General features: G+C 39.0%; 3 protein-coding genes across 8 annotated transcripts in view; 1 reads left to right on the forward strand and 2 right to left on the reverse strand.

Annotated features, from left to right (window-relative positions):
• The window catches only part of MCUB (mitochondrial calcium uniporter dominant negative subunit beta), a 103,226-nt gene extending 101,997 nt beyond the window's left edge, over window positions 1-1,229 (reverse strand). The window contains exon 1 of one of the 2 annotated variants that reach the window (XM_040237474.1): window positions 801-1,229. In XM_040237474.1, coding sequence (XP_040093408.1) covers window positions 801-896 — 96 coding nt within the window. In that variant the 5' untranslated portion in view covers window positions 897-1,229. The remainder of the gene's footprint in view (window positions 1-800) is intronic. The other variant, XM_040237475.1, reaches the window with a different exon arrangement.
• A 12,009-nt stretch (window positions 1,230-13,238) lies between these two features.
• SEC24B (SEC24 homolog B, COPII coat complex component) lies at window positions 13,239-95,305 on the reverse strand. 5 transcript variants are annotated; one of them, XM_040237484.1, is made up of 24 exons: window positions 95,006-95,305; window positions 76,486-77,238; window positions 66,802-66,972; window positions 58,464-58,568; window positions 45,258-45,338; window positions 42,223-42,440; window positions 35,372-35,556; window positions 31,783-31,885; window positions 30,006-30,132; window positions 28,990-29,099; window positions 28,060-28,172; window positions 25,216-25,334; window positions 24,804-24,859; window positions 24,346-24,552; window positions 22,292-22,415; window positions 21,703-21,861; window positions 21,045-21,218; window positions 20,333-20,443; window positions 19,506-19,681; window positions 18,756-18,893; window positions 17,714-17,818; window positions 16,863-16,955; window positions 14,379-14,482; window positions 13,239-14,138 (listed from the first exon to the last, which is right to left on the reverse strand). In XM_040237484.1, exons 1-24 carry the CDS (start codon window positions 95,130-95,132, stop codon window positions 14,024-14,026), a joined length of 3,774 nt encoding a protein of 1,257 aa, XP_040093418.1. In that variant the 5' UTR covers window positions 95,133-95,305; the 3' UTR covers window positions 13,239-14,023. The 5 variants fall into 5 exon arrangements, with proteins under 5 accessions (XP_040093418.1, XP_040093420.1, XP_040093423.1 ...); XM_040237486.1 differs by having other exon boundaries at window positions 35,372-35,553; window positions 95,006-95,191; XM_040237489.1 differs by lacking the exon at window positions 66,802-66,972 and having other exon boundaries at window positions 95,006-95,304.
• Window positions 95,306-101,007: 5,702 nt separating this feature from the next.
• On the forward strand, window positions 101,008-101,334 carry LOC120861734 (elongin-C-like). Its single transcript, XM_040237491.1, has one exon. The coding sequence runs from the start codon at window positions 101,008-101,010 to the stop codon at window positions 101,332-101,334; it is 327 nt and encodes a 108-aa protein (XP_040093425.1).
• The last annotated feature ends 42,845 nt before the right edge of the window (window positions 101,335-144,179 follow it).

Raw genomic sequence — 144,179 nt, forward strand, 5'->3', positions numbered from 1 at the left:
CCACGAGCTCCCCAACCGCACATACCTGGAAGGCTCGATTTTAAAATTCTGTCTCCTCATCAGGCTCGGAGTTCGGGCACCTGAGCTCCTGTCCGGCTCCGCCGCAATCCCAGTTACTACCAGCACTGTCTCCCCGTCTTCCTTGCCTCTTTTAGGGCACGTCCACTGCCCCCTCCTCCTCCAAGAGACGGTTCCACACAAACCACATACAACCGTGTCAGGCCAACTGTTACTCACCAGCACACACTCATGATTCACCCGTCTCTCGAGTCTCGGAACAAAACGCGAGTTTTTCTTCCCTCTTCGAAAGGGAGGTGCTGCTGGTTTTCACGATGGACATTTCGCTTTCCTACCACAGTGCTCACTCGGGGCAGTACTCAGCTCGCCTTACCGTTTCCTTAGCCCCCTTCGGCACCGTTGATCGAGCCGACAGCAGAACGGCTCTGAAAACTTACTCCAGACAGCAGTCTGGACGCGGACAAACTGCCTCCCGGGGTATCTGTGCTGCCCCCCGGCCCCGGGCCGCAGCCTCACGGTCCCTGCACCCCAGCTTAACCGAGGTGATGCGCCGGCGCACGTCCCCGCCGCCCTGGGCTCCCGGGGTTGACCCAGGGGGTGGACACCCGGCCCGCGGCCGCAGCGCGGGCGACCACTTGCCGGGGGGGTTCCTCCGGCGCGCGGAGCCGGGCGGACGGGCCAGGAAAACGCAAGGCATGTCCCTCCGCCGGGCTTTCGCGCCCGCCGAAGTTGCCCCACGCGAAGTTTTCCGGTCGCCTCGCTCGCCCCGGGCTCGGGCTTACCTGGGGCATCGGCGGCCGCGGGTGCGCCCGGCCTTGGGTTCCGGGGGTCGGCAGCAGCCGCGCGCGCCAGGGCCAGGGGCCCCTCCGGAGCATCATCCCGCCGGGCGCTGCGCTCCCGCTCCCGTCAACCGGCCATCACCGGCGCCTCGCCGCCGGGAGCCGGCGCTCTCCGTCGGCGCAGCCTCGCCGAGCCCCCGCCTCCTGGCGCCGCGCAGCGCGGGGAGGGCTGACGGGAGGGTGTGTCCGTCTCCCCTCGGCTCATCTTCGCGCGCACCCCGGCGCGAGGCTGTTTTCTCTCCTCCGACCAAAATTTGAAAAGCGGCTGAGGGCGGGGTGGAAATAAAGCGCGAGGGAGCCGCCCTCCGCATCTCGGGTTTCGAGGGGCAGCGCGGACGCTCGGCCGGCCTCCTTGCCGCGGAAGACCTTTCTGGAATGAAGGCGGCCGGCCCCCTTGCACCTTGCGGGCTGATTTCAAAACTCGCGAGTGAATCTGGGTCCTCGGTGCCCTAGGGGCCGTCTGCTCCACTCCAGCCCGCGGGGCGGGGAGGCAGCGGATGAGCGGAGAAGAGCCACGGCCACCTGAGGAGAGGCGTGGCCTCTGTGGAAGTTTCCCTCGTGGACTGAGCAGAGAGGAGGGAGAGAAGCAGGTCCACCTCTCAGTTGGCTTACGGCGTTGGGCTGTGGTCGTCCCAGGCCCCAGAGGTTTGCGGTTCACTAAAATGGTGACCCACCCAGAGCTCTTTGGGACAGTCTTTCCCACAGCCCAAGTGGCTTCTTCTTTGAAGCACGGGTTTAACTGAATGAGATGAAAGTTCTTAGTCTTCCCCGTGATTGGGAGATCTCATGTTTGACTTGGAAACATTTTGTTTGTAAAAACAAACACAAACCATCTAAAAGGAGTCTAGTCCAACTTTCACATAGCTTCCTTACAACGCAGTTGCTAGACAAAACTCAGGATGCCCAGTTATTAAATATGATTCTCAGATAAACAACATAATTTTTTTTTTTGGTATAGTGAAATTCGCTCAGTGGTGTCCGACTCTTTGCGACCCCATGGCCTATACACTCCATGCAATTCTCCAGGCCAGTATACTGGACTAGGTAGCCTTTTCCTTCTCTAGGGGCTCTTCCCGACCCAGGAATCAAATCCGGGGTTCCTGCATTGCAGGCGGATTCTTTACCAATCGAGCTATCATGAAGCCCTTGTTTAGTATAAGTATGGCCCAAATAGAAGGTGATGGCACCCTACTCCAGTACTCTTGCCTGGAAAATCCCATGGACGGAGGAGCCTGGTAGGCTGCAGTCCATGGGGTCGCGAAGAGTCGGACACGACTGAGCGACTTCACTTTCACTTTTCACTTTCATGCATTGGAGAAGGAAATGGCAACCCGCTCGTGTTCTTGCCTGGAGAATCCCAGGGACGGGGGAGCCTGGTGGGCTGCTGTCTATGGGGTCGCACAGAGTTGGACACGACTGAAGCGACTTAGCAGCAGCAGCAGCAGCAGCATGGCCCAAATATTGCATGGGTCACACATTCTTTTTTCCAAGAATATTTGGGACATACTTATACTAAATTATTTATTACTTAACTGTAATTCAGATTTAACTGGGCATGCCTCATTTTTATTTGCTAAATCTGCAAGAGGCTTGAGTTAATGAATTAATTGGCAAACAATGCATCAAGTCGCAAATCTCACCTGATGACTATCTCCTTTCTTTATTGAAAAAAAATGTAAGTTTCTATGATAGCAAAAACTGTGTCATCGGTTAAGGTTTATTCATATGTGTTAATGAGCATCTGCATTTCAAAATACCATGCCCTTCACTGAGAGTGACACATTAAACAATAAGTCCGCATGGGAAGTAATTTACTTAGTACCTGAGTCCTAGAAGGAAATTTGCTAGTATTTGCTAGTACTCCCAGTGAGACCAACCTAGATAGCATATTCAAAAGCAGAGACATTACTTTGCCGACTAAAGTCCGTCTAGTCAAGGCTATGGTTTTTCCTGTGGTCATGTATGGATGTGAGAGTTGGACTGTGAAGGCTGAGCGCTGAAGAATTGATGCTTTTGAACTGTGGTGTTGGAGAAGACTCTTGAGAGTCCCTTGGACTGCAAGGAGATCCAACCAGTCCATTCTGAAGGAGATCAGCCCTGGGATTTCTTTGGAAGGAATGATGCTAAAGCTGAAGCTCCAGTACTTTGGCCACCTCATGTGAAGAGTTGACTCATTGGAAAAGACTCTGATGCTGGGAGGGGTTGGGGGCAGGAGGCGAAGGGGACAACAGAGGATGAGATGGCTGGATGGCATCACGGACTCGGTGGACTTGAATCTGAGTGAACTCTGGGAGATGGTGATGGACAGACAGGGAGGCCTGGCGTGCCGCGATCCATGGGGTCACAGAGTCGGACACGACTGAGCGACTGAACTGAACTGAACTGTGAATAATGTTGTGGTAAACAAGTACGTGCAGATATGTTTTTGAGACACTTATTTCATTTCTTTTGGATATTTATCTACTAATGGGATTGCTGGATCTGTGTTAATTCTATTTTAATTTTTTGAGGAAACTCATACTGATTTCTATAATGGCTGTACCACCAGCAGTGTACAAGGGTTCCGTTTTCTTCAGTAGCCTAGATATGGAAACAATTCAAGGAGTCCAAGGGATGACCAGACAAAGAAAATTACATATAGATGACATACAGATATTCATAATGGGCTATTAGTCACCTATAAAATAGAAGGAAATTCTGCCATACAGACAATATAGATAAACAGAACATTATGCTAAATGAAATGGCAGAGAAAGACAAATACTATATGATCTCACTACTATACGGAATCTAAAAAAGTTAAATCCACAGGACCAGAGTAGAACAGTAGTTTCCAGGGGCTGGGAGATGGGGAAAATGGGGAGATGTTGGTCAGGAATTACTTTCAGTTATAATATGAATAAGTTCTGATCTAATGTACAGTGTGGTGACTATAGTTAGTAGTACTTGAAATTTTGCTGAGAGTAGTTCTTAACTGGACTAACCACACCCAAAAAAAAGTAACTTTATGAGGTAATGAATGTGTTAATCAATTTGATTGTAGTTATTATTCACAGTGTATACAGACATCAAACCATCACTTTGTTCAAGTTAAATATATACAGTTTTTATTTGTCAGTTAATTATACCTCAGTAGAGCTGGGGATGGGGAGGGGAAAAAAAAAGAATTTTACTTGGAGGGAAATGGAGAAGAGGAGAAAATGTTCATTTTGAGCACAGACTGCTCAATTCTCTGCTATATCACTGTAATACTCTTCTACAAGTTTTTTGGGGCTACATTCCCTTCAGTTGCCTTTTTATGGGACAACAATTTTGTAATATTTTCTCTGGAGCAAATAGAAAAGATAATTGTCTTCTCTCTAGTACATTAATTTGTTTTTACATATCATTAATAGTTTAGAAAAGTCTTTAAGTGTTACAATTCACTATTGGTAGTGTCATAAAAATTGTTATGATTGTTCTTAAATTTGGAAAAGTTTCTATCAAGTGTTTTTCATACCTGAGCTGTTAACAGTTGGAAGCATAGTTCGCAGACTAGCTTCTGAGTCCATTGATTCCAAGCATCATTTCTATTTTACTAGCCACATACACTGGTCATTTGGCACTGCAGGGAACATTCATAATTCAATGCAATCTCTGGCCCTGCACTTTTGTCACAACAGTAGGGGATAGTATTCTTGGAAGTCATTCCTACAAAGGTATGGCTAATGATATTTAATAATATTTGGAAATGATGGTGAGCCACATACAATTATCCCACTAAACCAAAACTAAATCTATTTTCAACTGTTTTTGTTGGATTTTGAAAATGGCCATGGCCACTCAGCTACCTGACACAAGGGAACATATGACAGAAGGGTGATTGGATAGGAAAGTGACAGTGGTCTTAACTGATTCCAGTTAAAATATTTTAGATATTAAGAAACATATCACCAAGTGAATGCATCACTAGGGCTTACCCCCCACAGGGGACTTGGGAAAGGATTATGCAAGTGAAGACCCCTGAAGTTTAAGCTAAATCAAGTTTGCTGGCACCTAAAGTCCTCAAAAGGGGATCCCCTGGTGGCTCAGTGGCAAAGAAATCCGCCTGCAATGCAGGAGACGCAAGGGACGTGGGTTCAATCCCTGGGTCGAGAAGATCCCCTGGAGAAGGCAATGGCTACCCACTCCAATATTCTTGCCTGGAGAATTCCATGGACAGAGGAGCTTGGCGGGCTACAGTCCATGGGGTCGCAAAGAGTCAGACGTGACTGAGCGACTAACTTTTAAGTCCTCAAAACATGCTATTACTCCAAACCATTCCATAGCACTTAGTGCCTGCATATAACTATGAGTTAACTCTCCAGCTAGATTAGAAATGCAGGGAGCAGGTGCTGCGTCAGAGTGCCTAGCACAAGACCTGCTTTAAATTAGACAGTCCATGAGGAACAGATGAAACTGCTAAAGGGCAGGAAGACAAATTGCAAGAACTTAAGACAGATGCCACGGAGGAAAGGTTTGGGTGCTGTGGATAACAATATTCAGAGAGGGAGGTGCCCTGCGAGTGCTGGAGGGTAAGGACCAGAGAGCTCAGAACTAAGGAAGGGTAAGACAGGTACAGGAAGGACCTTTAAAGCCACCAAGGTGATTCTATCTATATAAAATGTCCAGGAAGGGAAAATTCATGGAGATGGAAAGTAGATTCGTAGTTGCCTGGAGCTGAAGGTAGAATTGGGAGTGAGGCAAATAAATGAGCATGAGGAATATTTTGGGGGTGCTGGAAATGACCTAAGTTGGATTGTGGTTATTGTGAAAGTCTTTAAATTTGCTAATAATCATCTGTATACTTTTGAGTGAAATTTATGATATGTAAATGACAGCAATACAGCTGTTTAAGGTTTTTTTGTTTTTTGTTTTTCTGAAAAGGGAAAACTAAGATTCAAATGCGAAGAGGTTGTAATACGTCAGTAGTGTTAACGAACTAGCTGTGAGTAATTGTTCAGTCTCACCAAGATTCCCGCACATGGTGGTGAAGTGTGTTGTGCACATGAGCCATTGTGTGGACAGGGCAGCCCTGGAGCCTGTTTATCTGCAGCGTCCAGAGGTCTCTCATTTTGCCGGCTCAAGTTACTAGTTACTGTGTGGCCAGTGAAAAGAGGCAACATGTGACATGAATGCCCAGACACCGGCCTGTGGAATATTCTTCAAATACTACAGCTCACATATGAAAAACATTTCAAGAATTGACATGACATTATCAGCGCTGAGTGATAAAGTTCAGAGACACTTTTCTAAACTAAAATGATGTGAGAGAAAACAACACGCTAGAGAAGATGATCTTTTCTATGGGAGACAGACGCTTTACCGTCTGAACCACGAGGGAAGTCACAGTGATGTGAACAGCAACTAATTTTTAAATAATTATTGTGGCGGGGGTTGTGCTTTTAAAGTTTGTTATTTATCACTGATTTTCTCACTCTTAAGTATTCATTACCATGCCAACTTTGCATTGCTAATTCTTTAGTATTTTTCTTAAAGAAGTTCTCCCAAATTATATAACCTCAGACTCAACAAAACTTGGATCTGCCTCTGTGGATCAGGCATAAGCATTTTGTGTTATCTTGTTTAGTCATTATAAAAGCCTTATGGGATTCCTGTTATTAGATTCCCCATTACGGGCGAAGAAACTAGCTAATAGGTTAAGTAACTTAAACTCATACAGTCAAAATTCGGGCTTCCCTTGTGGCTCAGCTGGTAAAGAATCCACCTGCAGTGCAGGAGACCTGGGTTCGATCTCAGGTTTGGGAAGATCCCCTGGAGAATGGCATGGCAACCCACTCCAGTATTCTTGCCTGGAGAATCCCCATGGACAGAGAAGCCTGGTGGGCTATAGTCCATACAGTCGCAATGAGTCGGACACGACTGAGTGACTAAGCACACACACAGTCAGAATTCAAGCCTAGAACTGTGTAGCTGACACCATGTTTTCCACTCCAAGACCCCAAGATAACCCTGACCTCACATTGCCTGTCTCTTTTGACATCACTTAACCACCGACCTGCTCATAGCTATAGCTGGGATCAGCGTGTGAGGTGAATCAATTGCAGAGTCAAATCCTTTCTTTCTTTAACGTTGATATTCTGTTCATGGATTTTTTCCATTAATTTTGATTTTAAAAATATTACATTAAAATGTTATCTCAATGGCTGAATTTTGTGATGTATTTGGTGCCCTGGACAAGTGCTTCGGTTGCCTCATCCTGCTTTTAGCCTGGTGTCACACGCTGAAGATGTGAACATCCACTTCATGCTTTAACTTCTAATGAAGGCAGGACCCAAATTTCATCCATTGACTTTGATACAATCTGTCTTCGCAGACATTATTCACTTACGTCCTCCAACTACCGTTTGAGAACTCAGTTCTTCACAGATAAGTTGGCCAATAATAATTTTGGATTATCTATTGATGGGACCGCTTGCCAACCACTGGCAAAGGAGTTAGCTTCAGTCAAGGTGGAAGGAAAGTTTATCTCCACAGAAAGTTTTGTATTTATGTCACCTGGTCTTGTAAAATCCTCTGAACGGAGCAACTTCCCCACTTCCTCTGCAGATGCTAGCAGCACTGGCTTGCAGAGCAGACTGGCAGATCCTTGAGACTAGGTCCCCTCAAGTACGTCACTGGGAGGCCTCCACACTGAATTCTAGTAGTGACCTGAGAAGAATACTCCTCTTCCCTATTCTGCCTCCAGGCCCAAGGCTCTGGCTTTCATTTTTAACAATTAGAGTCACAAAGGACTTTGTACCCAATAAGAATACATATTATTTTCAAGCTCATATGGAAGATTCACAATGTAATGACCCTGAGGCCTCAGAGGAAATCTCAAAAAAAATTTTTTTTAACTTGCAAACATATAAGCCCTGTTTATGAAATTAGGAATTAACAGAAAGATAAAGCATCATTACCACTGGAATTTGAATAACAAACTTATATTCATAGATCAAGTGGAAAATAAGTAGAAGTTGAGAGCTATTTTTAAACTATACAGCAGTGAAAGCACTTGACATTAAAATCTTCACTATTCAGGGAAATGTGTAGTCTTAAATGCATTTATTAGAAAACAGGAAAGTCTGAAAGTAAGCTTACAATCTAAGAAGCTATAAAAACAGCAGCAAAAATAGACCTAGAGGATGTAGTGGGAAGAAAACGATAAAGGTAAAATCAGAAAACAATCAAACTTCCTGTCTGTTCTAAAGCAACCTCTCTCAGAAGTAGTGAGCCAATAAAACCAAAAGTAGTTTCTTTTTTTTAAAGGCACCAAGACTGACAAACCTGAAACAAGAATGATTAAGAGAAAGAAGGAATACATAAACATTACAGAAAGGATATAAAAACTAGCCCCAAATAATTGCTTGTATCAATCAAGTTAAAACTATAAAAACTAAACTTGGCTCAACAAACAGAACCTGAAGAGATCAACAGTCACAAATTGTAACTGGTTAATAATATACCTGGAAAAATGCCCCAAGTCCAGAGATTACTGAGCAAGTTTAACCAAAAGTTCCAGAATAAATAATACCCATCTTACATACCTAGACTTTAGCTAACTTCTTTACAAATTGTTCCAAAACCTCAAAACAGATGGGAAGCTATCCAATTCAAACAAAACTAGCATAATGTGGATATCAAAATTAAACAAGTACACACTGTAAAAGCAAGTCACAGACCAGTCTTCTAAAGTAAATAAAAGATCCTAAATGAAGTGTTAGGAAATCGAACCCAGTAGTGTAATAAAAGAATGATCAAGTAAAAATTCATCCAAGCTGCCAAGGTCAATTCCCACATTTCACATTCTCTTAATCCAAACACGCCCCATCTAAACCAGGCTTGGGGGCTATTTGTTCAAACATTGTTCACTGTGTCCACCCTTCCCCTCTTCCGCCTCCTGTGGTAGGCTGGCTAGATGTCACCTTTTGGGGTCAGATCACATCACCCCTCTGTTCAATGCCCTTTGAAGGCTTTAAGCTTTGATCCTTCTTGCTTAAACATCGAATTCTTTCATCTTTCTGTCTCCCTGTTATTCTTAACTCTAAAAATTACTTATCAGTTTCTGATAATAGGAGACAGTCTAGAGGTCCCTTTCATTCTAGTAAAATTACTCAGGTTTCAATAGGAAGCACCTACTGACAGGCCTTTCCTATTGTTACTATGCAAATCATAAAACATTAAATCCCAAAGGAACAGAATTTGAAATTGAAATACAGAAAAAATTTCCATAAAATTTTCATTAAAATTTCCAAACTGGTACTTTCTAAACTGGTACCAGCTTTCCAAACTGGTACAATGTTTCACAGCTTTTCCAAAGGTCATTCTGAAATTCCTCCATTGTAAGAAAGGTTAATATGTGAGTTGGGAGTACTAAAGACTAAATAATACCCTGATTTAAAGTAAATTTCTATGTAATAAAAGAACTGAGAGAAACATAATTGTTTATTATTTATTGCTAAAGAGAACATGAGTTAATATTATAGTCATTGCCTACTACCTTTAAAAGAACCTAGTAATTATTTTGCACTTACCTTAATTCTATTTACAAATTACTTAAATTCATATATATGTACCAGCTACATCATCAGTAAAGTTTATAAGCAAAGCAGAAGTGCAGGTTACACATATTTCTGTTTTAACAATGACAGTATAATCATTTTATGTCTACCCAAAATGCATTTTAAAATCTAGTTTTAGAAAATTATAGTGTAAATCTAAGCATATGCGTCACTACACACTAATCCAATAATCAACAAATTAGTTGGCTAATAAGCTAAAATAATACGTACCTGAAAAGCAAAAACAGCAGTAAAAACCATGAACATCTGTGAGCAGTGATGATGTAGTCATAAAAAACTGGCCTGACTATAGGGTAGTTTCTGTCAATTGTCTGACAGGCCATTGACCCAAAAGCTGGAAACTCTCACACCCACTCACTCCTCGTCCTTGGATCCTGCTTGCCTCCCCTACTGCGAGAAGCTGCTCCAAAGCAGCTTGAAATAGAAGTGTGGTCTTGAGGACTGGATGCGTGACTATGGCCACCCAAGACAAGCCATGTAAGTTCCTTTGTTTATGAAACCTGCCACCCACCCATCTGGAGCAGCTACCTCTTCCTTCGGCCTCTCCTTGTCCTCTGCACGTGTGAGGGTGTGTTCCGGATTCTACCCAAGAAGCTTCTGAGGAGGTTGCAACCCAGAATCTGTATATGTACACTTTGGGGGAGTTTTTGCAAAAATGACAAACTTGCACAGGAACCAGGTTTCTTAGGAGTAATCCCTAATAAAAACTGGTTTTCACTTGACTACAAACTTAGCAATCTTCAGCAAACTCATCTGGTGGGTTGTTGGTAAGCAGTGCTTTTCAGCCCCAAAATTGAAATGAAAATCTACAAAACTGTGCCTTATTAACTAATGGGAACTAAAGAAAGGGCTTTCATTTTTGGCTCAACTCAAGATGCATGAGAAGCAATGGGTTAAGAGCCTCTGTGTCCCCTAATCATGGCTCACTTCTCTGCCTCTCACAGGTATCCTAAGAAGGCAGAGGAGGAAGATGCCTAGTTTTCTGTTTGACAAAGATCCCATCTCTGAATTTAGAGATAAAAGATGAGTGATTCATGAAGTATCTATCATTTTTATTTTTCAGGAGGTCTTTGTTTCATGTGCCAAAGATTTGTGGGTTTTATTTTTAATTTTAAACTGTCTTTAATAATTAGAGATTCCACCTAAATAATACCTGCAGTGCTGATTTCAATCTCATTAATTTTCATCTTTTTTGGCCTTTAAAAGTATTTTCAGTGTCTTCAAAAGTTACTTTGAACAGAGGAGTCATGGTTTTCTTAACACTTTGCTATTAATAATATATGCATTTCATAGCCTCACAGGTTGACTACAACAGATTTCCTGTCTATAAACAGCTTTCAAATAGTTTTTAGCACACAAATATACATTAATGTCGGAGAAGGCAATGGCAACCCACTCCAGTACTCCTGCCTGGAAAATCCCATGGATGGAGGAGCCTGGTAGGCTGCAGTCCATGGGGTCTCGAAGAGTCGGACACGACTGAGCGACTTCACTTTCCCTTTTCACTTTTATGCGTTGGAGAAGGAAATGGCAACCCACTCCAGTGTTCTTGCCTGGAGAATCCCAGGGACGGGGGAGCCTGGTGGGCTGCCGTATATGGGGTTGCACAGAGTCGGACACGACCAAAGTGACTTAGCAGCAGCAGCATACATTAACGTATAAATGAAAAATAGAATTCTTTTTCCATCAATGCACTCGATTTGTGCTAGGATATACTCCTTAAGAGTAGTGTGTCTACTAAAATACTATAAATCTAACTTATGTTCCTATCAAACAATGGTTAGAATAGCAGATTGGCAGATGTTCACATCACCTGGGATACCCCTAAACTGTTAACTTTAATGACAGTTTCAATTTGTTGAAAAGGGGCTCAGAGAACTCCTGGTGAACATGCCCCTTTCTCTCATCACTCTCCACCTCAGAAAACAAATGAGCAGAGACTTGTCCCATAGGAGGGAGTGAGGAGGACAGATAATCTATCTACAGCCCATTAGGAGTCCTCCTCACACCTATGTTCCCCTTGATGTCAATCTCCATTCTCTAACTGAAGTCTGGCTGCCTTTAGAGGACACGGCTTTTCAAGATGGCTCTTTTTGATCTCAAACTCCAGGTAGGCATCTCTCCACGCATTTGTAGACATCTAGATTAAACTTCCCCAAATCTCAATTTCAAGCATCCCATATTCTGACCGCCACTTCCTGTCTTTCCAGTTCATTCCCTCTGGTCTCCGCACTCGGACAGCTCTCTGACCTCAACAGGACCTTCACACTACTGAGCCCTTCTCTATCTACTGCCACTACTGAGCTCTTGTCTATCACTCGGTTTGCAGCCCTTTCACTTGAATGACAGAGGAGCTTCCTTGTACACATCCACAGTTGCCCTGCTCTTCTGTTCTAACTTAAATCCAACTTTCCACCAAGCAGTAAATGTGGCTGGAAGGAAGAGGCATGCTAACTGGTTGAAGTTCATGCTGCCTGACAACCCTACTGCAAGCCACTGGTCAGTCGATCTCTTACTCTTCCTACGCGACTATTTCTTGGGATTCTAACACTCTTTACCCTTTCTCAACTGATAACTCCAAGTGCTTCTTGAATAGGGAAAACCACAGTGGCCAAAGGCTAACTTCCACATTTAGCTACCATAAAGATTCACCCTCTGATGCCTCTCCTTCCAGACAGCCACACGGCTCTCTTCAACGGTCACCTTTTCAGAAGGGCCTCCCTAGTTACTGTCAAAACCAGCATTCTTGATACTTTTTCTGCCTTATTTTTCCGCACTGCATTTCCCACACCTGACATACAAATGTGCTCTTTCCCCCAGTCCTCCACACACTCACTCTGGAGTGTAAGCACTGTGAAATCAGGATTTTCTGTGTTTGAGCCTAGACCAATATCTAGCAAGTATTAAGTGCTAATAAATACCTATTAAATGAGGAACAAACAAACTATCCAAAGACAAAAAATTTAGAAGCACGATACTTCGTATTGTATAATTACAGTATATAGCTGCCCTTGGAACACTGCAGTTTCTCCTAATTTAGTAAGATTCTCTCCTGCTGGAGGCCGCAGGGCTCGGGGACACATACAGCGCTGGGGGTGGGCTGGGCTCCGAGTAGGTGGTGGGTGGGTAGAACATTTGACTTCTGCTATCAGCTCTGTCACTAATTAGTAATGTCATTTAGGGTGAGTCATTTAACCTCTCATTTCTAGCAGGGAATGTGAGAGAGTACTTTTATTTTTATCCAAAGAAAAGAGATCCAACAAGCGAAAAACCACTCATCACACACATCAAGAGCCTTTTCCCTTCCAAAGTTCATCAGTAGGACTTTTATAGTGTTTATAATAAAAATTTTATTCTACAACCTAGTGGATCATTAACAGTTTTTATAGTAAATAAATGTTAGTAAACGAGATTTTTTAAAATCAGAGTAAGATCGCTCTCAAAGTTCCAGATACTAATCTTAAAAGTCAATTAAATAGGATAGTCACATGTTATAAAAATTTTGCTATGAATGTGCAAGGAAAAAGAATGCCTAATTTAACCAAGAAAGACAAATTAAGGTTATGATTAGTTAACAGTCATATATATTTTGAAAGTAGGGTTTGTTTTCTGAATACAAAGAGAATAAGTACTTGGTAATGTTCACAAATTAATGAAAACATGTTCACATATATTACTAGTTGAAATATAGTATCAATGCGTTTCCTCGAGCAGTAAATCCTAGATGTAAGAATACCACCGATTCTCCCCAACCATAAACACACAAAACACCAAGCCATATTGTCAAGCAAAATATTTTTAATTAGTAGGCTGATCATAAATAAATCCACATAAAAGATTTAACAGAATTACAAAGAGTTTTGTGTTTCTTTTGTGGACTCAATTCATAATATGCATTAATCAACCTCATTCTCTAACTGCGACAAAAGGAGTTGTCATCCAACAATGCAGCACAGTTTAAGCAATTCATATTCTGTAGTTACATTTTTACATTTTCTTTACAAATGTAACATTTATGTACATTATATATATATTTTTTTCTATAGTTCATGTACTGAAACTCTATTGTTTTTACAGGGAAAATATTGAATTCATTTAATGAATATGAATCATTCCTTGTTAAAAAGTAATTCATATAAACAAACAACACGGTACCACTGCCTTTTGGCATCTCCTATCAGAGTTCAAGTCCAGAAGTGTTATATTAATTATAAGAAAAAAGAATTTATCTAATTTTTCATTGACATATCATCCCACATAGCTACAGAAGTTTGCCAGCTTGCAATGAACAGAGAACAGTACTGCCGCACTCTGGAAATGTGTGGAAACCAATTCAAAATATACTTGGTGAAACAGCATCATCAGCATCAAACTTAGGGTGAAGAAAATCTGTCAAGTTCCTTCTTCCTCTTTATCTTTTGCCAAAGACTCAGACAAGGTGCTATGCTACGCACTGCCTCTTGTAACAAGTACCTTCATTTCAAATTTCCTATGTGCTTCTCTGACAGATTATGCTTTACCTAGGTTATAGATCTCTTTCTTCTTATTCAATTTTATTTCACTTCACTTACAAATCTGCTGCTGAACATGAAGCAAAAATTCATAGTAAGAGAAGGCGGCTTCTGTCCGGTCTTCAATCAAATGTTGAAAAAATTCTGTTTTGGCAGGACTCTCATCTCTGAAAAAGAAAAAGGAATATTTATCTAAAAATGCATATTATTAAAAAGAATACTTATACATTAGAAAAAATATGTGGGGACTTTTACGAAAAAGGATAGGGGATGTTAATCAAGTAACAGCCTTCAACCACTAGAATGTGTTCTGATATTATTATTTAAAATTTGATTTGAAGATAAACAATTTCACATAGATTGGACAGGATAAGACAATTTCATAATTAAATTACAGAAGTACTTACTTTACCACGTGAAGAACTGGGCTTAATGGTCTGCTGTCTCTAAGCCAAGTTATAAAGGATCTGGCTCTCTCTGATGAAAGTGTGTCTAGCTCTGGAAGATGTGTCTGGCAAAAAATGCAATTAGGAAGTCATTTCCTTTCTTACAGACTTAGGCAGTATTAGAACTCAATCATAATCACCACTACCATCTAACGCCAGCACTCAATTCCAGCACCAACAGCAGCAACCAAACACAAGAGATTTATTACATTGTTGATAAATCTGTTTTTCTGACTAATAAGACATATTTACTGATAAGTATGCCACTGACATTTTACCTGAATATTATAGTTTTTCCAGACAAGTCAATAAAACATACACAATTAGTATGTTACTCATATTGTGCTATACTTTTTGTTTCTTCCGAAGGAAATATTCAGATCAGATGGGCTATCATTAAGCTTCAATTTCACTTATAAAAAATTATACATTATTCTAATAACAGACATTCTTACTTAGGGTGAAATAATTTTATGTTTCCTTTATCCTTAATATTTAAGGGCAAGAAATTTAAAAGAATAGTGTGAATGTTTAAATATATTTAAAAACCATATGCAAGACTTTTTTTAAAGACCTAAAGAATCTAATCTTTTATATATGTGTGTGTGTGTACGTGTATATCTGAGGGCTTCCCTGGTGGCTCAGACAGTAAAGAATCCACCTGCAATGAAGAAAAAGGATATTCTTCTATGTGTGCAATGAGTTTTTTCCAAAGTACATAGTATACAAAAATTTAAACAGAAAAGTTTGGGTTAATTATATTTAAATTTATATCAATATATAAAAAGTACAAGAAAAACATTTTTATGTACATTCTAAATATATATAATATAGCCACTATTATATATAGAAACACATTTTGAAAATACAAATGGATAGTATGCACATCGTTTTCTTTTTCAGATTGTTTTCTTTTTAATAGATTCATAGATTTTGCTGGGGCTTCCCTGGTGGCTCAGTGATAAAGAATTCATCAGCAATGTTAAGAGCCACAGGAGATGCGGGTTCAGTCCCTGGGTCAGGAAGATCCCCCTGGAGGAGGGCATGGCAACGCACTCCTGTATTCCTGCCTGGAAAATCCCATGGACAGAGGAGCTTGGGCTACAGTCCAAAGGTCGCAAAGAGTTGGACATGACTGAAGAGACCTGGCATACAAGCATGATATCCTCTTAAGTGTATGTGTACATATGAATACTTCCATGAGTGTATCTACAGGATACATTTTAGGCATAAATAATTTACTGTGTCATACGCTGTGTGATTTTAATTTCAACAGATATTGTCAAATGGTCCTCCTAAAGACTAGTAAATGTATACAGTCCAATCAATAGGCCTGCTGACCTATTCCCTCTCATTACTGCCTATTATCAAATTAAACAAATTTTTTACCCGGGGGCAAAATCTGATAAATGAAAGAAATTCTACGCTGTTATTAATAGTTTGTTTTGTTTTCTTAATTATAAATGAAGCTGAACATTGATCCATATGGCCACTACTATAATTTCCACCTATGAATTACCTGTTCAAATCATTTTCTCATTTTTCTTCTTTGTTGAGTCTTAGAAATAAACTCTGGATTAATGTGGCAAATTTTAAAAAATAAATCAAATAGCGAACGTGGTTAAGAATTACATTGACTTATATTAATTTTAGGAGAAAGGGCATATTTACAATATCCAAGAATAAGGTAGGCCTTTTCCATTATGTAGCATAGAGAACTGCTTTCAGAATCATATTTCTTTGGTATCAACATACATACAGTACAGGCTTACTGAAAAAACTATGTTTATTATCAGCAAAATAATTTAAATTATAGTAGTTAAAGTTGTTGGAAAATAGCTTGGAGTTGCTCAAAAAGTTTACAATATGACCCAGCAATTCTACTGCTAGTTACATATCCAAGAGAACTTGAAAACATGTTCACACAACATTTGTACACAAATTGTTCATGGAAGCACTCCTCACAATAGCACCAGAGTAGAGATAACCTAAATGTCCAAGAAGAGATGACTGGATAAACAAAATGTGATATATTTGTACAATGGACTATTATCTAGTCATAAAAAAGGAGGAAGTACTGATACACATTACAACATGGATGTTGAAATCATGGTGAGAAGAAGCCAAACTCAAAAGGCCTTGCATTGTGTGATTCCATACATCTGAACTGTCCACAACAGGCAAATCCACACAGATAGAAAGTAGGCTAGTAGTTGCCCAGGGAAAACAGAAAGGAAGAGTTGGGAGATACAGGTTTCTTTTTCAGGTAATATAAATGCTCTGAAATTATATACTGGAAATGCTTGTAAACACTGTGAATATACTAAAAACAAATGCATTGTACATTTAATAATGATTAAAATGGTGACTCATGTGCATTATATCTCAAAAAAAAAATTAAACAAGTAAGTACACAAAAAATTAAAGCTATATAAAGCCACTGACCATTTTCTGTGGTATTGATGCAAAATCAGGATACCCAAGCACATCCTCTATAAAGTTATTGTCACAGCTCTTTCCAATCCAAATGTAAAAAATCTAAAAACAAAACAAATCACAGTAACACTCCCTAACTGGAAACCCATTACAGCTGATTTTCTCAAAATCATCAAGCAAAAACGAGGCAAAGTACACTAGCTCAAATCAAGTAGGAACAAACATGAAAGTAAAAAAGGAAACCTGTAACCTGCACATTTGGAATCTGCATTCAGGAATCCAGAGTGGCTCATATCTTTTCTGCTTAAATTTCAAGCTTCTCATAAAATATATCTTACCATTTTCCTTACTTTTCCCCCAATGCTTCAACCAAGATATATGACTTACTATATTTCCTACCCACTATTTCCATTATTTCAATCACTGTCTCTGTACTTTAATGTCCCCTGCCCCTACCACTGCCCCACCCCGTACTGTGGCTATTGGAATTCTTTTCCTGCTCACAAGGTATCGTTCATAAAGCCACCCTGCCTATTCTGACACCCTTCACCACCACCCTGTCCAATGACACCTCCTGAAATCTTAATTATTAATGGCATTTGAGACAACAGATCAAGTTGAACTAGAAATATTCTTGAGTTCCCTTAAAATTTTATGATTCTAGATGAAAAATTCCTTGAAGTAAGGAATTTATCTCTTTACTTCTCTTAAATAAATTGATCTCCTGTGCCAGTTCCAACTTACAGCCCCTGAGTTCCCAGTCCACCTTTCATTGCCTGATCTGTGGTAACAGAGCTGGATCCTGTGTTTCTCCTTTTGCCAGCTGCAAGTGTTAAGCTTTGACACTAAAGGGTACTTACAGAGCCACAGTCCATAAGGAAAGCACCTTCTCGTGTCAGTTTCTCTGCAGACAATTTTTGAAGAGGTGGCTGAGGTACAACCCTATCATTAACGTGTATTGCACCCTGAAAAGAAAAAAGATAGAATGTGAATGACCTTCCATTACTATTATCCCAGGCTGGAAGCTAATGGCCACTAGCTCTGATACTGAAAAATGAGACTTGATAATTTTGTAATATGTAAAAACTACAGTTGACCTTTGAACAACGTGAGTTTGAACTATGTGGGTCCACCTATATGCAGTTTTTCTCAATATATACTACAGAAGTATATGATCTGCAGTTGGTTGAATCTGTGGACACCGAATAGAGGATACAGAGGACTGACTATGAAGTTACACATGGCCAGGGGTTAGTGCTCATAACCCCCACACTGCTCAAGGGTGAACTATATTGATAATATATACCACCTTGGCTGTACAATCAAGACTCTCAAATGTATTTAAATTAAAAGATGCTCAAAGGTATTCAAATTTAAAAGATAAAAACTTGACTAGGTTAAAAAGATCTGCCCATTTCCTTCCTTTCTGGGGTCAGGATATATTAAAAGTACAACTACGATATCTGCTACAAAGGATTTTTTGATTCCAAAGAGTAGGAAAAAAAGACATTACATATCTGCATATTAAAAATACTATTAGATACCAGATTAGTTTTACAATAATATAGTCAAAGTTGCACTCTGATCACATCAGAAACTGTATCTTCAAAATACAAATGGAAATGCCCTTCTATAATGTAGCTGTGTAGTAAATGTAACCAAATCCACAAAGTGAATCACTTCCCATATGAAACGATTTTTGAAAATGCCATAACTATGATACTATCTAATAGTCCTGTTGTCCAATCAAATCCATAGTTAACGTCTGTATTTAATGTATTATTGTCACAGGGGAAAAACGGAAGAAATTGTTAACAATACATTACTATCTTAGATGCAGAATCAAGACACTCAAATAAGTTTAAATTAAAAAATTTCAAACACAATGAAAAAAAATCATACCTCATCTGTCAATCTGTCTATCCTGTACAGGTTGGGATGAATCATTTTCATTAGATGAACAAGTGGCTGACACTTTATCTGACACATGGCATACACACGATCATCCAGGCGTGTGCTTGTGCCGGTTCTAAATGCTTTCTACATGGAGAAACAATACACATTTTTCAGTAAAACATAAATATGGTGGACAAATATTAAAACAGATATATACCATCAGCCATGGGAAAAGCACAGCCTTCACACCAAATAGGCCTGGATTCAGTTTTCAGCTCTGAGAATTTAATTGGTAGATATGTGAGCAAGTTACTTAGCTTCTCAAAGGTATATTGACATTGCAAGAAAAAAGGGGAAAATAATACCTCTAGGCAGCTGTAAGGATTAAATACGATGATGTGTATATAACACGTATTACGGTGCCTGAGACTTGGGAAGATGCTCAATGAACAGTAGGCCCTTTCCTTAGAGTCTCTTTCCAGGAGCACACACTGAGAGTGTGCTATACGCACACCATTATTCAAGCTGCTCCCACAGGCTAGAGTGAGAGCATACAGTTTCATGACAGTCATCATGTATTTGTATACCTTCATTTTCCATTCATCTCTTCCTGTTTATAACTCTTCCAATGCTAAGCTGCAAATGTCTAATCAAATATTTAATCCCCTACCACCCACCAGAAAAACTAGGTTTGGAAACCTATATATTGAAAATTTCAAAAGACTTTATTAAATCTAACAGTGTATAGAGAGCTACCTGTTTGAGAAGGGCCAAAACATAGAGAGGAAATAACTTGAGGGAGCTGGGTGCTATCAACCCCGAGTGCTGTAAATTTGAGACAGTTGAGCCATACGCAGATAATGAATCCACCACAGCGTTCACTAAGGCATCTCTTGCATCCGATAGACTTGAGGAAATTGATCGATCCACAGCTATAAAGCAACCAAAATGAAAAAGTTTTTAACCATTAGATGCCAGTGAATACTGTAAGAGATCAAGTGTACATGCAGTACTTAAGAAACAAACAGAAAGTTCATTTTTAGGTTAGAAAAATACATTTCAGTTGTTCCCTTGAGTGTGGCTGCCCCTTTGTAGTAAAAATCCTCCTCCTGCCACCAACCCTGATCATCAGTGAGCTATAAGAATAGCTCTTATAATTCTTATAATTTTCACTTTTCCAGAATGTTGAATGAATGAATCATTTGTATGTAGCATTTTGAGTTTAGCTTCTTTCACTTAGCATAATGCCTTTGAGAGTCATCCATGTCTGTTCACATATCAACAGTTCATTCCTTTTTATTGCTGAGTTGTATTCCATCATATGGATGTAACCACAGTTCATGAAGTTACCATTTGAAAAACACTTGAGATGCTACCAGTTATTAATGGTTATGAATCTCACACGTGATTTTTAAGCTAAAGAATTAGTAAGAATGAGAACAGCCCAATTCACACTGTTGTAAATGAAAATGTAAAATATAAATACTTTTTAAATGAAGCATTTCCAGGGTAAAACAATGCCCAGCCTTCAGTTTTTAGTACAGAAAAATATATTTCACCTGTTGCTTCACTTTTTTACTTACCCATGTTCGCCAGAAGGCAGATGGCAGCTTGTACATCCACTCCTGCATATACATCTGCTAGTGAACTGACCACTGGCAAGCAAAGAGTGTGCACTCTAATTCTCCGCTCACCTAGTGAAAGGATGCATCCATGTCATTGCAAAATACATTAGGCCAAGAAATAAAGAGAGCAAATAGGTCAAAGTATCATTCAAGTTATTGTTCGATCGTACTAAATTACCAACAGGATTTTGAAATGGCAAAAACAAAGTTTTACAATGAACCTGTTTTAAAGAAAATTAAGCGTTCTCTAAACCTGAACATAGACTATGAACATACACTATATTTTGAGCACTAGTTCTGGTTTTTATCTTAGCATTACTCATTCTAAATTATATGTTACATGGTATAATGTCAGAAAACAGACCACGTAGACCTTAAGTGCCATGGAGAATTTCTCATGTTATGGATAAAAAATAACGCTCAGGATAACCCAGACAGATTTAGTTTGAGTTATTATGCTAATATGATTTTGAGAGTACAAGTCTTCCACAAGTCAAAACAGGTACTCTTTGAAGATTCATAAATGAGTATTAAAAAAAGAACGGAACGTATATTTGATGAACACAAATTCCATTACTTCCCATTGGTGTTCACTCTCCCCAATCTCCCAGTAGGTGAAAAGAGGGGAGAATTACTGGGGTAGGTTACATTTCACTTCTGTTAACATTACCTTTGCTAGATGTATATAATAGGGCTGTCTGAAAGCACACTAAAGAAGTATCTGTCAAACTTTCTTCAATAGAGAGTTGTACTGCAAATCCAGCATCGGGATTGATGTTGGCGAGGGATAACAAATCAGTGGAACGGACAAAGAAATTTCCGTGAAAAGTGTGCATGGAAAGACCTAGGGAAAAGAAAACTTGTTACAAAAGATGAGGTAGCACTAGTCTCTCTACCTCAGGTTAAAGCTACTTTTTAAATAAAAAATATCTCTGATTTTGAATCAAAAGGATAACTGGGGAGCAATACTTTTCACATAAAACAGAGATGGTTTGAATGATGAGGAAGGCAGAGATCATTATTAATTTGACAATTTTCACTTAAGATCCTCCCTATTCCTCAAATTCATCTGAAATCACCTCCAATATGGGCTTTCTCTTGACTTCCTCCTAATAAGGCAAAGCATTTCCTCTGCCTACTTATTTAAATTACTTAAAAAATTGAACAATGATTATTTAATAATAATATTTAAAACAGTACAGCTAGTTGGATCAAGTAGAAAATCTTTTTTATGATAATGAAAGGTGGTCACAGGTTGGCAATATATGAATGCTTATTAATTTTGAAAAAAGTATATAATATAAAGCATAATTTTTATAATTTCATACCTTTGGTACACCTTATTCTCATAACAGCTTCAAATCCAATTTTTCTTGTGAGATACCGTTTTAGATCTTTTTGTAACTTTTCTGCTTGCGAGGGATTGTGAGTATAGTGGAAAGATGGATAATAATAGATGCACCCTGCAGAATACTTGGACATGCAAGCTTTAGAGAGAAAAAGGAAAAGTATTAGCTACTGAAATGATAACATTCTACTTGTCCAACAGCAATGCAGATTCTGTATTATGAAGAAATCTAAGTTATAATGAAAAAAAAAAAACCTACAGTGGTCAAAAATGGGGATAATATATAAATCTGAGAAAGAAATATTTATAAAACATAATATATATTAAGTTTACTGTTGAGCAGAATGGTAAAAGAATTGTATTTAAATAAAAACAACAACCCAGATTAGCATTTTATATTTGTATATGGTTAGGGTTGTTTTTAAGTTTAGTAGTTATTTTCATAGACATTATCTAATTCACATGTCTTTTTCCCCCAACAATTGAGAACTCTTAGTAAAGAATTTACATTTAATTATATGCTAAAAATGTTTATGTAAAAACAGGTAAATACAATGGTCTCTTCTTACCTAGAGAAGCGAGATCAGAATACTGTGAACTTAAAAGGAACAGATCCACTGCAGTCTGCTGCCCTGAGCAATCTAAAGCGAGTTTCTTATAAAAATCAGTTGCAGGGCCAAGATGTTGTACAACCTAAGTCAACAGGTCATAAAGTAAGAGCTAGAAAACCTTGAATTATGCATATATTTCTGTTACAATCAGGAAGAGAATATTGTCTGTCCCCCTATCAAACTAAGGATTTTTTTTTTTTTAATGTCTAGGTAGTTGGCATACATTGCCTATGAGAATAATCACTAACATTTATAAAAGCACATATAGGGCAGCATAGATGTCTTAATATAATTAAATTATTTAATCCTCATAATAATATATATTTCACAGTTACCAACATTTTACAGATGAGGAAACTGAGGCAAACAAATGACTAATTACATAGTTATTAAGTGGTAGATGCTGGAATATCCAAGCAGTCTGGCTCCAGAATGAGTGCTGTTACCAATTATTACATGCATATTGTTACACAATAACACGAGAGACTAACAGATTAAGCAAAGTCTTTCTTGTTGGTATGAAGACACTTGAGCTGAGGAGATGGCACTAGAGAAGAGTTAAGAATGCAAAAGCCAGGCTCCAAGTTCTTAATTATTTCACTACATTGCACAAGAAAATGTTTCAATTATAGTGTATGATTATTATATTAAGTTTAAAACAGAACAGACACTTAAATTCTTGAGTCTCAGGCAGACAGACAATACTTCTAAAAGTTACATGGGAACAAAAAACCCAAAACTGTATCAAAGAAGTCAGTAAACACTTGGCTTTTGCTCAGCATTCCATAATGGATTACAGTGGATCAACCCAGTGGATAAAGCTAGCTGTACTTGTCGATGAGTTAAAAAATATACTTGTCCCCAGTTTATTTTGAAATTAGCTTCTTTCTCAAAAGCAATTTAAAAACACAATTTCACAAAAAGTAAAATATGGTGCTATTCAAAAGTAAAACACAGTGCTATTCTTCTTTAGCAAATTGGTAAAGAATAAAAAAGTAGCCATCCTTAATGGTGCCCAGAAGATCAGAGTCCTTAAGAGTACAGGTTGATTAAAAATCCCAATAAGTAAACTAAAATAATAATTTTAAATACACTTTATACTCATTGATCCAGTAATTTCACTTCTAGGAATTTACCTTAGGGAAAAACTGAATATGTGGCTAAAGATTTATAACACTATTCAAACTGTTTAATTCATACTCATAACTAGTTGCAATGGCATTTTCATATATATAAGTTGAGGTCAGACAAAACTTATTTACAGAACAAAAACGAGTATTTGAAATTGGCGTTAAAATACCCTCACCAAATCTTCACTGTAAAACCCTAGGAACATTCAGCCTCATTTCACTCTTAAACAGCATGTAGGCAATTAATGAAATCATGTTTTTCACATTTACTAAAAAAGCTTTTTTGTAGAATTTTTAGGGACCTCCCAAAATGCTCACTATGAGTAAATGCTCACATCAGTGAAAAAAGTCAATGAAAAAATATAGTATACATGTATGATGCCCAACTGCACTTACTTGTGTTTATTTAACTACTATTATCTTGACAGTGAGATAACTGATCATCTATATGTTTCCATGTTCCAAGTTTTATACAATTATTTGTATTACCTTCATTAAAAGTTTATTAATATGTGCATATTAAATTATATCTCATAGTAAGTTTTATCAATTGTGAAATAGAAAAGAACACTAGAGTCAGAAAATCCAAGTCACATCTTTACCATTAAATATTTATTTAATTTTTGGCAAGACTGTTTAATCTGTTTCCTCATCTGTGAAAAAGGTTATTATAGTAGATAATTTCTAAATTTCTATGACTCATAAACAAAGTATTAAAAAGCACACACTGCAACACAACAACAAAATGGTAATTTGAATTAAACTCTCTTACCCGCTTTTTTTTTAATATCAAAGAATTAGAAAAATAGACAAATAATTAAACAAGTCGATAGAGGTAGAAGCCATGATCTTGAATATGAGAGAGGAACTAATATAAAATACCTTTGTGCTTGATCTCTGATTAGGATCTTCTCTGGACTGCAGAAGTCCTGCCCCCAAGGAAGGTAACTGTGTCTGAAATACAGACACACGGCCACCTGTTGGAGACATTAATTTAAAGGCAGCCTGGAGAGCAGGACCCAGGGCACTGTGTGTTTCTCTTGTATTGGTGAACATATTTGGTAATGCATTCAATAAGTCTTTTATAAGCTGGGAAAACAAAGATTAAAAGTTGAATTACTGAGAAGGAAGGGCAATATTCTTCTTTAAAATATTCCAGAGCACAGTATATGCCAATACATTTTGGAGGACTGTAAAGTGAGTAGTCAAGAGATATGCTACCTACATTGTTTACTGCAATGTTAATATATACCAGGCAAACACATGTTCAACATTACAATCAGTTGAAGTAACAGAAATACTTTAATACTTAAAAAAAAAAAAAAAAAATTCAATCTCACCTCTTTACTTTCATATAGATTCACAAGTAAGCTATCCGGAGTAGGTAGAAAAACATCTATAGGGAAAACATATATTTTAACCAAAATATAAATAAACTCAAAAGAATTTCGAATTAAAAAAATCTTAGTTTTCTAAGTCCATACATATAAAGGGTATGCACAATATTGCTTTATTTAATATATATCCTCTGTACATATCATACATGTGTGTGTGTGAGCATGTGTAAGTACACATACATAGATGTAAAAAACTTTGACTCAAGTACTTTCCAGGAAAGCAATTATTTTAAAACAAATATCTAATGAGCTAAATTATCTGTACAGCATTATGACAAGATGTATTGTAAAATAAAGTACGCTTAATTCCAAAATTCTGTTTTATTAATAGAGTTTTGTTTTATTCACTGCTTACCATCTATATCAGATACAATCAACATTTGAGGCTGTGATAATCCTTCTTGCAAATTGTAGAAATGAATAGTGCTATCAAAGGTCACAAATCCTATTCTTGTTCGTGAATCTCCAGGGAGCCTAAAGATAAAAATGATAATTTAAAAATCAAACTGCTAAGTGACATATTCTATTTTTAAAAAATACTAAGAATAATTGTTTATGTTTTTATACAGAGGACAGAATAGTTACCCCTATCTAAACCAATGCATACCAGAAAAGAGTAAGTATAGAACATTCCTTTTCAGATGAAACCAGACATGTTTAGAGTTCATGCCTCTGATAACAGAACTATCTTCAAATAACTAACCAAAACCTAAAATGATATACTTAAAAAACAAAGATTTCTTGCAAACTTTCCTCTGAAACAAACTCCTTTAAGTAAAAATTGCTCATATTTTCAGTTTCAATATTACAAAAATCATGTATGTTGTTTAAGTATTTTAAGAACAGTGACAAAAAGTGTACTATTCAAGAAAAGATTGTAACATGTAAAATTTTAAATAAAAATCACATTCAGAAACATCAAGACATTTTATCTATGATCACTCTTTTAAAAATTTTCTGAGTATTCAAGTATTCAAATTTTCTGTCAGTATTCAAGTCAATAATACAGCAAAGAATAAATAACCATTTAAAGTCTGTCCCCAAAAAAGCCTGTCAAGCTATCCTTTTTAATAAGATAGATGCCCTGTCTTACAAAAGTATCAGTATATTTCTAAATTCCATCATGTTAACTGCTATAATTTTTAAATGTAATTTATTACAATTTTTTACATAATTTATTGTTTTAGCACTGTCTTTAAAGATTTTTTTTAACATTACAGGATGCCAAAACAGTGTGCATCAAAGCAAGAAGCACTGTTATTATTATGAAGGATCAATCAGGCTACTCAGAGGCTGATTCATGACACTGTAAAGCAGAAACTAACACAACACTGTAAAGCAATTATATTCCAATTTTTAAAAAAGGAATTTCAGAAAACAAGAAGTCATGCAGGTATTTAGCTTAGCAATACTGGTCAAGATTTATCTTGTTTCTACAGACTAATTTCTTCACTTCTTTGAGATTTCTAAGGTCACTGATTATTAGAGTCATTTGTTATCAATCACAATGGAGACTACGTACCTCTAGGCCAAAATACAAAGCTGAGCTAGAACCGCTCCAGCATCAAATTTCCTTTCTCAAAGTTATATACACAGCCCTTTCCAAAAGCATGATAATATCTTATTGCTAGCCTATCACCTTTACTTTTTTACTTTTCTGATACTCTTAATTTCCACTTTAATCAAACATATACATTTTAAAAACTATTTTTCATTCCCAATATTATCTTTTTGGCTTTCCATAGACCATTTAATTTGCAAATAATCACTCATCTCTGAAAGTGAAAAGTGAATGTGTTTGTCTCAGTCGTGTCCGACTGTTTGCAGCCCCATGGGCTGTAGTTCACCAGGCTCCTCTGTCCATAGAATTCTCCAGGCAAGAATACTGGAGTAGGCTGCCACTTCCTTCTCCAGGGGATCGTCCCTACCTGGGGATTGAGCCCTAGTCTCTTGCATTGCACTGGCTCCTATTTCTAGTGCTATATCATCAAATACCTTCCCAGCAAGCTAACTCTTCAGTCTTAACAGCTATTTCTTTGCAGAGTGTCTTCCTTTGCTACCCACTGCTAAAGTCATGTCTGAATTAAGCACTTGTGACTTAAAAAGGGCAAATGCTTCAATCAAGGACAAAAATATGAAATCACTAAGTTACTAACAGAAACTTAAAGCAAATCATTTAATGTCTCTGGATGTTTTTAATCTTGAATGTTTCAATGTTATCAGTTTATTCACAGGCCAAGATGAGTGATATACAATTATAGTGACTAGAGCTAGCACTCAACAGAATAAGGACTCTTAAACTCAAATGGAAAATGGGAGAGAAGAACCTTTTGGAATCACCGAGTACTTCTAACAAAATATTAATGTATTTTGAATACTGAAATGTATCTCAATATATATTGAATATATATATTACATATACACAATAAATATAATATATACTATATATATATATTCACCCCTACACCTCTATGCAAGTCCAGAACCAACTGCAGGAGGAAGCTACTCTTACCAACAACCTGAAGTCATATTTCTTATGGGTGTTGGAGTAGAAAAAGAAATGGACAAACAACTTTGTTTCCCAGAAATCTGGAACATCCACTTTTTAAGTTAGTTAAGGGTGTCCTTCGTGACTAATACTGGTAGATAGACAGGCAGGAATTAGAGCCAAGTTTAATCACCTATCCTATATTTTGTTTCTACTTTCACCATAAAGCTTCTTACTAATGTGCCAGTTCAGTTTCTGGCTTCTTGAAATATTCAGCACAGTATTAATTCCCTCTTTATCTGGCTCATTTTCTCATTAGCACATCTTAAACTATCTTATGAAAAACTTCTTGCTCAAGCATAAATTACAGCTCGATTCCTCTCACCCAGATCCTTGATACCCTGGCTAGGTTGAGTTTTCTGGATCTAAGTGCTCAGACTTGCTAAGTCAGGGGGATAGTTAGGTAAAATCTAAATTCCTAAGTATTAAAACTATTATGGTTAACTATTATGGTTTTAAGATTCAGATATAAAGTTATAAATCCAAATAATATACATAGTAGATCTTTATTCTAAAGCAGATAGGATGTACTCTTTTAGTGATAAACGAAATCAAGCTTAATAAAAGCCAACCCCATAAATTGCTATAAATATGCTTCACATTTTATTCATTTATACACGCACACACACAATGAGTAAAAAAAATTCTTACTTGTCTAGATTTTCTAACAGTGACTGGCACAAAATTGTCAAATATCCAGCTTCTACTGCATTATGAGACACATCTAAAACAAACAAGTAAACTGCGGGTTGAGGTGGACGGAGCTGAAAGGAATAGAAATAATGTAAATAATAATATTTAGTAGGCATAAGTCATTCTTTTCATATCGCAACTAGTACTGGATATTTACTGACTGTAATATCTATCTATCTATCTACACAAATAGAATCAATGTTTTATAAGATCTTAGGTAATGAAAATGACATTCCTTTGATTTTTTTTTTCTTTTAAATTTGGTCATGGATTAAGCATGATTAGACAGTAATTACACAGTAATGGTTAAGCAGATGGGCTAAATGTCTTGATGGCTGAGGTATCTTTCCAAGGAAAATTAAACATATTTATTATTAAATATTAACCTTTAACCCCCTTTCCTACTCCTAAAAATATTTTACTTTAAACATTTATATTTTTAAACCTGACAATCATTAGTACCATTGGGTCACCTGATACCAGTTGAATCTCAAGGGTTAAGTGCTAGGTGTAAAGCAAGTTCTTAAAAGCAATTTTTGACAAAAATATGAGTTTTTCTGTTGAAGGATCTTAAATACTAAATGGTAAAAAGAACATTTATATTCATTACAAGCAAGTAATGAAATCAAAATGGCAACAAACTGTAGATGATTAGGAAACATATTTATTAGGAAACATTTCTTAGTGATGTAACTGTGTTCTTTTAGGAGATCAAGTAATCTTTAAGATACAAAGAGTTATCTATTTGTTAAGTACAAGCTTTCAGCACTACTTCAAAAGAATCATACTATGGACAATTAAAAAATTTAGACAAGAATTCACAAGAGTAAACTACCAAATGACTGATACAATTGCACTCCAGGACTAATTTTAATACTGAATAGTTACCATATAATCTGAAGAAGCAATGAACTCCACTGTTGAATTCTGAACTTCTGGCCGTTTATGAGGCTCTCCATAGGATCGGGTAAGGGGATTATACATAAATTCTTCAGGAACTAGATAGATTAGGAACATAGTACAAAGTTAGTAGCACAATTTCTAAACACATATATATGCCTAGAAATAAACACTTCTATCATTAATATTTATGAAGTTTATAATAGCTTTGTGAAGATCTAATGGTAAAAACTAATCCCCTAAACCTTCTTTAAAAAATAAATCAGGAGGACACAAGAAACTTATCTTCTGAAATCAGATGAGAAAACCAGAACACAAGTAGCCTTGCTTCTTAGGCTTGTGTCCTATTTATTATGTCAGATGACATGGGAAAGAAATCAGAAAGCAATCATCATAAGAGGGTCTAAGACACGTCCCTGAAGGGGACAGCAGATGCACATGCAGGCGTGTGTCCACACACACCGGCAGAGATCGACACCGAGCTGAATGAACCAAGTGTACAGAAGGAAGACAATCTAAACTTGTCAGGGACACGCATGACTAGTGTGCATGCTCTCATCTGTCGGACCTGCACTGCTTCACCTCACTCCTTCAAAAATACTCTATGAATTCTTTTTACCTTCTCCCCTCCCTGTCACCATCTGCATTATCAATTATCCCCGTGGCCAGACAAAAATGAAGTGTCCCTAGCCTGCATTCTCTTCATTAAAAGTGTCATGAAAAGTTTATAAACAGTGAGGAGACACCAGATAATAGCAACAATGTCAAAATGTCTAAAATAATATAAGACACGTTATTTTAAGAATCTGAGGGACTTCCCTGGTAGTCCAGTGGCTAAGACTCTGCTCCCAAGGCAGGTGGCCCAGGTTTAATCCCTAGTCTGAGATCTAGAGCTCACCTGCTGTTAACTAAAGATTCCACATGCCGCAACTATATATCCTCAACTAAGACCTGGGACAGACAAATAAATGAAATAAATATTTAAAAAAGAATATTAAACTCACCATCATTAACTCTATAGCACAAATTGCATTTCCATCTACGCTGATCAATGAAGGATACAAAAGGGTTGATATATGTTCGACAAGATCGGCACCTCACAATGGTATTGGATGTTATCACTGGTAATTGCTAGGAAAAAGAATAAAGATGTTGTAGCAGAAAAAACACCCCAGGGGAAAAATGGACCACATACTGCTCTGCTCCCTATGCAGAACAGAAAACACATTTGTGTTTTGAAACTGAAGTATTTTAATAAATTCCAGAGGTGCACTGAGCAACAGATCAAGTTTCTCCCTCTTCTGACACAAACTGTAAAATAACACTAAAATAAAGCCAAATCATATGTAATGAGAGTTACTGGCAGACAAGAAAAGTCTGGTTGGCCAAGATAATATAATAACCTCGGCTTATCAGCTAAACTGATAAGAAGCAAGAGTGAGAAACTCGTACTCTATACGTCTGTCTCTGCCGCCTGCCTGCACCTGGTACCAGACGCCAGGGCCCTGCTTGTTAGGCAACCACACAGCCCAGATGGGGACCACAGTCACCAGAAACCAAGGACACGTGCCTGAAAGACAGTGCATCTCTCAAGGCTTAGTGTGGGACAGGAACTTTGTACATAAGTAACTACACATTACTTGTGAAAAAATTAGGAAACGTATAAATGAGAAAATTTAAAATTACCTAGAATTCTACATTCCCAAGGAAGTCACTGCTGCCAATTTAGCATATACACTTCCAGAAGGTATCAAATATGGAATACATATTTAGACAAAAGTTTTCACCTATGTATCTGGGAAATTACCTTTCTTGGTTTAGAGATAAGGGCTGTAATTTTATTACAGCTGGTCAAATAGTACTTACTGAATGAATATAATGAAGATACTTATCACATATTATAATTATTTTATTTTCTATTTACTTGAGGGAAGAAAACTCCACAAGGAAGCTTAATGACCTGTGTATCCTCAGCACTCAGCATGACAGGTAATCAAAAAATATTTTTTGGTTGAATGAGAGCAAAAGAAACTCATTAGCAATGAGAGGGTAAAAAAAATAACAGTTATAAAGAAGTATGAGGACAAAATACAACTTATAAAGTATAAATAAAATGTATCTGATTAAACATTTTTTGTGAAGTTTAGAAATTTTAGTTTATATATACTTGCATAAAATACCAGAGTATGTATAAAAATCCAGCATGCTAGGTATTAAATCAAACAGACTATGGAAACTTTAAAAAATAATGTTTTAATTCAATAGCCTTTAAGAGTTTAGACTTTATTATTATTACAAAGGTTACTTGATTAATACAGTTGGGAACAATCGTATGGTTTTCCTCCTTAACTGTGCATCATTGGTGGTGTTTCCTTTATGTTTAAAAAAGAACTCCTAAAGTTTATCTGTCACCTATGGCCATTCCACAGTACTGCTAAAACTACTACTCTTTCCAAATCCAGCTCAGATCTCTTTGCTTGTAGAAAACATCTGCTACTGTGCCCAGAGGAAACCCCTCCAGGACTGTGTTCGCTACCTAACTACTTCACAGACTCTGATTAGTCACAGCTATTAGTGATCCTGCACTGCAGTGTCTGCCTCTACGTTTCTGCTCCTGTCAGCAGCTGACAGAAAGCGTTTGTTGTATCGAAACTGACAGACATAATTAATTCTACCTTCAATAGAACAAAATAAAAATTCTAAGAAAATATACAATCTAAACATGCTGCACATAAGTACAGAGGTCAATACCCACAAATGCCTTAAAATATGTTACTTTACCGTTAGGTCTCTGAAGGGATGTAACAACAATCCTAAAGGAAGCTTAGCTTTATTCAGTAACGCCTGTGTCTGTGGAATATTTGTTAAAGTACACCGGAATGAACTGTAAAGACAGAAACCACATGGACCATGTTAGTGATCAGGAAAAATACCAGTACTGATGTGGATGCTTGCAGGCAGCCAGACAGTTAAGAGGATACGTGAAAATCACTGGACATACTACATAGCTGTAACTGTGAGGGTCCTGACGACTTAACAGGTATGTATATAATTTATACGTCAAAAGATCCAAATTAAGGACTCAACATTTTCATGGTGAAAAAGAACACCACACTTAGGAAAAACACAGTAACGCTAGTATGACCATCAGGGCACGAACAGGAGGGGGCAGAAAACGTGAGTGAAAAGGTACCTCTGCATCTTAAGGGTGTGGCTCCTGCTCTGCCGTGCACCCTTCACCTGCTCAACGCCGCCTTTCTCTATGGGACTCATCAGAGCTCTAGCTTCCTGTGGAACCACTCTCACCCCTGATCACAAGTCAGAAGGAAAGACTTCCTCCTCTGTGCTCCAAGATCTGCTTACGCTTCGATGGCATCGGGTAGTCTGATCTGCTTTAGTTGTGCACTTCTCCTCTCTATCAGTGACCTTTTGTTCACTGTGTCACCCTAGCACCACTCCTCTCACAGACCAAGTGCTTACAACTTGAGATAAGCAGACACAGAATCAATAAAGGAGCAGAAGCAGAGGTACTGGAAACGGTGACAGGAATTTTAAGGAAAGTGGTTGACAGTATGTAGAGATGATCCAGACAAGGGTTGACTCCACACTGGTGAGTTCCCCGCACACACCAAGCTGGTTTCTGCTTTAGGACCACTGCATTGCTGTTCATGCAGCTTGGCACCCTCTTTCCTGAGTCACATTTTGCTCTCTCATTTCATTCAGATCTCTATTCAAATGTTAACTCCTTGGGAAAACACAGAAAGCAGGCACTAACAGATAATCAACCTCAATCCGTTCTATTCCCTACTTCATAGTTATTCTGAGGTTACACTGCGTACCCACTGGTTTGATTATTCACAATGCATCTTCCCTAAAAGGATACAGGTTGTACAAGACTGAGAACTTTGTTTGGTTTACTGCTTCATTCCCAGCACCTAGAAACAGTGTCTGGCACCTAATTTAGAAAGCATTCAGTTCCAGTGGTCATGTATGGATGTGAGAGTTGGACTATTAGCTGAGTGCCGAAGAATTGATGCTTTTGAACTGTGGTGTGAGAAAAGACTCTTGTAGAGTCCCTTGGACTGCAAGGAGATCCAACCAGTCCATCCTAAAGGAGATCAGTCCTGAATATTCATTGGAAGGACTGAAGCTTCAATACTTTGGCCACCTGATGTGAAGAACTGACTCACTGGAAAAGTCCCCGGGAAAGACTGAAGGCGGGGGGAGAAGGCAACGACAGAGGGTGAGATGATTGGATGGCATCACTGACGTGATGGACGTGAGTTTGAGCAAGCTCCAGGAGTTGGTGATGGACAGGGAAGCCTGTCATGCTGCAGTCCATGGGGTCGCAAAGAGTCGGACATGACTGGGCGACTGAACTGAACTGACTGAAACACTGAATGACTCATCTTAATATGCAGACACAATTACTATTCCTGTTCTACAGTTGACAACGCAGATTTCAAACGTTCAGTAATTGGCACAGCTTCACGGATACTTATCAGTGGAACCATGGTAAGTCCCTAGGTCTGTCAAACTTTGAATCTATGCTCTAAAGCCTACTACTCTGCTTTGCTGTTTAGGTAAGAGGTATTTTATGTATTTTACACATACATTGAGTATGTATTGAGTAGAAACACTGAACTGAGTAGACACATAGAATTGAGTAGAAACAGAACTATTCCCTATCTATGTGATCTCTTACACATAAACTGTATTTACCTACTTGGCGGGGCTCGGAGGGGGGGGGAGGGGACGCAGGGGCGGTGCCTAACCATTCATAGCACAAGGCCATAATTCCCATACTTATTGACCTGACAGCAACTTACACGTCGTTTGGGCAGCTACTTTCAATCTGGAATCAATGGTTATACATTTTTATAGAAATGGTTTTGGCACTGCCTTAGGCACTGACTGGGGGCTAGTGTAGGGTATGGTGGAAGAGGTGGAACCCTCAAAGCACCCCCATTTTCTGTTTCCTCTATTAGAAATCTATATAAGACTTTGGTTAAAAAGAGAGGAGCTTGTAAGCTTTTCTTTTTTTTAAGCTAGAAAACTATTGCCTTAAAAATACATATATATACCTTGCCTCTGCAGCTGCTGCTGCTAAGTTGCCTCAGTCGTGTCCAACTCTGTGCAAACCCATAGACGGCCTCCTACCAGGCTCCCCCGTCCCTGGGATTCACCAGGCAAGAACACTGGAGTGGGCTGCCATTTCCTTCTCCAGTGCATGAAAGTGAAAAGTGAAAGTGAAGTCGCTCAGCTGTGTCCGACTCTTAGCGACCCCATGGACTGCAGCCTACCAGGCTCCTCCGTCCATGGGATTTTCCAGGCAAGAGTACTGGAGTGGGGTGCCATCGCCTTCTCTGGTGTTGCCTCTAAAGAACACTAATTCTAATGCAAGGAAGACAGTGTTGTTTGTGAATCAGAGCTTATGAGGAGAGATTCCAGAAGCAGGACGATGTCTGGGTACAGAGAAACATTCTATACTTAGGAGACAGAAAAACAGAAAGCAGACACTGACAGAGAACTTTTGGTTTGGGGGGCCACTGCGAGTTGAGTCACAGAGCTCAGCATACACCAGTGGCTTGTGGCCATCAGATGGAGGCTGCCAACTAAACTTCTCCGTGAGGTGAGGAAATACTCAGTAAAGAAAATCCAAATCAATACTCAGGCTAAATAAGGGGATAAATACACACTGGGGCAAGGGTCTTCTCATTCAACACTAAGTGGGAAAAGAAAATTTAGAAATAAAACTACTTATCTAATCTGTATCCTTTTCAAGCAGAGATTGGATTGCATTAAATTAAGATTTCACCTAATTTAAAAGGCTCAGACGGTAAAGCGTCTGTCTATAATGCGGGAGACTCGGGTTCAATCCCTGGGTCGGGAAGATCCCCTGGAGAAGGAAATGGCAGTCCACTCCAGTACTATTGCTTGGAAAATTCCATGGACAGAGGAGCCTGGTAGGCTACAGTCCATGGGGTCGCAAAGAGTCGGACATGACTGAGCAACTTCACTTCACTTTCACTTTCAAAAGGCATCAGAAGTTACTACTGGTGAAAAGTGAGGAGAAAGAAATTTAAGAAAAATATAGTTAGATTTGGGTTTCTAAAACCCTTCACTAAAATAGAAAAAATTTTCCCTAGCATTAGATAATAGGGAATGAGACTCAATAGCAACAAAGAGGACAGGAACAGATGACTTAAACTAAAGTTTACATCTAGAATTTCTACACAAACTAAACTGCAAGACTTCACATTAACAAAACTTCCAGTCAAGGAACTAATACCATAGTATTTTTACTATGTTTGAAAGTCACGCAATGTTTTTGATAAGGTTTTACTTACTAAAGATTATAAATACTTACTCTGGGCTACAGTTTAATTTTTTGAGGTCTAAATTCAAGTTGGGTACAGGAGCCCAAACAGGAGTCATGGGTAAAATATTCCTCTCCTGAGTGAGGTTGACAGGTCTCAAGCTTTCTGGCTGTGAAGAACTCTGAAGACTCAATCCTCCCAGACTGGAGGACAGCTGGTTCATACCAGGATACTGCTGAAAGGGCAATTTGAAATAACACAAAAGAACAATGTATCAAACACAAACATAATTTATTATACTATGTATAGGAAATTAACATACAGGAAAGCAAGAAGATAAAATTTGAATCTAGCTTTGTAACAGTAGAAAAACCTAATTGGGCAGCTCACTTTAAAGCACTCTTTAAAAAACTCAAAGCGAAAATACTGAAAAAATTTAAACCTTATGTGAATGGTTAGACTTAACAACAAAATTTCAACAATGCTTTTCAACATGAAGAATTTGGTTTCTCTGAATATCTTTCATACTGGAAAGGCAGGATAAATGCTTATTTTTAAACTTTTTCGATTTTCAGAATGTGCTGGTGCCATAGGAATGATAATGTTCCATGAGTTCTGCTTGCTTAGTTTTTGTTCCCTTTTATATTTTTAGTATTATTATGAAGTCATGGCTCTTATTAACTCAAAGTGACTTAATGAATTGAAGTTACTATTCGCTTTGAAGCCCACACTACCCAATCTTTTGCCAGTGACAGCCCCTTACAGCTGATTCCAGTGTTCTTTTGATATGAATCCACTGTCTCTGTTAGTTTCCTTGTTTTCTGGCATTACATTCTATATCACTCCTCCTTCAGAACTGAAATTAGCCATTTATCCAAAAAAGATTCCTGGTTCCTTTTAAACTGGGATGGTATCTAGAGACCATAATCTAGATAACATTGTTATTGTGCTGTGATTACTTCCAGACTTCTACAAGAGAGATAGAAATCATAGAAGAAAAAAAAAATGAGTTCACACTGACACTTCCAATTCAAATTTAGGTAATGGCATTTTAACTTTTTTGCTTTTATGCCTATATTGCTCTTCTCTTCTGCTGAAAATCTCGAATTCTAGTGGTAACAACCTTATCCACATGTGCTCAGTCAAGTCCAGCTCTTTGCATCCCCATGGACTGCACCTGCTAGGCTCCTCTGTCCTGGAATATTCCAGACAAGAATACTGGAGTGAGCTGCCATTTCCCTCCTTCACGGGAAATTACCAACCCAGGGATCGAGCTCCATCTTCTGCGTTGGCAGGTGGATTCTTTATCACTGAGCCACCTGGGAAGCTCTGGTAACAGCCTTACTTATTTGTTTCATCCTACAATATCCTAAGATAGTTCCAATATAACAACACTAATATTATTATAAGTGTAAGGTTATTTAAAGATTTCTTTGTAGTTCTTTTGTCCTTAGATTATTTTCCATTCAGAACACACAAAATACTGGGTTTTAAGATTTGTTAAAACAATACTTTTTTCTATATCAGAATGTATTCAACTTGATAAACTGGTTCACTTCTTTTTGTTTGATTTTAATTTTCAAGGATTGCTTTCTTTCATTCATTTTATGTTTTTTGAGTAAAATTTACATAGTTTTAATGTCAAAACTTTACAATAATTCAGAAGTATCTTGTTTCACTCTTGATCCCTCTCCTTAAGCTAACTATTAGCTTTTGGTCTTACCTTCCATTGTCTCTGCTTAATAATACAATATAAACTAATATATACACTGCTCTAAATGTGACCTTTTCACATAAAAAAAAAATGCTAGCAATAACTTTACATCTGTATATAGAGATTCTCCACATTCTTTTGTCTAGTTACCAAACACTCCATTATGTGAACATACTGAGGAATTCCAGCTAATCAGTACAGAATGATAACGTCAGGAAAATCACTATTTTACAACCCATATGAGAATAAATGATACAGGTAATGGTCATCTGAAATAGATGATAAACAGATACCAAGAGATGAGTGAAAGCTTAAGGAGGAACTTCACAATGAAGATAAGGCTGTCACCAAATGAACCCGCTAATCTATCTTAGCACCACTAAAGTGAGACAATCAGGTATTATTATGTTGCACACAGAATCAAAATATATATTTTGGCTTATGAAATAAATAAATGAAGTAATATACTAAATTTAATCAAGCCATTGGGTCTAATTTCTAGTCCACAGAAAATGAAACATAGGAACAAGTCAAATGATACCACAAGAAGCAATTAGTCAAATTCAGAATGTGGGACAGTCTATAGATCAAGAGACTTAGTTTTTTTCAAAAGATCAAAGGCACAAAAAATAGGGGCAGAGTTTTGTATTAGAGTTAATAAGAGAATTAAGAGACATAGGCTAATACAATTAGTGAGTCTTGATTTGAACAAACCAACTACAGAATAGTAGCCTGGAAACTACCCAGGCAACTCTGAAAACTGACTGAATTTTAAACGACATTTAGAAACTATTGTTAATTTTGCGACTGTAATAGTGGTATTACAGTTTGCAAGAAATTATCTTTTTCATCTGTCTGCTTTGCCTGCCCAGGGTTAGCTTTAAGACCCTCAGCAAGCAAAGGGTGTGTGTGTGTGTAGCTTTAAGACCCTCAGCAAGAAAAGGGTGTGTGTGTGTGTGTCTGTTGTGTGTGTGCGCACGTGCGCACATGTGCTAAGCAAAAGGGAAAAAAACCCTGCATAATTAAAGGGATTCTCTGAGTTTTCAGGAGAGATGTAAAGGAGGGGAGAAAAATGATTATATGAATTAGTAACAGTGTTTAACAGAAAACCCCAAACAGACCCAAGTTTAGGATAAGAATTTAGAATTTAAATTTAAGAATTTAGGATATAAAATAATGGTTCAGTTCAGTTCAGTTCAGTCGCTCAGTCGTGTCCAACTCTTTGCGACCCCATGAATTGCAGCACGCCAGGCCTCCCTGTCCATCACCAACCCCCAGCGTTCAAATAAGGGTAGAATATTTAATCAATAAGAAAGAACAGATTATTTAATATCAGTGAAATTAGAACTATTTTGGAGAGGGAATGAGATTTATATTTATATATCAAAATAAAACCTTAAAAGATGCAAAAGTAAAGTCACCAAAGAACTAAAAAAAATATACAGAGGGAATTTTTCCTATCTTAAGGTTGAAAGACTTTTAAAGGATACAAAGGTAAAAACAAAAGAAATTATAATATGACTATATTAACATTTCTCTAATGTATTAAAAAAAAAAAGCATTAAAATTAAAAACAAATGTCAAGCTGGGAGGGAACCAACTATAATATAAATTAGACCAAAAAAGGTTAATGTACTTATTACAGACAGACAGCTTTTACATGCCAGAAGGACCTGAACAGAATAATGGTGAAAGAATAATGAACAAGGATTTCAGTAAAGAAACACAACTAAATAATTATGAAAATAGTAAAACATTTTTGCTTATAAAAAAATAATTCTTGGCATACTGAAAAGTGGGCAGTCAATAGACACTTTTGCTAGGAATATAAATTGGTACATTATTTCCTCATATCTGAGCACCAAAAACCACTGTCTGCTAGACATCTCTACTTGAATGTCTACTGGGCATTTTAAATTAATCTGGAAAACTTGATTCCCATTTCCAGAACTATTCTTCTGTCTTCCATCTAAATAAATACCCTACCCTCTATCCAGCTGTCCTGCCAAAAACCTAAGTTATCCTTAATGCTTCCTTTCTCTCACCCACATCAGTCAAAAGATATCCCTTATCCATCCACTTTTTACTACCTCTGCCAATACCACCTTAGAACAAAGCATAATCATTTATTTCTGGGATGATGCAAAGCTTCCATCTGTCTCCTTGTTTCCATTTTTATCTTTTCAAATACTCCCATCCCTAATCCGTTCTTCACTTAGTAGCCAAATGATTCTCTAAATACATAAACCAGATTTCATTCCATTCCATAAAATCTCCTATGTCTTTCCTCTGCACTGGTGTAAAACTTAAGTTTCTGACTATGGTCTTTCCCAGACTCTGTGATTTCATTACTATTATTCTTCCCTTTGCCAGCTGACCTAGAGCCACACTGGGGCTTCAGCTCTGAAACACGTCAGAGTTGCCTCCGCCTTACATTTCTGTATATATGTTTCCTCAGCCTGAAATTCTCTACCCTCATATTTATCCTTGTCTGGCTTTTCCTGTCATTCAAATATTAACTAAACATAACTTCTACAGTGAGGGCTTTCCTGTTTACTCTATATACCCAAGCCCTGCAATTTCTTCAACTCATCTTGTTTCACAGCATTTGTAATTATTTGAAATCAGCTTGTTAATTTACGGATTTACTTATTGTCCTATTGGTCCGGCCTTCCCACCAAGTTTCTTGAGAGAGGGAATTCTGTTGTGTTCACTTGGCTTCCTCTTATAGCCTTGGTGCCTAGAGGAGGGCTGTCACATAGTAGAAACTCAGTTTTCACTGAATGAATAAGCAGGGAGAAACTCTAAAGTCTGGTATTAGCGGCTGTGATTGACTACTTTTACCTGAAGAAATTTCATCTAAGGAAATAATTAGACAAATGCACAAAGGTCTGTGCACACTTGTACATGTTGATTTTGATGCTCAGTTATGACCAATAGCAGTAGGCTGGGCGATTATAAAACATCACGCAGCTATTAGATGAAAGGTATGAAATAATATGGATAGGTTCCCTCTCATGTTGTTCAAGGATTTTAAAATAAATGTAAAACGATGCTCATATTTATCAACTTGTTTGTGTAAATAAGTCATTTAGATGCCCAGCTCCTTTACTGGCTTTCTCCCGTAGATGCATATAGCAAGAAACCTGGAAGGACAAACTGCAAGTGTTACTATTTATATCTTGATGGTGGGAATACTGACAGATATTTATTTTCTTTTCTGCTTATCTGCATTTTCCTACAACTGCTCATGCACTGCTTTTTAATTAAAAAAAAAAAAAAAGCCATACAGTATCTGTATCTGGTTTTTTTTTTTACATATTCACTAAAATATATTTTTTTAAAGATTTAAAACTTTTTTGGCTGTGGTGGGTCTTTGCTGTTGCACATGGGCTTTCTCTAGTTATGGTGAGCGGGGGCTACTCTCCGGTTGTGGTACAAGGGCTTCTCACTGCGGGGGCTTCTCCTGTTTTGGAGCACAGGCTCTCAGCACCCAGGTTCCGTAGTTGTAGTATATGGACTTAGTTGCTCCTTGGCATACGGGATATTTCTGGACAAGGGACTGAACTGGTGTCCCTTGCATTGCAAGGCAGATTCTTAACCACTGAACCACCAGGGAAGCCCTAAAATATTTTTCTAACTTTTCTTTGAAAATTAATTTATTTTTTAATTTTTAGGGGGTTCTTTTTGGCCATACTACATGGCTTGTGGGATCTTACTTTCCCAACCAGTGATTGAACCTGAACCCAAGGCAGTGAAGGCACCATGTCTTAAACACTGGACTGAAGGAATTCCCTTCTTTTTAAAACATCAACTTTTTCTGTTTTTCAACTCTGAAAAACTAATTTTAAGTTTTTTTCTTCCTCAAAGGGCAACCACTGGGGTTTCCCCCTTCTTAGTATAGGTCATCTAAAATAAATGAACACCAAGAAAGCCCTTAAGATTCAGGGCCCTCCCACTGGGTTATATTAAATGCAGTATTTAGAGTCATTTCAATTTTACTCCTTGTGGCTCAGCTGGTGAAGAATCTGCCTGCAATGTGGGAGAACTGGGTTCAATCCCTGGAGAAGGAAAGGCTACCCACTCCAGTATTCTGGCACAGAGAATTCCATGGCATGTATAGACCATGGGGTTGCAAAGAGTCGGACATGACTGAGCGACTTTCACTTTCACTTTTCAATTTTACTACAGAAAGCTATTTAAAGTAAAATATTCCTATTCTAAATAGGACTTGAAAAATAAATGCCTTCTTTTAAAATTGGCTTGTTAATGGTAATATTAGATTAAAATCTATCATCTTTTTTTAAGTAGCCAGATAAGAATTTAAATGCACATCCTTGCTATGTGCTTAAATCATTATTGTTCACTTATCATGAAATAGTGGAATTTCATTTGGACCAATACAGCCCTAAAGAAAATCTAACAAAATGGAAGGCAGGGAAATCTGAACTAACCAACCATATTTCTCCAGTGCCTTTCTCAGTTTCCCTTTTCCTTCAGTGCTTTAATTCTAAAATTAAATTCCAGGAAGAAATGTTTTTTATTCTTCTCTAATTTTCATCAGTTCACCATAAGATGAAATCTCTGTAGTTAGTCTACTGAGAGCAGTTTTTTATTATAAGTAGAATGCTTTGTCATTTAAACTGTTTCCTTATATTTTACTTTTTCTCAACAAGTATAAATGCAAAATACGTATTGTTCTTTTAATAAACTGCTATGGTATTTAAGAGGTAACTCCATGAAAGGTCAAGTAAAAAATAATGAACAAATGTATTAATGAGCATTTGTTGAAGCTTTTACCAATTTTAGTTATATGTCACAGAGACTTCAAGTTAAATGCTGAAACCAAAATCCCAAACTACATTTATACCCTGTCAGTTTTTGAGAAGCCAGCTTAGTAATACAAAATTTAAAATAACATTTAATTTCCTGATCATAGAATGAGTATCTACACATTAGAGAGGCTCTGAAAAATAAACGTACAAGGCAGAAAAGAAAAATCAGTTTTACCTTCTTCTCTGTATACATATACACATAAACACACACATACAAACTGGAACCAAAGTCTGCGCATGTTTAATCTAGGCTTGTCTACATTAGCACCTATGTCCATTTGAACCACCAGGGACTTGTCAGAACTGCTAAGTTTCACAATTGTTATATAACTTCATATGACTAAATACATACTTGAGCATACTGCTGGAATCCAGAATACCCTGGGCTACTGGATGGTCCTCCAGAATTAAGTGGTGCTGTGGCATTCTGATACCCAGGCTGAAGAGTCGGATAACCATACCCAAATGGCTTAGGCATTTTTGAAGGCTGAGGAGCAGCTGGAGCTGGCGCTGGAACAGGGTCAGGAGCGGGGTCCGGAGCAGGACTACTTGCTGATGAGGAAAGCACATCTAACAAAGGAAAAAGCATGGTGTTCACTGAAAAGCAGCCCTCCACAAAGACACCTGGGTGAGCCACTACTTTTTGGCATTTTCCTTTCTTTCATTAAAACTTTTATTATGAGAAATTGTGAATGTATACAAAAATGGAACAAAATAATAAACCCATATATCCAGTACTTAGCTTTAAATATTTTGCTAATCTTGTTTCACATGTTCCTACTCCATCTTTATTTTTTTTAACAAATATATTACAGGAAAACTCCATCTTGCATCATTTCACTAACACATACTGCAGTTGATATTCCTAACAGATAACTTATTAAATGTATATAATAAATGCAATATAGCATATGTTATAATATAAATATATATTTATATATATGAAAATAGTTATTTTTTCCCTTTGTTCTCTCAGCAGAAATGGGGCTAAGAAGCAGAAGACAAAGCAAAGCAATAAAAAGAGTGTCAATTACTCTCTTCTCCAACTTGCCTTTTTATCCGACCTTGATATTTATTAAAAAAAAAAAAAAAAAGACCCATGGAAGAAGTGGCCTATCTCCACAGTCCCCCAGAAGTCTGCTTTATTTTCAGAGGCAAAGCTGTGAAACTATGAAAGACAGTGTCTAGAATGGTGTCCAGCTCCTAAAACAATGTCTGGTATACAGTAGAGGCCAAATAAAATTTAGTGAATGAATGCTTTTCCTTCATTTAAATTTAAAACGAAAACTAAAACTTGATGAAAACTGCAGGGGGAAAATAACTGTAGAAAATTTAATTATCATACAAAGAATAACATCAACAAAAGAAAGCCTATTACTCTACTACACAAAACCATTATTAACATTTTGTTATACTGTTAGTCTTATTTTTAAAGTGAAATCTAAAATATATGTGTATTTTACACTGCTATATTTAAAAGGACCTACTGAACAGCACATGGAACTCTGTTTAATGCTAATGTGACAGCCTGGACAAAAGAGAAGTTAGGGGGAGAATGGGCACATGTATATCTATGGCTGAGTCCCTTCCCTGTTCGCCTGAAACTATCACAACATTGTTAATCAGCTATACTCCAAAACTAAAAAGTTCTTTTAAAAATAAAATATATGTATTTTAATCTATTTTTCATATAAAAATTATATTCTTTACTAGCAATCAGATTCTGCAAAAAAAATTCTTAAAAGCATCTGACTTTAATAGATGTATTTTTTCAAAGTTTACTGAGGAATCCCATCCTTGTACTGACTCTGTTGGCTCTCATTTTTGAAGAGGCCTTCCTGGATATTCTTAAAAGGACAAAAGCATCAGTGTCATGTCATGTCCTTAGATTTCCTGCATGGCTCTCCTGACGGTGATAGGAACAGAAGTATTAATAGAAAGGTCTCTTAACATAGCAAGAGTCATCAGCTTAAGGAATGAAGAACTGGAGTCCTTGATATGAGGGTCCAACGCTTTTCACCTTATTTAGGAAAGGGACAATATTTCATACATCTCTACAGTCCCTAAGACCTATCTAGTATCTGACATACAGACTTATTTCACTTAATCTTACTTTGACAGCTTCTCATCTTTCCTTAATTTTGGTGTAGTACAAATAGCTAGAAAACTTGCCCAGGGTCATTCACTTACTGTGCAGGCACAGTCCATAACAAGATTAAGATCTGTTTTTAAATGAATACAGACAAACACAGCAAGGTCTAACTCCAAGGCCACCATCTTTTAACTCCACTACACTGGATGTTTTACTTCGGGTTAACCTGATGCTCATGAAATACTATAGTTATAGTTTTCATCTTTTAGTGAATGAAGTGACTCTTCTAGAATATTCTGATAACGGGGATTGCTTTTGGAATGGTCCACAACTTCTCACCCATACACATACACACAGATCCACAGACTCCTAGGAGAAAAAACCCTTAACCACAAAAGAGTGAGCAGCTCATTTAAGTATTCTTGAAATATTAAAAGGGAGCTCTATATTAAGCTAAGTAGATTGAAGTTTTCTACTGATTCATAACGATAGTGACAGCAAGACAGTGTGTGAAGTCCAGCACATTCCAACTTCAATTATGCTTCATCCTGGATAACTACCGATGTGATAAGAAAGAGAAGAGCACAAAAAGTTGTTTTGTTAGTCCTAAAGTTTGGAATCATTAAAAAGAAAAGGCAGAAGGTCAGGTGTGGTTGTCAGGCTGTTGGTGTTAGGAAACAGGCAAATAAGGAAAATAACAGTACAAGATGCTAGAATGAAACACCTATCTATTACAGAAGTCAAACTTGTAGATTTTTTTAACACTATCCACCACTCCTGCTCCTACATGATGACCAAAGTTATTTCCAGATATGGTTAAAAGTAATGCCTCCAAAACCTACCCCCAAACTGGTTAATCTATTTACTGGTGGAGGCAGGCAGGAGCCATAGGGGGAGGAAAGAGTCAAAGTCTTTATACTCAGAGGCTAGTTGGAAGAAATTCAAGGACCTAAGCATGAGAACAGAAACATAAATTTAAGGAGTTATTAGCATAAAAAAGAAGGGAAAGAAGAGGAAACTTATTCAGTATTAAGTCTTCTAGAAAGAGGAAAAGGATAAAGAGCATGGTAACAAAAATCAAATACTAAATTTCCTTAGGCCTCCCAGAGACAGCATCCATAGTTGTTACATGACAATTACACCATGAAATTAAGGCTGAAAAGAACAGGAAAATGTTTCCTTTCTCTGTTAAAAATACAGCCTGCTAATTATGTACAGTTAAGTGTTCGTGTTTGAAAGTAACTGATGGTCAGTAACTTTTCAAATAAACTTCAACTATGCACAAAGCAAATTACCTGGATAGCCGCCTCCTTCCAGAGCATCATAACTGTTGGGCACTGGAGAAGCACTGCTTGTCGTAGAAGAGCTGTCAACACCTAAAAGGAGAATCAAAATATCTGCTAAGTTTAAGATGACCATGAATCTTAAAGCACCCTTTGGCAATTTTGAAAAAAGATGTTTTGCTGATCTAGGAAAATTCCTGATCCTAAAAACATGAGATGGCTGATGTTTAATGACATTTAAAAAACCATATATAAATTTCTGATAAGAACAGGGGGTGAAAGTGGGAAAAATACAGAGCTGATGAGTAGAATAAAATTTAATCAGACACACATGAAAGCATCTTAACGATATATAACTTTAGAAGTAGTAAAACACAAATATCAATTTAGAATGATAGAAATGTTAATATAATCACACCTCAAAGACAGGTTCTACCAAATCACAAGCTATTAAATACATCTTATCAATATCAGGCTATTTTAAGATAATTAAATTTTAATGACTTTTATAACTCAGTACAGCTGTATGAAACTCACATAAGAGGAATCTCTGGCTTGGGTTGCCACCTAGCATATTACTAAGCTTTTCTATGTCTTGGCTTATTCATCTGCTCAATAAAGATTAAATAATATCTGTGATTTTAATAAGATAACAAAAATAAGTGGTACTCTATTAAATATGTGTTAGACTATAAAAACTTTTATTACTGTGTTCATTCAAAACTTGTAAGATTAATTGGAATGTTCAGTAGCAATTTATGATAATATTTAGTAATGTCACACAGATAGTAGAATACAATATAAATTCTCTCAGTTATTCACTTGACAAACACTTTATTGAAAGTCTATAGTTAACATAGGTAGATACACTAAAGTATATACTACTGAATAAAACTGAAAATGCATATGGCCTCTCTCGTGTTGGCTTTTTTTCACCAGAAGACAAAATCCTGAGTTACAGAGATGATCCCTAGCTCTTAATACCAATATTATAACTGGGGTTAAAACTATATTTTAGGTTAATTTTCAATTGTGATATAAAAAGAATGAGTATGCACAATATCTTTCATTGAATGATTTAGGTTAACGGCAAGAATTCAGTGTACTGACTCAGAGCATAATAGCTAAAATTCTTTGTGTAGGAACATTTTGTTATTAGTAAATAACATGATTTAGAAGCAAAAGATTTAGGAGAAGGCAACGGCACCCCACTCCAGTACTCTTGCCTGGAAAATCCCATGGATGGAGGAGCCTGGTGGACTGCAGTCCATGGGGTCGCTAAGAGTCAGACACGACTAAGCGACTTCACTTTCACTTTCATGCATTGGAGAAGGAAATGACAACCCACTCCAGTGTTCTTGCCTGGAGAATCCCAGGGACAGGGAAGCCTGTTGGGCTGGGGGTCGCACAGAGTCGGACACGACTGAAGCGACTTAGCAGCAGCAGAGGCAAAAGATTATAGTTACATTAGACTTTGCCACTTAAGTGCTACACAACTTTGGGTAAGTGACAACCATCAATAGTACTCTCTTCTGCAAAACAAGAACAATTTTTTAAATGCCCTATGTGTGCTTTTTATGTTCTTGTGATGCTTAAATGAGGCAGTCGATATTAAGCAACTTACAGAACATGAAGACTATAAAATAAATAACAGGTGAAAGACACTAATACAAAGTGCTTTCTTGGTGGTAAATAGAAAATTGTTGCATATTTTTGTCATTACTCTTAATTAAGTGTGAGAAGTATGGGCTCTTCCTTTTTGTTCCTTATATTTGTGAATTTATATCTAAAGAAGCATGCTGATATATAAGGTCAAAAGTCTTGAAGTAATAGGATTAAAAAACAAAAAACCAAAACCCAAATATTCACCAGGAGATGAATGGATAAACAAAATGGACTAAATGTAGTATATCTATACAATGGGATATTATTCAACAATAGAAAGGAATTAAGTACGGATACAGGCTACAATATGAATGACCCTTAAAAACATGTTAAATGAAAGAAGCCAAACAAAAAAGGTCACATGTATGATTTATATGAAATACCCAGAATAGGTAAATCCACAGAGGTAGAAAGTAGACTGGTGGTTGCCAAAGGCTGAGAGGAGGATATGAAAAAATGAAGACAGAAGTTAGGTCCCTTTCTTACACCTTACACTAAAATTAATTACCATAGACCTAACTGCTAAAACTCTTAAAATATGGGAGTAAATCTTCACAACCTTGGATTAAGCAATAGATTTTCAGATATGACATCAAAGGCACAAGCAACAAAAGAAAGAAAATAGATATAATGGACTTCATCAAGTTAAAAACTTGTGTTCCAAAGATATTATCAAGAAAGTTAAGAGATAACCCCAGAATGAGAAAATATCAAATCATATATCTAATTAATAAAGGTCTAATATCCAAACTTGGGCTTCCCTGGTAGCTCAGCTGGTAAAGAATCCTCCTGCAATGCAGGAGACCCCAGTTCAATTCCTGGGTCAGTAAGATACCCTGGAAAATGGATAGGCTATTCATTCCAGTATTCTTGGGCTTCCCTGGTGGCTCAGATGGTAAATAATCCACCGTGCAATGCGGGAGACCTGGGTTTGATCCCTGGGTTGGGAAGATCCCCTAGAGAAGGAAACTGCTATCCACTCCAGTATGCTGGCCTGGAGAATTCCATGGACAGAGGAACAAAGCAGGCTATGGGGTCGCAGAGTCAGACACAACTGAGCGACTTTCACTAATATCCAAAATATTTACAGAACTCTTATGACTCAACAATAAAAAGACAAATAATCAAATTAAATGAGCAAAGGATCTAAACAGATATTTATTACAAAAAAAAAAGATAAACAAATGGCCAAAAAGCACATGAAAAGATGCTCAACATTACTAGTTAGAAAAACGCCAATCAAAACTATAACGAGTATCACCTCACACTGATCAGACTGGCAATCATCAAAAATTCTACCAATAAGAAATGCTGTGGAGGGTGTGGAGAAGAGAACCTTCATTCACTGTAGATGGGAATGTAAACTGGTACAACCACTATGGACACCAGTATGGGGGTCCCTTGAAGAAGTACTAACAAAGCTATCACATGATCCAGCAATCCTACTGCTGGGGGTATACAGCCAGAGATAAACAAAAACTCTCATTAGAAAAGATACGTGCACCCCAATGTTCATAGCAGTACTATTTACAACAGCCAAGACACGAAGACAACCCAAGTGCCCATCAACAGACAACTGGCTTAAGGAGGTGTGATATAAATATATGTAACAGAGTACTAAAGAAAGTGAAAGTGAAGTCACTCAGTCGTGTCCGACTCTTTGTGACCCCAGGGACTGTAGCCTACCAGGCTTCTCCGTCCATGGGATTTTCCAGGCAAGAGTACTGGAGTGGGTTGCCATTTCCTTCTCCAGGGGATCTTCACGACCCAGGGATCGAACCCGGGTCTCCTATGCAGCCATTAAAAACAGAATGAAATATCACCATTTGCAGCAACATGGGTGGACCTAGAGAAAAACTGTCGTTAGTGAAATCAGACAAACACTGTATGATATCACTTATGCAGACAACCTAAAAAATAATACAAATGAATTCATATACAAAATACAGACTCACAGACATAGAAAGCAAACTTACGGCTGCTAAAGGAAAAGGGGGGCTGGGACAAATTCCTGCACTTTCCCAGCTGTACTGTAATCATACACTGTACTGGCTGAGTGATCACAGTATGCTGCCCTATAACACTACAAGTACACAGAGGCAGCTATGCTACTATATTGCTATCTGGAACCATGATACCAAGTAAAATACTGCTTTCTGCATCCAAACTAGTTTTAGCTGAATGAGAAGCTCTGGCACTTGTTGCCACTCTTAAACGTTACATCCAGTCTGCCTCAGTCACTTCACACTACCGCTACTGATAATAAATATTCTGAGCTCAAATGGATGTAACACTCAGGGAACATTTTTCCTCATTCTTTTACTGGCTGTATGTCACGGGTTGAGAGAAGACAAGAAGCTGGAAAAGAGTGGGAGCTGAGTCACAAGTAAGGTCAAGTAAATAGCTCAGAATCCGTGAAGTTGGGGGAAAACAAACCACGGCACACTAAAGCCTTCTAAAAAAGATTTAAGCCATTCTCTCTCCTTGGGTCAACAAAGTCAAATGCACTTATTAATATTTTTCAACTTGAAATTAATGAGGCAATTTGAAACTGCATTTCCTCATAACATGTATAAAACACAGAAAAAGTGTAAGCCAAATCCCACCTCTGCCACTTAGGAGGTGAGAGAAAACGGGCGGTGGTGGTTCAGTTGCTCAGGCATGTCCGGCTCTCATGATCCTGTGGACTGCAGCCCGCCAGGCTCCTCTGTCCATGGGATTCTGCAGGCAGGAATACTGGAGTGGGTTGCCATTTCCTTCTCCAGAGGATCTTCCCAACCCAGGAATCGAACCCAGGTCTCCAGCATTGCAGGCAGATTCTTTACCAACTGAGCTATAAGTGAAGCCCAAGAGAAAATGGACAGGACTCCTAACATTTCTGAGTGATTTATTACTTGTAACAACAGATCTTATAACTCTACATGGTAATGTTAAGATTAAAGAGCTATAACAGATATAAACTAAATAGTTACTAGCCAAAGACTGAGAAAACATTCTTATCTTTTCTCTTCCCTCTTCCTATCCTAAAACCGCTACAAAAGAGAGGAAAAGAGAGAACAAGACAAAACCTGCTGATTGATAAAGCCAAGCGTTTTTTCTCAAGCCTCGACCCAAACTTAACATTTATCACTGCCAACCAAGTTTCTTTTGATTTGTAAAAATGGTTCCCTTCTTTCAGAAAGACTCTGCTAATATGCTTCCCTCCTCCAAATTTCTGCTACCTTAAGTCTTATTTCTCACTAGCTTATTCCTTATTTCAAAAGCCTCTAGTGCTAATCAATTTCTTCTGTTAAGGAAAATCAATCTGCATTTCTTAAATACAAATTTGGTTATGTTATTTTCCCATGTAAACTCCTTCAATGACCTCTCACTACCTTAAAGATAAAACCCAAACTTCTTACTAGGAAATGTAAGGTTCTTAAAGATCATATCCAGCCTACTCACCTTCATTCCAAATCTTCTTACCACTTGCCCTCTGCAAACAACAGGTCCAAACTCAGTAAAGTTCCCCAAATATGCCACTATCTCTCATGCTTCTTGCTTTGTTTCAAAAAAGTGTCTCTGCCTCTCCCGAGGTCCCTCACTCGCTCAATTCCAAGTTCTTTCAGATTCACTTCAGGTTCCCCTGTCTGCCCTCCAGAACCCTCCTGGTCATCTCTACCCTACATCTGGTTCTAGATTCTCCTATGTATTCCTATAAAGCACCACAATTAACACAGGACTGAGTGTAATTCCATTCTATATTCCAAATCAGACTGTGAGCTTCTTGGGTTTTCAATCAAGCTCATATATGGAGTGTTGTTAATCTGTTTATAATTTGGTTGTTCAGAACTCAAAACATTTTTCAGAGAAATAATAAAATAACTGGTTTTATTATCCCAGTTCAGTCAAGACCAAAATCAGATTGATTATATTCTTTGCAGCCAAAGATGGAGAAGCTCTATACAGTCAGCAAAAACAAGACCAGGAGCTGAGTGTGGCTCAGACCATGAACTCCTTTTTGCAAAATTCAGACTTAAATTGAAGAAAGTAGGGAAAACCACTAGACTATTCAGGTATGACCTCAATCAAATCCCTTAAATAGATTCAAGGGAATAGATCTGACAGACAGAGTCCCTGAAGAACTGTGGACAGAGGCTTGTGACACACTGTACAGGAGGCAGTGATCAAGACCATCCCCAAGAAAAAGAAATGCAAAAAGGCAGAATGGCTGTCTGGGGAGGCCTTGCAGATAGCTGAGAAAAGAAGAGAAGCCAAAGGCAAAAGAGAAAAGGAAAGATACACCCATTTGAATGCAGAGTTCCAAAGAATAGCAAGGAGAGATAAGAAAGCCTTCCTCAGTGATCAATGCAAAGAAATAGAGGGAAACAACAGAATGGGAAAGACTAGAGATCTCTTCAAGAAAATCAGAGATACCAAGGGAACATTTCATGCAAAGATGGGCTCAATAAAGGACAGAAATGGTATCAACCTAACAGAAGGAGAAGATATTAAGAAGAGGTGGCAAAAATACAGAGTAACTATACAAACAGATCTTCATGACCCAGATAACCATGATGGTATGATCACACACCTAGAGTCAGACACCCCAGAATGAGAAGTCAAATGGCCCTTGGGAAGCATCACTACAAACAAAGCTAGTGGAAGTGACTGAATTTCAGTTGAGCTATTTCAGATCCTGAAAGATGATGTTGTTAAAGTGCTATACTCAATATGCCAGCAAATTTGGAAAACTCAGCAGTGGCCACAGGACTGGAAAAGGTCAACTTTCATTCCAGTCCCAAAGGCAATGCCAAAGAATGCTCAAACTACTGCACAATTTCACTAATCTCACATGCTAGCAAAGTAATACTCAGAATTCTCCAAGCCAGGCTTCAACAGTACAACAGTACATGAACTGAAAACTTCCAGATGTTCAAGCTGGATTTAGAAAAAGCAGAGGAACCAGAGATCAAATTGCCAACATCCACTGGATCATCAAAAAAGCAAGGAGTTCCAGAAAAACTTCTGCTTTAATGACTACACCAAAGCCTTTGACTGTGTGGATAACAACAAACAGGGGACTAGTCTTCAAGAGATGAGAATACCAGACCATCTTACCTGCCTCCTGAGAGATATGTATGCAGATCAGGAAGTAACAGTTAGAACTGGACATGGAACAACTGATTGGTTCCAAATCGGGAAAGAAGTCCGTCAAGGCTGTATATTGTTACCCTACTTATTTAACCTATATGCAGAGTACATTATGTGAACTGCCAGGCTGGATGAAGCACAAGCTGGAATCAAGATTGCCAGGAGAAATATCAATAACCTCAGATACGCAGATGATACCAGCCTTATGGCAGAAAGTAAAGAAGAAATTAAGAGCCTCTTAATGAAAGTGAAAGAGGAGAGTGAAACAAAGTTGGCTTAAAACTCAACATTCAGAAAACTTATGATCATGGCATCTGGTCCCATCACTTCATGGCAAATAGATGGTGAAACAATGGAAACAGTGACAGACTTTATTTGGGGGGGCTCCAAAATCACTGCAGATGGCAACTGCAGACATGAAATTAAAAGATGATTGCTCCTTGGAAGAAAAGCTATGACCAACCTAGACAACATAGAAAGCAGACATCACTTTGGCAACAAAGATTCGTCTAGTCAAAGCTATGGTTTTTCCAGTAGTCATGTGTGGATGTGAGCTGGACTATAAAGAAAACTGAGTGCTGAAGAACTGTTGCTTTTGACCTGTCGTTTTAGAGAAGACTCTTGAGAGTCCCTTGGACTGCAAGAAGATCAAACCAGTCAATCCTAAAGGAAATCAGTCCAGAATATTTATTGGAAGGACTGACGCTGAAATTCCAATACTTTGGCCACCTGATGTGAAGAACTGACTCCTTGGAAAAGACCCTGATGCTGGGAAGGCTGAAGGCGAGAGTAGAAGGGGATGATAGAAGATGAGATAGTTGGATGGCATCACCAACTCGATGGACATGAGTTTGTGTAAGCTCCGGGAGTTGGTGATGGACAGGGAAGCCTTGCATGCTGCAGTCCATGGGGTTGCAAAGAGTCAGACATGACTGTCAACTGAACTGACTGATTTCAATGAATACTGAAGACCCTCAAACTAATATTGTTCTTAATGGCAATGATATCTGTTTACTTCCTTCACAGACCCAGTATATGTGCTCAATTTCTAAAATTTTAAAAATATACTAAATATGTACTGAATTTAGTTTGAAGATATTTACTTTTTAAAATAATCAAATAGTAGTACATTAGTTAGCAAGAAAGATAGATTGGGGCTTCCCTGGTAGCCCCAATCTATTAGTGCTTCCCTCAGCGGTAAAAGAATCAGCCTACCAATGCAAGAGAGATGGGTTCAATCCCTGGTCTGGGAAGATCCCACATGCTGAAGAACAACTAAACCCATGTGCCACAACGACCGAGCCCGTGCTCTGGAGCTGATGAGTAGCAGCTACCGAGCCCTGTGCGGCAACTACCAAGCCCGTGATCCACAAAAAAGGAGCCACCACAACAAGCCTGTGCACTGCAACTGGAGAGTAGCCCCCCCACCCACCCACCACTGCAACTAGAGAAAAGACCTGTGCAGCACACCCAAAAATAAATAAAATTCTTAAAAAGACAGAGAGTCAGATTGAACCCTTTTAGGGATTTTTTTTGGCAAGGGGTGTTAGGATGGTGGAGGAAAAGGGAAGATGTTGATCAAAGAAGAAAATCTTCCAGTTGTAGAAGTTCTAGGGACCTGGGAATCTAATGTATAGCACATAATGATTACAGTTAGTGACACTGCATGATATACTTGAACTATTTTTTTTTAAAAAGGGATTTTCTTTTAAGTTAGAAATAAGGCCAATACTGTCCTGTTCTTTATAAGAGTTGACTTAATTTGTTCTATGTCAAAATGCAGCATTACCTTTTAAAATAACCAAGTCAAGCAAAAATATATTCTCTCTGAGGTAGTGCCTGGCACTGAATAATTACTATTAGTCTGTGTGAAAGTCAAGTAAAAACTGACTAGCACCTTAAAACTCATTATGAAAAAAAGTTTTTTTCTTCTAACATTATTTACAGAATAAAGCATCAAGCTGTCACATTAGGGGAGAGAACTTCCTCTTGTCCTCCGGCCTCTTCCCAACCTGAAAATTTCCTAGAGGAAAGGCGGCTGGGCGAACGGGGAGCAGGTGACAGAATGCTAGACAATAGTGTCTTCCAGGGACTAGGGCTGGCCCTGGTCTTTGGCTTTTTACCCCTCACCCCCTTTCACTTTATCTCACTGCTCAATTTCAGGTCACTGCTTGTTACCTTTCACTCCCATTTTCAAGTTAGTATTCCTTACTAGTACAGGTATGACGTTATTTGTCCACCAAAGGTCCACTCTAGCACTAACAACTGAAGGAGAGAATATCTGTAACTGAATAAACTTAGTGAAAAATTTAAAATATAACCATTATGAGCAGCTTGCTATCTGCTTTCTTTAAATTTAAGTTTATTCTTGAACAATTCTGAACTTTCACAAGCTTCTAACAAAACATAAGACTGTCTCCAGTACAAAATCCTATTTCAGTTTCCAAGTATGCATTTAACAAGGAAACTTGAAAAAAGGAAGCCTATTTGTAGCATGTAATTTTAAAGATATAATTAACATGGTTTAATGTAAAATTAGAACTGAAATTAAAATTTTCTTTTAAATCCAAAAGCTTTAAAAAAAAAAAAAATGAAATGAAAGCTTTAAAGAAATATCCCTGTACTTGACTCCTAGATAGACACACTGTCAAGCAAACCATAAGCTTTAATAAATGAAAAGCTAAAATAAGTGGAGAGTTACTTTAACTGTAACTATAAAGAATATATATGGGCTTCCCTGGTGGCTCAGACAGTAAAGAATCTGCCTCCAGTGCGGGAGACCTGAGTTGGATCCCTGGGTTGGGAAGATCCCCTGGAGGAGGGCATGGCAACCCCTCCTGTATTCTTGCCTGGAGAATTCCCACGGACAGAGGAACCTGGTGGGCTACTGTCGATGGGGTCGTGAAGAGCTGGACACGACTGAGTGACTAAGCACATACAGCACAGCATAAAGAATATTAATATTACGATTTCCAAACCTGTTAGTTGATATTTTACTACTGCTTAACAAATTTTTCCAAAGTTGGAGAATAATTTCACATGAACTGAACACCCAAGAATCTAATGATTATAGGAAAAAAAACACCTCTGAAACAGTTAACAAATAGAACACTCCAAATTCTCTACTTCATAGAGCTGCTTATATGTAATCTCCACACCAATCTGAGGCACTTTCTTTTACCATTTTACATATGGAAAAAATACTGTAACTGACCAGGACTTTTAAAAAATCATTTTAAAGCTAAATTTCCTTTCTATTTTTTCTTTCCTCTCACTCAGAATGTCCCTTTAATTTGCAACCAACAAAAACAGTGTTTTTACTTATAAACCATAAGGAGATAACACCAGGATCCTAGGAAAAATGTCCATAATACAGTCTTATTTTATTTCAGTGTGAATAGTGAAAGTCACTCAGTCGTGTAGACTCTTTGCAACCCCATGGATTATACAGTCCATGGAATTCTCCAGGCCAGAATACTGGAGTGGGTAGCCTTTCCATTCTGCAGGGGATCTTCCCAACCCAGGGATTGAACTCAGGTCGCCTGCATTGCAGGCGGATTCTTTACCAGCTGAGCCACAAGGGAAGCCCTATTATCCTGCTGCACAATAAAAAGGCAAAGAGGAAGCCAATACTTAAGCAACGCCACGGTGGCCACTGCATGTGCTCTTTAGTCCCCTCTACTTCAGGGCTTCATGTTCTCACGAGGAGATGAAGACTACGCTGTCCATACCTCTCAGCAGACAAAGAGACCTAGTTTGAGGCAAATGCATTGTTCACATCTCAAATCAACTCATCTGCAAAATGGAGCCAATTATCTCTGCGTTGCAAGATTGTAGGGAAGAATAAAACTGAGATAAGAACACGTTCTCAACATTATTAATCACAACTAATTTTTAGAGAGATTTCAGCATTTGCCAGACACTGTTCTAAGCTCTTGACAAAGAACACCTTCAATCCTAAAAACAACCATGTGTAACTGTTACTATCATTCTCCACTGACAAGATGAGTCAATTGAGACTCAATGAGTTTAAGAAACTTGTCTAAGGTCAAAGCTAGTAAGTGACAAAATGGGGGTTTGAATCTAGAAGAAATGATACAAAAACCCACAGCTGTAGTTAAATAATGTAAGGTGACTGGAGAAAAGCCATAAATGCTAAATCTTTTTGATTTTCTGATTTTTTTTCCATCTAAGCAAACGGGATTTTCAACCAACGCACCTAATCGTTCAGCAGAACAAAAACAGGGCAATTTAGGCTGACAACATTACACAAAGTAACACACTTTTGAACTGTGTAAAATTAGGATCATAAGATTAAAACCTGAGACATTTGTAGGATCTGAATAACATATGCGTTAAATAATTAGAATACCAGGGCCTGGGAGCAGTGGCCCATCAGCAGCAAGGGCCATCAATTACAGTAAGACCTTGGTTCCTAAAATGCCCTTCTGCAAGTACAGGTACCAGGACTGAGGGAAATGGTCCATCCCAGGTTGCAGTAGCCCAAACACAAGATGAGCTAGGAACATCTTAGTGAGGACTCAAGGGACTTAAAATAAGTGCTTAAAGATTCATGGGAACATTTTTAAAAGACAGTTTGAAGAAGCTGCTGCTGGCCAGGTTGAGGACAAATTGCTATTAGAATAACTAATGACAGTAATGGATTATTACCCGCTGAATAAAACAAGAATCCATGAGTCATTATAAACCCAAAGAAATCAATAAGGGAGAAGAGAAGGCTCTTCTTCACAGTGAAACCTGAACTCATGAACAAAGAGGGAATGTTAGAACTGGAAAATCTCTGAAGAATGTTCAAACTAATGTATGCTAGTTTAATAAAGAACAGGGTATTTATAATAGTATCAAAGAACTTCCCCACAAATTACTTATTAATTTCAAGGGAAAAGAGAAGTACCTTTACAGTTGAGAAATCTGGCAGACACCATCTTAATCAAGTCATCAAAGTTAAATATCATCAATATGGGAACAAATCAACATCATGTGCCTCTTAACAGGAGGCTCTGAGAACACACTATACTTCAGTGGTAATCTTGCCAAAAATGTGTGATTTCAATTTAATCAAAAGTGTCCAAGTCCGAAAAATAAAGAAAGGTTAAGGGACTGTTGTAGGTTGAAGAAGTCTAAATAAATGGTGACTAAATTCAACACCATGACCCTGGATTAGATCCTAGGCCGTGGAAACAGCTATAAAAGATCTTATTAAGACAGCTGTTAAGATATGACTACGGACCGTGTAACAGATATTAAGGTAACAGTGACTGATTTCCTGATAACTGTATTATGCTTGTGTTATGTAAGACACTGTCCTTACAGTCAGGAAACACACACTGAAATATTTAGAGGTAAAGGTTCATGGTATCTCCACCTTACATTCAAATGACACAGGAAAAAATGCATATAGCGAGGATGAGGTAAAAATGGTTTATCTTGGTAAAGTATATACGGTAGTTTCTTTCACTCTTCTGTAAGATTGAAATTATGTAAAATAAAAAGCTACCAAAATTCATAAAGATAAATGGGTATCTGGATTTTTAAGGGAAGAAAAAACTACCATCCTTCTGGAACCCTTAACTTTCACCCTGCGCCCACAAATCATGCATAAGGATTTGAATGTTTAAAAAATGCAAAGGAAACAGAAAGCTCTATTTAAACAGACTGTTTACAGAGCAAATCCTTCCACTCAGTTACAAAGATAACAGAGAATCGTGGTCATGTATAACTTGAAAGATCATCACTTATTGATTCAGTCTTAAAATATTAGAATTAACAGAGGAACTGAATTACTTAAAAGTTAGCAGTTATACTTATCAAAGGTAGAAAAAGATATTAAACAGGCTGCAACACATCATCGCATGCACAATTTCTTCAACTAGCAAGATGTGAACTTCCACTTCATGAAGTAGGAAAGCAACTACAAATATGGGGTCTTCAAAATATATGACAAGATGGGCCACAAAGAAAAGACCTCAGAGAAACGCTCTCCAATTTTTATGTCAGTTTTATAAAACCCACATGATTCCTTTTGATTATCCCCAAGTAGCATGCAAAGCAGAAAATAAAACATTCCTAAAAGGGTGCTACAGCAATCATCAGCCAAAAGCATCAGTCAGGACTGATTCTTCAGCATGTGCCATGAGAGAAAATAAACTTCTGAAAGAAGAAAGCACTCTATCATCATGAAAAATGCATGGTTACTTACAAAATGGTAAAGATGTCCAAAAGAGGAAACACAAAACAAACAAGCAAAACGCCTCCAGTGACCCCCACCTTCTAGAGCCCAAACCAATCTATTGAGCTAAATCTGCAAAGACACATTGTTTAAGGACGAGTAAGACTACGGACATAAAAAGAAAACTTGAGTAGGAAAAGTTCAAGAACTGGGGTAAAGCTAAAGCAGACCTGCTTCCTCATCCTCCTCCTCCTCTTCCTCATCATCGGAAGTTGATGACAAGGGAGTTGGTGCGGAGCTAGCTTGATTATTAACATATTCACCATACTGCATGCCTGTAAAGTGGAAAGCACAAACACAAGAGTCAAACCAACGGGAAAGATGAGAAATAAAATTTTGACATTGCATCAAAAGTGAGAAAGAACTCTGACATTCCAAAGAACACCCCAGCATGCATATTAATATTAGCTAATTTATAATCAAAACTGAAACTGTTAGAAATCTCTGCGAAGCAGTTTAGTAAAAGCAGCTTTAATATGAACTGGATTATGTGTTTTAAAAAAAAAAAGCACCATGTCTGACATCAATAATATTTAGGAAACTCCACTGATAGTCTCTGAACATTTTACTGAGCTCTACACGTTTTACCTTCTTTGACCTTGGGGCCCTTGTGGTATACTTCCTTTGGGACCATGTATTCTTGGTGAGCAGTGATCACTTCTACTGAAATGAATTTATACAGCATACAACACACATACAAATCCTCAGTACCTTCCTTCTGCTAATGCCACCCTGATGGTGACTCAGTTCTCATAACGGAAAAAGAATGACAGTTAAAGAAAAGAACTGTACCTAGCATAGTTCTCTGCTCAAAGGAGATGCTCAAAAGGAAAAAAAAAAAAAAAAAAGAGGGGGGCTTCTTATTAACTGTGGCCCGACAAGTGAGACAATTAAAGTGAATTTTCAGAGGCAGCAAAGCATCTCAGCATCAGCCTACTGCCCACATGTGAGACTGAATTAAGTGAAGGAGACTGGTCTGCAGTGGGAGATACAGCAAGAGAAGGCAGCCTATGGAAAAGACACAACTAGTAACTGGACAATACCTCCCTTTAAAAGAAAAAAGTTGGCTGCATATCTTCATTATTTAATTATTCTAACAAAATCAGGACAAAAACTAAGATCCACAAAGTTTTTAAGAGGGAAAATTTTAAAAACATATATATTTATATATATATACACTTAAAAATACATATTCTTCATAAATAAGAATAAACATTCTTACAAAGAAAAATCTTAGAGCTCAATTTGAAAAAGAAAAAAAAAGAACCCAGAAATATAACATGGATTTTCAATAACATGTCACAATATTGGAAGTACAATGAAGCCCTGCCTCACTAAAAAATCATGTGGTAGTCCTCTCATGCTCGGTTTTTGTTGTTTTTTTTTTTTTCAGGTGACCTTCTTAATTAGCATGGAGAAACATAACTCATGGGTATAGTAAGAAAAAAATTTTAACAAAGTGAAGTCTGAACTTAGAAGACAGCAAAGGTTAAACTGTATTTGAGTAATAAAGCTTTGATCCTCATGACTAAAGACGTCTTGACAAATCTCCTAGCTTTGCTGAAATATGTTTTAAATACAGATAAAATGGCAGTTATAACAAATTCACCTGAAAAAGTAAAAATCAGTGCAAAGTAAGTTCAGGCAACACAAAAAATAAACTTGATACCTTGAAAGACCAAATTCAGAGTGGCAAGTTCCTCTAATAATAGCCTAGTTAAAATGAAAATTTGACTAATATTAGACTTTAGGTTAAATAGACTAAGAAGTTTATATTTAGACATGTTAACAGTAAAAATATTTTATAGAAAAATTCTTCAATTTAAGGACTTCTTTAAAAATGAAATACTTTCTCAAAATACCAATTACCACTGTACTTTAAAAAGTACACATATGTGTATGTATATAATAAGAAACAAGGGAAAGAAGAAAACAAGAAATTTCTATCTACTGTGCTAAGCTAAGAGCGTCCAAAAAACAGGAAGAAAATCCATTCTTTTCATGATTCTGTAGACTGTTGATTTTGTATCTAATCAGAGGAGTCAAAGCACAGGGCAAACCTCTATGTGTTATAAGATAAATATTTCCCTTTTTCCAGATTTACTGAATAAAAACAGGTTTCACGTATTACTGGGAAAATATCCAATGCTGAATTGGAAGCAAAAAAAAAATTTTTTTTATAAAGCAACTACTTAATGCACTGGAAGAAACCTAAAAATAAGATGGAACAGTAATATCATTTCTTATAATATCATTTTAGATCATTAAATGGTTGTCAACATACTATATTAACTGAATGTCACACAACATACTTAATTTTACTGTCCTAAAAAGAGGCAATCTCTTTTGAGAAGTGCTAGAGATGAATGTATCAATATTTAAGCTCTTTCTCAATGATAACTCAATCTACTCTGAATTTTAACCTTTCTTTGCCCGTTTAACTAAACTTTGTTAAAAGTTTAGGAATACTAATGGTACAAGAATATAACATTCTGTTTAATCCACAGAAGAATGGTAAGAGTTCTAGAAAAACAATCAATCCATATTAGATGCCCTGCTCTAGACTGTACACAGTACACTGTAGAAATGTACATGGGGCACATGTACAGCCACCACCATCACCATCAAACAAGGACGCAAAGCCACATTCCTGTTTTATTCTGTCAGAGCTTTCAAGGTATAAATCTAGAAAACCAAGAGGGAGAACACTATTTCACAGACTGAATGACATAATAAAGAACCTGTTATTAACAGGTGCCCAATATTTTAAAAAAGACATTCTCTTTAAACTACTTGTCATTAAAGTATTCTCTTCAGAGAGTTGGAGTTGCTTAATAAAAGGCATCTTTGCTGTTCCCTAGATACAGTTACACTGGGAATAAATAAAACCAGTCTAAAGAGAAAATAAATCCCTTGGGGAGGCTAGCTTTTTTAAATTCAAGAGCTCAGACTTTTGAGCGACTGTTACCTTTCCTAACCTAGTCTTCTAAGCACATACACTAGAAAACTTTGCAAGGGTTCCCACAAAAGAACGGTTTTTACGGGAATCACTTTCCACAGTACTTTCTTTCCTATACTTTATCCAAGAAAGTACCTGTGTTAAGAACAGACTTTTTCTCAACTTACAAAAGAAACATTCCCTTAACTTATTCTAAATCTTAATATAGGAAAGTTTCCTCTTTCTTTAAATGATTAATCAAGGCACCTTATATCTACAGACTTTCTTTTACCTTGCCATACATGCTTCAGTTAAAAATTAAACATATTAGAAACAGGGTTGGCTTTATTAATTCAGAAATACTGAAAAATACGGTACTGGGAATAATGATTTATTTAATGACTCTGCATATATGCAGGTCCCAACCACTACTATCAAAAAAGCCACTGTTTTGCAGAGTTCGATGAGAACAAAGCAAAAACAGTAAGAAATATTAAACAGACAAGCAGCAGGACATTATGGATAAAATGGGGTCTCTGAGTTCAATTCCAGGAAATACCACTTACTAGCTGTGTGTTTGGGGGCAAATTACTAACCTCTCTGTTCTTCATTTATATCATCTATAAGACGGGGCAATGACTACCTCAAATGGTTGCTGGGAGGATTAAATGAATTAATATATTTTAAATCTTAGAATGGAACCTGAAATACAGTAAATACTACACAAGTATTTGCTACAATCACTATTGAACTTCAAAACATGTTTTTGTGTATATTTAAAAGGAAACAATTATTTTCAAATATTCTCAATACTTATCCCTAAGGCAAGTCATTAGAAAAAGAACCTTCCACCAATCTGAGCAACACTTTGAGTAATGCCAGTTCCTTTAAAAACATGTAGAATATTTTCTAGGACTACCAGTCTTTTTCAAGATAAACTGGATTTCTCTCAAAGTCTATGAGATATTCAATAAAGTACTTTAGAACACATTTTATCATAATATATTTATAATAATTATAACTATTTCATATCTCCTTCTATTTTATACAATATTTAATTCCTTCTACCTTCTTTTAAAACCAACAACAAAAAATTTATTAGCAGGTAAACCTATTAGCTGGGCTTTCCAGGTGGCTCAGTGGTAAAGAATCTGCCCACCAATGCAGGAGACATAGGTTCTATCCGTGGGTTGGGAAGAACCCCTGGAGGAGGAAATGGCAACCCACTCCAGTATTCTTCCCTCAGAAATCCCAGGGACAGAAGACACTGGCAAGCTACAAGTCCATGGTGTCACAAAACAGTCATACACACCTTAGCAACTAAACAACAATAAACCTATTAGTACTTAGTAGCATATATATATATATATAATAAAATATATATACATGCTGTATATATATTTGTATATGTACAAATTTTTACTATGTCTGATTAAATTAATGGAATTATTTCTAACTTTTATGCATGATTCCTATTTAAATACTAAAAAAAAAAAAAGTCAAATAACAGAGTTTGATAAACACTATGCCACTCCCATGTTCTTGCCTGGAGAATCCCAGGGACGGGGGAGCCTGGTGGGCTGCCGTCTATGGGGTCACACAGAGTCAGACACGACTGAAGTGACAGCGGCAGCAGCAGCATGCAAATATCTGGGGCTTCCCTGGTGGCTCAGAAGATAAAGAATCTGCCTGCAGATCCCCTGCAGAAGGGAATGGCAACCTACTCCAGTATTCTTGGCTGGAGAATTTCATGGACAGTGGAGCCTGGCAGGCTACAGCATGGGGTCGCGAGTTGGATGTGACTGGAGCACATAACACCATGCATGTATTTTACCACAGGAATACGATGCTTTTTAAGACAATCTTTGCTTCACAAATAGCTTAATATTAGGTACCTATTACAACGCTTTGTTTCAAATTTGGCAATGAGAAACAGCATACTGATTCACTGTCTAGTTTTTATAACTTACTATACAAAAGAATAACTTTGACATCTAAACTTGACAGCTTTTAGTAATTTTGGCTTATGAGATATAAGATGAAATTTATTTCTCAGTGGAGTTTACGATACCACCTGAAACTTTAGGAACACATTTTATTGGATTAAAAACGAAATCAGACTATTTGACAAAGAATAAAATGTGCCTCACTGGTTTGAAAATGAGGACTGCCTTTGCCAGTTAGGTTATGTGGAGATACTACTTGTGAGATAAAAGTATGTGATATTATATTGGCAATAGTATAATGAAATTTACAGTATCTTGAATAACTGCTAACTCAGTAAAACAAACACCTCTCTAAACCTCAACTTCTCTCTTCTATAAAAGAAATATATGGTATGTCTGCTTCACACGATGATCAAGTGAGACAATAAAACCTAAAGGTGTTTTTAAACTGTAAACTGCTACATGAAATAATAATGCTACCAGCTATCTACAACCTGGAAAATAAACTCAGAAGGTTAAAAAACCTAAAAGAATAATATTGCTTTAATAAAACCCTTCCAATACCATTCCTATCTACCTTACATGAACAAAATTTTCTCAGTAATTATCTGTACAAAAATAAACAACTATAAATGAAATTTTTTCTAAAATTTATCTTATTTTAATAATGAACCATATGCAACCCAGGTACAGAAAGCTATGGTGGGGAGGAGAGAAAGCCATTAACCTCAATGAAAGATGTATTTCCAATGAAAAGGTACTTTCCATTTAAAAAGCACCAAAATTCATAATGTTTATTGTTTTCACCAACTAGAAACTCAAAATAACTGTATTGATAGAATAATCAAGAAGAAAAAGTGTTAACTCTTAGACACCTGTGGTTATAGACAATAACACAAATTTTAAAACTTCAATTATATATATATATATACACATATACATATACATATATATATATAGTAGCAGAGAAGCATGATGGAGTGTTAAAAATTTTCTAGCTTAAGTATATATCTTTACTACATTCAAGAGAGGAGATATGATATTAAGAAGAAAAAGGAAAAATGTAAACTTTCTCATTGTTAAAGAAGGGCTCATTTCACTATTTTTTTTTAAAGGATGACAGACTTCATCCCAGCGGATACAACGAAAAACACAACATCTTTGTTTTAAAAGTCAATGTATGCAGTACCCTGAAAATTATGTAACTGCAAGTATTTAAACTTCTGGTAAAAAAGTTTTAGATGTCGATCTAAAAATGTTCAAGTAGTTCTAGTTTTCTTCAAAAAAATTTTAGGAGGTATGCAAGCAAAAATTTGAAGTCTCTACTCTAAAAACCAGTAAAAATTGCTGAGAGAGTAACTAAGAAAGGGTATCTCTGAAACACTGGGAAAAAAGCACAACCTAAAGGTTGAGAACTATGTTTCATTTGCTGGGCTTTCTGAGGACTTAAGCCTGGAGGCCGGTATCTCAGACAGCGAGGAGCTGTTCTGAAGGGGTAAGGGAGGAGCCAGGATATATAGAGGTTTTGGGGACAAAGACCAGGCAGCTGGAACATCAAAAGATCACCATTAATTAAAGAAAACCAGTTAATGGATGTAGCACTTTTCTACATACGGGAAGATGCAGTGAAATCACTCCTTTGATATGCACCGCCGCTAGGCCAGCGTGCAGTTCTTTCCCTTTCCGAAATTCCTCAGGCGCCCCACTGCAGCGGTTTAGGGCAAGGCAGCAGGCAGCCCCATTGCCTCTGTCCTGAGTTCCCTCAGGGCTGACTGCTGGCGGGCAGCTACAGTGCCTCGGTGGCTGCCCCATTCTTCGTTATATAGCAGGCAACATTTTTCATTCACAGGAGAAAATGACTAATCTCTCTCAAGTAACAATATTTCAGACATCGAATCAGACCCAGAGCACACCATACACAGCTGTGGCCTGCAGAACTACCGGAAGTATCAGGCCCAGAAACCACTATGTGCACAACACGCTCGGCGCCAGAGCTCACAAAGACCTGCGTGTGCACTCCAAATCCATCCAAAGGCAAAGAGGCCACTCAACAGCCTATCTTCTACTTCAGAAAACAGAACAATAAAAGCTGCAATTCAAATGTCTCCAGTATTATCTTTTCTGTTTACTTATTCAAGGAGCGTTATCTTGAGTAAGATAAGAGCTTAACAGCTGACAAAAACAATAATTCAGCCTCATAGAGACAGCACAAGATAGGAAGGTGAGAGTTAAAGATCTTCCATTCTACTATTCCCTCATTTATCATCTTGAGCAAGTTACCTAATTGCTGTGAATGTCACTTTTCTCATCTTAAAACCAGGATGTCTACCTAGTAGAACTGATAAAGGGTTTAAAATAAATTAGTGGGAGCAATGTAAAGGACCAAAAGCAGCAAGATAGGCAATATCTGGAAGGTGGCCACCAATGGTTAGGAAACACACCACTCATTTAGTTAGGGCTCCTAGCGACCCTTAAGCTTCTTCTACTCATGAGTAAAACTCTCTTAATAGTCCCTCACTTTGAAGGTTAATGCTGTAATAACTAGATTCTATTCCTAATACATCTACTGGCTTGTTGGGAATCAACAGATGCCCTTTGGTGCTGCAGTTGGTTTTTCTTGAAAAAAAAAAAAAAGAAGAAGAAAATCTATAATGTACAATCCAATCAAATGACAGAAAAGCCTCTGCTGACCACAGGAACACTTAGCAGGTGCAGGTAAGAGCAGTGAGACAAGTCGAAGGATTTATGTTGCTTTCCCCAAGTTTCAAAACAAAAAAGAGTTCTTCAAACTCAAGGTGAGGGGTTGTCATCACATGGTGATACAGTGCCTAAAACACATGCCCAAAAACAGTTCTCTCTCATCTAATGAGAAATACAGTATATTAACCTGAAACATCAACAGATTTGGAATTTTAGCCAGACGCAAAACAGTCAAGAATACTGCCAAAAGAAAAGGCAGTGTGGGGAGACAGGGTTAAAAGAACACCTGTCACTTAACACATGCAAACTATTAAACGAGCAAACAAATAAACCATATTGTTTGTCAACAAGGCAAGAGTGTGGCTTACAATTTCATTTTCATCCTCTCATTCTCAAAACTGGGTCAAAAGTTACTTTCTATTAATTATAAAGACAAGCAAAGAAGTCATCAAAGAGGGTATGTAAATTCACTAAATAAGGAAATCTTGGGTGTTTCATCCTAGAAGAAACAACAATAATCTATATTAAAAAAGAAAAGAAATGAAATGGTCCATAATAGAGGGATGATTAGTAAATTATACTGACACAATGAATTAGTCATCATGATTACAAAACTGTACAGACATATACGGAGAACTATATAATTTAATAAATGTAAAAGCAAAATACAAAATATTATGCAAACTGATTACAATTATATAAAATACGTAACAGATTTAACAAAATTCTACAACATATATAAAATCATAAAGAGGCTGGAATATATTAAAATATAATCATCTAAATAGAAACTATAAATTAGTTTTTTCATATTTTCTATAAACTATGGTTATTCAGTTTGACTTTTTAAAATCAGCTATTTGAATTAGCATGTACGTCTATGTGTGTATGTACTATACCTAGTATAACAGATTTCTCAAATACCTTTCTGCTGTAATAGCTCTGACGGCTGTGTAACCGAGGCCACAGGGTCCACTGGACGATTTGCAGCAGGAGGCATTCTAGTTGACGAGGCTCCTGACACAAGAGTGGATACTACTGGGCTGGACTTAGGCTGAACATTTTGCATTACAGAACAGGACAAGGAATCTGCAACTGAAGACAGGGAACTGTTTCACCCACAGCAGTAAAGCTTGAAATACATTAAAATACCAACAAAACACAGTTTATCTGAAGTTCTTGTAGAAACTTCAGCAGCATCACATTTATCTGGTATGTCGGTATCTAGGAAATAACGGGTCCAAAGAAATGATTTTCCAAAAAACGAAAAACTTAACTCACTAAATGTTTTAATACCCTTTAAAGGCAATTTTCCTAAAACATTCCACAAGCTTCCAAACCTTCTTAAACAAAATGAACCCCAACCATCTTTACTAAAGATCCCTATTATTAATATGGACTACTGCACTGTACAGCAGTATACCTCAGATGATAGAAGTGGTCTGCATCAACAGTAATGTGATCTGTGAATTATACAGATGTTTCCAGTACTAGCTCTGACCCCACTTTGTACTGTCAACTGCCACATCTCATTTGCTGTCTCTAGTCAGATGCCCTGTCTCACAGGTAGCTAAGTAAGGTTCTGAGATTAACATTAGGTTGGACTTCTGGAGCAAAGTGTATGTGATTCATAGTCGGTTTCTGTGACAGATCCAATTGCCCGGCCTGCAAGATCATCTTCAGCCAAACAAGAGATAATAGAAAAACCTACGATGACAACCCAGGTGTTCACTAGCGGATGAATGGACTTTAAAAATGTGGTGGATCTAGATATATACACATGGAGGTATGTGTATGCATACATACGTGTGTGTGTGTGTGTGTACACACATACAGGGCATGAATGGACACAGAAAATGTGGAAATACACACACATACACTGGAATGTCATTCAACCACAAAAATGCAGGAAATGCTGCCACGAGACAACGTGAATGGACCCTGAGGTCATCGTGCTAATTGAGGTTAAGTCAGAAAAACAGTGTATGGTCTAAGTTATAGATGGAACTTAAAAAAGCCAAACTCGCAGAAAGTTTTGGTTACCGGAAGCAGGGAGGTGAGTAAAATAGGGAGATACTAGTCAAAGGGTACAAACGCTCAGAGTAGATTCTGGAGTTCTAATGTACAGTATGGTGACTATACTTAAAAACACTGTTATAATACACCTGAAAGTATGACAGCATATCTTAAATGTTCTCACCAAATACACAAAAAAGGCAATTATGAGAGGTGATTAACCCTGCTATGGTAGTCACTTTGCAATAAATTCGTATATCACTATGCGGCACATCTTAAACTTACACAACAGTGTACACACACACACAGACAGGCACGTATGTGTGTTACATGCATGATGTGTGTATATAGACATGAACAAACTCAGGTCTAAGACTGAAGCAAATGTAACAGTATATATAGTGACAGAACAAAATGTGGTATATTTCCCAATAATGTACAAATGATACAAAGATGAGGAATGGGGAAAGAAGGTGGACTGTGGTCTAAACGCACTGACTGCCACATTACTTTTAGTATGGACAAACGTCACTGTGAGAGACACAGTCAACAGTATTTTTCAGTTCCTCTCATTAAGAAGCGGGAATCTATTTTCCCACTCCCTGAATTGAGGTTAAACTTTCGACTGGCTTTCACCAGCAGAATGTGGCAAAAGTAATGGTGTACAAGCTCAAGACCTCAGGTTTTGAGAGGCACTGAAGCTTGTACCTTTCTGCTCTTGAAATGCTGCCCTGACCCCGTCATGTAAGGAAGCAGATCTGGTCAATGTGGAGAAAAACCTAAGTACTCCCGTGAACAGTGGGCACCAACGCTAGACATGCGAGTGAAGCCCTAGGGTCTTTCAGCCCAGCCAACTGTCAAGCTAAATGAAGTCACAGAAGCCCAGGAAAACAAGCAGAGGAACTAACCCACAGAACTGTGAACAATAATAAATAATTCTGGTTTGCAACCAGCAATAGATAACCGATAAAATCATTCAAAATGTCAAAGTAACAAGAGTGATGAGTATATTTAACAGTACAAGGTAAAAATTAAGAAAGTTATAATCACTTAAAATTGAGTGAGAGAGAAAAGAAAAGGGGTATGGAAAACAGTAAATATACTAAGTTTACCTTTGCTCATATGAGAAACTAAAAGACACTGCATAAAAATATAGAAAATATTTCTGCCTCTGGTAATGATGATCTAGGTAATTACGACTAAACCTTCTAAGGAAGATAAAACTTTAAAAACTATATTTTAAAAGATTTTCTTAAAATCACCAAAAATCTAACATGACATAAATTAATCTCTGGGGGAAAATCTATAAGAAATTGAAAACTGAAGAGAAATAAGCCCAACACTCCGAGCTGCTTTCGAAACCCTGTGGATATCTATTGCAAACCAGATCTGCTGTTCTTGGTGACCCTGCAAAGTGCGAAAAATAAGACGTCTCCCACAGCACACCCAAGACAGGGTACCTGCTACGGCAGCCCATACCTTCACTTTAGGATAGTATCTGAAGGGTTATAACCTCAGGACCAGGATAAACCAGGAAGCCAAGCCTTACAAAAGCCAGCAGCTTTGATTCAGAACATCTACACAGTCCACTACACCTAGGGCCTTAGACTGGGATGAATGTGATCACAAGCTGGTAGTTCTTGGAGGAAACTGGCAGAAGGAAATATAAATCCTCCCTGGAGAATGATTCTATCACCGTGGGCCTCTAGATGGCCCCACAAGTAATTTTTCAGAAACAAAATTCCAAGCACCAAGTCAAAGAGTAGTAGTTCAGGTGTGTACAGGGCCCTCTGCGCTCTCCAGTCTCCAGCTTGATACATGGCATCATCCTGCTCATAGTCCTTCAATATTCTGCCAGTGCTTGAGGGTGAAGACAAAACATCTTATTGTGAAAAACTTATGTGGTCAACCAGGCCCTGAATGATCCCAGCCTCTTCCTGGCCCATGGTTCTCCTCTAGCTTCAAAGTCTTTCAGTCCCTTGAACTTGCTGTGCTCTCTTCCATTAAAGGGAATTACACGTAAGCCCCTTTAGATGTAACAGACTTTTCGCTTTAATAAAATAATTGATACAAATAAGTCTATGCCTTACATATGTGTATGTAGTTATAAAATCACAATAAAAGAAATACCCATGAACTCAGCAACCAACTGTGAAAAGAAAGCATTTCCAACATTGCTGACGCTCTTGGTGCACTCCTCACAGCAGGCATTCCCTTACCTCCCTCCTGTGTTCATATCCCCTTGCTTTTGTATTCAATAGTTTACCACACAGATAAGTATCTCTAAACATTATTTCTGCTTGTTTTTTAACTTTATCACAAGACGGTAAATGCCTGCAATGCGGGAGACCCGGGTTCGATCCTTGGGTCAGGAAGATCCCCTGGAGAAGGAAATGGCAATCCACTCCAGTATTATTGCCTGGAAAATCCCATGGATGGAGGAGCCTGATAGGCCATGGGGTCACAAAGTCCATGGGGTCGCAAAGAGTCGGACACGACTCTTTGAGTGAAGTGAGCGACTTCACCTCACTTCCATGAATCCTTTATTTCCAGGCTTCATTTGTGTTAGTGAGTGCAGCTCTATTCAGCAGTCCAATGGAAGGATATACATGATTTATCCATTCAACCACAAATGGACATCGGGGTTTTGATGTTTTCATTTTCACATGCAGTCCTACAGGAACACTCACGGACCTGTCCCTGGTGCACACAAGCAGTTTCTCTGGGGCAGAGCTTCTCAATGCGCGCGCCACAGCTTCTCACGTGTACAGCTGCGCAGCAAGGAATGAGAACGCCCTTGGCCCCAGGGGAAGCCTGTGCGAAGTGAGCTATTTGGCCAAGGGGACAGACTAGTCTCTTTTGCTCAGAATCCCCAAAAATGTCATTTCCCACTAGCACTACACATCTAAAACAGGAAGCGGTGCTCTAGGGCTTCCTTATTCAAAGCGTACTCCGTAGGTAGCAACACCTGAGTCAGAAACTTGACAAAATCCTTAGGCAGGGCCACACCAGCCCTGGGGAATCAAGACCTGCATTTTAACAGGACCCTGGGTAACTCATACGCACCAGGTATGAGAAGAACACTTCTCCAGAGCACACAGAAGTAGGATAGCTGTGTTCCAGAGCACGGTCACCCTCAATTCCACTAATGCCGAATTTCCCTAAAATATTGAACCAATAGATCCTCCGACAAACAGTGTCTAAGATTTCTTTTTTATTCCACATCCTTGCCATGCCCTGGTAGGGTCAGTCTTTCAAAGTTTCATCATCCTGACACTACGTATAAGTAGTTTTCCCATTCTAAGCTCCTTTTCCCTGATTATTAATGAGACCGAGTATGTTTTCATTTGTGAAATGCCTGTTTGTGTTTTTTTCTTGGTTGTGTATTTTTCTTTTATTGATCTTATGTGTTATTTGTGTAATTTTGGATAAAATACTATAAATTTTTCCCCCCAGTTAATGGCAATAAAGTTCTTAATTAGAAATTAGTAAAGCTCATCATGCTTATTCTTTATGGCTAGCTAACATTGTATGTAGTGTCCTTAAGAAATTCTTCCCTACTTGAAGGCTCTTCTGCATTTTCTCTGAAAAGTTTTGAAGTTTTGCCTTTTTGTGTTTAGATACTTGTTTTATCTGTAATCTATATTATACATGGAAAATTCATTCTTCAGATTGCAGCTCACATATCAAAGATCAAGGAAAACTTTCCTAAGCTCCACAACTAACAGGCCAGATGTACCTAGAATACTCTTCACCAAGCATCATAAGTCTCTGCCTCCTGATACTTAAATGACAATAGCAATTTTACATTTATTTGCATTTATTTGGATAATGTTTGCCTTCCTAAGAGTAGCAGATGGTGGCTCAGACGGTAAAGTGTCTGTCTACAATGTGGGAGACCTGGGTTTGATCCCTGGGTCGGGAAGATCCCCTGGAGAAGGATATGGCAATCCACTCCAGGACTACTGCCTGGAAAATCCCATGGACAGAGGAGCCTGGTAGGCTACAGTCCATTGGGTCGCAAAGAGTCGGACACGACTGAGCGACTTCACTTGCCTTCCTAGAAGATTACAGTTTCTCGAGGTAAGGCATCGAGTCTTTTTATTTGCTATTTTATCTCCCAGCACTAAAATAAATGCCTGTCACATAGTTGGCTTTCAAATATCTGTCAAATAAATGAAGACAAGTTCCACAAATATTAAAGACCACCAAAAAAATACCAGAAAAAAAACCAACAACAAAACTACCCCTTTCATAAATAGAATGTGACAGATGAAATATGGTATATTTAGCAACAGATCACAATTTTTTAAAAAAAAAAAACCGTTTATCTATTTATTTGTTGGCATTAAGATAGTTCCCTAGTTAGTTCTTAGCAGCTCCTCAGTAAGTGTACATACAACTCTGTTGGAACTAGGGAGATTAAATTCTCAATTAATAATACCATTACCCATTCAAGCTGTTCAAACTAGAAAATGTTAAGTCAACTTCTATTATTCCTTTTCCTTCATAAACCCTATCAACCAATTCTTGAAATCAATCACCTCTTGCCACCTGTCTTCCATCTAAATGAATCCCAACCTACGTTATCATCCTTCATCTAGATAGTTGTAGTTAATTCCTTCCTAGTTAGTCTTGTCTCCAAGTTCTTCCTCTTCCAGTTCACCTACCACACTTCTCACAGAGAAAGATCTAAATCACAAATCTGACAGTGTCACCACTGTGCTTATAAATTTCTGATGGCTGCTGATTACAGATAGAACCAAGCTTATGTTTTCCCTTCACCTCGTCCTTTCCTTTCACCTTCCCAATGCCACAGTCCAGCAGAAACTGGGAAACTGAGACACCAGAAAAGGAATAACCGATAAAACCAAGTTTTGAAGGAAGTGGTCATAAAGATGGACGTTTCATCTTCTGAGCTTAAAGGAGCAAGTATAGAAAATCTTTAGGTGGAAGGTACAAAGGTGAGAAAAGATAAGGTTCAAGAGTGCCTATGAAAAACTGAAGGAGTATGAGGGGGCAAAATTATTATTATCTCACAACTCTGCAGCCTCAACACAAGTTCCCGAAGCTGAAAATAATCTCTTAGCTGTACTATCTGTACCTCCAATGTAGTTTTCCAACATTTCTAATTTGATTTCTTTATCCAGAGAGTCACCTCCTAGTATCTACTTTGCTTTTCCTCAGGCACATCATCACCCCAAGATGACAGACATATATTAACATATCAGTGATTACACCTTAGTATCACATAAGTTGTAGATTTTTACACAAGGATTTTATTAGTTATTATTTTTATGAGTAGATTTTTTAAAGTTTCTTTTTTAAAAAAACAAAACTGTACTTGGTAAAATAGCATTAATCAGATAGTACTATTTTACAATACGCTAGCAAGATGTGATCCTTGTTGAACTTGTATTAAGCAACTTCACCTCAAACTAGGAAAGAGCTTCTGAACCTTGAGAAATTTACCTATAGCGACAGTTAAAAAAAATTTAATGGCCTAATGATACCTTTTAAACACTAGCCAAAATTTCACCCTAAATTAACTAAACATAGCACTCAAAACATACACCACTATGTTTTTAACAAAAATAATCTGAAATTCTAGTGCTAAATTAATGTGCTTTTCTAAAAAGGCAAATGAGATAATGTTTAAATGTCTCTTTTATTCCTCATTTCTGAATATGAACTCAACTGCCTAAAAGTAACACATGTATCAATCACTGTATTTTTGATAATCACTTAACTCAGGTGGTATAGATGGTAAAGCATCTGCCTACAATGCGGGAGACTCGGGTTCAATCCCTGGGTTGGGAAGATCCCTTGGAGAAGGAAATGGCAACCCACTCCAGTACTCTTGCCTGGAAAATCCCATGGACAGAGGAGCATGGTAGGCTACAGTCCATGGGGTCACAAAGAGTTGGACACGACTGAGCAACTTCACTTAGCTCAGGTTATGCTTTTGGATCTCAACCCTTCATGAATTGCTGAAGTTTAACTATATTACCTGAAAATGAAACTAATATAATCAAGTAATAAAATGCAATCATTCTTATCAATTACTCAAAGATGAGTTTTCATACAAAACCATGCTTAACATATAAGATTCCTACTTTGACAATATAATTTAAGTGTCCAAAGCAATTAAACTGCTTGTCTTTCTAGAAAGTTACAAACAATAAACCTATGGTTCCCAAACCTGGTACTTAGGTACTCAAGTTGCCCTTGCAACAAACTCATGGTTCCAAGCGATGTTTTAAATTTTCCAAGAGAAAAAGAGTAACATCTGTCAGAAAACCTTATGAACTATTACTACGATGTAGTGTGGGGCACTGGAAAAAATAGAGAAACATCAACTGAAGACATTTAGGAACTTCTGTAATACTGAATTTTAAAAGTAATCTCTATTTCTTTTGAAATGATGACAGGCCATATTAACCTGAGAGATATCTAATTTGTCAACTTCTAAACTACAATTAAAAAGTCATTTACCAATCTAAGGGGGGGAAACCCTCTTCTTTACACATTAACTTCTAAAATTATATTTATTATGGCTTTCATAATATAGTATTACAATTAAAACAATGGAAATACACTCCCTTCTCTTTGCCTAATGGACTAATTACTAGTCATTCAAATAGAAGGTAATTTTGTAATTATCCTTACTCTTTATTCAATATTTTTTTCAATAGCAGGCCCTTGCCAATAGGTATTCTACTCATAAGCCAAGTGGCCCCACATTTTTCAATCCTACATCTTAATATAAATTCATCCTATCTGGTCCTATTACTATCTCAGAAATAAGATAGGAATTACCTTTCTTCTTTTTTTTGGTCACAAAAGTCATAAAATCCTTAGGTCAGAGGGACCTTAGATAAGCTGATCTGTAAAAGGACTGCTGAAAGGAAAAAGAGAACAGGATTTCTACAGGACAGAAAGCCCTGGTTCCGAGATGGGTAGACAGAGAGTCAGAAGAAACCAAGCTCAGGACACGCTCTGCTTCCAGTGCTCAGGACCACAGGCTTTCCGAGTTTGTAAAGCAAAGGCACAGCACTAGAATCTGGATCTGTTACCAGACATCACTCAAGAGCCAGTCAGAAATTCAGATTCCCAAGACTACCCTGGAGATTATTCTACTCTAGCTCAGTCAGTTGGGTTTGAGGGATTCTGTGCAAGGGATTCTGGTGCAGAGCCAGATTTGGGAATTGTGACGGATGCTTCAAGTTGACTTACCTAAGACCCAGTCAATGCTAACCCCTTTTTTCATGCCTTTCTCTACCATGGAGGCTCCAAAGCGAACTATTCATTTTCTGGCCTTCCCTCAAATTAGACATGGTCTTTTAAAATAGAAATGGCAAATGACACGGAAGATGAAGTCTGCCAGTGCCACGAACCCACTGTCTTTCTTCTCCCTTCTTTCTGCTTTTAATTTTGACAGGTATGTAAATTACCTTGTTTTTATAAACCAACATACTAAGGATGGCAGAGAAGACAATGAGGACATCTGGATCTGCATCTGCCTAGACTTCTTGACTCCAGAAAAAAAACACACCTTTTCTGTTTAAACCACTATTAGTTGCTTGTAACCCAAGGTGTTTCTAAATAACATCGCACTGAAAGAATAGGTGATCTCAAACGTACAGTTCAGATCTAATATTCTAAAGGTCTAACTTTAAATAAGCTAACTGTCCAGGGAAGGATACTTTTCTACAACATTCTTGACATGTGGCTATCTAGACTCTGATAAACCATGTAGCGACATCATTCAGAAAACTATCAATCACAGATTTCCAGTACTCATTCTTTACATACTGTTTCATTCAGTTCAAGAGCAGATTTTGTTAAGGTCAAAGTGACAAGATGAATTAAAGTGAGTGTATTTTATGCAAACCCCACACTAAATAAACTATATATATAGCTTGTGTACATAACTTTTAAACAAACAAATTTAATCATATTTTGGTCTAGGAAGGTGAGAAAAACTAATTACAAGGGTATTCTTCATGTATCTTTCTCCATCTTCACTGTCCTTCATCCTAACTTATCTATCTGAGGCTGAGAAAACATCAGCTTTAATGTATAGGAAATATATCTTCTGTGAAAGTTGCAAAGAAGAGTTCACCTAACCAGTCTGGTATTTCAGGCTATAATTTTTTCTACAGAGAATGGGGCTATGGCTGGAAGAATAACTGTCTCAAAGTTGAACTAATATAAAAAAGAAAGTAGCAGCTAACAAAACATATCCTCAAATGGACCCTTCCACTGTGCCCTTTTCCTAACTCACATTAAAGACAACTACTGCAGAGGCAAGAAAACGTATCAGTAAACACCAACTGAGATCCTAATCGTGGCAAGGAACCATGCCATAGAAGGCAGACGGTCAGGTGGCTATCTGTGAACAAATGAAGGGGAAGGGTTCAAGGAGATGTTGCAAATTTTTACAGTAAATAAAAGCAAATAAATAGCAAAAGTAAGCTAATTTCTGACTTTTCTAATAGGCAATATCATCTTTAACCTTCATGCAATAAAAACGGATTGGAAATGCACTGACTTTCAACCATGCTTTGGTGGACTTTTCATTCAACCTACCGGTATTTGTTGGGTTGCTGGCTGTAGCCAGGGAGGTGTGATTTCGAATCAGATTGTCTTGGGTTGATGGAAGGCCTGGGGCTGACCACGAAAAAGTACTGTATCCTGAAAGACTCTGCTGCTGCTGGTGGTACTGTCGTGATGGTGGAGGTGGAAGCGGGGATGGATGGCTGACAGCGGTGTTTTGACCAGAAAACGAATTATCTCTAATTGGCCTGACAGTTGGAGCATTCTGTGAGGTAAACATTTGTTGCCCGTATGGTTCACCAGCAGGTAGAGAGGGATATGAAATACCAGGATAGGCAGCATTAGAAACAGTTGACAAAGCATAGTGACCACAAGTAGAGGGAAATCCCTGAGAAGCAACAGAGGAACTGGCAGAGTACATGGCTGGACTGCTGTAATGATTCACAAAAGAGGAGTACGGCTGGGGCTGGGAGGCACTCGTTTGCAAACGCGATGCGGAGGACGAGGCACCTTGGGAAGATCCCGGAGTGGATCCCACAGCGTGAGGGGCGGGAGGAGCCCTGCCATACATCTGCTGTGCTCCTGCTTGCTGGCCGGCTATGTCAGGAGTCGCCACGTTCTGGGTTGGTACCGTATAGAGACCAGAGTAGTAATCACCACTCTGGCTATCCAAGGGCAATGAGGTCATTTTCCCAGGTCCTTGAGAGTAATGTCCTGAGGGAACAATATAGTTTTGAGGAGGCAAGCCATACTCAGATGGAACCTGCATTTGATTCTGTGCCGGACCTGAAAAAGAAAAGCAAGTATTGACAGGAATTAGTAAGAAGGCAACTAATTTTTAAGCATAGTTCCCATCTAAATGTTGCCCTAATTTACTTCTTCATAATCCCAAACTGTTACAAGAGATTGTACTCTAACAGACCTGCCGTGGTGGTCAGCCTCCAAGACGGTGCCCAGTTACCTCCATGCTCTGGTACTCATACCCGCCCATGATAAACCCGGACTGGACTGTGTGACCAGCAGCACACAGCAGAGGCAGTGCTATCACTCCTAAGACTTGTCCTGCCTCAGGCACTGGCACTCTAAGATCTCTCAGTGCGGAAGATCAAAGTCGCCAAGTTGTGAAGAGCTCTCTGGAAAAACCCATACAGTGAGGAATCGCATTCTCATGACCAACAGCCAGAGAGAAACTGAGGTCTGCTCACAACCTCAAGAGTGAGTATGGAAGCAGACTCCACACCACGTAATAAGAGTCTTAAAGATAACCAGACCCCCAGTTGACAGCCTGACTACAATCTCATGCTTGAGACCCTAATCCAGAATCTCCCAGCTAAACTGCTTCATGTGCCACAGAAACTATGAGATTAGTACTTGTTTTAAATTGGTAAGTTTTAGGCTATTTTGTCATGTAGTAACAGGTAACAATATACCTACCAAAGAGGAAGTTCAAACCTTTCTTACTGCCCCCCCTTTAAATTATAAAACAATATATCTACTACTTAAAAAATTCAAACAATGAAGAACATAAAGTGAAAAGTACAAGTGCCCTTCTTTCCCTGGTAGCTGAAATCCTACTTCCCAGATGTAGTTTAGTTAATGGTTTCTTATGTATTCTTTGGATACCTATATGTACAATATATGTAATATATATATACACACATATAAATATACTTAACCACAAAGACCATACTACAGTTCAGCAAGGATATCCTTCTGTGTTAGCATATATAAATCTTTATTATTCTTCTAAAAGAATCTAATAACATTTCATTGTAGAAATATAACATTATTTACCAAATCCCCATGATGAATATTTATTCCAGGGAGTGAACTAATTTATGAGGTCTACCTCTGTGATGAATCTGCAAGGTAAGTTCCTAGAATTGAAACTGGAGGTTCAAACAGTTTAGGGGCAATTAAAATTGGAAGGGAAGTTATGACCAACCTAGACAGCATATTCAAAAGCAGAGACATTACTTTGCCAACAAAGGAGTGGTCATGTATGGGTGTGAGAGTTGGACTGTGAAGAAGGCTGAGCACCGAAGAATTGATGCTTTTGAACTGTGGTGTTGGAGAAGACTCTTGAGAGTCCCTGGGACTGCAAGGAGATCCAACCAGTCCATCCTCAAGGAGATCAGCCCTGAGTGTTCATTGGAAGGACTGATGCTAAAGCTGAAACTCCAGTATTTTGGCCACCTGATGCGAAGAGTTGACTCATTGGAAAAGACCCTGATGCTGGGAGGGATTGGGGGCAGGAGGAGAAGGGGATGACAGAGGATGAGATGGCTGAATGGCATCACCGACTCGATGGACATGAGTTTGAGTGAACTCCGGGAGTTGGTGATGGACAAGGAGGCCTGGCGTGCTGCGATTCATGGGGTCGCAAAGAGCTGGACACGACTGAGCGACTGACCTGAACTGAACTGAACTGAAAATTGACCATTATTGCCAAATATCTCCAAAATGTCTATCAATTTGTGCCTCTCATCAGTGATGCTTCAGAATGCCTCATCTTCCCAACACTGAGTACCATTTTAATCTCTGCCAATCTAATAAGAGAGAAACATTTTAGCTTGTAGTACTAAACTTTGAGTGATGCTGAGAATCCTTACAAATGTTTCTTAGCCACTTGGGTATCTTTGTTATCTACCCTCTCCCCAAAGGATTGTGTGTCCCTTAATAATTTATAAATGTTCATATACATTAAGCAATTTAACCATATGTTATTATTATGTGCTGCCTGTATTGCCTTCAGATTACTTAACTTTGTTCACGCTGTCTCTTGCTATAATTTCTGAATTATCATGTAGTAAAATCTTTCATGCTGGATAAAATTTTAATTCATACTTCATAGAGCCTCCTCCACTTCAATATTATAAAACTAACCATGTTTTCCTCTAGTGTTTTTAATACTTTCATTTTTACATATCCATCTTTGGTCACCATAGAATGTATTAATTTTATCAGTATCATTAAAGTTACCATAACTTAATATTAATTTTATTAATAGTCTAAACATTACACTTTGTGCCACTCACTGTTCTAATGTTTTACATATATTCACTCCTTTATTCCTCCTCATAACCACCTGAAATAGAGTATCATTATAACTACTTTATAATAACATAAATGAAACAAAATTTAAGTTAATAAAGATCACATACTTAGAAAGTAATAGGGCTGGGATTTGATTTAGATAATGTGGCTCAAGTCCACGCTTTTAAACAATGATCTGCTGGCCCTCGCTACACTAAAATCTTACTAGCTTTCTTCAGCCCAGAAGGTCAATTATCTCAAACAATGCAATTCTAGTTTTGGTTCCAAGGGCAAACTTGAATTATCCTAGAATCTAATTTGCTTGTCTTTTGGAATGAAATAGGTATCTGTGAAGTGAAGTGAAGCAGCTCAGTCGTGTCCGATTCTTTGCGACCCCGTGTACTGTAGCCTACCAGGCTCCTCCCTCCATGGGATTCTCCAGGCAAGAATACTGGAGTGGGTTGCCATTTCCTTCTCCAGGGGATCTTCCTGACCCAGGGATCAAACCTGGTCTCCCGCATTGGAGGCAGACGCTTTAACCTCTGAGCCATCAGGGAAGCCCCTGAAATGAAGTGAAAGTAAAAGTCGCTTGGTCATGTCCGACTCTTTGCGACCCCATGGACCGGAGCCTGCCAGGCTCCTCTTTCCATGGAATTCCCCAGGCAAGAATACTGGAGTGGGTAGCTGTTCCTTTCTCCAGGGGATCTTCCAAACCCAGGGTTCAAACCCAGGTATCCCACATTGCAGGTGGATTTTTTACTGTCTGAGCCACCAGGGAAGCCCAAATGAAAGGATAATCAAATATATATATATACACATACACACACACACAAAGATATACGTATATACATTTCAAGCTGCTTCAAGTTCACTGACAGAAGAAGGTGTCACTGTATTCCTTGCCATAATAATGTATAAAATAGAAAATATGTATTCATAAAAGATACATGAATAATTTCCTTATTCTATTTTCAATTCCTACTAAATAATCTTTAGTATTTAGTCATTTAAATACATTCTCCAAAGATAACTCACATAATCAAGCTGTAAACAAAAAATAATGTCCACACTGCTTTAATTCCAAGTATACAAGGAACCAAAACTCAGGTAACACTATTTTACTAGGTATATAATTTACTTTTCTTATAGGAAGGCAATGGCACCCCACGCCAGTACTCTTGCCTGGAAAATCCCATGGATAGAGGAGCCTGGTAGGCTGCAGTCCATGGGATTGCTAAGAGTCGACACGACTCAGTGACTTCACTTTCACGTTTCACTTTCATGCATTGGAGAAGGCAATGGCAACCCACTCCAGTGTTCTTGCCTGGAGAATCCCAGGGATGGGGAAGCCTGGTGAGCTGCCATCTATGGGGTCGCACAGAGTCGGACGCGACTGAAGTGACTTAGCATAGCATATATAGGATATTTCACATGATCATAGTTCACTTAAAAGAATTTATTTACTTAAAAGGAAACAAGCCTTAATACAAATCTTTCATTAACATGCCTTTAAAAAAAAAGTGTAAAATGTTCTTCTCCTCTTACTAAAATAGATCTTAAAAAATGGCTTTGCCACTCTTCATTATAGCCCGAGAAGACCCAACAATGTACACATTTATTAATCAAGAGATCAGATAAATCTGTTTAAATATCTACTCACTCTATGATTTGATTTGGCTTATCTGTGCTAAATGATCTCTGAAAACAGGACAATAACCATTATCTTGTCCAAGCTACTCAAATGCCATTCTTCTAAAAATAACAGGAATGTTGGAACTGGTAAAAATGTATTAGAAGTAAATTACCCACCCAAAAAAGTCTATTTACTATTCCATCCATCAAGGAAAAGGAAGGTACTTACTTTGGAGAGAGGGTGCAAAGGTAAGAATAGCTAATTATATGTCGATGCATACCATTCCTTATCAAAATCTAAATAATCCAAGAGTACCCTCCCCAAAGATTCTAGTATAATTTAATCAAAATAATATCTGAATTAACTCCTTTCAAAGTAAAATAATTTTTTGAATGTTTAAAATCAGTTTTTTAAAACCTGCATTAAAAAAAATAAAGATCAGTTTAAATTGAAAGAAAATGCTAGGACAAGAAAATAATTTTAAAAATTTTGTCCTACTGTGACCTAACAAGTTATGCATTTTCATCAACTTTAAAATGTATTAGATAATTCCTAACTTTTTCTTGAGGTATATTAATAGTGAATACTTAGTTGTTCAGTCCTGTCTGACTCTTTGAGACCCCATGGACTGTAGCCTGCCAGGCTCCTCTGTCCATGGGATTCTCCAGGCAAGAATACTGGAGGGGTCTGTCATTTCCTACTCCAGGGGATCATCCTGACCCAGGGATCAAACTTCGGTTTCCTATACTGCAGGCAGATTTTTTTACCATCTGAGCCAACAGGGAAGCCCAGGGGGTATGAATATTAAAGTTATATTTCTTCTGTATAAACTAAAAAATAAGCCTGGCAAAGATCACAAATGTAACCATTCACTTTAAAAAAGGAAAAAAAAAAAAAAAGACACTCTGTAAATTGTGGGAATTTTACTAGTATTAGTATTTTCGTTTACTTATATTCCCAATAATTGCCTCAGCAACCATGGCAGTTTTAAAACATGGTCACCAAACTCTTTGACACTCTGCTGATTAAAGGGTAGGATCTGTCTACTCCTCCTGAATTTGAGCAGGCTTGTAACAGCTTCCACCAATAAAGAATGGCAGAAGCAAAGCTGTGTGAATTCCCAGACTCAGTCATAGACAATCGAGCTCCTGTATTGTTTGATGGGATTATTTGCATGCGGATCCCTCAGCAACTCCATAAGAAGCCCACTTACTCCACAGCTGCCATGGTCTGAGGATGCCAAACCACACAGAGTGGTCACTGCTAGGCATTCTGGTTTTAAGTACAAGTCTGACATATTCTAGTCTAAGTGCCAGATGTGTGAATAAATGAGCCTTCAAGGTCATCCTAATCTCCAGCCATCAAAATAACCTTTGCATCTTCCCAGCTCTGGTCCTAGGCATCCTAAAGCAGAGAAAAGCCATCTCTGCCATGTCCTGTTCAAATTCTTAGCTCAACACAAGCTGTGAGAATAATATTATGTAGTAATAGCAACCAGAATAGCAATTACTATTTTAAAAAATTCAGGATTCAGATTCTAAAGCCAAAATACTATTTACAACAGCTCACACAAAAAGTAGAACTGAAAATACAAATCTAATGAAACGTGAAGAATCTATATGTAGAAAACTACAAAACACTGACGAAAGAAATCAAGGACTTAAATAAATGGAATGATATACCATCTTTGTGGACAGGAAGGCTTGACATTAAGATATAAGTTATCTTAATTTTGATCTTTAGATTCAATACAACCCCAACAAAAACACATGAAGGCTTTTTTTTTTTTTTTAATAGATACCAACAAGAAGATTCTAAAATTTCTAAGGAAAGGCAAGGTACTAAAATAGAAAAAAAAAAAAAAAACTTTGAAGAAGAATAGCGGATTGTTAGTTCCTTGTTTAAAGTTTTCTAATGGTTTCTCTTGCCATCAAGAATAAATTCAAATTCTCTAATATGGCCTGTAAGATAGTGGGAGACAGGATAATCCCTCCCTCACCCCACGTCCGTGTCCTAATCCCTAGAACCAGTGAAAATGCTAGGTTATATGGCACAGGGGTGGTAGCATTACAGATAGCATTAGGGCTGTCAGTCAGTGGATCTTCGAAGAGGGAATATATAATCCAGGTAAGCTCCACATAATCATGAGAGTCCTTAGAAGTGGAAGAGGGAGGCAGAAGAGAGTCAGAAGGAGATGTGACTACAGAAGACTCCTCTGAGAGAGGCAATGTTGCTGGCTCTGAAGATGGAAAGAGTGGCCAAGAGCCAAGGAATGTGCACAGCCTCTGGAAGATGGAAAAGGTACAGAAATGGATTCTCTCCTAGAGCCTCTGGAAGGGAATGCAGCCCTAATGACACCTGGATTTTAGCCCAGTTAGATTTCCAACCCAGAGAAGGCAATGGCACCCTACTCCAGTACTCTTGCCTGGAAAATCCCATGGACAGAGGAGCCTGGTAGGCTGCAGTCCATGGGGTCGCGAAGAGTCAGACACGACTGAGCGACTTCACTTTCACTTTTCACTTTCATGCATTGGAGAAGGAAATGGCACCCACTCCAGTGTTCTTGCCTGGAGAATCCCAGGGAGGGGGGAGCCTGGTGGGCTGCCGTCTATGGGGTGGCACAGAGTCGGACACGACTGAAGTGACTTAGCAGCAGCAGCAGCAGCAGATTCCCAACCTACAGAAGAGGAATTCTGAATTCATGTTGTTTTAAGCCACCAGTTTGTGGTAATCTGTTACAGCAGCAAAGATAAAACCAATGCAAAGACTTTTCACGATCTGACCCCTGCCCTGCTTGTGTGTGTGCTTGTGCTCAGCTGCCAAGTTGTGTCCGACTCTGTGACCCCATGGTCTGCCGCGCGCCAGGCTCCTCTGTCCGTGGGATTTCCCAGGTAAGAATACTGGAGGGGGTTGCCACTTCCTGCCCCAACCAGGGATCGAACCCGTGTCTCCTGCACCGGCAGGCAGATTCTTTACCACTGAGCCACTGGGGAAAACTCTACCACTCACCGCTCAGTACTCCTCCTTTTTCCAATGGTTTGGTACACCTTAACCCATTGCAAGTCCTCACCTGAGTTTGCCAAACTTTGATCAATAAAATGTATTAAAAGCTCTGCTACAACTAGAAATGCCTAGTGTTATGATGAAGTGACACAGAATGCTGAGCTGGTAAAGTATAAGTTGCCACAAGAAAAGCGAAGCAGCCACAGCACAACATCAGGTAAGGCTGCATGCTAGAGCTTTGTGTCAAAAGGCCAGCAAAGAGGCTGACTAGGGCAGAGTATTAAGTTGCCTTATAAAGACTTCTGAAGAGGATCATGTTAATATATTTTTCCTGGAACTTGCTGTTTTAAAATACATGTGTTCTAAGTTTAACTCCTTCAAGAATGTCACCAAAAACTTTAGCACTAAAGTAGCCATGAGTGAAAAGGCTGAAAATCTCTATTCCACATACACTCACTCTTAGCACAGAGAGTTCTCAAGTCATGCTTGTTCACTTCCGACTGTTCACACAGGCTCTTCCTTCTACCTGGAACCTTCGAGGTCCCCTTCTACCCGCTTTACCTGACCAACTCTTACTTATCCTTCAGCTCTCAGCTCTTCCTCTAGAAAACATTCTGTAATTCTACAAGTCGATGCCCACTTAATGTTGGCTTAATGTTGTACTGCAGTATACTGGACCTCTGTGACAGTGTTTTCCACGTGGAACTGTAACTAGGTGTACACTCTATAAGTCAAAAACCTGGGCCTACTTTGCTCTCCGCTCTATCATATCCTTAAGGCTTAGGATAGTGACTGCCTCATGGATTCCATTGTTGTGGGGGTTTTTTTGTTTTTTTTTTGTTTGTTTTTTGTTTTTTAATTTATTTTTTATTTTACTTTACAATTCTGTATTGGTTTCGCCATACATTGACATGAATCCACCACGGGTGTATATGCGCTCCCAAACCTGAACCCCCCCCCGACCCCCCTCCCCACAACATCTCCCTGGGTCATCCCCACGCACCAGCCCCAAGCGTGCCATATCCCGCATCGGACATAGACTGACAATTCGATTCTTACATGATATTATACATGTTTCAATGCCATTCTCCCAAGTCATCTCACCCTCTCCCTCTCCCACTGAGTCCAAAAGTCCGTTATACACATCTGTGTCTTTTTTGCTGTCCTGCATACAGGGTCATCATTGCCATCTTTCTAAATTCCATATATATGTGTTAGTATACTGTATTGGTGCTTTTCTTTCTGGCTTACTTCACTCTGTATAATTGGCTCCAGTTTCATCCATCTCATCAGAACTGATTCAAATGTATTCTTTTTAACAGCTGAGTAATACTCCATTGTGTATATGTACCACTGCTTTCTTATCCATTCATCTGCTGATGGACATCTAGGTTGCTTCCATGTCCTGGCTATTATAAACAGTGCTGCAATGAACATTGGGGTACATGTGTCTCTTTCAATTCTGGTTTCCTCTGTGTGTATGCCCAGCAGTGGGATTGCTGGGTCATAAGGCAGTTCTATTTGCAGTTTTTTAAGGAATCTCCACACTGTTCTTCATAGTGGCTGTACTAGTTTGCATTCCCACCAACAGTGTAGGAGGGTTCCCTTCTCTCCACATCCTCTCCAGCATTTCTTGCTTGCAGATTTTTGGATCGCAGACATTCTGACTGGTGTGAAGTGGTACCTCATTGTGGTTTTGATTTGCATTTCTCTAATAATGAGTGATGTTGAGCATCTTTTCATGTGTTTGTTAGCCATCCGTATGTCTTCTTTGGAGAAATGTCTATTTAGTTCTTTGGCCCATTTTTTGATTGGGTTATTTTTCTGGAATTGAGCTGCAGGAGTTGCTTGTATATTTTTGAGATTAGTTGTTTGTCAGTTGCTTCATTTGCTATTATTTTCTCCCATTCAGAAGGCTGTCTTTTCACTTTGCTTATATTTTCCTTTGTTGTGCAGAAGCTTTTAATTTTAATTAGGTCCCATTGGTTTATTTTTGCTTTTATTTCCAGAATTCTGGAAGGTGGATCACAGAGGATCCTGCTGTGGTTTATGTCGGAGACTGTTTTGCCTATGTTCTCCTCTAGGAGTTTTATAGTTTCTGGTCTTACATTTAGATCTTTAATCCATTTTGAGTTTATCTTTGTGTGTGGTGTTAGAAAGTGATCTAGTTTCATTCTTTTACAAGTGGTTGACCAGTTTTCCTAGCACCACTTGTTAAAGAGATTGTCTTTACTCCATTGTATATTCTTGCCTCCTTTGTCAAAGATAAGGTGTCCATATGTGTGCGGATTTATCTCTGGGCTTTCTATTTTGTTCCATTGATCTATATTTCTGTCTTTGTGCCAATACCATACTGTCTTGATGACTGTGGCTTTGTAGTAGAGCCTGAAGTCAGGCAGGTTGATTCCTCCGGTTCCATTCTTCTTTCTCAAGATTGCTTTGGCTATTTGTGGTTTTTTGTATTTCCATACAAATCTTGAAATTATTTGTTCTAGTTCTGTGAAAAATATCGCCGGAAGCTTGATAGGGATTGCATTGAATTTGTAAATTGCTTTGGGTAGTATACTCATTTTCACTATATTGATTCTTCCGATCCATGAGCATGGTATATTTCTCCATCTATTAGTGTCCTCTTTGATTTCTTTCATCAGTGTTTTATAGTTTTCTATATATAGGTCTTTAGTTTCTTTAGGTAGATATATTCCTAAGTATTTTATTCTTTTTGTTGCAATGGTGAATGGAATTGTTTCCTTAATTTCTTTTTCTACTTTCTCATTATTAGTGTATAGGAATGCAAGGGATTTCTGTGTGTTGATTTTATATCCTGCAACTTTCATTGCTGTGTTTTGAAGAAAAAAAAAATAAGCCCAGTAAATAATCATCAAATATTTCTGTATCCAGCATTTATCTCATCACAGCTATCAACAACTACAGGATATTTAAGGGCCTCCCTTGCGGCTCAGTGGTAAAGCATCCACCCGCTAATGCAGGAGACTTAAGAGATGCAGGTTCAGTATCTGGGTTAGGAAGGTCCCCTGGAGAAGGAAATGGCAACCCACTCCAGTATTCTTGCCTGGGAAATCTCATGGACAGAGGAGGCTGGTGGGCTATGGTCCATGAGGCCCCAAAGAGTCAGACACGACCGAGTGACAGCAGGCATGCACGTGGATGGTATTTAAAGAGAAAGAATTCAAAACTTAATAATTATACTCTACTACCAGAATAAATTACAAGTCTGAATATTTTTTCTCTACCATTCTACACTTCTTATTCTTTAGTAGTTCAAGTATGAGAACATTCGAAACAAAAGGAAAGTAAAAATCCACTGCATTTCATTGCATCTAAAGTGTTTTGACATTGCAGCTTTTTTTCCTTCTTATTAGATGTATGAATTTCCTAGTACAAGTGTAATAAATTACTACAAATTTAGTGGCTTAAAACAGTACAAATTTATTACTTTACAGTTTGGCAGTCAGAAGTCCAAAATCAGTTTCACTGGGCAAATGTCAAGGTGTCATGGGCAAAGCTGGTTCTTTCTGAAGCCTGACGAAAGAACCATTTCCTTGCCTTGTTCAGCTTCTAATGGTCACCTGCATTCCTTGGCTTGTGGCCCCTTCCCTCCATCTTCAAAGTACATCATTCTAACCTCTGCTCCTGTGGTCTTGTTACTTTCTCTGTAGGCTGACTCCTCCAGTTTCCAATAAGGATGGTTGCAAGTATATCGGGCCCACCCAGATCCAGGATAATCTTCCTAGCTCTAATCACAGCTGCAAAGGTTTTAGATGGTCAGCAAGATACAGCCTGATTTTCTATAAGCACCCTTGCTATCCTTATTGAGAGAAAATTATCATAAAATCTACCCAAACAATAGATCTGCCTCAGTGACATAATTTCCTTCCTGAGATCAGATTCTCACCAAAGGAAAACATTCTATTCTTGCTTTATGCAAATTTGATATGAAAATCAAAATTTACACAGCAAGTATTTTATGGAACATCTAGTCACTACACCAGAAAAATCATAGGCTCTTAAATGTTTCCTCATTCCCCTCATTCCATAGAGAAGCAACATTTTGAATATAAAAATGTTTGCTTCATTAATCTTTTCCTGAATTGAAAAGACTGAATTAATTCAGGAAAAACTGAATTCCTGAATCAAATTCCTGAAATTTAAAAAATTTTAACATTTTTTTAAAATTTACTCTTATTTTTTGGTCATGCCACACAACATGCAGGATCTTAGTTTCCCAACCAGGGATCGAACCTGCGTCCCCTGCAGAGGAAGTGCACAGTACTAACCACAGGACTGTCAGGAATTCCAGAATTTCAACTTTTTAAAAAAGGCAGATTAAAAAGTTTTCATTATCTTCAAAAGAACATCAAGGTCAGCAAACTACAAGCTCCTCTGTCCTACTGAAATACAATTCATACTAATTTGGAAAAGTAATTAATTACTAAAAATTTATTTCATTCATCACTGAACTACCAAGAAATAATTCAATATTCAGCCTGTATGTACTTTAACAATCACCTTTATTAAAACACTGCTGAGCCAGTTGCTGAACAGTCACACTCCTCACCCTGCTTCCCTGTTACATCCCACCATGCTGGTCCCTTGCCCCAGACCCACTCACGATCCAGCAACTAAAGGAGTAATGCCAGGCACGTTACGGTCTGACACAATTCTGCTCCAGTGTCAAAGCTGGGATCTATTCAGTGGTCAGTATGTTAAGTACTGATTACTAAATATTTTGAATATAATGTATCAATATTGCTAAAATACATTTTTAATGAGCATAAAATGTATACAGACACATACACCTCTAAAAAGTCTGCAATTAAAACCCTAGTGATTTAAAAAATGGGGAGTCTGGATCACATCTGATTACCCTGGATTACTCTTCCCAATGGCAGGCTAACAGCTACACAGGTAACTGTTCAGTCATGGCTGGCAGAGCGCATGGAACCGTTCTGATGAGCTCTCACTGCACCAAGTACAGATTACCCCTGCCACTCCATCAGCTGTCCTCTTGGATGCCGTCATCATGACTGCCAAGAGTGAAGGGGCCAGAAGAAAACCAGTACTGGTTGAAAACCTACTACATGCAAGGTACTCTGCTTTTCTATCCATAATCTTATATAATTCTCATAAAATCCTGTGAAGTATCACTATCATCACTTTACCAACAAACAAGAACGTGAAAGGTTATTAATTCATACAATTTCACACAGTTCGGAAGTAATGAAGATGCCAGTGAAGTCAAGGTTCCAAACCCATTTCAAAATACCTATTTCTCAGAAACACTAGGAAAAACAAGTGAGTTAGGACTTGGCTACGGTCTAGGCAAGGCATTTTACTACTCCCTCTTGCCTCCCTATTTCATCTCCCTTTTCCTCAGTTCCTTTCCCTGGCAGCTTTCGGCACACAATCCTATAAAACTTAAAACCCCTCTTCCAATAGACCAGCTAGCTGCAGTAGTGGCCTATCGAAGGAAACCTTCCAAGAGTAGATTCTTTGCAGGGAGCGCTGGACAGTGTAAGAAAGTCAGTAGCCAAGTTCACGTACTCCACTGAGTGCCTATCGCATGCTGCCGCTGGAAATATGATGAGGACAACTCACATGGTCTCTGCTGCCTGAAGAATTTATATCCTGGTGTTTTGAAGGAAATGAAGGAGCCCCTCATTTGCAAAGCATCTCATTTTACTAAACACCAGGTACTTTAAAAAACAGCACCTCATTTAATGTAATCTTTTCAACAACCCTAAGAGGAAGGTATTATTATTCCCTAAAGCTCCGAGATGTTAAGTAATTTTCTCCACAAAACCCTGGGCTGTAACAGAGCCTACACCTTTTTCACTAGCCTACATTTTCTGGCCAAGTCTGAGTATGCTTAACCTACTGGAAATAATAGTGGCTTCCCCGGGGCTGAATACAACAAGATCTGTTCTAACACGCAATGTTAACTCTGAAGATGCTCTCATTTCTAGTAAAGTCCATTGAAGATTGGCTCAAAATCCCTTCTATTTCAACGTCTTTAGCATCTAATACTTCAGGGTTTACAGATAAATCAGAAAGATGGAAGTTAGCTGAAATACTGGGATCAGTGGCAATGAACGTGATCCACAAAAATTATTACACATATTATCTCAGAAATTGAGGGGAGGTGTGGGGTGGGTATAAAAATACAGTGAAGAAGGCTGAGCACCGAAGAATTGATGCTTTTGAAGTGTGGTGTTGGAGAAGACTCTTGAGAGTCCCTTGGACTGCAAGGAGATCCAACCAGTCCATTCTGAAGGAGATCAGCCCTGGGATTTCTTTGGAAGGAATGATGCTAAAGCTGAAACTCCAGTACTTTGGCCACCTCATGTGAAGAGTTGACTCATTGGAAAAGACTCTGATGCTGGGAGGGATTGGGGGCAGGAGGAGAAGGGGACGACCGAGGATGAGATGGCTGGATGGCATCACGGACTCGATGGAAGTGAGTCTGAGTGAACTCCGGGAGTTGGTCATGGACAGGGAGGCTTGGCGTGCTGTGATTCATGGGGTCGCAAAGAGTCGGACACGACTGAGCGACTGAACTGAACTGAACTGAACTGAAAGCAACACAACAACAAAAAAGTAAAAACAATCCAGATACCAGACACTTGTGTATATATTTTATAAGATCCTTGAGACATCTATTAATCAGTTTAGGAGGAAATTATATATGCAGAAAGTTCTATTATAGCATGGCACTGTCTTCATGAGAGGACCAGATGCTTCTGATTGGCTATAAAGGAAGACTAGAAACCTGAGACAAAGACTGCTCTGATCAAAAAGAACTTACTTCAGATACACTAGTATCTGTATGTACGCTTGTATCATTTTAAATTTTGCATGTGCTCTCAAAGTTGAAGAGTTTCCTATAACCCACCAGATAGTATTCCTGAGTAAAAGGTATGTTTATGTAATGCTGCTGCTGATGCTAAGTCGCTTCAGTCATGTCCGACTCTGTGCGACCCCATACACAGCAGCTCACCAGGCTCCTCTGTCCCTGGGATTTTCCAGGCAAGAACACTGGAGTGGGTTGCCATTTCCTTCTCCAATGCATGAAAGTGAAAAGTGAAAGTGAAGTCGCTCCATCGTGTCAGACTCTGTGCGACCCCACGGACTGTAGCCTACCAGGCTCCTCCGTCCATGGGATTCTCCGGGCAAAAGTACTGGAGTAGGGTGCCATTACCTTCTCCAGTTTATATAATGAAGTCTAATAATAAAGCAATGAATCTGATAATTCCCATTACTATCTCATCTTTCTTGCATTATGGACAATGAAATGATAAAACTGCCGATAGTATCATTCTTGGGAAAGGCACATGGTAGGAAGAAAAAACATTTTCATCTGAAACTGAGCACCATTTGCTTCCTAAAAGAAGAATCAGAAAGCTGAGTTTTATTGATAAATCTGAGTGCCCCCCACCCAAAACAAACAAACAAACAAAAAAAAACCACTTCTAAAATATCTCTTTCAATTTAAGTCAACGGGGAGAAATTATGGAGTTATGCCAGGTTCCCTGGTGGCTCAAGGTAGAGATGTGGGTGCGATCCCTGGGTTGGGAAGAGTCCCTGGAGAAGGAAATGGCAACCCACTCCAATGTTCTTGCCTTCAGAATCCCATGGACGGAGGAGCTTGGCAGGCTACAGTCCACAGACCCAAAAAGAATTAGACATGACTTAGCAACTAAACAACAACAATGGGGTTATGCTGTAATTACCAGGATATTATTCACTTTCCTTGTTTGAGGACTCTTGGAAGGACTCTCAAAAGGCAAAGTGTAAGCTGAAAAATATTCAACTAATACTTTCTATGAAAATACAATGATTCTAAACTGCCCATATGCTGCTCAGTGAAAAACTGAAGTACAGAAATCTAACTCCAAGGAAGGAAGTTCAAAAAGAAATATTTCACAAACTCAAAGAAGTCAAATTGTATCTTCAAATAAGTGTGTGGGGGGTGGGGGTGGGGGCGGGGGGAGGGAGGAGGAATAAGTGGGGAAAAGTATGTTAACAGTTAAACACAGAAAACAAGGACAAATATTAATGAAGTCTCAGCTTCTGCCTCCCAACCCTTTCCAAAGTCAAAGTGTCTAGTAAGAGACTTTTTAGAGCATGTTAATAGAAAGAGATCTGGACTTGAAACTAGAAAGACTGTATTAGGCTTCATTTAACAAATGAAACTATAACTTGTTCTGGGCCTCGAAAATACTGAATATATAGCAGTGAACAGGAGACAGGCAGCTACCCTCAAGAAGCTTCTATAGGCATTGGTGAATAACACCCATCCAAACCTTTCTGGATCTTGATTTCATCTGTTTAATTAGGGAATCGAACTAGGTGTCTTACAGACTGTACTCCAAAATCACCTGGACCTCCACCTCTATTTTAACCACAACAGCTCTGCTTTTTCCAGATGTCTGTAGCAGGGCTCTACAAATTCCTCTGGGAAAAGAAATCTGTTTGTAAAAATGTTTGATAAACACTAAAGTAAGTGATTGCTAGGTACCAATCCAGTTTTACAACTCTGTCTTCTGTGATATTTCAAACTCATACTTCTGATCTATTTCTTTTTCACCATGTCTGGAATTCCACAGAGATATAAAAAGGCAAACTAGTTTATACAGGACTGAAGAATCAATCACAAACCCAAATGATTGCTTAACCATTATCTATGGATTCCAAAAACAAAAGTTACTTTTCTCTGAGATTAACAAGCAAAACAAAAACAGATTTGATCTTGTTATTTATCTACTTAAGCCACTTATTTTCAGAAAAACAAACAAAAATTAACTCTAGTCCTTTATCTTAATTTCCAAATTCCTTAACACTCAAGACCTTTCTGTAATCTGGCCCCTTTTAAGCATTCTTTTCAGCTTTAATCGCTTGGGTTTTCCCTCTCACCTAGCACTCTTTTTGCCTCTTGGTTCCTAAATTTTTCAACTTTGGTTCATGCCCCTGCAACAGCCCTCTCCTCTTACCTCTACCTGTCAAATTCCTCAAGGTCAACCAACTTGAATGTCACCAAAATACATGTCAATTTAGGAGAAAGGCTGGGATTTTGTTTTATCTACTAGGCTAATCTCGAGTTCCCAACTGCAAGCATGCAACAAATGCTGAAATGAATTATATCAAAGGAAAGCAATGATTATAAACAGCAGAAATCAAGCATCATCTATATCTGGCTTCTAAATGTATTAACTGATCTTTTACATATTTAACATCTTGATTACAACTGATATCCTGCCACTCTTTGAGTATTCACAAAATTTTAAGACTAAGGCAAATATTTGCCACCTTAAAAATTGTACACTACGACAAATAATAATACTCAGGAAATCAAGAAAAGACACAATTCTCGCATCACTATTAAACGTGGATTTACAATATTCTAAAAGACTGGGGATCTCTTCTTTCAGTTCTTCCACACACAAAGCTACTTCAAAAAGTAAATAAAAACAAGAATTTATGTTAAGAACAAAAACTGCTCACAAATAATATCTTCATGTTTGTTCAGGGCAAAAGAATGAAACGTACTACACTGTTCACATTCAAAACTCATACAGTAAACAATGACCAGAGAAAGTAGAGCATGTAATACTGACAACTATGGCTGATCCAAAGGATTATGAAGATTAAGCCATCACGTCTGACTTACCAAAAAAAAAAAAAAATTCAACTTCTGGTTCTCAGGATAAACGATAAACTGCAAGCATGTACAGCATCAGCTGTAAAAATTAAATGTTCGCTGAACTGATTTATAAAGTCCAGTAAGTTTTCACTAGCAGACTGGGTAAAATAAAATAGGTCAGTCCAACAATCATTTGAAGAGCACCACCAGACTTTGTTCTCTTATACAGAGAACCAGACATATTCTTCTAAAGTATTCAGTCAGTGAGTTTCGAGAGTTCTCATCTGAAATATTCCCGTTTATACAGAGAGGGCCCCTCTCCCCGGGCCCCATCCACTAACTGAGGGAATGGATATCCTACAAGCATCATTTTTCAGCGGAGACTGTTACATCCCCAAAGCCCACGACCTTAGTGTGAAAGCGGCCTTCACGTTGCATTGCCTGCTGCCGGTATGAAGGCCTTGCCTCAAACGGGGCCAACTCCAGCACATTTTTGTGTTTCTGAAAGTGAAGCTGGGGAGCGGGGGGGGGAACACCCAGATCTAAAAGTACTCGTTTAAATCCATTTGACACCGGCTCCTTTTCAAACACGACCAGCCAGCTCCAGACGCTCGAGTAGCAGCCGCAGCAGCAATGACAGATCTCGAGGCCGAACTGGGTCAGGGTTACAGTTGCACTTGTGTTGCCTATTTACACCCTTTGTCTACAAACTTGAGCACTAAGTTAAGTTTCCTTCCAGGCAGCGTGCTCGCCGGGCCTCAGAAATCAGAGCAATTTTCCCCGAGACAGGAAGGGCACAACCCTCCCCAGCTCCATGGCTACAAGCAGCCTTCCCCGGACCACGCACTCTGCGGCCCCGGGTCTCTCCGCGACAGGGGTCGCTCGGGGCATCTCGCCCGCGCCCGGGGCGGGATAACCGGGATTCACGTGGTCTCTGGGCTGCCCCTTTTCTACGCCCCAACTCGCCCCGGAGGTTCAGGCCTGGGGCCACACTCCAGAAGCAGCCCGAGTCCCCGATGCCCCGGGTCGGCCCCGCGCCGGGGCGTCCGTCCCTCCTCGCCCCGTCCCCAGTCAGGCTCTCGCCGTGCGCCCCCCGCCCCAGCCCGGCAGCCCCCCGCTCCCACAGCCCGCCCGCCCGCCCGCCCTCCCCGCCCGATCGCGCCGCGCAGGCTGCCCCGCCGGCACTAGGCCCCGCGCTCCGCCCCGGCCGCCCTCCTCACCGTTCTGCTGGTGCGGCCCCGGGCCAGGGCCTGCCGACGCGGCGGCTCCCGAGGCGGCGGCTCCGCCAAGCTTGGGCGGGATGCGGGCGCTGGCAGCCGGATGAGGGGACCCGGCTGGGGCCGACATGACGGCGCTGCTGGCGGCGGCGGCGGCGGCAGCGGCTCGGCTTCGGTGGGGTGGGCGGAGGAAAAGGGAAGGCGGGGCCGGGGAGGCGAGAGGAAGAGGAAAGAACGCGGCCGGCGTCACCGAGGGAGTCACCCGGGAGCGCGGCTGGAAGGCTCGCGCTCCACCCCGCAGCCCAGCTGGGCCGCCGCGGGCACCGGGACCCCGCCCGGCCGCTGCCCCGCCGCCGCCCCGAGCCCGGAGCCGCGGGACTCCCACCCCTGGTCGCTCCCCGCAGGCACCGGCTGCGCTCGCCGCAGCGCCCCCTGCAGGCGGAGCCTGGCGTACCCGGGCCGGAGGCGGGGCTCGGGGCGGCCGCCTCCCGCGGCGAGAGTGGTGGGCCTGCGTCGACGGGGCGCGGGGGCGGCTCCCGCCCGGGGCGGCGGTGGGGAGGGAGCCCGGGAGCTGCGTGCGGGGTGGCGTCCGGAGCCCAGGGCTACGTCTGGCCGGACTGACCCCACTCACCCTTCCTCCGAAGAGGAACCCGGGGTTTGTCTTTGTTTTTTCAATCTTGAGGTGTTCCCCGCCCCCCGCCCTTAATATTAAATTCTAAAGGAAATAGGCATTCAAGCTCCCAGTCCTTCACAGTTATAATCCAAGGCAAAGGAAAAAGAAACATTTCTCTATGATAAACACAGAATCTCAGTCAGAACGGAGAACTTTTCTCACTGAGTTACATACTGGGAAGAGCAAAGGGGAAGATGGAGGGAAACTGAAAGACAAACTTAACGTCCTCAAGATTTTTGCCAAGGGTTGGCTCATCCTGTTGGTATTCAGAAGAGAAGCTGTAGCACCCAAAGCAAGATCTCAGCTTCGCGTGTCTTCGTGAGGGAAATCTTTGAATCTCTGGCATGTCCCAGCATGCTAACTGGCAAGCAAGCGCTGGACTACATTACCCAAGTCGTTTTGCCATCTTATTCTGGCCGCAGTTACTCTGTGTTAGAAATGAAATTGTTCAAAAACATCGAATTCCGAATGGAATCCAGCAAGATGATATGTCTAATTACTGAATGATTATGCCGACCATAAAGTGAGTTGTAGGCTTGGAATAATGCAAAGTTCCCCTTTTAATTGTTGCCATGAATTAATGATACTTGGTGCTTTAATGCACCAGATGAATTATAAATAGGGTTTCAGTAGTTGGATTTGTAGTTTTTCTTTTTGGAATTTATCTTTATTCTTATTTCCACAATTCTGGTTAATTTTTCCTTTCCATTTTATACATTTACACTAATAAAGGACCCAAACAGTACCAAATGCTAAAATATACTCGTTCCTGCATGTGGAAGATACATTGTCAGATTCTTAGGTTTAAAACCTATGATTTTGTTAAATGTAAATTTTCAGAATCTTTAGAGAAAATTACACATATGACAATTCTGTCCTAGAAAACAGTATCATATTGATTAAAACTACTTGAATTTAACATTTTAGGTAGATAATGAAATACAATGTAAGAGAAAATAGTATAATGGGCTATCATATACTCATCAATTAGTCAACATTTGTCAATTCAGGATAATCTTGTTTCATCTATACTGGCACCAACGTCTACTCTCCTGAGATTATTTAGAAACAAATCTCAGACATACTATTTTATAGGTAAGCATTAAACATGTATCTTTCAATGCATAACATAATCACAATACTGTTATACCTAAAATCATTAAAAATAATGTATATCATCAAATATACAATTAACAGTTGTGTTTTGTAATAGTTTGTACTTTTGAGTTTTAGGATTTTCAACAATACATTATATTTCATCTACATAAAATGAGCAAGTGCTTTTCCACAGCATTGGCAGCTTTTCCACAAAAACCTAAGCCTCTGTGTGAGAAAAAGGTCACACCTTGCTTCATCAAGAAGATTATACAATAACAGTTTTCAACACTTCCTGGGAGCCCTTTGAAAAGTGGCTCAGAAAAAACAGCCACTTAACAGAATAATTAGGCAGTTGACTTTCTGCCCCTGGAATGTATCCTCTTGGGTGTAAGAAGCCCATTTTAATCACAGGTGTAGGGGATGAAGTTGAACCTTGTCTCTTTAGCGGAGACTCTTCTAAGAGGAGGACTAGAATGCTATGTTTTAACACTTCTTCCCCACGATCTTTTTTTTCTTCTTTTGGCCAGCCATGGGGAATCTCAGTTCCCCAACTAGGAATCGAACCCATGCCCCTTGCTTTGGGAGCACAGAGTCTTAACCACTGGACCTCCCTGCAATCTTTATCACCTAAGCTGCTTACACTTGTCCACTAATTCATCATAATATTTTCTAGCATTTTTATGAGTCTTTTTGCGTGACAGATTCTACAGTCTTTATGAAAATATATTATTTCACTCTACTGCTTCAAGACCCACGACTGCTGTCAGCCAAGAAGAGGAAAAAGGTGAAGGACTGAATGAATGTTTACTATGTACCAGGCACTGTGCTAGTCTCTTTAGATATATTTCCCCTGTTTAGTCCTCACAGTAACTCTATGGGATATTTTTCTTATCCCCATTTTACCAGAGGAAACTAAGACTTATATAAAGTTTAAGTAATCTTGGTAAAAATCATGAATCTGTAAATAGAACCAGAGCTTAAACCAGAGTCTATTTAGCATCAAAATCTTTGCTCTATTCACTACAAGCTATAGTTGGTTAATTTACATTTTTCTTCATAAAGCTATGCTAATTACAACATACTATTTTGCTTGTCAAAAGATTTTCAGTTTTACATATTTAGAATTTGTTCCAGTATTCTTTTGAATGGTGAATCTTAAAGTGTTTGAAATGCAAATTCTCAGGTCCCACCCCAGACCTACTGAACTCTGGAGATGGGAGCCAAGAGCAAGCTCTCCTGGTAATTCTGATATACTGGAAATTTTGAGAACCACTGCTTTGAATAGCAAAATGAAGCTGAATTGGTCCATTCTTTTTTTACATTGGGGGATAATAGTTCTTTTCTTCAGCACATTTCTCCAATTTGTTACCAACCACTGAAAGTGATATTTTGTAGGTGTGTGAGTGACTACAGTGCCAGAGTCCCCAGTATGGCAGTGTCACTCTTGCTAGTTTTGATGGGCAATGCTGAGACCAGGTCTGTGTCCAAAAGGAAAAAATGCTGTTATTGAAAGTGAGCACCACCACAGGTGCAGAGGGACATTTTTGCTGAATGTCAAATTCTGACATGTGCCACTGTTTGTCACCCCCAATTTGGGACTCATATTCTCTGTAACAGAAGTAGTGGGACCCTTGAGCAGCTGAACACCTATTTATATATATATATATATAAATGCTAATCCAGTTCCTTCTCTGTTGTCTCTGGCTTCCATCTTCCACAGCTTTTTTTTTTTTTACCCCCCTCTAGTTTTTAAATCACATTTGATCTTTGTAGAACAAGTTTTCCTCTTTTAGTGGCATTCCCTATTAGGAGTCCCTCTACCAATATGAAGACACAGTTTTCTTTTTTCTTCTCCTTATTCTGATCTGTTTACATATTTATTGCATTTTTAATAGGCCAGGTATTGGGGATACAAAGATTAATAGGATGTAACCTGTCCCCATATATATATGTATACATATATATCTTTTACGTATATCACTACTGACTTTCTTATATATGGATTTCTTTGATTTTTCTTTTTCTTAAAACTTACTTTTATTTTTTTCCCATGTTCCCTGTATATCTTCATTTCTTCTTTTTATTAGGGCATCCTAAGTTGAGTTCCAAGACTCACATTATGATAGGAAGAAATAATTTCACTGTTGTTCATATCATTTAGTCACCTATGTCGATGTCATTTAACTAGCATTTAAGTCTGAAGACAACTAAGATCCTAAAAGATTAAAAAAAAAGGGGGGGGGGACTATTAGGCAAATAATTACCACATACCCTAAGTGCAAAAAGTGCACTTACAGAAAATCCTGTCCAGTTCTCACTTAGAATATTTGGCTGTTATTTTAGCTATACAGTATTTCTGTGCCTATCCACTCACCCAGCCCACAGCAGGTTAGAAAGAATGAATTATGAGGCAGAGGAAGGAAACACTGTGCATATAGGCACAATGGCAGCAGCAACACCACTAGTTGGTAAAATAAATATAGGAGAGACAAGAAAATTGGGAGGAAGGTAGAAGTTAAAACGCATAGCAGCCTGAGGCAATTAGTTCAACAGAACAACCTTATATATTCCACTGAGAATATGATAAACATAGCCCACAGGTCTCTACCATCTGAGAATTTCTAAGCTGGTATTCTGAAGGGAATTGAATAGAGCGGACTGTCATTTACTGAGCATCTACTATATAGCTTGAAAACTCTTTAGAATATCACTCTTTTATATACAGATATTCATAGCTTGCCTCTCAACTACTAAGAAATCTCTGCTCTATACTCTGTTCCAGAAAACAAGGATATACAACCCATTTTTAGAATCTTAGAAACTTTGGCATATGAACAGGTTAGATTCCCAAAGCTCCTTTCTTCAAAAGTCCCAATACTCACAAATCCAGGGTGAACTCTCATAGGTCACAAATGTATTTCCACCAAACAGAAAAGTGAGTTTCTTTGAAGCTTTAGAACCCAGCTTACTCATCTCTTTTCTGTTGATACAAGATGTAAAGTGGTGCATCTCAAACTACAATGTGCTTGTGAATCACTTGAAGATCTTGTTAAAATGCAACTTCTGGTTGGGTAGATTTGGGAAGGGCTGAGGTTCTGAGTTTCTGGCCAGTTCCCAGGAGATGTTGATGCTTGTGGTCCACAACCACTCTGAGCTGCGAGGTTCCAAAGGCATCTTTTCATTTACATTTCAAAGTCCACTGAGGAAAGGAATGCCCTCCGAAGGGAGCCTTTTAGCAGCTACTGTGTATTCCTACCCACTCATGTGGATGAAAGAAGAGAGTGAAAAAGCTGGCTTCAAACTCAACATTCAAAAATGAAGATCATGGCGTCCAGTCCCATCACTTCATGGCAAATAGATGGGGAAACAATGGAAACAGTGAGAGACTTTATTTTCTTGGGCTCCAAAATCACTGCAGATGGTGACTGCAGCCATGAAATTAAAAGATGCTTGCTCCTTGGAAGAAAAGCTATGACCAACCTAGACAGCATATTAAAAAACAGAAGTATTACTTTGCCGACAAAGATCCATATAATCAAAGCTATGGTTTTACCAGTAGTCATGTATGAATGTGAGAGCTGGACCATAAAGAAGGCTGAGTGCCGAAGAATTGATGCTTTTGAACTGTGGTGCTGGAGAAGACACTTGAGAGTCCCTTGGACTGCAAGGAGATCAAACCAGTCCATCCTAAAGGAAATCAATCCTGAATATTCACTGGAAAGACTGATGCTAAAGCTGAAGCTCCAATACTTTGGCCACCTGATACGAAGAGTTGACTCATTGGAAAAGACCCTGATGCTGGGAAAGACTGAAGGCAAGAGGAGAAGGGGACAACAGAGGATGACATGGTTAGATGGCATCACCAACTTGATGGACATGAATTTGAGCAAGCTCTGGGAGATGGTGAAGAACAGGGAAGCCTGGCGTGCTGCAGTCCAAGGAGTCACAAAGAGTCACAGGCGACTGAGCAACTGAACCAACAATAACATATTGAAGTATAGATTAAAATGGGTCTGGGACATCCATGGCTTTCTACACCAGTAGTACTTTTTTAAGATAGTGACCCAGCAGAAATGATTCCTCCAACTTCCCCAGAACCCTTGGTGGCAGGCAGTTGGGGGTAGGTGGGGAGCCGTGGTGTAGATCTGGGGACCAGGTGTGGTGGACTGCGGGAATGCAGTCCCGCAACTACTGACATTCTTCTGGATGCAAAGTAGAATTTCATAAGAATCTAATGGATGGCAAAGAGAATACCTATGGTGGTCATGTGGGCCCTGATGCCATGTATGTCAAATCAGTATCTTCCGATGGTCATGAATTTATTGTAAAAAAAGAACATGAGCTAACATCAGGAAGAGTTAAAGCCATGTTGAGTGGTCCAGGTCAATTTGCTGAGAATGAAACTAATGTAGTCAATTTTAGAGAGATCTCTTCACGTGTGCTACCAAAAGTATGCATGTATTTCACCTACAAGTTTCATTCCATGGAGATTCTTGAATTCCCAATTATACCTGAAATTGCCCTGGTACTGCTGATAGATAGGAACTTCCTAGATTGTTAAAAAATAAATTATAATAAACTGTTAACTTTTTTCAGTATTTAATACCTATAGTTCAGTTAATAATTTTTTTAATCTATAGAATGTTGCCTGTGTGCAATTGAACTTTGAATTCATTGCAAAGCAGATTATCTTCTGTTCCTTTGCCTACCACAGTTGAAATTTGTTTGCTACATCAACAAATTAAGACATGAACAAATTGAGACATGAACAAATATGCCACTCTTAGGTGGTTTTGCCTTACCCTTAGACGTGATTTTTTAAATTAGAGCTGTGGGATACAGTAAATGCTGAAATTTAGGTATAAATTGAACATGTTCTATAGGTAATTAATGGGTTATATATTTTTATGTTTTTAAGTATTTTTCAAAAAACCTATTCTGATCTTATAGCAGTTGTTAGCATTATTAGAGTTATACAGTTGCATATCATTGCAAATAATTGCATTATAAACATATTTATAATTTAGCCAAAATATTGATTTTTATATCTGTCAGACTTGAGAGTTGAAATTTCTTAAGCATCTTTTGATAAATCTCAGTATTGTTTAAGTGTATCTTATCTTTTTGTTTATTGCTACAATTTAAGAACTTTATTTAAAATTTTGGAAGATTACTAAATACAGATTTAGAAGCAGGGACTTTTTAAACAGTAACCACACAGTCAACAGGTAAACTATACGACTTTCGATTCACGTGCATTGTGCATTTTGGTCAATCCAAAGTACTGTATTTTCATTGACTGTAAAGTTTCCTTTGCAATGTTAAAAAAAAAAAAAAGATAGCAAACCGCCTCCTAATGGGTTACTATGCTTGATGTTGACATTAATCATCTTGCCACCATTTTGCCAATTACTTTTCCTCTGGCTGAGTATTGTTTGTCCTAGAAAAATACTGTATTAGCATAGGCTGCCATAACAAAATAGCATAGCCTGACTGGCTTAAGCAACAGAAATTTCTTGTCTCACAGCTCTGGCAGCTGGAAGTCTGAGATCAGGGTTCTAGTGAGAGCTCTCTTCCTAGCTTGCAGGGCTCCAGCTTCTCACTGTTTTTTCATGGTGTGGGGAGAGTTCTCTCTCCTGTCTCTTCTTATAAGGGCACCAGTTCTATCAGATCAGGGTTCCAAACTTCTGACCTCATTTAACCTTAATCACCTCCTCAAAGGCCCTATTTCCAATACAGTCACATGAGGGGTAGTGGTGGTTATGTGAATGTAGAAGCAACAAATCAGAATCAGAGGGGCCTTTAGGTGATCCAACTGCTAGTTTCCTTTGGCTGCAAAACCCTTGTTTACTTATCAAGTGAAAATACTCTTGTTTTCCACCTCTGCTCTGACATGAAGGAGCTGGAAAGCTCTACCCCAGAAGAAAATTACTTTGTACAATCTTTAGTGCCATCTGCTGGAAGCAGGCAAAATTGATATACTGTTGCTCCAGAAAGCTGATTTTTTTTTTTAATGAAACTAAGTTAAAATATAAGGAGTTTCTTTATTACAGAAAATTAGTTTAAAAATTTTAAATCACTTTAAAGGATAAACTTCAGTCAGCTGAAAAAGAATCAGTTGTGTGAGACAATTCACTATTCAGAAAATGCCAGATTGAAAAAAATTCAAATTGGTATGAAATTTCAAAAATTTCATCTCAATTCATTTAGAGAGGACATACTTTAAAAAACAACTATGATTGCAAGATGTCTAAAAATTGCCTTATTAACAGTGTCCAAGAATTTGCAGGGTTGAAGGTATCCACACACTGGGACAAAAGTTCAGCAACTTGCACCCAGTTCCAGATTCCATCACCTGTCACTCTATTTGTCATTTGGATTTCGTTTAGTTTGATATTTTCAGTAATTAAAAAACTTTTATTAATATCCTTAAAGTCTTCAAAGTCATATCCAAGTCTAATTCCAGTAAAATTTAAACGTGTTATGGGCTGAATTGTGTTCCCTCATAATTCAAAAAGGGCTTCCCTGATAGCTCAGTTGGTAAAGAATCCGCCTCCAATCTGGGAGACCTGGCTGCGATCCTTGGGTTGGGAAGATCCCGTGGAGAAGGGAAAGGTTACCCACTCCAGTATCCTGGCGTGGAGAATTCCATGGACTGTATAGTCCCTGGGGTTGCAAAGAGTTGGACATGGCTGAGCGACTTTCAGTTTTCATAATTCAAATGTTGAAGTTCCAACCCCTAATAACTCAGAATGTGACTGTATTTGGAGATAGGACCTTTAAAGAGATAATTAAGGTAAAGTGAGGCCATATATCTATTTCTGCTTTATTGACTATGCCAAAGCCTTTGACTGTATGGATCACAATAAACTGTGGAAAATTCTGAGAGAGATGGGAATACCAGACCACCTGACCTGCCTCTTGAGAAATCTGTATGCAGGTCAGGAAACAACAGTTAGAACTGGTCATGGAACAACAGACTGGTTCCAAATAGGAAAAGGAGTACGTCAAGGCTGTATATTGTCACCCTGCTTACTTAACTTCTATGCAGAGTACATCATGAGAAACGCTGAGCTGGAAGAATCAAGATTGAATCAAGATTGCTGGGAGAAATATCAATAACCTCAGATATGCAGATGACACCACCCTTATGGCAGAAAGTGAAGAGGAACTCAAAGCCTCTTGATGAAAGTGAAAGAGGAGAGTGAAGAAGTTGGCTTAAAGCTCAACATTCAGAAAACGAAGATTATGGCATCTGGTCCCATCACTTCATGGCAAATAGGTGGGGAAACAGTGTCAGACTTTATTTTTGGGGGCTCCAAAATCACTGCAGATGGTGACTGCAGCCATGAAATGAAAAGACGCTTACTCCTTGGAAGAAAAGTTATGACCAACCTAGATAGCATATTCAAAAGCAGAGACATTACTTTGCCAACTAAGGTCCGTCTAGTCAAGGCTATGGTTTTTCCTGTGGTCATGTATGGATGTGAGAGTTGGACTCTGAAGAAGGCTGAACGCCGAAGAATTGATGCTTTTGAAGTGTGGTGTTGGAGAAGACTCTTGAGAGTCCCTTGGACTGCAAGGAGATCCAACCAGTCCATTCTGAAGGAGATCAGCCCTGGGATTTCTTTGGAAGGAATGATGCTAAAGCTGAAACTCCAGTACTTTGGCCACCTCATGTGAAGTGTTGACTCATTAGAAAAGACTTTGATACTGGGAGGGATTGGGGGCAGGAGGAGAAGGGGACGACAGAGGATGAAATGGCTGGATGGCATCACTGCCTTGATGCACGTGAATCTGAGTGAACTCCGGGAGATGGTGATGGACAGGGAGGCCTGGCATGCTGCGATTCATGGGGTCGCAAAGAGTTGGACACGACTGAGCGACTGAACTGAACTGAACTGAGGTCATATAGACCGGTCCTAAGCCATTATGGCTGGTGTCCTTATGCGAAGAGGAAGGACCTTGTTAGGACACAGAGACAAGGCACCCTCTGCAAGCCAGTGAACCCCGCTGAAACGCTGACCGCTAGCCCCCAGGACTATGAGAAAATAAATGTTTATTGTTTTAAGTCAACCAGTCTGTGGTATTTTGTTATGGCAATTCTAGCAGACTAAACAATGTCCTTCCTGTGGGGGGTCTTTCCTTTTCTCTAAATTATATTGAAGGAGAGTTTCTTTACTTCCTTGGTTCACCATCTCTTCATCTCTTTCAAAAAAGGTTTTTTTTTCTTATAACAGCCTTCTTCTTCACTAATGAAAAGTAGAAATCAAAGAGATTCCTAAAGACAGTTGCTGTGTAATAGACTAAAATAGTGCTTATCACACTCTAGCAAACATATGATGCTATAGGGTTCAAGTTACAGGAAACTTGGTATAAGAAGGGGTTATTTTAAACAAGAACTTCTCCCAGGAGATTTTCTCCTTTTAACTATAACAAAGCAGGGAATGTAGACAAACATTCAGGAAAAGAGATTGCATATTCTAAAGGATGCCACATGCTTTAAGAGAAGAATAGCGAAAGGCCTCCAGTCGTCTCCTTGGTGTGACTGGAGCCTAGGTACACCTCACCCCATGGCTTCTCACTTTTACACCATGTCGGGAAAAGGTAGGAAAAGGTAGTGAACAAAGTAGAAGCAAAACTCCTAGGGACTCGGGGATTGAAAGAGCAGGAGGAGGGACTTCCGTGGTGGTCTGGTGGCTAAGATTCCACAGTCCCATTGTAGAGGGCCTGGGTTCCATCCCTAGTCAGGGAGGTAGATCCCACATGCCACAGCTAGGACCTGCACAGTCAAATAAAAGAATAAAAAATAAACATTAAAAAAAGCAAAATAAAGTAAAAATAAAATATATATATATATATAAAAATTAAAAAAAAAAAAGAAAGAGCAGGAGGAGGTTTTAGTTGTCATGAGTAAGGAGCTTGTAAGAAGCTTCAGAGAGAGAAGAGATTATGTTGTAGGAGGTTTTCCTGTTTGCTTTTTCAGGGAAAGGCCTTGTTATTAATACATTTCTTTGGTGATGGTTTAGTCGCTATGTTGTGTCTGACTCTCACGACTGCCCTTTCTCAAACCCCCAAGGACTGTAGCCTGCCAGGCTCCTCTGACCATGGGGTTTCCCAGGCAGGAATACTGGAATGGGTTGCCATTTCCTTCTCCAGGGGATTTTCCTGACCCAGGCATCGAACCCAGGAAACTTATTTTGTAAACTATTTTGTAAATAAGTTTCCTTTAAGGACACTTTTAATACTAAAGATCTTTATTATTTACAAAATTAGTCCCATTATCTTTGAATGAGATGCCTCACAGACCCCGGATCACATGGTACCCAGTTATAGACTGCACAAACAATCCAAAAAGAATTTCCAGTCCTCATTGTTCTTATTTCCTGGATCTGGGGAGTTTCCATATATGAGTAAAGCGAGCCTTTCCTGTCTACTTTCCAAGACAAGATTAAAACAAACAGTTCTTTGTTTTCCATGAAACTGTAGTGGAGCTCTAAGTTGCGTAGCTGAAGCATATGCTCTAATCCATATACTTTCTCCATAACTACTAGTAGGAAAACTTGCAGTCCTGATGTCTATTAGTTTCTCCCCCTTCAACTAAAGTTTGGAAAATATGTGCTGTGAGACACACTCTGGGCTGAGTTAACATTTCTTCTCTGTGTGTTTTATTTTTATTTTTTGTAAATTAATTAATTTATTTTAATTGGAGGGTAATTACTTTACAATATTGTATTGGTTTTGCCAAACATTGACATGAATCCACCACGAGTGTACATGTGTCCCCCATCCTGAACCCCACCTCCCGCTTCCCTCCTCATCCCATCCCTCTGGGTCATCCCAGTGCACCAGCCCTGAGCGCCCTGTCTCATGCATGAAACCTGGACTGGCGATCTGTTTCACATATGATAAAGTGCATGTTTCAATGCTATTCTCTCAGATCATCCCACCCTTGCCTTCTCCCACAGAGTCCAAAAGACTGCTCTATACATCTGTGTCTCTTTTGCTGTCTCACATATAGGGTCATCGTTACCCTCTTTCTAAGTTCCATGTATATATGCTTTAATATACTCTATTGGTGTTTTTCTTTCTGATTTACTTAACTTTGTATAATAGGCTCCAGTTTTATACACTTCATTAGAACTGATTCAAATGCATTCTTTTTAAGCTGAGTAATGGACATGGAACAACAGACTGGTTCCACATAGGAAAAGGAGTACGTCAAGGCTGTATATTGTCACCCTGCTTATTTAACTTCTATGCAGAGTACATTATGAGAAACGCTGGGCTGGAAGAAGCACAAGCTGGAATCAACCTTGCTGGGAGAAATATCAATAACCTCAGATATACAGATGACACCACCCTTATGGCAGAAAGTGAAGAGGAACTAAAAAGCCTCTTGATGAGAGTGAAAGAGGAGAGTGAAAAAGTTGGCTTAAAGTTCAACATTCAGAAAATGAAGATCATGGCATCTGGTCCCATCACTTCATGGCAAATAGATGGGGAAACAGTGGAAACAGTGGCAGACTTTATCTTGTGGGCTCTAAAATCACTGCAGATGGTGACTGCAGCCATGAAATGAAAAGACGCTTACTCCTTGGAAGAAAGTTATGACCAACCTAGATAGCATATTCAAAAGCAGAGACATTACTTTGCCAACAAAGGGCCGTCTAGTCAAGGCTATGGTTTTTCCAGTGGTCATGTATGGATGCAAGATTTGGACTGTGAAGAAAGCTGAGCGCCGAAGAATTGATGCTTTTGAAGTGTGGTGTTGGAGAAGACTCTTGAGAGTCCCCTGGACTGCAAGGAGATCCAACCAGTTCATTCTAAAGGAGATCAGCCCTGGGTGTTCTCTGGAAGGACTGATGCTAAAGCTGAAACTCCAGTACTTCAGCCACCTCATGTGAAGAGTTGACTCATTGGAAAAGACTCTGATGCTGGGAGGGATTGGGGGTGGGAGGAAAAGGGGACGACAGAGGATGAGATGGCTGGATGGCATCACCGACTCGATGGACGTGAGTTTGAGTGAACTCCAGGAGATGGTGATGGACAGGGAGGCCTGGCGTGCTGCGATTCATGGGGTCGCAAAGATTTGGACACGACTGAGCGACTGAACTGAACTGAATACTCCATTGTGTATATGTGCCCCAATTTTCTTATCCATTCATCTGCCGATGGACATCTAGGTTGCTTCCATGTCCTGCTTTTTGTAAACAGTGCTGTGATGAACATTGGGGTACACGTGTCTCTTTCAATTCTGGTTTCCTCGGAGTATATGCCCAGCAGTGGGATTGCTGGGTCATATGGCAGTTCTATTTCCAGTTTTTTAAGGAATCTCCACACTGTTCTCCATAGTGGCTGTACTAGTTTGCTTTCCCACCAACAGTGTAAGAGGGTTCCCTTTTCTCCACACCCTCTCCAGCATTTATTGTTTATAGACTTTTTGATAGCAGCCATTCTGACCAGTGTGAAATGATACCTTATTGTGGTTTTAATTTGCATTTCTCTGATAATGAGTAATGTTGAGCATCTTTTCATGTGTTTGTTCGCCATCTGTATGTCTTCTTTGGAGAAATGTCTATTTAGTTCTTTGGCCCATTTTTTGATTGGGTCATTTATTTTTCTGGAATTGAGCTTCAGGATCTGCTTGTATATTTTTGAGATTAATTCTTTGTCAGTTGCTTCATTTGCTTTTATTTTCTCCCATTCTGAAGGCTGTCTTCACCTTGCTTATAGTTTCCTTTGTTGTGAAAAAGGCTTTAAGTTTAATTAGGTCCCATTTGTTTATTTTTGCTTTTATTTCCATTACTCTGGGAGGTGGGTCATAGAGGATCTTGCTGTGATTTATGTCAGAGAGTGTTTTGCCTATGTTTTTCTCTAGGAGTTTTATAGTTTCTGGTCTTGCATTTAGATCTTTAATCCATTTTGAGTTTATTTTTGTGTATGGCATTAGAAAGTGTTCTAGCTTCATTCTTTTACAAGTGGTTGACCAGTTTTACCAGCACCACTTGTTGAAGAGATTGTCTTTTCTCCATTGTATATTCTTGCCTCCTTTGTTGAAGATAAGATGTCCATAGGCGTGTGGATTTATCTCTGGGTTTTCTATTTTGTTCCATTGATCTATATTTCTGTCTTTGTGCCAGTACAATACTGTCTTGATGACTGTGGCTTTGTAGTAGAGCCTGAAGTCAGGCAGGTTGATTCCTCCAGTTCCATTCTTCTTTCTCAAGATTGCTTTGGCTATTCGAGGTTTTTTGTATTTCCATAAAAATTGTGAAAGTGTTTGTTCTAGTTCTCTGAAAAATATCGTTGGTAGCTTGATAGGGATTGCATTGAATCTATAGATTTCTTTGGGTAGTATACACATTTTCACCATATTGATTCTTCCGATCCATGAACATGGTATATTTCTCCATCTATTTGTGTCATCTTTGATTTTTTATCAGTGTTTTATAGTTTTCTACATATAAGTCTTTTATCCCTTTAGGTAGATTTATTCCTAAGTATTTTATTCTTTTCTCTGCAATGGTGAATGGAATTGTTTCCTTAATTTCTCTGTTTTCTCATTGTTAGTGTATAGGAATGCAAGGGATTTCTATGTGTGTTAATTTTATGTCCTGCAACTTTACTATATTCATTGATTAGCTGTAGTAATTTTCTGGTGAAGTCTTTAGGGTTTTCTATGTAGAGGATCATGTCATCCGCAAACAGTGAGAGTTTTACTACTTTTCCAATCTGGAGTCATTTTATACCTTTTTTCTTCTCTGATTGCTGTGGCTAAAACTTCCAAAACTATGTCAAATAGCAGTGGTGAGAGTGGGCACCCTTGTCTTGTTCCTGTCTTTAGGGGAAATGCTTCTAATTTTTCACCATTGAGGATAATGTTTGCTGTGGGTTTATCATATATGGCTTTTATTATGCTGAGGTATGTTCCTTCTATGCCTGCTTTATGGAGGGTTTTTCTCATAAATGGATGTTGAATTTTGTCAAAGGCTTTCTCTGCATCTATTGAGATAATCATATGGTTTTTATCTTTCAATTTGTTAATGTGGTGTATCACATTGATTGATTTGCAGATATTGATTTGCCTGCTTGGTCATGATGTTTGATCTTTTTAATATGTTGTTGGATTTTGTTTGCCAGAATTTTGTTGAGGATTTTTGCATCTATGTTCATCAGTGATATTGGCCTGCAGTTTTCTTTTTTTGTGGCATCTTTCTGTGGTTTTTGTATTAGGGTGATGGTGGCCTCATAAAATAAGTTTGGAAGTTTACCTTCTTCTGCAATTTTCTGGAAGAGTTTGAGTGGGATAGGTGTTGAAAGGAAGTGAAAGTGAAGTCATTCAGTCGTGTCCAACTCTTTGCGACCCCATGGACTATAGCCTACAGGCTCCTCCATCCATGGGGTTTTCCAGGCAAGAATACTGGACTGGGTTGCCATTTAGCTCTTCTCTAAATTTTCGGTAGAATTCACCTGTGAAGCCACCTGGTCCTGGGCTTTTGTTTGTTGGAAGATTTTTTATTACACTTTCGATTCCCGTGCTTGTGATGGGTCTGTTAAGATTTTCTATTTCTTTCTGGTTCAGTTTTGGAAGGTTATACTCTTCTAAGAATTTGTCCATTTCTTCCAAGTTGTCCATTTTATTGGCAAATAGTTGCTGATAGTAGTCTCTTATGATCCTTTGTATTTCTGTGTTGTCTATTTTGATTTTTCCATTTTCATTTCTAATTTTGTTGATTTGATTCTTCTCCCTGTCTTTCTTGATGAGTCTGGCTAATGGTTTGTCTATTTTATTTATCTTCTCAAAGAACCAGCTTTTAGTTTTGTTGATTTTTGCTGTAGTCTTCTTTGTTTCTTTTTCATCTATTTCTGCTGTAATTTTTATGTCTTTCCTTCTACTAACCCTGGCGTTCTTCATTTATTTTCTAGTTGTTTTAGGTGTAAAGTTAGGTTATTTATTTGATTTTTCTCTTGTTTCTTGAGGTAAGCTTGTATTGCTCTGAACCTTCCCCTTAGCACTGCTTTTACTGAATCCCATAGGCTTTGGGTTGTTGTGTTTTCCTTTTCATTCATTTCTATGCATATGTTGATTTCTTTTGTGATTTGTTGTTATTCAGAAGTGTGTTGTTTAGCCTCCATATGTTTGTATTTTTAATAGTTTTCTTCCTGTAGTTGACATCTAATTTTACCACATTGTGATAAGAAAAGATGCTTGAAATGATTTCAAGTTTTTTGAATTTACCAAGGCTAGATTTATGGCCCAGAATGTGATCTATCCTGGAGAAGGTTCCGTGTGCATTTGAGAAAAAGGTGAAATTCATTGTTTGGGGGTGAAATGTCTTATAGATACCAATTAGATCTAACTGGTCCATTGCATCATTTAAAGTTTATGTTTCCTTGCTAATTTTCTGTTTAGTTGATCTATCCATAGGTGTGAGTGGGGTATTAAAGTCTCCCACATTATCGTATTACTGTTAATTTCCTCTTTCATACTTAGCATTTGCCTTACATATTGCAGTGCGCCTATGTTGGGTGCATATATATTTATATTGTTATATCTTCTTTTTGGATTGATCCTTTGATCATTATGTAGTGTCCTTCTTTGTCTCTTTTCATGGCCTATGTTTCAAAGTCTATTTTATCTGATATGAGTATTGCTACTCCTGCTTTCTTTTGGTCTCCATTTGTGTGAAATATCTTTTTCCAGCCCTTCACTTTCAGTCTGTAAGTGTCCCTTATTTTGAGGTGGGTCTCTTGTAGACAACATATATAGGGGTCTTGTTTTTGTATCTGTTCAGCCAGTCTTTGTCTTTTGGTTGGGGCATTCAACCCATTTACATTTAAGGTAATTATTAATAAGTGTGATCCTGTTGCCATTTACTTTTTTGTTTTGGGTTCAAGTTTATAAACCTTTTCTGTGTTTCCTGCCTAGAGAAGATCCTTTAGCAGTTGTTGGAGAGCTGGTTTGGTGGTGCTGAATTCTGTCAGCTTTAGCTTGTCTGTAAAGCTTTTGATTTCTCCTTCATATCTGAATGAGACCCTTGCTGGGTACAGTAATCTGAGTTGTAGGTTTTTCTCTTTCGTCACTTTAAGTATGTCTTGCCATTCCCTTCTAGTCTGAAGAGTTTCTATTGAAAGATCAGCTGTTATCCTTATGGGAATCCCCCTGTGTGTTATTTGTTGCTTTTCCTTTGCTGCTTTTAATATTTGTGCTTTGTGTTTTATTAATATGTGTCTTGGGGTGTTTTGCATTGGGGTGTTTTACTTCAGAGGTTTATCCTGTTTGGGACTCTCTGGGTTTCTTGGACTTGGGTGGCTATTTCCTTCCCCATTTTAGGGAAGTTTTCAACTATTATCTCCTCAAGTATTTTCTCATGGCCTTTCTTTTTGTCTTCTTCTTCTGGGATTATTCTTCTTCTCCTTGAATGTTGAGGTGTTTAACATTGCTCCAGAGGTCTCTGAGGTTGTCCTCATTTTTTAAAATTCTTTTTTCTTTTTTCCTCTCTGCTTCATTTATTTCCACCATTCAATCTTCCACCTCACTTATCCTATCTTCTGCCTCAGTTATTCTACTGTTGGTTCTCTCGAGTGCTTTTGATCTCAGTTACTGCATTATTCATTATTGATTGACTCTTCTTTATTTCTTCTAGGTCCTTGTTAAACATTTCTTGCATCTTCTCAATCCTTGTCTGTAGGCTATTTATCTGTAACTCCATTTTGTTTTCAAGATATTGGATCATCTTTACTATCATTATTCTGAATTTTTTTTTCAGGTAAAGTCCCTATCTTCTCCTCTTTTGTTTGGTTTGGTGGGCATTTATCATGTTCATTTACCTGCCTTTTCATTTTGTTTAGATTGCTGTGTTTGGGGTGGCCTTTCTGTATGCTAGAAGATTGTGGTTCCTCTTTATTGTGGAGCTTGCTCCCTGTGGGTGGGGTTGGATGAGTGGCTTGTCAAGGTTTCCTGGTTAAGGAAGCTTGCATCGGTGTTCTGGTAGGTGGAGCTGGATCTTTTCTCTCTGGAGTGAAGAAATGTCCAGTAGTGTGTTTTGAGGTGCCTGTGGGTTTGGTGTGACTTTGAGCAGGCTGTATTTTAATGCTCAGGGCTATGTTCCTGCATTGTTGGAGAATTAGCACGGCATATCTTGCTCTGGAACTTGTTGGCTTTTGGGTGGAGCATGGTTTCAGTGTAGGTACGGAGGCTTTTGGATGAGCGCTTGTTGATTAATGTTCCCTGGAGTCAGGAGTTTTCTGGTGTTCTCAAGTTTTGGATTTAAGCCTCCTGCCTCTGGCTTTTAGTCTTATTCTTACAGTAGCCTCAAGACTTCTTCATTCATACAGCACAGATGATAGAACATCTAGGTTAATGGTGAAAAGATTCTCCACAGTCTGGAACACCCAAAGAGGTTCACGGAGTTACATAGAGAAGAGAAGAGGGAGGAGGGGGATAGAGGTGACCAGGTGGAGAAGAGGGGGAGTCAAAAGGGGAGAGACCAATCTAGCCAGTGATCAGTTCCCTAAGTGTTCTCCACAGTCCAGAACACCCAGGTAGATTCACAGAGTTTAGAGAAGAGAGGGGTAGGGAGGAGATAGAGGTGACCTGGGGGAGAAAAGGGAGAGTCAAAAGGGGAGAGAGCAATCAAGCCAGTGATCACACCCCTAAGCAAACATGGGTACTAAAGATCAGATTCTGAGAGGCACAAAATTGATAACAAATACCAAAAGCAAAGATTAAAAATCTAGAGTAGAGGTTAGACTCTGAAAAAATACAATATTACAAATACAAAACAAAATCAATCACAAAAATTATTTTAAAAAATGAAATTTGCTTTAAAAATAGGGTCTTTTTTTGGAAGGTAATAGTAGATTATAAAAATGAAAATTAAAGCAGTAATAAGCGTCTGCCTACAATGCGGGAGACCTGGGTTCAATCCCTGGGTCGGGAAGATCCCCTGGAGAAGGAAATGGCAACCCACTCCAGTATTCTTGCCTGGAGAATCCCATGGACAGAGGAGCTTGTCGGCTACAGTCCATGGGGTCACAAAGAGTCAGACATGACTGAGCGACTTCACACACAAAGAACTTAAACATAAAAAAGTTTAAAAATGATAATAGTAAAAATATATGTAATATATATATATATGTAATATATATATATATAGGAATTTCTCTGGAGCTGTTGAGGGCAGTGTTGGGTCAGTTCAGTTTCAGATAGTTCTTTGTTCCAACTTATACTTCTTCTCAAAGTCTATAGGCCCCTCCCAATGCTTAGTCAATGCTAATTACTGTTTAATCTGTTGCACCTGTGATTTCCAGAGCGGTTCCCTCTTCTTTGTTTATTTTGGCTTCCTCTGTTTGCAAGTCTCTTCAGTGTCTAATTTCCACCCTGACACAAGGGGGCAAAGGTGGTCACTTATTTAGGCTCACTTGTTCAGTTGTGCTGTGGGAAGGGAGGAACACTGCAAACAAATACCACTGGTGCATTTGGAGAGTGCTCACAGTATATGGACCACACTGGGTTTGCCCCAGCTCACGGCATGTGTGCTTTCCCAGTGTACACTGCTCAGGCTCCAGGTTGCTCTGCAGGGAGACCGTCTAAAATGGACCCTGAGTTTCATGCACTTCCCAGGTATAAGCTGCTCAGGTTCAGGTTCTTGGGTACTCCACAAAGGCACAGACTCAGTTGGGTGTGCGTTTGGTGCCCTTCCCAGATCCGAGCAGCTCAGGTGACCAGGTACTTGGTGAGCACACTGTCCCAGGTGGGCTGTGTGTCTTAATCACCTCCCCAGCCCCAGCTGCTGGGTTTTCCGGGTGTGCCGTGAGAGCACCATCTCAGGTGTGCTGTGCGTCTCCTCTGGGGAGCTGATTTCTGGCTGCAGCCCTCTTGGCAAATGTCAACTGTCCAGGATCCCAGAAAGACTTGGTTAGCAACTGGGAGCCTGCTCACAGTTTGGTGGAGGATGCCATCTCTGGTGCTGAGATTACCCCTTGCCTTCCGGTTCTGGTTGTAGCCCACCTGTCTCTCTGCCTCCAGCAGGGGGATGGGAGGGTCCACAGCTGGCTAGCTGTCCTTTGGTATTCACTCAGTCCTTCGTTCTGTGAGTGGGCCAGGCTCTGCCTCAGGTTAGAGCTTTTCATGGGAGTGTTCTCTCTGTCTCTCACTCTCTTTTTTTTCCCTCTCTCTGGCTATCCCACTGGTTTGACTGCTATCTCACTGTTAGCTCCCTCAGATTGTTCTCAGGGCTTTCAGGCCCAGTCCTTACCCTAAGCAATGCAGCCCATGCCTCCCTGTTCAGCCCCGCTCGCTGGTGGCAGACACAAGCATCTGGGCTACTTCTCCCCGGGAGTTGCAGTTAGGCGCGTATTCTGTGGGGGATTTTTTTCCCCTCCCAGTTATGTTGCCCTCTGAGATTCCAAAACTCCCCACAGACCCACAGGTGAGAGGGTTTCCTGGTGTTTGGAAACTTTCCCTCCTTCACAACTCCCTCCCTGGGTCAGGTCTCCATCCCTAATTCTTTTGTCTCTCTTTTTGTCTTTTATATTTTGTCCTACCTCCTTTTAAAGAGAATGGGCTGCCTTTCTGGGTGCCTGGTGTCTTCCGTCAGCGTTCAGAAGTTGTTTTGTGAAAGCTGCTCAGCATTCAAATGAACTTTTGATGAATTTGTGAGGGAGAAAGTGGTCTCCCTGTCATATCCCTCTGCCATCTTAGTACCACCCCTCTGTGTGTGTTTTATGTTGTAATTGGCCTACCAGGCTAAAGAAATCAAAAGTTGTAATGGCTGCAAATACACGAATTCTTGTGTTCTTTGCCAACATGAAATGTGTAAATTTTGATGGTTCATCTGCACACATAAGCTATAGACAAAGTCGTAATTCTGCTGCAAGATCATGAGGCACAAGCGATAAGAACTAGATGCAAATCACTTGACTTTCGTAAGTCACATGTTCACTTTCAAAATAAAGTAGAAGTTGGAGGTAAAAATAAGGATTGTTGCTATTTCTTGAGCACCTATGAAGCACCAGGCATTGTTCTAGGTTCATTAAAATGTTATTACCACAAAATAGTAGACTTTTAAAACATAATTCTAAGGAGGAGAACTCTGAAAGTCAAAATGCTTAAGAAACTCCCCTCAAGCTCACAATTATCCCAGTAATTCAGTGAGTGGGATGAGAAATGAGGACAGTCATAGAGGAAGAAGGGATGGTTGCCTGGAAGACTCCAAGATTCCCGTGCAAATTTAGCTGACCCAGTTTCCAGTAGCTGGTGATGTCCATTAAGAGGATTTTCTCTTCTGTGCCTTAGTTGAGTGAGAAAAAGTATGAGAGATTACAAGCATATAGAGAAAAAAGCCATTTCCCACTCCTCCCCAAGCCTAGACACTTCAATGAGCAGATTACTGAGAACTTAAAAAATATATGTCTCAGCAAATTTTACCCAGGCAGTGATGATGTTCAGTACCATTTTGTTTCATTTTTTAAAATTACCAGAAAACAATCTAGTTGTTGTTGCTGTTCAGTAGCTAAGTCTTGTCCAACTCTTTGTGACCCCATGAACTGCAGCATGCCAGGCTTCCCTAAACTTCACCATCTCCAGGAGTTTGCTCAAACTCATGGTCCACTGAGTCAGTGATGCCATCCAGCCATCTCATCCTCTAGTTAGATTACTAAAAATACTCGGTCACTAACGAATCTTTCAAAAAGTTCTCTTTTATAGTTGGACTTTTTAAAACACTCAGTATCTGAGGCACTAAAATGCAACAGCCTTCCCCTTAAAAAAGATTTAAAAAGCAGCGTCCCCACAGCCGCTTGTCTTGATTTTCTCCTGCTATGGTATAAACTGATGGTGGGCTTCCATCGCCATCTGGTGGACTATGTGTAGACGTGTTGAGTGGACCACTTGAGTAGGCAACTTGGCAAACCAGTTAAATCACAGTTCCTTCACTGGCTGGGGCTGGGTAAAATAATCTAGTCTCAATTTGGAATCTCTCTTGAAAGGAGGAGCTATACATGTTGGAGCTCTAGGAGGCCATTGACAACCTTAGGGAATGTTTTTCAACAGCTTTTCCTCCCTTGCCTGTGATTCCATCATGGTTATCAGGGAAGGAAAGAAAGGAGGAAAAGGATGAAAGAATGAATGAAAGGCAACTGTAAGACATGCGGAGAGGAGGAACAGAGAACACTTCTGCCTGCTGGGGACAGGTGACGAAGGACCTGATTACAGCTCCTTTCAGTTTCCACTGCAGTTCTGCACCTTATGGGAATAATCTCCTCTCCTTTCCATTTAAGATACTTTGTTTCTTGCAGTCAAATGAATTTAAACAGACACCCCCGGCCTAGGTTCTTGCATGACTCCGGATAAAATTATTAAATGAAATGTCTTCAGACCCAGTTCAAAAGTCAATCCCCAGTCTCACTATTATAGTTTAATCACCTTGTATGGGCTTGCAGTTATATGGTAAATATTTCAAAAGTGCTTGCTCTGTGCAATGCACAGTGCTTGTCAGTCCTAGGAATGCAAAGACTCAGTTCAGTTCAGTCCCTCAGTCGTGTCCGACTCTCTGCGACCCCATGAATCGCAGCACGCCAGGCCTCCCTGTCCATCACCATCTCCCGGAGTTCACTCAGACTCACGTCCATCGAGTCCGTGATGCCATCCAGCCATCTCGTCCTCCGTCGTCCCCTTCTCCTCCTGCCCCCAATCTCTCCCAGTATCAAGGTCTTTTCCAATGAGTCAACTCTTCGCATGAGGTGGCCAAAGTACTGGAGTTTCAACTTTAGCATCATTCCTTCCAAGGAAATCCCAGGGTTGATCTCCTTCAGAATGGACTGCTTGGATCTCCTTGCAGTCCAAGGGACTCTCAAGAGTCTTCTCCAACACCACAGTTCAAAAGCATCAATTCTTCGGTGCTCAGCCTTCTTCACAGTCCAACTCTCACATCCATACATGACCACAGGAAAAACCATAGCCTTGACTAGACGGACCTTAGTCGGCAAAGTAATGTCTCTGCTTTTGAATATACTGTCTAGGTTGGTCATAACTTTTCTTCCAAGGAGTAAGCGTCTTTTCATTTCATGGCTGCAGTCACCATCTGCAGTGATTTTGGAGCCCCCCAAAATAAAGTCTGCCACTGTTTCCACTGTTTCCCCATCTATTTCCCATAAAGTGATGGGACCGGATGCCATGATCTTCGTTTTCTGAATGTTGAGCTTTAAGCCAACTTTTTCGCTCTCCTCTTTCATTTTCCTCAAGAGGCTTTTTAGCTCCTCTTCACTTTCTGCCATAAGGGTGGTGTCATCTGCATATCTGAGGTTATTGATATTTCTCCCGGCAATCTTGATTCCAGCTTGTGTTTCCTCCAGTCCCGCATTTCTCATGATGTACTCTGCATAGAAGTTTAATAAGCAGGGTGACTATATACAGCCTTGACGTACTCCTTTTCCTATTTCATATGGTAAATATTTCAAAAGTGCTTGCTCTGTGCAATGCACAGTGCTTGTCAGTCCTAGGAATGTAAAGACTAGCAGGAGATAATAGTTTCTTAGTGGGTTTCCCTGGTGGCTCTGTCGGTAAAGAATCCGCCTGCAATGAGGGAGACCTGGGTTCGATCCCTGGATTGGGAAGATCCCCTGGAGGAGGGCATGGCAACCCACTCCACTACTCTTGCCTGGAGAATCCCCATGGACAGAGGAGCCTGGTAGACTGCAGTCCATGTGGTCGAAAAGAGTCGGACATGACTGAATGACTAAGCACGATAGTTTCTTGGGGAGAGGAAATAACATACAAAGATAATAATAGGTAACCAGTTCCATGACAGAAGTATAAGAAAAGTGATTTGGGACAAAGAAAAGTGCAAGTTATTAAGATTAAAAAAAATTTACCAGTGCTGAAGTGCTAACAACGTGATGAGAAGTATGTTACCATCTGAAGATTTGGTGCAGAATAAAATATAATCTCATAGTTTAAGGAGCTTAAGTTTTATCACAAAGATAAGTGTAAATGTATTTGGCAGCCAAAGGAGCACCAAACCGTGTGTTTAAGGGGCAGATCTGAGAAGGCACCCAGAGAGGAGATATCTACATTGATATTGAAAGGTTTAAAAGTTAAGTAGGAATAGATGAAGATGGGTTAGAAGAAAAGATTTCACAGAGGAAACTTGCAAATACAGAATGCTGGTATTGAAACAGTTCTCTCAGCAGCTGCTGCTGCTGCTAAGTCGCTTCAGTCGTGTCCGACTCTGCGCGACCCCATAGATGGCAGCCCACCAGGCTCCCCCGTCCCTGGGATTCTCCAGGCAAGAATATGGGAGTGGGTTGCCATTTCCTTCTCCAGTGCATGAAAGTGAAAAGTGAAAGTGAAGTCGTTCAGTCGTGTCCGACTCTTTGCGACCCCATGGACTGCAGCCCACCAGGCTCCTCCGTCCACGGGATTTTCCAGGCAAGAGTACTGGAGTGGGGTGCCATTGCCTTCTCCTCTGTCAGCAGCATTAGATATTAACTTTCAGATTCTGTTACTTTCCACTTTTCTGTTTTTCCTCTTACCTGTCTGGCTCCTTCTTTTTTTTTAAGTGTAATTTTTTTTGAGCTATAGTTGATGCACAGTATCATAGAAGTTCTAAGCATAGAACATAATGATTCACTCTGTTTATGGTTTTTTAAATAAAATATTGGCTATATTCTCTGTGTCGTACAATATATCCTTGTAGTTTATTTATTTTGTAAACAATAGTTTGTACTTTTAATCCCTACCCCTATCATGCCCCTCCCCTCTCCCCCATCTTCCCTGGTAACCACTAGTTTGTTCTCTATATCCATGAAGTGAATCTGTTTCTTGGTTATTATATTCATGAGTTTGTTGTTGTTGTTGTTGTTTTTTAGATTCCATGTATAAGTGGTATCATAGAGGAGCTGTCTTTCTCTGTCTGACTTATTTCACTTAGCATAATACCCTCTGTAATATCTTTTCCTTTTACCTGTCAGGCTCCTTCTCAGTCTTCTTGGTCCTGAGTTTCTTTCCCTTCTCTTTCCTCACTCCCTTGCTAGGAGTGTTTTAACTAACAAGTCCATCTCCTGAGACCTGAGCTGTGATCAGTGAGTGCTGCAGCTCAGCTCATGTCTGTGCCCTCCATCACGTTCTCAGGTGCCTGGTGGTGGGGCTGCTGCGGCTCATGCCCTCTAGCAGTTCCATAGCCACCAGGATTCCTGCAGCAGCCACATGTCTCCTCGAGGAATGCCTCTCCGCCTAGGGCACAAGAAAGAAAGAAAGTGAAGTCGCTCAGTCGTGCCCGACTCTTTGCGACCCCATGGACAGTAGCCTGCACCAAGCTCCTCCGTCCATGGGATTTTCAAGGCAAGAGTACTGGAGTGGGTGGCCATTTCCTTCTCCAGGGAATCTTCCCAACCCAGGGATCGAACCCAGGTCTCTCACATTGTAGGCAGACAATTTACCATCTGAGCCACCAGGGAAGTCCACGGAGGCCTCTAAATTTTGAAATTTCCTTCCTTGCTCACTTTCCTTTGACTTTAAATATGGTAGCTGCTATCTGCAGTTGCTATTTCTGGGTCCTTAGAATCCTCTTACATCTCCATTTGTGTGTGTGCGTGTGTGTGTGTGTGTTAGTTGCTCAGTCTGACTATTTGCAAACCCATGCATTATAGCTGACCAGGCTCCTTTGTCCACGGAATTCTCCAGGCAAGAATTCTGGAATGAGTTGCCATGCCCTTCGCCAGTGGATCTTCCTAACCCAGGGATTGAACCCGGGTCTCCTGCATTGCAGGCAGATGCGTTGCTGTCTGAGCCACCAGAGAAGCCCATCTCCCTTAGTAGATCCCTACATTTTACTACTTAACTAACATTTATATTAAACTTTTCTGTTTAAATAACTGACACAGTTTTTATTTCCTGATCAGAACTTGGGGGATGGAATGAGGCTGAGAGAGGCATTGGGAATGATTGCAAATAGCACAAACCACAGCAGAGAAGAATTAAGAAGTTTGACTTCATAAAAGTTAAGGACTTCTCTGATAGACATTGTTAAGAAAATGAAAAACTAAACAAGTCCTACTGTACTGCCCAGAGAACTGTATTCAATATCCTGTAATAAACCATAAAGGAAAAGAATATTTAAAGAGTGTATATCCTGAAATATGATGGCATCACTGACTCAATGGACATGCGTTTGAACAAGCTCCAGGAGTTGGTGATGGATAGGGAAGCCTGGCATGCTGCAGTCCATGGGGTCGCAGAGAGGTGGACTCTATCGAGTGACTAAACGGAACGGAATTTTCCCCACCCCACCCACAATTTGAAGCTTTCCTCAAACATACTGAAGAATCTTAACAATTAATCATTGAATGATTGATTGCAAAGTTGACCAGGCTGTAGCTTTAAATTTCAAAGAACTGCTGATTTCCAGGAACGCCTAAGAAGCTTTGCAAATAAACATTGTCTGAAATGTTCCCTCCCTTTCCTTTTGTCTTGCCAGTTTACGCTAGTCTGTTTCAATATCTCATTAGCAGAATGAATAGGATCCTCTGTTCTTTTGAGGTGAAGCAGTTGAAGGATACATATTATCTTGCTTTCAGGTGTTTATGAGCTTCTCTTTCTTCACATCTACTCACCCAAGGGCCCTTCCTTTTCTATCTGCCACTGATACAGTACTTGCTGATATCCCCTCCGCCTTGTAAATATTCTTTTTTTAAAAATTATTTATTTATCTATTTATTTTTGCTGCACTGGGTGTTTGTTGCTTTGCACAGGCTTTCCTCTAGTTATGGCTAGCGGGGGCTACTCTTCATTGAGGTACAAGAGCTTCTCGTTGTGGTGGTTTCTCTTGTTGCAGAGAATGGGCTCTGGGCGCCCAGGCTTCAGGAATTACAGCTCGTGGGCGCTACAGCACAGGCTCAGGGGCTGTGCGTGGGCTTAGTTGCCCCGTGGCATGTGGAATCTTCCCACGCCAGAGAGCCAACCTGTGTCCCCTGCATTGGCAGGCAGCTTCTTATCCACTGTGCCACCACGCCTCTTTTTCTTCCTTTTTTTTTTTAGGCCATGAAGCATGTGGGATCTTAGTTCCTTGACCAGGGATCAAACCTGTGCCCCTGCATAGGGAGTGCAGAGTCTTAACCAAAGAAACACCAGGGAAGGCCCTCCTTTTCTTTTTTGACCAGTCTCACAACATTTCCAACATCTGTTATGCTTTAGAGGGGACCCTTGTCTGAAAATAGAAGTTCTTTCCAGGCCATGATATACATTTCTAGTAAAAGTAAATGAATGAAAATATAGCAAGAAATGACATTTCACAAGGAAGTTGCCCTGAAAGTGGGCTGTTGTAGTAAAAAGAGGCCAATGCCCGGCCCTTAGTCCCCATGGCCTGATCACTTCCACCCCTCAGGACTCCATCACATCGTGTGGTTGGCTGTTTGATCCTCAGCAGACTGTGTGGATTACACTATGTACATTGGCACTTGTTACACAGCAAGTGCAAACAGCTGGGTTTCTTGCTGTTCATCCACTGCCAAGATATTATTCCTCATAAGGCCTTTTAACTGCTTTTGCAGTTAGTAACATCAGCGACTGGGAAATCAAACATTTTATCTAGTGGTTTGTTAACACAATGCTATTTTCCAGATGTTTTCTAGAGCTGTTCCTCAGACGTTGATTTGTGATGGCGTTGATATTTTCTTTCTATAGCCTTTTATTATTTTTAAGCAGTGATATTTAATTTCGTTAGGTGAAATGTCCTTTCCAAACTCTCTGTTTCTGATGACACACAGTTATTCTATGCCTCGTGTTAATCCCACAAACTATGGGACTTGGCCCAGTTGTAGACAGGACTAGACAATAGGCGCTTTAGAGGAAATGCTGCACCAGACTTTGGCTTCTATCGAGGCTACCAGATACAGAATGGATTGTAGGCCCAGGAAATTTTAGGCCCAGGGAGGTTATTTACTCAGATCTTCCCTTTATTCACAAAACATAGCTAGAAGTTGTAGATGCTAAATGATTTTATTCTGGGCCACACAACTAGTTGTCAATAAAACGAGAACTAGAACCCAGATCTCTCAGGTACATGTGTGTGTGCGTGCTAAGTCACTTCAGTTGTGTTCAACTCTTTGTGACCCTAAGGACTGTGGCCCACCAGGCTCCTCTGTCCATGGGCATTCTCCAGGAAAGAATACTGGAGTGGGTTGCCATGCCCTTCTCCAGGGATCTTCCCCACCCAGGAACTGAACCTGAGTCTCCTGCCTTGCAGGCAGATTTCTTTACCACTGAGACATGGGGGAAGGTCTCTTCTAGGTACAGGGGAGAGGAAATCTTTTTTTTTTTTTTCACCTGAAGGCATATGTGTAAATTTGTTTGTCCCTTTCAGTGGTCCAAGGGCACTTTCATTGACAAAGAAGTCTCTTGGCAGCATTTTGAAAAGGCAGGACAAACTCTTGCTGCCCCAGTCTACAGGAACCATCACTCTTCCCCAGTGAGCCACCCTGAGGGTCTCTACTACCTACCCACTCTTCTTATAAGCTGGCACCAAGATATCACACACATGGACTGATTCCCGTGCAAAGCTGTCTTGCCAAGAATGGTTCCTGTTTCTCTACTCTTCCTCCTTTCTCCACACAAGCTCTCCTAGATCACGCAAACCCACCAAGGTCCCCTGAAAGTGTTGTGATCATCTATTTCTCCATCCCTCGTGAGAGAGAGAGGAGAGGGAATCAAGATCAGGATGCTATGAGGCAGAAACGTTTTGAAAGTTTGACAGCAGTTTATAAATCACATGGGGTAGATGCAGGCGACAGTAGGAAGTATATAGACGGGAAACACCATCATCAAAAACCGTCTTCCTTTAAAAGGAAGGATGACAGCATACAGCCCAAATCCCCAAAAAGCTTAAAAGAAATTCTCATAAAACTGAAGGTAGGCTTACATTCTATAACATAAGTTTTAAATTCTGGATCTGGACCGAAAACATCACCTGTTTTAGGTGTTCTCATAGACACTTAAGAGCTACAGAAAAATGCAGTTGACCAGCAAAACACTTTAAGATTCAGCCGTAATCTATAGACTGTCAACTTGAGGGTAACTGGTAAAGTAATCTGTGGTCTTTTGGGGTCCGATTTAATTCATGATATCTCTCTGCAGCTAACTTTACAAGAGAAACTGAAGCACAGCTGCTGCATTGTAAACCCACAAAGTGAAATAAGCAGTGTCCAGGAGAAGGCAATGGCACCCCACTCCAGTACTCTTGCCTGGAAAATCCCATGGGCGGAGGAGCTTGGTGGGCTGCAGTCCATGGGGTCACGAAGAGTCAGACACGACTGAGCGACTTCACTTTCACTTTTCACTTTCATGCATTGGAGAAGGAAATGGCAACCCACTCCAGTGTTCTTGCCTGGAGAGTCCCAGGGACGGGGGAGCCTAGTGGGCTGCTGTCTATGGGGTTGCACAGAGTCGGGCATGACTGAAGCGACTTAGCAGCAGCAGCTGATATAGGGCTCCTAAAAACCTTATAATCTTCTGGTGTTGGAAGTGTCTTTTGTTCTAATGAGGTGTTTCTCTCTCTTTTTAATAAATTAGTTACTTACTTATTTTTTAACTGTGCCCTACTGCATGTGAAATCTTAGTTCCTTGATCAGGGATCAAACTAGTGCCCTCTGCACTGGGAGCACAGTCTTAACCACTGGACTGCCAGGGAAGTCTGTTTAAAAAGAGGATTCTAGGTGGATTCCTGGATGCTTCTTGGAAGGGGACTGGTCACCAGAAAGACCAAGCCATGATAAGAATCTTAGAATTTTCAACTCACAACCTCTCCTTCTTCTCCAGAGAGAGAGGAGAGGGGCTAGACACAGAATTAATATTTGATCATGCCTAGATGAGGAAACCTCCACAAAATCCCAATAATATAAGGTTAAGATTGCTTTCAGAATGATGAACACATCTACACACTGGGAAGGTGACCCACTTCAACTGCAAGGAAACAGAAACTTCTGAGCTCGAGACCCTCCCAGACCCCGCCTAGAACTTGATATTTCTCTGTATTCTTTATCATATCCTTCAATACTGGTAAACTAAAGTGTTTCCTGAGTTGTGTGATCCACTCTAGGAAAGTAAAAAACTCCAGGAGAGGGTTATGAGAACCGCTGACTTATCAACAACTTGGACAGAAGTTCTGGGTATCTTGGGGTCCATCTGAAGGGAGGGACAGTCACATAGAACTGAGCCCTTAATTTGTGGAATGAGATGCTGTCTCCAGGTAGGCAGTGTCAGAACTGAGTTAAATTGTAGGACAATTGGCTGGTGTCAACGAATTGCCTGGAAGGCGGAAAACACCCATATCTGGTATTAGAAGTGCTATGAGTCTGGTAGAAGCATGAGAGTGAAGGAGACTCACAGGAGGGGAAAAAATGAGTTTTTCCCAATACACACTTTCTTTTTCTATTTCAAATAACCTTTGAAAATGCACAATTCATCTCTAGGTCACAGGTTGTGCAAAAACAGGCTTCACACTGGCTTTAGCTTGCAGACCCCTCCTATCCAGTCCATAGTACCCAGATCAGTGCTTTGTGGATATAAAATTTAACTGAGAAATGTCTGATTAATTACACGAGTGGTCACATGATGAGTGCTTGAGGAATGCCACTGTTCTTTGTTTGCCTCTTGCAAAGGACTCCATTTTGTGCCCTCACACTCTGCACCAGAATCTAAGTCCAGAATCTCTCCAGCGTGTCTGATTCTAGGAACAAGCTGGATGAAATCCCCAAAGCATAGAGCCAGAAATGAGTTGCTTCTTCCACACAACTAGGCTTTGATCCAAACTAGCAGGGGAGCTGTGTACACTTTAGGTTCAATTATCCTGGGGAGAAAAGTGGTGAGAGTATTAGAACAATATTATTATTATTGCGTTTGCAGGTATTCATGTTTCTCCACAAATGTGTAAAATCCGCCCTTCCGTGCTGATTTTAATTGAATTCTGACAAATCCAACTTTCTTGAGGCAAGAGAAAATGAGAACGTTGGTATTAGCATGGCTTTCCCCCTTGTTAACTGTATTTACATATTAACTTCTGGGACAGCATACATTATTTTCTCCTTTATGCCTAGGTTTTATCACAGCAGCATCAATTAGCTCTGTTAAGCATCTTTCTACAGATACACAGGAACGTGAGTGAGATTTTTACTACCAACAATTCAGGCATTGGCTCTGCTTCTCCTATAAAGTCAGTTTTAGGAAATAATTAATATGACATTAAATTTGAAGCACAGAATATATGTGTACCTTCACACATTTTACATACTTCTCTCTCATCTTTAAATACTCAAAAATTGTGAGGTTGATTATCATTGTTTATTTCAGGTAAACTCTATACATTCACACATTTGCTCACTAGAGCAATGTTGGGATACAAAATCATCAGTAGTATCCATATAAATTGCATTCCTTAGCCAATTTCTTACTTTGAAAGGTAGAGATGTTTCTTAGCTGAGAAGTACAAAAATTTCCAGTAGGTGTTGCTGTTGTACACTGAATTAGCCAGGAGAGCTTAAAGAAATACAAATAATAATTCCACCCACAAATTGGTTATCATGATTGTTTAAGCAAGTACTGTTGGGAAGACAAGAGAATAAATGGTACCTAACTTATTTTAGCTGAAATTCCAGTACTTTGGCCACCTCATGCAAAGAGTTGACTCATTGGAAAAGACTCTGATGCTGGGAGGGATTGGGGGCAGGAGGAAAAGGGGACGACAGAGGATGAGATGGCTGGATGGCATCACGGACTCAATGGACGTGAGTCTGAGTGAACTCCGGGAGTTGGTGATGGACAGGGAGGCCTGGCGTGCTGCAATTCATGGGGTCGCTAAAAGTCGAACATGACTGAGCGACTGAACTGAATTGAAAACTTATTTTTAGGTAATTTTGAAGACATTGTCATTTGAAACATTTGTTTCATATACAGAAAGTAAAATGTCTTAGGAGAATAGCTAGAAAAGAAAAATTTTCTTAATTTAACCTTAATTTTCATTTTTATTAAAATAACTACAAGGAATCTATAAAATAGAAATTATAGGGAATGCAAAAAATCATAAATAAGGAACTTGCATAGACTATAGACAACACTATACTTTTAACAATGTTGAAAAAAATTTAATATAATAATTATTAATCTGAAAATCTGGTAAAATTCTGTGGCAGTCAAACTAAGTCTGGCAAGAAAGAAAACCTCAATTCTGATTCTGGTTCAAAACTCAAGATGTAATCATTTTATTTTTAGGCTTATAGAGTAGTAACAGTGGCCAAAACATCAAGTGTAAACTGTACATTTAATGACCTGCACTTCCATTTACCTTTTATGATGAGCTGTTGGGAAGTTGTATGATGTGGCTCATTTCGTATATATATATAATTTGTGTAATGTTTTTGGCTGTGCTGTATCTTCGTTGCTGAGTGGGCCTTGCTCTAGTTGTGGTGAGTTACTAGTGGTGCCCTGGCTTCTCACTGTGGTGGGTTCTCTTGTAGAGCAAGGCTCTAGGGTGCTGTGGCTTGCAGCACACAGGCTTAGTAGTTGTGCCTTGTGGGCTTTCTTTACTTGCTTCGTTGCATGTGTAATCTTCACTGACTAGGAAGCAGACCTGTGTCCCCCTGCACTGGCACGTGGATTTTTATCCACTCTACCACCAGGGAAGTCCTATGATGTGGCTAGTTATGACAACACTCCAGACAAGTTGAAGAAGGCTAATAGGCAGTAAGATCTTCCGTCTATTAAATATTAGTATGCATGCGTGCTCAGTTGCTCGGTCATGTCCGACTCTGAGCAACCCTATAGACTGTAGCTTGCCAGGTTCCTCTGTCCATGCGATTCTTCAGGCAAGAATGCTGGAGTGGGCTGCCATGCTCTTATTAGTATAATCACTACAGTTGTTATAGAAAGGTAAGTTTGAAACTACCTGAATTATTTTTCTTTTCACAGTAGTTTCCATGTTATGGGGAAGGAGAGTTATCCAAGCTGTGGACTGTGCACCTTTTCGCTCCTGAGCAGGGACGCCCACAATGAGAGTATTGCTGCTGCTCTGGTACTTCCCGCTCGTGGAACAAATTTGCAAGGTCTGGGCAGTGATTCATAGTTCAGGAAAGACACGCCTTCCAGAGGTAATGATGAAGAAAGAAGGATATTATATGTTTAGTCTCCGCTATTTTTATCCTTCTGGTTTTCAGTTAAATTGTGACTTACAATTGTTCGATTATGGTGACCCATTAATTCATCAAACAGAAGCTCCATTTGAGTCAGACTCTTTTTTTCAAACTTTAAAGAAAATGGGTCTATATGTTCTTACACTTTCCCTGTAGTATATTCTTTCATTTTAATAGTATTCAAAGTCTGTCCAATAGGCCTGGACTCAACTTGAATAAAAATATATAGCGTTTCACATGTATAGGTAAATAGTAGTTAGTATTTTTATTAAAAATGAGCACATATAAAGACCCAATTTTTTTTCCTCCCCATCCCAGCCCTTGATAATATGCACTAAAAATTACTATCGTACTTAGGAATATTTTTAAGACTGAAGCTGACCTGATTGGTATTGAAATATTTGAACATTCTGGTTGTGTCATATGGCAGGAGCCATGTGCCATGTAAAAATATCATTTGTATATTTAATTGCGCATAATTTCTTTAGCATCTGCCTCTCCCTCCAGACTGCAAACACCCCAAGAACTCTTTTATATAAAGTGTCTGTACAAGTGGATACTTAAACATTTTTGTAGATTGGACTAGCAAAAGAATCAGTAAAGACAAACGCTGCTGTATTAAACATATGCAATATTAGCCAAGGTGAAATACAATCTTAGTTCAAAAATAATTTTTGACACATGAATCCATCAGAATATTCTGAAAAGTAAGTGCTGCCATCCATCCATAGGAGAATTTAAGATGCTGAAGAACTTATAATCTTGGTTGTTTCTTATTTTCCAGCTCCTTCATGACTCTTTCAGAATACAGATTCCAGCACCTTGTTTCTTGACTACGCTGTTTCATAATGATAAACCCAACACTTGGATAACAGACAGTTGCAGAATACTTTCTGGTTTTATCTTTAGCCTCCAGTCACGCTAGATATGCCAAGACCATGAAAATACCAAGTGATTTAATTGATGCCACGAAGTATTTACTGCATACTTTCTTGTGCTTGATGTACTTTATTCTATACACACTATGATGTTTTATTCCTTTGTGCCTTTGTTAATGACAGTCTTTCTAGTTTGAATGCTTTTCCCTTCCTTCTCTGGGTTACCACTATTCATTCATTCCTTAAGACATCACCTACCCCAAAAAGCTTTATCTGAGCCAAAAGGCTGGGGTCCCATAAGACTGTACATAGCTGTGTAACAGAACTTAGCCATTTTATTTTAGTACGTATAAGCACTATCTGTTTATGTATCCAAATGTCTCACTGCACTATGAACTTTTCAAAGTAAAGCAATCAGAAGAGAACTGGCCCTTATTTCCGTTATCAAACATACCAACCTACCTGAGTGTACACCTAAATATTCGGTCTTACTTCCTAGTAGAATGAGTGGACTGCCATTGATTCATTAAGGCCAATCCATCTATTTGGACTTTTTCTTTTGCACTTGATTAATAGTTTAGTTACGGAATCCTAGTTTGGAAACAATTTTCAATTATTAGAAATTTTGAAGGCATTGCTTCATTTCTTTTTGTTTCCAGTACTGCTGAGAAATCCAAATCTTCCCTATCATTCCTTAAAAAAAACCCAAATTCCACCTTACAGAAAATGTTAATATCTGCAATGAGTACAAATGAACCCTTACCTGCTATCTTTCTGCTCCCACAGTTATCAATTCACAGCTGATCATGTTGGATCTAGTTCTTGTTTCCTCCACAGTTGCCTTTTTTTCCTCTTTACTTTTTCTTTGACCATGCCCTGTGGCATGTGGGATCTTTTCCCCACTTGGGATAGAACTCGGGCTCCCTGCATTGGGAGAGTGAAGTCTTCACCACTGGACAACCAGGGAAGTCACTGTTATGTTGATTTCCATTTTCTGTGGCAGAGACTTTCTTCTTTGGGCTTGTCATCTCTTGGCTCTCTGCTCATAATCAAGAAGTGTTAGTCACTCAGTCGTGTCCAACTCTTTGCGACCCCACGGACTGTAGCCCACCAGGCTCCTCTGTCCATGGAGTTCTCCAGGCAAGAATACTGGAGTGGGCTGCCACTTCCTTCTCCAGGGAATAATCAAGGAAGTGTGAGACTAAAAACAGATTCACACTGAGCCTGTGGGAAGGACTTTTCAACTGCTTATTTCATTGAATAGGAATCTGGGTGGGTCATTTATCAGGGAAACTCTGAGGTCAATGCCTTTAGGTCTTGATCTTAGGTCACAGTCTGTGGAAAGGAGTTTCAGTTTCTTTTCTGGAGGGTAAATGTCTGGCTGCCAGCATGCTGGGAGTTGTGTTGGGGAAGAAGGCTAGAGGTGTCTGCATTCAGCAATTCACTAGCCATCTGCTCTCATGGCACCCCTGCTCTTTTTCCTGGGCTGGAGTAAGTGACCTGAGATTTTTCCTGTTTCTCAAACAGCTTTTACCTCCATCTCCTTATTTAGGAATGCTCCTTCACACTCCGTTTCAGATTTTTCTTAACATTGCTAATTTCTGATCTTTTTGAGGCTGTGGTGCAAATTATGTTGATTTTGAACTTTCCTTGCAGCCAACTTGGGATTTGAGTCTCTTGGGGGTGCTAACTCAGTTATCGCCACATCCATCTGCTTTCTAACTCTCAAAATCTTGTTGCTGTTTTTTCCTCTACTGCTTTCCCCACACGTGTATGTTTAGAACAAAACTCATTTATCATACTTTCAAGGCCTTTCGGGAGGGAGAAAGTTAGATGTATGTATTCACATCACCTTTACCTGGAACCTCCCCCCCCCCCCCACCCCCGGCTCACTGTCTTCTCTAAACCTTAAAAATCCCACAACCTTTGTTTAATATAAAGGTGAGCTCTCTGTTGTTTTCTCCCTGAGACTTCTGGTAGCTGGGAATTTCCTGGTCCAGTGGTTGGGACTCCGTGCTTCCACTACAGGGAACATGGGTATGATCCCTGGTCGGGGAGATAAGATCCTGCATGCAGAGTGGCACAGCCAAAAAAGAAAAAAGAAAAGATAAAAAGACTTCTGGTAGCCACTGTGTGTACCGAGACCTCTGAACTTTGGGGGTTTGCAGAGATGGGGTCAGCTACTAGCAGAGAGTGTATGGTCCTGCCAGATGAGTATGTCTTTGATTTCCTCCTTGAAGACCCATCCATGTATTTCTGGTAATACGCCACCAGGGTTTTGAAGATGGGCTAGCCCCTGGCATAAATGTGGGCCACCCTTCACGCGGGGATGGATGTCCATGCAGGGGAACTGCCCTTTGCCCGGGAACAGACTGGGCTCCAGGAGCATGTATATATAGCGTAGAGCAGGCGGCCCAGTCACCTACAGGGGCCACTGTTCAGTTGTACAAACAGTTGGCTCTTCGTGCTGTACTGAGGCTGTGGTCACCTACTTGCTTCCCAAGACCTGCACAGACTGCAGTGGACCCTCGGGAAGCAGGGCGGCCGGCAGAGACAAGAATGCCTCCACAAGGAGCTCCGCAGCTGGAAATACCTCTTCATGAAAACTTACCTTTCTCACTGGGATTCTGGGGTACTGTATTGACATGTCTTTTTTTTTTCCCCCTTACCTCACTGGCCATGCAATCAAAAGCAATACTTTGGAGTGTTTGGAGTATTTTTGAAGTGTTTTCCAAATGGCAGGCACTTTTTAAGATAATGGCAAATAGTTAAGGAACAAAACAGACCGCTTTCTGTCCTCACAGAGCATGTATATTTCCGTTTCTTTGTTGAGCTCTTACCCTTTTTCTGATGTTTAAATTGTGTAGGGCCCCAAGCTTTGGTTCTTAGATAATTTTTGTCCTTCCTAAGTTATGCCATTCAGCTCCATGGCTTTAAAAACATCCGTAAAATGATGACTCCAAATCTCATATTACTCACTGCTTACTCAACACTATCACTTGATACTTGAAGGGGGCTGAATGGTGGCCCCCCAAAAGATATGTTTATTTTCTATCCTCAGAATCTATGACTGATAATTTGGAAAAAGATTTTGTAGACTTAAAGATGTTGTGATGAGGAGATCGTTCTGGATTAGCCATATAGAACCTCAATCAAATGACATGTATCCTTATAAAAGACACAAAGAGGAGAAGATAGACAACGGAGGGAAAATGAAATGTGAAGATGGAGGCAAAGACTAGAAGAATGTGGCTACATGTTGAGGAATGCCAAGAGTTACCAGAAATTGCAAGAGGCAAGGAACGTTTTTAAGTGTAAGTATGTAATTATAATCAAATTGCTATACTTAAATAAATAATTAGTTTCAGGATATAAGATCAACACACAGAAATCAATTGCATTTCTATATCCTAGCAAATATTTTGAAAAATGATACTAAGGAAATAGTTCCAATTATGATAGCATGAAAAAGAATAAAATCCTTAGATATACTTTTAACGGAAGAAGTGCAAGTCATGTATACTGAAAATTACTACATGTTGTTGACAGAAAGAAGATTTAAGTAAATAGAAACATATCCTATGTTCATGAATTGGAAGACAAACATTTTTAAGATGGCATTATTTCCCAAATTGTTCTTAAATTCATACAGATTTATGACAGTTCCAGTGAGACTCCTAGCTTTTTTTTTGCAAAAGTTGACAAGCTGATCCTCAAATCATGTGGAAAGGAAACCTGAATACCCAAGGCAATCTGGAAAAGAGAAACAGTGTTGGAGGACTCATATTTCCTGATTTCAAAACTTATCATGAAGTGACTGTAATCAAGATGGTATGGTTCTGACCTAAGGATAGACATATGTATTAGTGAAATAGACCTGAGGGTCCAGAAATAAACCCTTACATTTATGGTCATGTGATGTTTGCCAAGGTTACCAGGACCATTCAGTAGGAAAAGAACAGTATTTTCAACAAATGTTGTTAGAGCAACTAGATATATCTGCATGGAAAAGAATAAAAATTGGACTTTTGTCTCTTACCATCAATAAAAATAAAAGGTAACTAAGAATGGAATACTGAAATGTAAGAGCTAAAATGATGAAACTTTTAGAAGAAAACATAGGAATAAATTTTCATGGCCTTAGGCTAAACAGCACACAAACAACAAAAGAAACTGTAGGTAAATTTAACTTTATTAAAATTTAAAACTTTTGTGCTTCAAAGGACACCATCAAGAAAGTGGAAAGACAACCATGGAATAGGAGAAAATATATGCAAAACATGTATCTGATAAGAGATTTGTATTCAGAATGTATTATAATAACATTTAATTATGTAATATATAACATAAAGAACAAAACTCAATAATAAAAAGACAAATAACAATTTTAAAACGAGCAGTGAATAGACACTGTGCTGTGCAAAATGATGACCCTTCCAAATATGCCCTTTTTCTAATCCTTGGAGCCTGTGAAAGTGCAAAGACCTAACCACTGGACCTCCAGGGAATTCCCTAAAAAATGTTGAATTGTACACTTTAAAAGGGTAAATTATACAGTGTGAATTTGATCTCAATAAAGCTTTTTATCCTTTTTAAAAAATGATTCAATGAACTCCCATCTATTCTTTGCCCAGTTTCATCAATTGTTTACATTTTGCTCCATTTACTTTTTCATATTCTTTCTATGCATCTTTTCTGAAACCATTTGTAAGTCATCTGGGATGATTTGGGGATGATTGTGGAATACTACTCAGCAATAAAAAAGTTAACTATTGACACATATAACACAGATGAATCTCATACAGAATGAAAGAAGCTAGGCAAGAAAAAGGCTATATACTGGATGTTACTGTTCACATAAAACTATGGAGAATGTAAACCTATCCACATGGGCAGAGAGCAGATCTCTTGTCTGAGGGATAGGATGGGAGGCTGAGAGGAACAAGAGAGAGGGATTATAGACCATTGTCTTGATTGTGGTGACGATTTCCTAAGTGTATGGTGGTGGTTTGTGCATGCTCAGTCGTGTCCGACTCTTTGTGACCCCATGGACCGTAACCCACCAGGCTCCTCTGTCCATGGGATTCTCCAGGCAGGAATACTGGAGTGGATTGCCATTTCCTTCTCCAGGAGATCTTCCCGACCCAGGGACAGAACCTACATCTGCTGCATTCAAAGGCAGATTCTTTACTGCTGAAAATAGGTAAAATTTTATTAAACTGTACACTTTAATGTGTACACTTTATTACATGTCAACAGTAGCTCAATAAATGTGTTCAAAACTTTTCAAGTTGTACACTTTGTTTTTTGACGTTTGCATTTTTTTGGCCACACAGCATATGCAATCTTAATTCCCTGACCAGGGATCATACCTATGCTCCCTACGTTGGAAGTGCAGAATCGTAACCAGTGGACCACCAGGGAAGTTCTAAGCAGTGCACTTTAAATATAAACAATTTATTGTAAGTCAATTCTATCTTAAGAAAGTTGTTAAAAGAATCAGAAGGCAAATGAAAATTAAAAGAATACTTTAAAATCAGAAGCAAAGGGCTAATTTCCTTAATATAAAATCTGCACCAAATCACTTAGAAAACAAGAAAACACAGCTGAAAAGTGAATAAATGATATAAGCAGTTCATGAAAAAGAAAATATAATTAGACCTTAAACAGACAATACTCAACCTCACTGAGAAAAATTCAAATTAAAGCACCACTGACACTGTTTTTGCATTCCTAACTGGGCAGATAGCCACAAATTTCATACAACACTAAGTTGGCATGAGTTTGGGGAAGCTGGCAGTCTTCCACATAGACAGTAAGTGTATGGACTGCTGTAACATGTAACAAGTATACTTTGATAATATGTATTTAACTGCTGTATCCTTCCCTGTAGTTACTCCACTTGGAATTTTTCCTATGGATATACTTATGTAAGTGCAAAATGATCTACCTTCAATGTTATTAATTAAAGTTTTATTTGTTGTTGTTAAAGACTGGTAAAAGTCTAAATGTCTGTGCATAGGAGTTTGGTTACATAATTATAGTTCAGCTGTTGAATGGAGTACTGTGTATTGGTAAACAAAGAATGAGAAAGCTCTTTATATGTTGAAATGAGAAAATCTTATCTGAAGTGGAAAGAACAAGGTACAGAACAGTGTGTTATAGTGTGCTGCCATATGGATTAAAAATCAGTCTACAGATACCTTTTGCCACAATACACATAAGTCTGTACAAGTGCAGATTTGCTTCTGGGGAGTGGTTTGAAGAAAGGTTTGGGAATAAGTCTTTTCCATACGTCTCTTTTATAAGACTTGAACTTTGGATTATTTGAATATATTTCCTACACTACAAAACCCCCTCTTTTGTTGATATTAATAAACCCCTCTGGGGCTGCCAAAATTTTAGCTCATAAACATATTTATTTTGTTTCCCCCTCCAACATTTAAAAAAATAAGTTTCATTTTTAATCCAACATTTCCTGGTGTTTTTCAGTTTACATAGTTCATGATGGTTGTAGATACTGACATCCTCATTATTTCCTATTGTATTCTGGAGGTAAAACCTGGGTGAAAAAGGTCTGAACATCTTTTTTCAACACTTTGGAAGAATATTGCCAAATTGCCCTTTGAAAGATTATACCAATTTACCTTCTTACCTGCAGTGAATGGATAGGCCCCTTTTCTTGAACTCTTATTGGCACTTGTACAATCATTTTCTAAATTCCAAATTTATGGGTTACACTCGTATCTCATTATTTTAATTTTTCATGTTCTAAATTGCAATGAGTTTGAAGACTATTTCAAAGTTTTACTAATCATTTAAGCTCTTAAAAAAAAATCTTTTTCTGCTTTTTTAACTATGTAATACATTGATTTCATTTTCACAGTATATGATTCAAACTGTATGGAAAAATGCAAATATAGGTTAGTATATGGTGTTAGGTAAAGAATCTAATTATATTTCCCCATAGTTAACACAACTTTTAAGTTGCCATTTATTAAAAGTCTACTTGTTCTATACTGAGCACCAAAGTGCTTCACTAATTCTAAATTCTTGGATGTATCACAGAATTTAGGGTTTGTTTCATTAAACTGTCTGCCTAGTATCAGGCTGGAAACATATCGTCTAGATATTTTTGCTTAAGAGTTTTAAATCCATTCTTTATTCTTTTGCTGCATAGCTCTGGACATGCACATTTAAATCTAATTACATTAAATTTATAAATGAAATGTAGGAGATCTGAGATTTTGCAACATTAATTTTTCTCATCTGAGAACATGTTTTGCTCCATTCATTTACCACTACTTTCAAATTCCCCAGTAAAATTGTGTGTGTCTGTATGCTGGCAAGCATATTTCTTGTTAAGCTTACTCCAAGGTATTGGAAATTTATAGTCCCTTCCTTGGTGACTAGATTACTTTATGGTGCTCTTTCGACTGTGTGTCCTTTTCTATCACTCAGCATCCCTCAGGTCCCCTGCTGTCAGAGCAGTTGACGGAGGTTCACATGCCATCAGTCTGATGGATATTATTTATTCTCCTTGGGCTTGAGCTGACCACCTCTTAGTCTCCTTTTATGGCCTGTAGAGCGTTTGCAGTGACCCTCTGCTGGAGCAAGAACCAGGAGCTCTAGTAGCTCTCCTTCATTTATAGACAGCTAACTTGTTGGCTGCCAGCCTTTAGTGCCCCTCTGCAGAGGGCTCACCACTTGTGCTTCTGATCCCTGCTTGGATATCTGATTCCAGGCACTTCCTTCCTCACAGAGCTCGTCCCCACCCAGGGCTCCCCCACCCTCAACTACCCTAGAAGAAAGTCAATTGCTTGTTTCCATTTGACCCCAGAGAACTGTTCCTATATGGACTAAATAACAATTCGGGACTGCAGAACATACAAATGAGCCTGGTCCTCAATCAGAAAATTTTAGAAAGAGGAAAATAAAGATAATAGTGGTCCTTTTCTCTTGAAACTCTTTATACCATGCCCTTTTCAAGTGTTTTCTTTTTAAGGTAAAATAAAATCTTACATTAATTTTTTTTTCTTTTCTATTTTTTTTCCAGCAGAGAATTGTGGTGAAATACATATAACAAAATTTACCATCATAAATTTTTTAAGTGGACGGTTCAAAAGTGCTAAGCTCATGCACATTGTTTTGCAACCGATCCCTAGAACTTTTTCATCTTACAAAACTGAAACTCTATACCCATTAAATAATAGCCACCCACTAATCCCTCCCCCAAGCCCTGGCAAGATCATTCTACTTTGTTTCTCTGAGTCTGAGGACTCTTGATACCTCAGAGAGTGAAATCAGACAATGTCTTTTTGGAACTGGTTTATTTCATTTAGCAGAATGTCCTCAAGGTTCTTTCGTTCATGGTAGCATAAGTGAGAATCTCCTTCCTAGAGATCTTACTTCCCCAACCAGAGATGGAAGCTATGCTCTCTGCAGTAGTGGAAGCTCGGAGTCTTAACCACCAGACCACCAGGGAAGTCCTTCTCCTCTCCTTCCTTTTTAAGACTGAATAATATACCACTCCATGTATATATCATATTTATTTATCCATTCTTCCATTCATAGACATTTGGAATGCTTCTACATTTTTGGCTATTGTGAACAGTGCTGCTATGAACACGGGTGTACACATTTCTCTATGAGACATGTGATTTCAATTACTTTCTTTAAAAAAAACTTGTATTGATGTATAGTTGATTCACAATGTTCTGTTAATTTCTACTGTATAGCAAAGTGACTCACTCATATATATATATGTAATCTTTTTCATATCTTTTCCATTATGATTTATTGCAGGATATTGAATATAGTTCTCTGTTCTCTGTGCTGTACGGTAAGACTTTGTTGTTTATCTGTTCTATATTCAATTACTTTCTAAGTGTTTTACTAAGTTTATCTCATTTAATCCTTATTACAACTTCATCAATCGGGTATTATTAATATTCAAGGTTTATTAATGTGAAAACTGAGGGCAGAGAGGCTAAGTAAACAGCTGTGTATGTGTGTGTGTTCAGTCACGTCCAACTCCTTGCAGCCTCGTAGACTATAGCCTGCCAGGTTCCTCTGTCCATGGAACTTTCCAGGCAAGAATACTGGGCTGGATTGCCATTTCCTTCTCCAGAGGAACTTCTTGACCCAAGGATTGAACCTGTGTCTTCCGTGTCTCCTGCATTACCACTGAGTCACCGGAGAAGCTCCTTTTAAGGTATATCTTATACTAAAATATCCTGTATAATGACTTGAAATATTACTCCAGGAAGGAAAAAGGAGCCTGAGCACGAGAGTTTTCATAGTTAAATAGGCAATGTGGGGTTTGGAAAAATTGGTGATGGAGTCACCCCATGACCTGCATTCCTATATCATTGATTTGATGACGTCCTAACTCACATATATTCCCTTTATGCTTTTGCAGTATAAATTCCAAAACCTCATGAGAAATGTAAAAATGTGTTCTGGGGAGTTTTTTTCTAAGTCAGTTGTCTATAAAATGTATTATATATTGGTCATAATATATATATCAATATCATATATATTGTTTTTTTCTTTTTTTCCAACTTAGCTACACATTAAATTCTCCATCTTCTTTAAGGATCAAAGCACTGCTGGGATTGAGAAACGAATGTCTTTATTTCCTGCCCTCCAAAATAAATCATTTGGGTTGTTTTTCCAAGCTAAATTGTATTTAACTTCCTTTTAACTTTTTTTTTTACCACCAGACTTTTTAAAGTTAGTATAAAATCCATACCTAGCAAACACATTTCTTAAAAAAAAAAAAAAGTACAGTCCTTTCTAGAGATAGAAGTCGTTGAATACTTTTTTCATAAAATTATTCACAAAATAGATGGAGAATGCTTTACTAAGTCCAGTGAGTTTTAGTTTTTCAATGATATATGCTGCAGTGGATAAATAAAGAAAATACTTGAGGAAATTAAAAAAGTGGCCTCAATTTAAAAATAAGTAAAGCAATATCCTACTATGGAGGGAACATTATTTGTTACCCTACATTTAAATTATTATTTATTTATTTATTTCGGGCTGTGTGGGTCCTAATTGCCGCGTGGGCGTTTGTCGGGTTGCTGTGAGCCTCGGACACTCTGTTGGTGCACAGGTTCTCACTGTGGTGCCTTCTCTTGTTGCAGAGCACTGGCTCTAGAGCAGTCTGGCTTCAGCAGTTGCAGCATGCAGGCTCGGTAGTTGTGGCTCCCGACTCTAATGCACAGGCTCAGCAGCTGTGGCACGTGGGCTGAGTTGCTCCTGGCATGTGGGATCCTCCCTGACCAGGGACTGAACCCATCTCTCCTGCATTAGCAGGTGGGTTCTTTGCCACTGAGCCACCAGGGAAGCCTGACTCTACCTTTTTTTTTTTTTTTAATTACAGGACATTAATTCGCTGCTTGGACAGATTATTATTTTATTTCTTTATTTGGCCTCTCGGCATGCAAAATCTTAGTTCCCCAAACAGGAATAAAAACTACACCCCTTCCATTAGAAGCACGGAGTCTCAACCACTGGATGGCAAGGGAAGTCCAACTGTTCTGTTACTCTACTTTGATCACATTTACATGATAGGATTTTAGGGCAAAAGTATAGGTATCTTATCATAGGGATGGAGGTCATAATATCATAATATCATAATAAAGTTAATAGTCGGGCTTCTCTGGCTACGTAACAGAACCCCAACTTAGATTTGTTTTGTGATTTTAATTGCTCATGGAATCCTTGACAGGGTTGACAGATATTACTCACTGAAGACAGGATGTATGTTGTATGATGCCTTAGTTTGGTATATGAAATAATAGGTCTTTACTCATAAAGTAGTTAAGAACATGTTTTATAAAATGTTTGTTCTGAGCATTTTTGGGGGGTGGGTGGCTAACTGTTTTAAAATAATTTCAAACTTAGAGAAAAGTTACAAGAATAGTATGAGGAACTATCAAATGCCTGTTGTTCAGATTTACCAGTGGTTTATATTTTGTCCCATTTCTTTAAAACTTTCTCTCTTCTTTTTTTTTTCTTTTTTTTTTAATTTTTAATTAATTAATTTATTTATTTTAATTTTTATGTTACAATTCTCTCTTCTTTTTTAATTGAAGTATAATTGATATACAACATTCTATTAGCTTTCAGAATGATTTGCTATTTGTATATGTCCCACTTAAAATATTAATCTTATTTTAAAGATTTTTTTAAAATTTATTTTTGGCTGTGCTGGGTCTTGAGGGCAACAACTAGAGAAAGCAATGAAGACCCAGCACAGCCAAAAATAAATAAAAAAATAAAATTTTAAGTGAGAGTAATTATTTTATTTTTTTGGATGGCTCAGACAGTAAAGAATCTATCAACAATACAGAAGACCACTGTTCGATCCCTGGGCTGGGAAGGTTCCCTGGAGAAGAGAATGGCAACCCATTCCTGTATTCTTGCCTGGAAAATCTCATGGACAGAGGAGCCTGGTGGGCTGCAGTCCATGGGGTTGCAAAGAGTTGGACACGACTGAAGGACTAACACTTCACTCTCTAGCTGTGTGTGGGCTTCTCATTGCGGTGGCTTATCTTGTTGCAGAGCGTGACTGCGGAGCGTGACTCTAGAGTGTGAGGCCCTCAGTAGTTGCCTGTGCAGGCTTAGTAACTGCACAGCGGCTCAGTTGCCCCTTGGCAGGAGATCTTTCCAGAGTAGGGATCAAACCCTTGTTCCCTGCATTGATAGGTGGACTCTTAACCACTGGACCACCAGGAAAGTCTCCCGTTTGTTTTTATACTATTCTCTATACCTACAGACATACTTACATATAACACACATACATCTTTATAGATACATATGTCTGTATAGATATATGCACTCTATATATTATATATGTGTAAAAATATATTCATATTTTTTCTCTGAACCATTTGAGAGTGTGTTAGAGGTATTATGCCTCTTTATCCTTAAATACTTGAGTGTGTTTTGCTAAGCACAAAGAATTCTCTTACATAATTGAAACTGCAGTCACAAACTCAGAAAATTTATTATTGATTTTATACTATTATCTAGTCTATAGTCCCTGTTCAAATTTTAGCAGTTAAATCGATAGTATCCTTTCTTTTTCCCTAGTCTAGGATCCAATCAGGGTGCATATACCATATTTAATTGTCAAATATCTTTACTTTCCTTTAGTCTGCAACAGTTTAATCAGTCTTGTTACTTTTGGAGAATAGAAGCCAGGTGTTTTATAGAATGTTCTTCAATTAAACTGGTGAGTATGTGGGGAATGGAGAGAGAGGGAGCAATGACAGGGGCTTCACACATAGTCTTGACAGTTTGCTCATTATCTCTGAAGTGGTTTCCATTCTACCTTATAGGTAGCTCTAGACAGACTACACGTGAGAGAGAATGCTCATCGATTTAAGTCAGACAATGCAATATTATTGGAAAATGTTGGAACATGTGGATGTAATCAAAGTATCAGTGATGAATCCTTCAAATCATTTTTTTAAAAATAATACTTACTGTTCAGAGGTGGTCTCTAACCAAAACTTCTAAACAGTGAGTGGCTATGTTGAATATATCATAGAAATTTATAGCTCAGAGGAGCTAGATATTATTTAGTGCATTTTATAGAACAAGAACTTCAGATTCACTGAGCTTAGGAAATTTGACTATGGTAGTCAGTGGAAAGCCAAGATGAGATCCCACATCATCCCCATTCCTTGCCCAGTGCTCTTTCTTTTTCATTCTGCCCCAAATAATCAAAATTATGCTTCATTGTAATTGTCATCTTGAATCCCATTTGTGATTTGGTGGTAATCCAGTTTTCAGTGTATGCATCTCTTTATTAAACAAATGAAGCTTTACCAGGAAATTTCTCATTTTAAGGGCTACCACTTAAAAAGCATTACTAAAATTGGCAGCTATTTTGTATCTCAAGATATCCATTCTGCCACTAGAAATGTTTCTATAGCCAAATGAACAACTGTTTTGATATGTTAATTTCTGATGTGTAAACGTTTATATTTTAGTTATTGATCTTAAGAAAACAGAGTTTCTCCATTAATTGTTCCAATTTAAGAACAATGTACTCCAGAGGAATGCAGATCCATTCCTCTTGTTGGTGACAAAAATTGTATACACAGCTTTCCCTTCAACAGGGAGAAATGGTTGAAGGTCAGACAAGTGCAGTGGCAAGAGTGTGTGTGTGTGCTCAGCTGTGTCTGTCTCTTTTCAGCCTCACGGACTGTAACCTGCTGGGCTCCTCTGTCCGTGGGATTTCCCAGGCAAGAATACTGGAGTAGGTTGCCATTTTCTCCGCCAGAGGGTCTTCCCGACCCAGGGATTGAACCTGAGTCTCCTGCATTGCAGGCGGATTCTTTACCACTGAGCCACCCAGGGAAGCCCTTAGAGGGAAGAGCGTGAACTCTGATTAGCCAAATGGAGTTTCAAAGTCTATAGCAGAGAATACTAGCAGTATGAGCTTTATTCCTCATCTGTGGAATGGAAGAGATAATACTGCTTATCTGACTCTCTGGTGCTGTGAGTACTTACTCTTAAGGATGACAGAAATGTTATCTCATGGTGGAAGTTCTCAATTGTGATTATTTTCAGCTGGGTAATTGCCCAAGTGCTGTGCCCTGAGTAGGTATTAAGGAGCATCATTAGAGGGTGTGGAAGCTGATCCTACCAGCTGGTGCTAAAAATAATTTAAGACTGTCATAAACAGTCCATACAATTATTCTTTAAACTTGCTTTGCCCCAGGTTTGGGGTTAGCAGTTAGCAACAGTATTATACTCCTCCATTAAAAAAACCCCCACAACTTTTTTCATTCTTCAAAGATACTCCAGAATTTTCACCAGGTTTCCCCAGCATAAGAATGTTTTTGGGGGTCCATTATGCTAGGGCTTTTTCTGTTTCCTTTGGGTGGCCATTGCTGTATTTATGAATTCCTTTTAAAAAAATATTTTTTTTATTTATTTTTTAATTAAATTAATTAATTTAAATGTTTTGGGGGTCCATTATGCTAGGGCTTTTCCTTTGGGTGGCCATTGCTGTATTTATGAATTCCTTTTTTTAAAAAATATTTTATTCATTTATTTTTAAATTTAATTAATTAATTTATTTTACTTTACAATATTGTATTGGTTTTGCCATACATTGACTTGAATCCACCACCGGTGTACACGTGTTCCCCATCCTGAACCCGCCTCCCTCCTCCCTCCCCATACCATCCCTCTGGGTCATCCCAGTGCACCCTCCCAGAGCACCCTGTATCATGCATCAAACCTGGACTGCTGATTTGTTCCACATATGATACTATACATGTTTCAATGCCATTCTCCCAAATCATCCCACCCTCACCCTCTCCCACAGAGTCCAAAAGACTGTTCTATACATCTGTGTCTCTTTTGCTGTCTCTCATACAGGGTTATCATTACCATCTTTCTAAATTCCATATATATGTGTTAGTATACTATTGGTGTTTTTCTTTCTGGCTTACTTCACTCTGTATAATCGGCTCCAGTCTCATCCACCTCATTAGAACTGATTCAAATGAATTCTTTTTAATGGCTGAGTAATACTCCATTGTGTATATGTACCACAGCATTCTCATCCATTCGTCTGCTGATGGACATCTAGGTTGCTTCCATGTCCTGGCTATTATAAACAGTGCTGCGATGAACATTGGGGTACACGTGTCTCTTTCAATTCTGCTTTCTTCAGTGTGTATGCCCAGCAGTGGGATTGCTGGGTCATAAGGCAGTTTTTTAAGGAATCTCCACACCGTTCTCCATAGTGGCTGTACTAGTTTGCATTCCCACCAACAGTGTAACAGGGTTCCCTTTTCTCCACATGAATTCCTTATTTAATTGAAAAGGTGACCCAGGAATTCAGACCATACAGTGATTCAGACTGGACACTTTCACTACCTTGACCCAGAGTTCAATCCCTGGTGGGGAGCTAATATCGTGAGGGTTGGTTAAAAAAAAAAGAAAAAAAGACCCAAGAGTCCATAGTAAGTTAAAGAATCTAGACACAGAAAAGAGATTTCTTGAAATTTTAAAGTATCTCTGTGCTTTCTGTTTTTCTATTAGTTTTCTCATCTCTAAAGCAAATTGGTAAAATAAATGTCACAGTCTTTCATATGAATATTTCCCTCCTGTTTAGGTTGGTAATGTCATCAGGTGTGAATTACAAAGGTCTGAAATTGGGACCTATAATGGAAATGGCAGCTCAACAATATAATGACGGTATTGCAAATTGGAAGCTGACACAGACTCACTTGCCTGCTGAATGGATTTCTCTCCTTTCTACCACGGAGGTGCTGCTCCCTACTCTTATCTTTCTGTCTGAACAGAAAACACA

This window comes from Oryx dammah, unplaced genomic scaffold, assembly GCF_014754425.2.
Source record: "Oryx dammah isolate SB20612 unplaced genomic scaffold, SCBI_Odam_1.1 HiC_scaffold_3, whole genome shotgun sequence".
Classification (NCBI taxonomy): domain Eukaryota; kingdom Metazoa; phylum Chordata; class Mammalia; order Artiodactyla; family Bovidae; genus Oryx; species Oryx dammah.

Excerpts from the sequence above, each read along its gene's own strand:
- LOC120861734 (XM_040237491.1), top strand. The coding sequence starts at position 101,008 with ATGGATGGCAAAGAGAATACCTATGGTGGTCATGTGGGCCCTGATGCC.
- SEC24B (XM_040237484.1), bottom strand. The coding sequence starts at position 95,132 with ATGTCGGCCCCAGCCGGGTCCCCTCATCCGGCTGCCAGCGCCCGCATC. Across the intron at positions 24,860-25,215 it reads GATTGTATCTGATATAGATG|ATGTTTTTCTACCTACTCCG; the intron begins GTAAGCAGTGAA and ends TTTTCCCTATAG. Across the intron at positions 14,139-14,378 it reads CCAGTTCTTCACGTGGTAAA|AGATGAGAGTCCTGCCAAAA; the intron begins GTAAGTACTTCT and ends TTTCTTTTTCAG.